The sequence below is a fragment of the Desmodus rotundus genome, chromosome 2 (assembly GCF_022682495.2).
Source record: "Desmodus rotundus isolate HL8 chromosome 2, HLdesRot8A.1, whole genome shotgun sequence".
In the NCBI taxonomy this organism is placed as follows: domain Eukaryota; kingdom Metazoa; phylum Chordata; class Mammalia; order Chiroptera; family Phyllostomidae; genus Desmodus; species Desmodus rotundus.
This window is the reverse complement of record NC_071388.1, coordinates 167,034,032-167,171,062: the sequence shown is the minus strand read 5'-3', so window position 1 is coordinate 167,171,062 and position 137,031 is coordinate 167,034,032. Positions and strand designations below refer to the sequence as shown.

Genomic DNA, 137,031 nt, shown 5'->3' with positions numbered 1-137,031 from the left:
TTAAGCTTCTTCTTCACCAGGCCAACTCCTGTGCATCCTTCAGGACTCAGCTGTGCATTGCCACTTCTAAGAAGCTTCCATAGGTTTATTCCTATCCACACTGGGTTTACACCCATTTCTTCTGTGTCCCCAGAACACTCAGCATACTTGCACTTAGTACAATAACTATCTGTCTATTTTTATCTGTTTAGCCTTTTGAAATGCCACTGATTCACATAGGAGAGCTGTATGTTAAAAAAATAAAATCTTAAAATGACATGGTATATGAACAAAAGAAAAAAAAGATTCTAGAGTTCTAGTAATTGAGAGAAAATTACATTTCAAGTTAGCTATAAGTGTAGAATGAAAGGTCTATAGTTTGGTATTATGTCACCAAGCTGACTTAAAGGAAGGTAGCTTTCCTTTTCTCTCTTTAAATAATAGTTTCTACCACTAAAGATTAAAAATATCTATAGGACAAGCAATAATGCAGTTTCTCTTCAAGATAAGTACTACTGTGATTAAAGAAGATAAAACATTAGGAAAATAGCCCATTAGGCCCTCCTAATTTTACTCTGTAATTCCTGACCCTATTTTCCACCGCTTCTAAAGATTGCAATTCAGGTCACCCTCTGCCAGCCTTTCTGTGGCTTCTCCTACTTTCCTGAAAAGCTCTCCTGCCTTCCCCCCTTTTACCTAAATTGGGTTCACCCTCCACCTCCTTAGGCAGCCACACTCAGATTCTCCAAAGAAGAGGAATCATTCCCTTTTTTCCTCTCCTGGTATTTAATTTTATGAGGCCGTATGTTATTCTATAACAATTTCTTATGTATTCCTTTGGTCTCCTTTTGTAGACTGCATATCCTTTTCCATCCTACTTGAAACATAAACAGAGCAAGCAAGGTGTTGGCCACTTAGTAGCTATGAACTCCACTTAGGCTTCATCTATCTGATATGTCAGAAAACAAAGTGTCCTCATATACTGAAATTTTCCTAAAACTGCAGCTTATTCTTTTTAGTGTCCCATCTTGCTTTTATTTTAATATTTTAATGGACACTTAAATGTATTCTATTTTAAGGCCCTTTAAAAGGGAATATAGCAAAAGAGAATATTATTTGTCCTTTTTCTTTACTTTGTAGCATTTGTATAAAACATCAGTTATTGTACTCTGTCATGGACAAAGATGCCAACCAAAGCTGTTGATATTTCTTGCTACCCCAACTGGCTCCAAAGTCCATTGATACATAGTTCTGGTAACTATTTTTGAGTTTTTCTTATCTGAAGATTGCCAGTAAGTAGTCTTTTTTTTTCCCCCTCACCCAAGGACATGTTTCCATTGACTTTAGAGAGAGAGGAAGGGAGAAAGAGACAGAGAGAAGCATCAGTCAGTTGCCTCCCGTGTGCGCCCTGACCAGGGGCCCAGCAGCAACTCAGCATGCACCCTGACCAACAAATGAACTGGCAACCTTTCTGTGCACAGAATGACATTCCAACCAACTGAGCCATGTGGCCAGGGACCAATAGTTATTCTTTAATTGACATTCGTCTTAGTCTTTTCAGGCTGCTATAGCAAAATACCAGAGACCAATGGCTTTTAAAAACAATCATTTCTTGTAGTTCTGGGATCTGGGAAGTCCAGGATCATGGTGGCGGCAGATTTGGTGTCTGGTGAGAAGCTGCCTCCTAAACAGTCATATGTTCGCTGTAACCTTCCCTGGTGGAAGGGGCAATGGGTCTCTCCGGGGTCTCACATAAGAGGGCATTACTCCCATTCATGAAGGCTCGGCCCTCGTGTCCTAATCACCTCCCAAAGACCCCCACCTTTTAATACCATCACATTGGGGATTAGAATTACAACACATGCATTTGGGGGTCCATCGCATTCAGCCCATCGCATTCACCTGACATATAAAAAGTGCTTTATCTGTGGAAAAAGGAAAGAGAAGCAAAGGAAAGAAAGGGGAGGGGAGGGAAAGGTTTGCCATTTTAAATCATACCTTTTCAAGTTCTACACCACTTATAAGAAGACTTCTCAGACTAAACTCACTAAATTGTAATCTTTAGTAAAATCCAAACCCCCACAACACTTAAGTACAAAAGTGTATTTGCAGCCACTCTCATGTTGAAAGGCTGACATCATTGATTCATTTATTTAGCGCCTACCGTATCCTTTGAAATTGTGTCAGTTTTTCACGATTGCATATTCTTGTCTTCAGTAACTCACAACAACCTTGATTTGCTCTAGAATCTCCATATCCATTAATGCTATGTTTGTAATGTATGTTGAATTGAAGAATTACTACTGTAATATAAATACTTGGGATTTTTTTCCCTCCTCACTACAAACATGCTGTGTTGTTTAATGTATAATATTTTTCTGGGTCATCACTTAACTGCGTTTAATCTTTATTTCTCGTATAGGTAGGCTCACTAAAGAAACCAGAAACCCATGAAGGATTTTCAGCATGTTCATACCAGCCAGTGGCTTCAGCAGTAAATTTACATTAGAGAGAGGGAACTGCAGGGACTTGTGGAGCTGGAGGCTGTTTTGAGGGTCCTTCGGCACTGTGGGATTGGTTGATTCCACCATTGGGGGAGCACTTCATTGCACCATCCAAGCAGGGGAGTCATGCGAAGAAAGAGTCAATCACAGCCTAGTATGGATGAGGGGCCTCTGAAATTTTAGACCACATGGATTGTTACAAAGATTTTTAGCTCAGATGCAGCAAAGGCACAGGAGTAATGGAAAGAAGACATGGGGTTTATTCCTTACCCATCCTTCCTTTTCATTTGTTTTGCTACTTTTCAGTTTTATTCATTTCTGTAGTTTAATTTTAGCCTTTCCCTGCCTTTTTTGGGGGGACATGATTATTATAAGAAATATAGAAATTATAATTAGTTTATATAAAGCATATTAGTTTACAAAATGTTTTTATAAATATCCATTCATCTAACAAGTATTTATTGATCATTCCGTTCTATGCCAAACACTGTGATATTAACATGAACAAAATAAACTCCCAACCTTCAGAGAACTTGCCACTAACAGAAGAAAGCAAAACCTAAACAAGTAAGCATCACAGAACTAGAAATGCTATAGAAGAAAGTGGTGAGAGGCGATAAAAATGGACCTGGGTAGGAGGGTGATGGCTGACTCTGGGCAACAAACACTTTTTGTTTGCCTATACAACATAACTTAAAATTGAGATGACATTTTAAAACTTATAAGAATAAAGACATCCAGCTTCTCTTAATAAAATAAAAAGTCTGGAAAACTTGGGTTCTCATATCCACAAGGTTCCCATAACTCCAGTAACATAGAGTTACCTTCTGTAAACAGGATAGTGATTTCCGCAGAGAGTGACAGCTCTATGAGCTCTGCACAGTGTGTGCATGGTATTCAGACCAGCTAGCTCCTGTCAACCCCTGAGCTAGAGGAAGACAGGCATGACAACGTTCTATACCATGCAAAGCAATGTCAGATTTACTGTGAAGGCAACACGTAGGACTAGAGAGATTTAAGTAAGAGAGTACCGTAATTGGATTTGAGTCCTAGAACAGTCACTCTTGTGCCTGTGTGGAGCGTAGATTTGAAGGAGTAAAAATCAAAGGTAAGAGCATCTGAGGACATTATAAAAATCTATTCAACTGATACCAAAGCCTTCACTAAAGTAGTAGCAGTGATGGTGGAGAGAGGGACAGAATAATTCATGGAATTGAATGGTGATAAGGAAAGAGAGAAATGGAAGAATCATGGATCCAAGATTTCAGATAAGGAGCTAACATTTGGGGGTATCACTCACTAAGAGAGGAATGTGAGGATGGTAAGATATAAAGCAAAAAATCAATTATATTTGATTTAGATTTGGTTTGGTGCCAGTGAGCCTTCTAAATGGTAATATTCCTTACATTTTATCATCATTAAAATTAGAGAAAATTAAATTTTAAAATAAAGATGAAACTTATAACCATTTCACAGGGAGATTATGAGAAGTCATGGTCATAATTCATATAAAGTGCTTACCGCATTGCCTGATTGGATGGTATTTTGCCTCTTCCATTCCACATTTTTCTACAATGTGCTCTTACGACTCACTCACCAAGAGGTGGAGTCTAATTTCTCTCCCTTAGTCAACCATCAGTAACCAATAGAATACAGAGGATGTGATGCCACATGACTGCTGAGGCTAGGTCATAAAAGGCCATACTAATTTTACTTAGTTCACTTGCAACAACTTACTCTCTAGTCCCTCCATCTGGGAACACGCCCAGCCACCCCTCTAAAACAGCCAAAGCCACGTGGAAGGTACAGGTAAGCACTCTGGTCTACAGCCCCAACAATCCTAAACTTGGAGTCTTCTTACCAAGATGCCAGGCAGTTAAGTTAAAAAGCCCCGGAGTATTCTAGTCTCCAAGTGGTCAAGTCCTCCCAGCTGATTGTGTCTTCCCGGCTTATGACATAAAGGTGAAAAAGAGCGCATTCCTGCTCTGCTTTGTCTGCCTATATTCCAGGAGCTTGCTCTTGGGACACTTCCTTTCAAATCCCAAGGGCAGTGAGAAGTCCAAGTGACAAGTGGTCATATGTTGACTACAGACAACAGCCCCAGTGAAGGCCAGCTTTTGAGTCATCACAGCCATCCCATGAGACACGTGAGTGAAGAAGCCTCCAGCTGAGTCCGGCCCCTGGCCGGATGAATCACCTCCAGCTGTTTATGTGCTCTCGCTGAGGCCCCAGATAGCATGGAATTGTCCTCACTGCACCTTGTCTGAGGTCTTGACCTACAGAATTTGGCAACGTGTAAGTTGTTGTTTATACCACTAAGTTTGGAACAGACATGCATAGTCAAAACTCAGTAATTGTTGGCTACTTTTTAAATTATAATTATTTTCACAATGGCTGGCCATTTTATATTTGTTTACAACTTGGAAGAGAGGTGCTTCTTGAAGATATGTGCATAAACATATGAGTCATGGTCAAATAAGTAATTGAAAACATGGGAGTAGATAAATAAATCCAAGAAGTATGTAGGATACAAAGAGAAGGAAGCACAGGATTTTGAGGAACCTGAAGATTAAAGGAGGAAAGAAAAGATGGAATGGAAACAAACAAAACTTAGTCATAGAGGTGGACAGACCAGGAAAGAATGGTAACATGGAAATCAAGGTTAGCAAAGGTTTCTGTAGGAATGTGTAGTCAGAACAAAAAAAAAACAACCAAAACTGTAGAGAATGTAAAAATGATCATTAAAATGTATCTGTTAAATTTGAATAGCTTCAGCAAAACAGTAAATAACTTATTCTTTTTCTTCTTTTCTGTGATTTACGAGCCTCTCTCTTTTCTCTTCAGACACTCTTATCCGTGGTTTTTCTCCCCTTTAGCCACCGTTTTTGTTTTGTGGCTGATTCTACTTATTTCTGATAAAGCATTAAATGATAAGGACTGAGGGCAGAGGCTTTATAGAGTCACACACTGAATAACGACTGTAGGTAAGAGGATGGTCCCTCAAGATTACAATGGAGCTGAAAATTTTCTATTGCTTAGTGAGGACATCATAAATCATAGTTGTGAAGTTGCAGCCTTCATAACATCTCAACAGTAGTAACGGCTGCAGCGTGACATCTTACTACCGAGTAAGGATGTAAAGAACAAGATGTTTTTGTATAGCTGCACAATGTTTGGGTTTTAAGCTAAGCACTATTAAAAGAGTCAAAAATTTTTTAAACTTTAAAAGTTTATAATGTAAAATATTATAGTAAGCTAAGGTTCATTTACTGTTGAAGAAATAATTTTAGAAATAAATTTAGTGTAGCCTAAGCGCACAGTATTTGTAGTCTATAGTAGCACACAGCGATGTCCCAGGCCCTCACATTCACTCACCACTCACTGACTCACCCACCCAGAGCAACTTCCTGTCCTGTGAGCCCCGTTCGTGGTAAGTGCCCTGTACAGGTGTACTATTCTTATCTTGTATGCTGCTTTTTACTGTACCTGTTTAATGTTTAGATACACAATACCTACCATTGTGTTACTACCGCTTACAGTATGCAGTACAGGGACATGCTGTGTAGCCTTTGTAGTCTAGGAGCAGTAAGCGCCACCACGTGGGCCAGGTGTACAGTAGGCTGTGGCATCTGGGTTTGTGGAAGTACATGCTATGATTTTCACACAGTGAGGAAATTGCCTAGGGTACATTTCCCAAGGTACATATCCTCACCATTAAATGGCACAGGACTACAATTTGATGAGACAGCATTTAGTAAACACCATTCTCTTTCATTTTTGAAGACTTTTTTCAGTTGTAAGGAGAAAAATTAACATACAAATCATATGATTGAACAAATATGTTATCACAGGCTAAGAGCACAGTTATCCACTGGGAAAGCACGTCAATACTACTTATTCTAATTCCAACAGTGGATCAAATTATTTTTTGCCCAAAACCCACTTTAAGGTTTAACTATATATATGTTCATATATATACATATATGAACATCTGGTGGTATGAGCTTTAGAATTAATTATAGAGTGAGTCAATAAACATAAAATTATGTAACATTTCAGATGAAGATTTAAAAAGTAATATACTTTAAAACTATACCTCATAATTTCAATTTACTTGTATCTAAAATCATCTTAAATTGGTTTTCAAGCTTGTGCAAAAAGAAAGGTGTTAAGTATTAAACGTCGGATTAAATTGGAGTGAATAGTATTCAGCATTACTCAGATGAACTGTGACACACAATGCGATGAATAAAGTCGGAATATGTATTGACAAAAATGTGCGTAGAGGAAGGCTGGACTGAAGCACACCGACACTTTGGTAATGCTCATCTCTGTGTGCTAGGATTCAGGATCATTTTACTTTCTGCATCAGGAAAAGTATTGTTTATGAAAAAGATAAAGCATCTTCCCTATAGTTCTAAATTCTCCAAATAAAGGCTTCATGGGTAAATGTCACCTGAGCATAAGAATATTATGAAGGTATATTATTATAAGTAGAGATTTACTCTGATCTCTTTAATTAATGTGTACATACTGCCTAGAAAGCATTTTAAAATAAGGGAGTGTTGCAGACCAAAATAGAACTGTTCTTGTTGGTAGCGGTGAGATTGAACATCTATTTCCTCTGTGGACCAATACTGAAAGGGAAGGGATGCACACACTTAAACACACACATATGACCTTTGCTTGGAGGGGGAAAAATTATATTTGTGCAGGTGTCCCTTAAGTAATTGCTTAATGACTTAAACCTGTTTGAAGGTACTGTAAAGGGAAAAGAAAAAGGAAACAACTTTCAGAGAAAAGGCACAGCTGATGAGGACAGGATTCTTTTTTTTATTATTTATTCTATTACAGTTGTCCCAATTGTTTTCCCCTTTGCCCCCCTGAACCAAGCTCATCCCTCTAACCCATAGTCAATCCTCTCTCCATTGTCCATGTCCTAGAGTCATTCATGCAGAGAACAGGATTCTTACAAAGGGATTTGTCAAAAATGGAGTTTCCATCACATTGAAAGGGATTAGCCATGAGTCTGTGGGGCAGTTTATCTCATACTTGGCATTTCCTGTGAGTCACACCTTTCACCTCAGCATCTTCGAATATTTTATAAACAAAATAACCTCAATAACATCTGCTTGTTTTCTCTATTTTATAAATGGACTAACAAGTTATTAACTAACTTGCAAAGTTGGCAGAGGTCACCTAGGATGAGACTGATTCCGTTTCAACACTTCTCGTGGCCCTCAGGTCAGATTTTGAGAACTCCACAGCTCCACCCTAGCACACTCTGTAATATGAAACCCCTATCTTTAACTTTTTAAAAATAATTTTTAAGATTTCTCTAAGGGAAAAACCTATATATGCACGTACAGATAAACATCATCTTTCTACAGATACAGATAGGAAGATGTACGGAGAAGGAATTCATGCCCAGTACAGTGGCAGTAACTGATTACAAGCAAGAAGGCGGAGCCTGGTTGCTGACCGTAGCTATCTGCCTTCCTTTACATAGCTGAGAACGGAATGGGGAAGTCTGCAGGCAATAAATGAAAAGATGGAATAGTTCCGATTTTTTTTTTTTTTGGTTTAACTTCTTTGTGAATTGTCATCTTTCTGATATCTCTCAATACATGTTCAGGGGTTCTTAAACTTTCTTGGTTGATGGCTCCCTGGGTCTTCAGTAAATTTTTCACAGTACATCTGGAGCAAAAGAAATACCTAATAGTTCCATTTATTAAGTTGCTAGGTCCAAACAACTTAATTAGCAGTTGGTGTGACTTCCGAAAGATGGCGCTGTGCTTTTCTCCAGACAGTTTTAAACACTCCCGCCGTGCTGCTGCGGGTTCGCTGCAAGGGGCGCCTGGGCACCTGGGCTCAGTGGCTCAGCTTGCAAACCACAAGGTGGAGTAAGCAGCAGAATTGGCCTTGGTAGATGGGATTTGAAAACAAGCGAAAGTGACTGCATGGAGGTGCCTTTCTCCCTTTATAGGAACTCCAGAAAGTTCTTTGGTTCTAATAAAAATGCCTAATTGCCACCCTTTAAGCCTAATTACTATTGTGCTCACCCCAGTGAGTGGGGCCAACAGCTGGCCTCTCTCACATAGAACAGACAGGAAGCCTGTTGCTCTATCAGATTTCACTATCTCCTCTCCAAAAACCTCCAAGATTGCAAACCATCTAATCTGACTCATTCTATTCAACCATTAATTTTTTCACTCTCTATGAATCATTCTCCCATTCACATAGCCTGAAAGATGACTAACTATACCAATAAAATCAGTCTCTGTATCTGAATAATGCCAAAAGACATAAACAATTTTTTTGTAAATACTGAAACTTTGCTTGGGACAGGCAGACTTAAACATGAGCATAAATGAATTTTTTGTTTCCGGGGTCCTGAAGGGGCCACTCAATAGGCAGTCCTCTAACCGCCTCTGAGAACGAGCTTTGATAAACCTGTGTGCTTGCCAGTTGAAGAAGAGGTGCTGTACTGAGCAAGATGACCTAGACAGAAGAAATGGTGGTTTTCAATGAATCGGAGATAAGAAGTTACAAGAGTAGAAAGCTTTAAATTGCAGGTGTTGATCAGCTATGGAGCTCTTTCTCACACAGCAACGCCTTGAAGCATGGGTCTGGGAGAAGAGTGGCAGGGATTTTTTTCTTTAAGCAGTGAGCAGTGATTCACCTAAGCCACCCCAAGAATGCCAGTTTCCAGTCGGACTCTGGTGAGAATGAAGTACTCTGACCTGAGTTAAATACAATTCCTTTAATTTTTTCGAGAACTCTAGATAGACCTGACTGGTGTGGCTCAGTGGATTGAGTGCTGACCAGCAAAGCAAAGGGTCCCTGGTTGGATTCCCAGTCAGGGCACATGCCTGGGTTGCTGGCCAGGTCCGCAGAAGGGGGCGTGAGAGGGGCAACCACACATTGATGTTTCTCTCCCTTTCTCTCTCCCTTCCTCTCTCTCTAAAAATAAATAATTAAAATCTTTTAAAAAAGAAAAAGAACTCTACTTAGAGGGCCTGTTAAGTGCCAGGTACTGTCCAGGTTCAGTGGGAGAGCAATGATGGAGGTGGCTGGGCTGAGCAGGAAAAGGACCAGTCCTGTCCTTGAGGAGCTGGTCCTGGTGACAACAGGAGTCCCCACTGCACACCTCGGAGGAAATGCAGGGGGCAGCCGAGCAATTCACATTCCTCTCTGACCTGTATTTACTCTTTTTACGGGAGGGAGTTGGACTACACGCATCTCAAAGCCCTAACAGTCTGATTCTAGCCCCCTGTGAAGTTCACTTCAAAGTCAGTGGAAGAACTGCAGCCACGTATACAGGCCTCCGGGTATAAACACTGTTATCCAAAGGGAAAATAAAGATGACAGGCTACATGTTTTAAAATAAACTCACTGTGGTTTTTAATTCTCAATTCCAACCTACAGTTTTATGAGTATTGATTTCCTAAGAAAAGAAAGCTTACAACTGCTACCGTCCTTAAGTACCTTTGTATTCAGTTTAAATAAGACCATTAAAAATGTTCAGGCCCAATACGTACATACCTTTCAGTTTAATTGTCCTTTCACCCTCACCGAAAGGACCTTTGTTATGTCTAAAACAAAAAATTCAATTTTGGACCCATAAAGAGTTAAATTTGTTACTGAGCATTTATAAGAAAACAATAATTTGCTATGCCTAAAAAAATAATCTTGACTGTGATGTACCTCACATTGACATGAATAAAGTGTTTTCATCAACCCGATGGAATGAGCAAACTGAGGGATGAGACCTAAGACATCTGTGATCTGCTTAAGGTCACAAAATTATTTTCTGCACTATTTGAATCTTACTTTATTTAGCCGTCACAGTAGCCCTGTGGAGTAACTTCCCTGCTCTACAGACAAGGATATTGAGCTTTAGAGACAGTACGCTCTTACAGGAGTAATTGCTGTGAAACTCGGTCTACCTATTTCAAAAGCTTGTTCAATTTCCCTCTGTATTTTGGGGGGTCTAACACATAACCCCTACTTTCTAAGTTGTACATTCTCATGTAGATCAAACGGAGAGGATGCCTTCATCTTTCTTCAGAGAATGAAAAGGAGGCAGTTGTAGAGGAGGACAAGGGGTAAAGGGATGTTAAAGAACTGCCACTCTATTGTTTTAAAATGCTTCCAGACTTGCCTCACCCTAACACCACCGGGCTCTTCTATTGTATGCGGATTAGACCATCACAGTTCCTGGAATACACCCTCTCCAGCCCTGGCTCCTTTACTCTTTCCTCTCCTAGAGTTTCCTTCCTCTCATCTCTGCTTACTAGAAGCCTATTCTTCCTTTTAAAGCCCATTTCACCAGTCATTGCCCTTCCATGAGGTTCTTGCAATCTCAGCTTCCTCAAGTACAGAGTGGGGAAAAGAATTCCTACTGAGATAATCATATCTACCTCACAGAGTCATTAAAAAGATTATATGACACCTCTGTCAGTAATAAAATGTAAAAAATAAAATATATTATTTCTCACTGTTAAAGATAAAACTTGTGCAGGTCCATAGCTTTTATATCCACTCTTAGATAATGTGTTGGCATTAAAAGTTCCAATCTACTCTAATAATTTCAAAACTAGAATCTAGTTCAGTAAAGAAATGAAATATCTAAACTCTTATTTGATGTCATGATTTCCCCATTCCCAGAGTGGGGTGCTCAGGGCGAGGAGGTATGAGGGCCATGGCTGGCTTCTTACGCAGTTTCTCCTCTGCCTCCTCCCTCCCTGTGTAAGCCACAGTTCTGGTCCCTGGGAAGTCAGCCTAGGAAGCAAGGGACGAGAAGAAAGTGGACGGATCACAGGCTGGTATAATGTAATCTGGCCTCGGTGCCCTCTGGACTGAAGCACTGCTGACTCTTCCTCTTTTGGACACTTGTGTTGATTCTTCAGAGATGCGTACTCAGTCACCAATGACGCCCGACCCCCTTAGCAATGCCCTCTTCTGGGTAACTGTTAGGCTCGTCTAGCAACCACTCACTTTTCCTTCATGTATCATAACCCACTGAGGCTGCCCTTTGGAAGAAATTTCCTTTTAAGGTAACCCAGGTCAATTCGCTTTGGGAAGGTATCTCATTTTGACCCCAGGAGGCACTTTGAGTGGAAGTGCACACTGTCTCAGTGGATTGTCTCCGCAGCTCTTGACTTCAGACTCTCAGACTTAAGTCAAACACCAGTGTCTAGCGCCTTCAGCCTCCAAGACACCAATATCAAAACCCCCTCCTAGTCTTCATTCATTGGATCCAGGTAAAGGTAAAACATCTTTCTATTCCCGTGAGGAAGGAGCAGAGAACACCACATAAAGCTCGCTGAAAGAAATCTCTCTACTCCCTAACCTTTTCCTCATACACCAGTTGGGGTACTGATTAAGCTGGCTGAAGAATTCTGTATCCTCTAACACACAGGTGGCAAACACAAGGCCTGCTGGCCGAATCCAGCCCTCCACCTTGTTTTATCCGGCCCCACACCTTGTTTCTACCCAGCTGTGGTGCTGAGCTCTCGCTTAACTGTTAAGGAGTAGTTACATTTATACAGTCCTAAAATTACATTCAGCCCTTTGAAGGCAGCCTGGAGGCTGATGTGGCCCCCGGTGAAAATGAGTTTGACGCCCCTGCACAACCCAGGCACAGGTGGTCTGACACTTTCCTTTAGTATCTGGGACCCTGGGCAGGGGGAGGTACTGCTGTCTGGAATCTATTATGTTGTTTTTGTCTTTGGGTTCCATTTTAACAACCTGTTACACAGATAACAGGCCTAGGAGCAGCTGAACCAGTTGCTGAACGTGAAAGTCATTGGGAGCCAAGGAAGCTTTCCCCTGTCTTTCCTTCTTAGGTTCAAACAGCTACCTTAACTCTGCTTCTCTCTGCTCATAAACTACTTTTTTCTCCTCCTTCTCCCCAAACTGGCTTTCTTTGTTTCTCCTGGCACATACACAACAGCCACTCCACAGCTTCCAGTTTTGTATGTTTGCTCCCACAGACCATTTTGCCATTTGAATCCCACTGCAAAATTCCTGGACAAGAAAGACAATTGGCCTAATCTGTACCAGGTGTCTAACAGCAGGCTATCAGAGCCCATTCCCCATCACAGGGGAATTCTCAGAGAGAGAAGGCAATAGACTGGGCAGATACTCTCCAACAGAGTCAGAATCACATACATTGCTTGGCACAGGGCCTAGCATTAGCCAATCCATAGTATGTTTTTCTTCCTTTCCAAGGCATTTATTATCTTCTGAGTAGTTAGATATCCTGGACATTGCCGTTACTCTCCAACATTACTCTCCCTTTCCTTCGTCCTACCCCAGTTTTAATTCCGTTATCTTCACCTCCCCTGGGTTTATTACACTAGCACTGGGGCAAGTGGCTGAAGCCCAAACTAACAAACATAATCCCTTTCCTTGGTCCCAGTTACTTGTTCCAGGATGAATGATGTCAGGCTGATGAGATCAGAGAGGTTTCCGTGTGGTTTCAGGAGAACAAGTGCCCTCCCTCTTCTGAGAACTCTCTTGGAAACAACCCTTTCTTCGTCCATAGATGTGCATGGAGAAGCACGTTGCCTCGGGAGTGGACACAACCATCAAAGTCGACCACAAAGCAGAACCAGGCTTAAGAAGAAGCTGAACACACAAGGGACAGAGAAGAGATAAAAGGAACTGAATCTTTGAAGACATGATTGAACAGCTGACTCAAACCAACCCTGAAGCCACCTTATTTGTCAGCTTCCAGTTTTATCAGCCCATAAATCTCTTCTGCCTAGTTAACTGGCTTGGACTAGATTCCAGAAAGATCAAATCTGTACATTAACTCAAAATTCGAATGTGTCAGTACATATATATGAAAAAGATGGTGATGTTCCTTGAGGGGAAGTTGTAAATGGACTCTAGGAAACAAAAGGGGAATAAAATTCTCCAAAAAGATTAGGCTAAAGGCAACCTTCAGATCCCTCCGGGAATATAAGAGAGATGTCAAAGACTCAGGGAACCGTATAGGAAGATGTTCGAATTGAGTCATAGGAAACTGGCTGATTCTGTACTAACAGGCCTTATTTCAGGTGCCCCCGTGTGATGCCATATGGATTGTCCTCCAGCTCTGACCATGGAGGATGTTGTTCTGAATCTTTCCAGAAACTGGAGAGAACATCAAGAAGCATATATCACCTGGGCCTACCTGAGAAAATAAAATACACTACTCTACTAAGGAACATAAAATAGTAATATTGTGGGGGGAAACATAGTTTTAAGTTCAACCTAGAGAATCTCTTAGCCACCAGGACCCAGAACCAAGAGGACATGGGGAGACCTCACTAAACGTCAGAGTTACACTCTGAGGGAAGACATGGGAAATGTCAGACAGGCAGTAATCCTGGGACCAGTGTAGGGGCCAAGCACGTACTGCTCATAGGAACTTCATACCAGAGACCTGCCAAGGAAGAGAAGAATTTTGTCATCTGAGTTCTAGTGCTACCATGGGATGGAGAGAGGAAAGAGCGGTGCTTACAACAGAATACTACTTTTCTTAAACCATTGTTCGCTGTTACCTAGCTCTTCTCCGTTATTTGTTTATGCGTGGGTAGAAAATCCTGTTTTACATTGTGTGATGAAATAATATTTTGAAATACATTATTATGCTTTGCTTTCCAGTTTATTTATTTATTTATTTTTATTTATTTTTTCAAATCTTACTCCTTTTCATTTGGAGCTCTTCATTACCTCTGGGAGGATTAGGACTATCATAATTAAAGAAAAAAAGTCAGTAGTCAGAGTTTGGCTTTTGGATTCCAAAATTAGGTTCTTTAGATCAATTTCAGTAAGAACGGACTTGAATTTGGTTTTCAATTTCAAGAGCCAGGCAAGAGGTTGACATAGAGAAGGTTTCTGGGTTTGTGTGTGTTTTTGTTTTTAATTTCACAACCTTTCCTTTAAATATCAAGAAACAGATTCTAGAAGGATGAGAATAGTTTTTACTAAAAACCTGTAAATATGAAGAATACAGCAGGTGATAGGAAGGCAGTTCTCTGGCCCAAAAAAGGAAACAAAAAAGTAACAAAAGCTCCCCTAGGTGTGGTGTCTTAGACCACTGGGGCCACAATAACAAAATATCACAGACGGGGTGGCTAAACAATAGAAATTTATTTCTCACAGTTCTCAGTCTGCTAAGTCTAAGCTCAAGGTGTCAGCCACTGAAGTTCCTGATGAGGACCACCCTCCTGCTTGCAGATGGTTGCCTTCTCTCTGTGTCCTCCCATGGCAGAGAGAGGGCGACGGTGGGCAAGACCCTCCACCAGCAAAAACATAATGACTCACTGTATTGTGGGACTCACTTTATTGTGGTGGTCTGGAACTGAACTGTCAATATCTCTGCAATCTGCCTGTACTCCCTTACTCCAAACACAGCTACAGGAAGGGGTGGGGAGTGTTAGGGCTTCAACATATGAATCCGAGAGGGAAACAATTCAGTGTGAAGCTTGTGGACAGGATCCAGAGGGTGGGGAGAGTAAGTAAATGAGTCGTAGATGAGTTTCCAGATAAGTTTCCTCTGCCCTGCCTTCTCCCCATGTATAGAGGAGGTGGGTTAGACAATAAACTAGGTGGCAGAAAACTCAAATAGCTCAGTTCTATGGGCAGAAGAAAATTTCACTTGTTTGGGGCCTGGAGTTCTACTTAGAGGCATCCTCAAAGAGTGTTCCATGCCAAACCAGCATGGGTGCCATAAAATAGGAGGCAATGGGGCCTATTTAAACTAAGAAGGCCTATGATAGTGCCCTATGCACAGCCCCTTCATCTCTGTCTGCAGAGATTTCAGCATATTCAAGTTGGAGTTGCTGCAGCTCTTAGCAGAGGAATGTAGGGAAGAGTATCCTAAACCAGAAATTGAATGGAAATCACAGAAAATCTCATTGCATCTACAACACTAGCAAGAGCTGATGTGGGGGCTCTAGTCAGCGATGGTAGTTGGTCTACTTCCTCCAGACGTAGTGGCTGCTTTTCCACTTGTTGACATTCTGCTATTCCAATATACCGTGCTATATTTAGGTAAGAAGACACACCCTTTTGTTGGTGTAGTATTGTTATTCTGGGTATTTTTAAATGGATGCATCCCTCTATGAAAAGCACAGCTGGTTACAGAACTTACACTCCTACTGCAAACAACTAGAAAACTGGACAAAATAGATGAAACGACTGTTTTTATATATTGAATAACTGTGCCCTCTTAGGGAAGGGAGCTAAACAAGATGAACCCTATAGAGGTCTTTAGGGGAATGCCAGTCTTGGTAAGGTGAAGCTCAGCATGGCCAGACAAAAAACAACTACTGGAAGAAAAGAAGTACTGGGAGCTGTAAACTACACTATTCCCAGAACTCAAGTAAACCTGGAAATCATTTCAGTTCGCATCAGTCATGGGGGAGAAATGTTGTTGAATACACATGGCATTTCACTAGAGAAACCAGAAGTTTCAGGGTTTGTAGTGGAATTAAAGGCTGCTATAGACCCATATGAAAAATGGAAAGGCAAGCCTCAAAAGGACCAAGCTGATCTGCAGGCAGTTTCCCCTGGCAGAGTGGTATCCGCTTTAAGGGAATACCACAAAATCCAGTGCTCAATGACATAAAATCAGAATTAAAAACATAACTGGTCACATGATGGGGCAGGGAAATATACCCCATAACTAAGAGATAAATTAGTTAATAGAAATAATCCCCCAAATGACACAGACATGGCGGAATGAGCAGATACTATAAAACAGCTATTATAAATAATGTAAATAGATAGGTTCAAAGATTCAAAGAAAAACAGAAACACAGGGAAGAGAGAAATAAAAGATATGAAATGAACCAAGTGAAAATTCTAGAGATGAAAATGTAATACTGGAATTGAACATTTTACCGAATGATATTAACAGCAGATTAGATACTACAAGGGGGGAATCCATCAACTTGAAGACACAGACATAGAAATATCCAAAATGAAGCACAGAGTGATGACATGGGGGGAGAGCAGCACAGGGACCTCAGAAATAATATCAAAAATTATATATGTTATATTAAATATTTATTTATATATATATAAACCTACAGCTGCAAGAATCTCATCTAGGAAACTCAAACCATAATAAAGCAAATTATAAGCAAATTGCTGAAAACCAGTATTAAAGAGAAAATCTTAACGGCAGTCAGTGTTAAGGGGAAGGATATGGAATCCGTATCATTTATATCTTGAGACATTCCCGAGTCATGACATTCCTTTAAAATTTTGCATTAAGCAATAGTGTCCTCATTTAGAAAGCATCCTTTTACATCTCCAAACAACCCTCAATGTAGAGTGAACACTTCACATTACATCAACTAATTAAAAGCCAAAAACCCTTTGCAGTGTCTGTATCAATTTATACAGCGGCAGACTTGCATAACTATTCCAGTATTCCGGGGCTTTATTTTCCTAATTGTAATTAAAAACTAAATATTATTTCTTATAATATTAAACTTTCAGCATTGTATGAGTTTTTGATATAATATTTTTTCTTACATTTTATGTGGTACACTAGAGTGACAAAATGGGTGACATTTGTATTTTTATAAGTTTACTTTTATATTTATGATGTGTAATGTTTCTTAAGCTTTGTTTTCAAATTTATTAAGCATTTTATTTTATTGATTATTTTATTTTGATTTCCAAACACACTTTTAAAATAAAAAAATAATTGCATCAATATTAGTTTTTAGCTTTACATTAAAAAATACCAAAATATTTGTGTCATAATTTCACTCCCTTATTGGAGTCATAACTCAGGAGGAACCACTCTATATTTCTCATTTTGAGAGAAAATATAATTAAGTATATTTCTATCATAAAAAGAAAAATCCCAAATTGGGAATAAGCGAAAGATTTATTACTTATAGCTATATAGTTTTGTTTTGACTTCCTATTTTCATGAATTAGGGTATCTTACAACTGTAAAAAAGTAAATATTAACTTATAGAAAACTGATAATATTTCAAATATTTTTGTCCAATAGCATTGCAAATGAATTTCATTCTGTAGATGTGTAAATGGTTTCTGTATAGTCAAAAAGATTAAAACATAAGGTTTTAAATTTCAATGTAACAATCTTATTCTGGTATTCTTTTTTTCAATGATAATATTTCTATTTGTCCAGTACATTTTTTAATTAACTTTATCACTCCTCTGGTTGCCTCAGTAATTAACTAAATCCATCTTTGACATTTGCTATTTTACATTTTTAGAAGACTCATGTTTTTAATTTTTTGAAAATTATAATTCGATGAGCATCTAGTGCAAGAGATGGCGAGCAATCACAGGATTTAGGGAAATAAAAATCTACATTTTTGCACATTTAATTCACAATGAATGAGTTAAAAACTCACCTCACTTGTGTCACAGGATTAGTCAACCTCCATGGGAATCCCTGCTCTCGACAGACCAGTGTCTTGTCCCCACTTTCCCTTAGTCTATCTCCCAAGAATGTTTAAACACTGGGTACAGCCTCATTAGCTGACCCCCAAGAGAAGTACACAGTTCTTTTTCAATGTATGTGTGTAACAGATGTTCATTTTAGGAAAACAGATGAACATGAAAAGAAAAATAAGAAAACTACAGACTTAAAAAATCCCCAAATTCTTTTGGCCATCATCCTTTTTCTAGAGTTCCCAACTTCCTTCTGATCTAGTGATAGGACAAGACTGGTTCCTTTTATATGAACTTCAAAGTCCACAAAAGTTGTCTCTAGATAAAGGGTGTATGGTCTTCTTTCTGCAGAAAAATCCTTCTATAAAAGCCCATGTTCTATAAAAATGATCATAGTTGAACAGTCGGCGTCTGGTCTGACAACACGCATCCTGCACCATACCCCTCTCTCCATGGATCCTCATAGGGAATGGTTGTAGTTATGTCATGGGGGGGTAGTGGGTTTTCTCCCCAAAAGTCAAAAGATGAGGGCCACAGTGGAGCCATCTGGAGCACAGAGTCCAGGACAGCTGCCTCTCTTCTTCAGTGTCAGGGAAGCAGCCTTGCATCATAACCCTGAAGCAAGGAAGTGTAGGTTTTGGCTAGTGTCTTCTTATTGGAGTGAGAAAAGTGCTAAGGAAATAAGCATAAGTTCGAGTGAAAAAGTTATCCTGCCAGAGTAAATGAGCAATAAACATCTGACAGACATCGACTCTCTTAAATCATCCAAACTGGACTAGTCAAATGACAGACAACTAAGAAGTGAAATTCCGCCATCACTCAACATTAGGTCTTAAATTAATGATTTGATCAAATTGGGTTTGTTTCCTTGTAAAGAAATGAGGTTGAAATCAGAAAAAGTGACTAGTTGTTTAGAATAGAAAGCCATTCCTATAGAACTTGCATCGAAATGCAAACTCACTGGGTTGAATTCCATGTATGTCTCCACCAAAGCTTGGGAAGCATGAACAAGGGAAGCTCATTCGCACATTTAGGTTTTCCATAAACAAGATGACAGAGAAAAGAACGAACTGCTGATGATTTTCCATTTCACCCTGTGAACATTTTACTCTGGAATTTAAGACCAGGGCTAATGGCTTTGGGCTCGCCATAATTAGATTGTTTCACAAGGAATGCAGCTTAACTGGTACTTGCTTCCTTACTGTCTCCGCTGCAGAGGCAGGCTGCCTGGGGGGACACACACTCCCCACAGGGTGGGAGACAATCCCAAATATGTATGAGCTGTGACACCAGCTTCCAATTCCCTAATGCCAGAACCAAAGGGAAGTATTTAAAAGGGAACCATTTAAACTCTAATTCACCACCTTAAACTGAACATAACTGATGTGAATAAAAGGAAACAGGATTCTGTCCTTACTGCTTCTGCTGGCCACTCTTAATAGGATATTTATTTCCTCCTTTATTTCCCATAACCAATGAACTGTCCCTAACAGAGGGAGTTAGTACTGTAATTTCTTTGTTCTGGGATTTATGACTAAAGATATTTATATAATTTTTCAGTCACACCAAATTTAGTAACACAATTAGCATCCACAATCAAGAAAAGTACTGTGTTTGCAATGAAATATGAAGAGTAGAACACCCTTAACATATCAGAAGCCTTATTTTTAACAAAAATGAGGTGGCCAGGTAGGCACTAAGATTTTTAAAGAGCTTAGAGATTCATCCTGGATTTGATCTTTTTCAGAAGCCATTATTCAATTTAATAATTGTTTTTAGAGAAATAATTTTATTTCAAACCCAGAGAGTTCTGATTCTTTTATGTTTAATGATTTATTCTTTAGCTCATCTCTCTCTCTGTCTCCTCACATTTTATTACAAACAATGAGGGAAAAATCAAGTGGCACTTTGAATATTCTGTCTGGAAATCTCCTTAACTAGATCACTGAGTTTATTAGGTACCTTTCCTCCTTGCCACATTTCCACAGATGACTGTTTTGACAAACTCTCTGCCATCACCTAATTAGGGTCCCCTTCCTTCAGTTTTCAATAATATTTTCCTTTCAGGCTTTTCTGACGGCCTCCTCAAGGTATTTTAGCCTTCCACTAACACTCTACTTGAGACCCTTTTGGCTTTCCCAGTCTCTTCGACACCACTCCAACTTCTTCCCACAGTACCATTGCGAAGCCAATGCCACAGTTGAGGTTTTTGTTATGGCAACATTCCATTTGTAGGTACCAAAATTAGTAGCAATTACTGGCCCTGGCTGGATAGCTCAGTTGGTTTAGAACATTGTGCCAACACACCAATGTTGATCCACGGTGCAGGCACATACGAGAATCAACCAAAGAATGTACATATAAGTGGAACAACAAATTGATGTTTCTATCAATAAATACAAATTTTTTAAAAATAGTACCAATTACCTATCGATACAGGCATACATTAACCCCCCAAATTTAGCAGCTTAAAGCAACAACAATCACTAATTTTGTCCATGAATCTGTAATTTGGGTGGGGCTCAGCAAGGACAACCTGTCCCAACTCTATGTGGCATCATGTGGTGTGGCTCACCTGGCAACTGGAGAATCCACATTCAGGATATCGTTCTCACATGGCGGGGAATTTGATGCTGTTCATTGGCTGGGAGGTCAGCCAGGCCCAAAGGCTGAAGTTTCTGTTCTTCTCCATATTAGGCCTCTCCCTCCTAGGTCTTTTGGCCCTCCTGACAGCATGGGGGCTGGGTTCTGAGATCAAGCACCAGGAAAGAAGCAAAAGGCAGTGCATGGCACTTTTTACATCCTACCCTTACCTGAAAATCACAGGTAATCACTTCTACTACACTCTGTTGTCTGAAGCAGCCATAAAGTTTCAACAAGCTGTAAGGGAAAGAGATACAAACTTTGGCTCTTGATGGGGAAGGTTGCAAGGTTTTGAAGAATATGTGGGTCAGGACATATTTCAGGACTGTCTTTGGAAAACATAATCTGATAAACTGACTAAAAAAGAACTGCATACAGAAATTAATATTTGGGGGATAGTCCAATCACAGATGGAGATGTAAAAAGAGACTAACTCAAAAACAATGGGGAGTCATTGGAAGTCTTTGAGCAACAGAGGTGCAGGGGCAACAGAATCATATTTGCATGCAGCACAATCATTCCAACGATAGGGGGAACTTGGACTTCAGATGAACTGCTATAGGCAGGAAAGCCTAGGCAGAAACAGTGCGATATCTCAGGCAAGAAGTTAGAGGACCTGAACTGAGATATTAGCAGTGAAGGTTACTCGATATGAAAGAATTGGACCATCAGGACTTGGTGGAAAGCAGCAAGGTACCTGGAATAAAAAAGACAATCAAGATTTGCTAAGCAGAGCTGGAAATTTGGTAGGGCTGTTACTTAGCTATTTCAACAGAGGAAAAATGTGAAAAGTAATCTAAAATGGCTAATGTTTCAGATGACATAATCTTTGTATGTAATATTCTTTTGAAGGGAAAGAAACAACATGACATAATCTATAAATGTATGTTTGGGTGCTTAGAATCTATCAGTTAAAAAAATCAAGTCTATACAACTGTTCACACATTTTTTCTTGAAGAGAAGTTAGGTAGTTTAACAAATACCTAACTGCCAAGTCAGGGACTTTTTATGAATATTATAAGTTCTTTTTATAGTTACTTTTATAGATTGGCATCATCATTACTTAGAAATCCTTTAATTTTTTTAAAGAGATAACTATGAGGTTTTGTACCAGTAACTATAAAATAGGTGGGATGGAAAGAACCACCTTCGGCCTATGGGATGTTTTTCTTGCACTGTACCAGAGTACCGTGGCACTATCTAAATGTTCCTTGTTTAAAGAAGAAACCGGGAAGTTGGCAGTGGCCATCACTTCTCAAAAGGGTCTCTTCTTTTTCTTGCCTGTAATGAGATGTCAAGGGCATGCCATACTGATGTCCACACTTCCTGATTTTCAGTCTCTAAGATACAAAAGTCATAGCTAAGTAAGTGTCAGTCCCTCAGCATCCTCCTGAGCCAGAGCTGTACATTCTTCCCCCTGGAGAGAAGGCGCTGACTGTCCCATTGTGGTGCCTTAAATATTGTTGTACAAATTATCGGCAATATTTATTTAACTTCAGACTGTCTTTCAGAATTACATTAACTTGGAAATCACTCGGCTGATACATATCAATTAGAACTCTGATATTCTGCATAGGAGCACCCCTCAGAAGTAAATAATTAGAAGGCACTCTGTACATTTCATTTGTAGTACTTCTATATTGGTGATAAAATTGGCTTAATTTCTTGGTCAATTTTTTCTCAACTTTTTTTTTAACCCATACCTCACCAGTTCAGAAAATGTAAGGACTGTTTTCTGTAGTTTGTATTTTGAAGCAATATTTTTCCAAATGAAAACTTATAAAACTGAACAGAAAGAACACACCCACCCATTCTGCGTGCATTGACACACACGCACAAGCACACATTCTGATCGTTGTCCTTGCCCAGCTGAGAATCTCTGCTTAGAGGGTGTTCAAAGCTCGACTCAGTTGTTCATTATTTTTTAAAATAAGAATTAAAGAAAAAGAAGCAGGAGATTAATGCTAAGAGAATGCCATTGTCAATGATGTTTTTATAAAAATAACAATAAAGGGCTACAGCTAGTCAAAAATGAGGATTCCAGTTTTCTGAAGCTTCATTCAGGTCCTTCAAAAGATACAGAGTAATGCTTCCATCTCATCCTTGGCAATTACCCTGGTTAACCTTCTATTGGGGTGCCAATTAAGTATATTCTTAAAAATAATAGAGCTGCAGCAATTTTGAGAAAGAACAAAGCAGGAGGGATCACAATACCTGATATCAAACTGTATTACAAGGCCACTGTCATCAAAACAGCCTGGTACTGGCATAAAAACAGGCACATAGACCAATGGAACAGAACAGAGAGCCCAGAAATAAACTCAAGTCTTTACGGTCAATTAATATTTGACAAAGGAGGCAGGAGCATAAAATGGAGCAAAAACAGCCTCTTCAACAGATGGTGTTGGGAGATCTGGACAGCTACGTGCAAAAAACTGAAACTTGATCACCAGTTTACGCCACACACAAAAATAAACTCAAGATGGATAAAAGACTTAAATATAAGTCGTAACACCATAAAAATCCTTGAGGAAAACATTGGCAGGAAAATCTCAGATGTTCCATGCAGTAACATCCTCACAGACATGTCCCCTAAAGCAAAGGACATAAAGGAAAGAATAAACAAATGGGACTTCATCAAAATAAAAAGCTTCTGCATGGCTAAAGAAAACAGCACCAAATTACAAAGAGAACCAACAGTATGGGAAAACATATTTGCTAATGATACCTCAGACAAGGGCCTGATCTCCAAAATATATAAAGAACTCACACGACTCCACTCCAGGAAGATAAACAACCCAATTAAAAAATGGGCAAGGGACTTGAACAGACACTTCTCCAAGGAAGACATACAGAGGGCCCAGAGACATATGAAAAGATGCTCAGCATCACTAGCCATCAGAGAGATGCAAATTAAAACCACAATGCGGTACCATCTCACACCAGTCAGAGTGGCCAACATAAACAAATCAACAAACAAATGTTGGAGAGGATGGGGAGAAAAGGGGACCCTAGTGCACTGTTGGTGGGAATGCAGACTGGTGAGGCCACTGTGGAAAACAGTATGGAATTTCCTCAGAAAACTAAAAATGGAACTGCCCTTTGACCCAGCAATTCTGCTGCTGGGATTATACCCTAAGAACCCTGAAACACCAATCCAAAAGAACCTGTGCACCCCAATGTTCATAGCAGCACAATTTACAATAGCCAAGTACTGGAAACAACCTAAGTGCCCATCAGCAAATGAGTGGATCGAGAAACTATGGTATATTTACACAATGGAATTCTACGCAGCAGAGAGAAAGAAGGAGCTTATACCCTTTGCAACAGCATGGATAGAACTGGAGAGTGTTATGTTAAGTGAAATAAGCCAGACGGTGAGGGACAAATACCATATGATCTCACCTTTAACTGGAACATAATAAATAGAAGAAAAAAGGAAACAAAATATAACCAGAGACATTGAAGTTAAGAACAATGTAACAATGGGCAGGGGGGAGTGGGGAGGGGACAGTGAGGAGAGGGGATTATAGGAACTACTTTAAAGGACACATGGACCAAATCAAGGGGGAGGATGGAGGTGGGGGAGGGAGGGGGGTTCGGCTGGAGTGGGGTGGAGGGATGGGGAGAAAAGGCACACAACTGTAATTGAATAACAATAAAAAATTTAAAAAAATAATAGAAAAGATAAACAAATATATCTTCTGACAAATATATCTAATATTGAACTTTTCTGAATTAAATAAAGCTTAGGCAGGACAAACCACACAATTTTGATAGTTAGTGGTTTATTTAATGTAAAGTTGGAATAATATCAACTGTATTTTCACTTATATTTGACTCAGATAATCAATATGGTCTGTCTTCTGGATACTTTAATTCACTGCTATAACTTTTTGCTTTGTCTTCTATTATCATTATTACTATCTCTTGCAATAGCTAATATTTATTGAGCTCTTATCATATGCTATGCAGCATGCTAAATGCCCTTACTACACCTTATTAATTCTCTAAATACACCAGAGGTAGGTGCTATTGTTATTTTCAGGACAGTGAGGCTAACTCAAGAAAGTAGCAGAGCTCCGCCTGGAGCAGAGGCCTGTCTGCTTCTAGACGGGGCCACTTATGTTAACATCTTCCACTCCCTTCAGTTTTATGTATTTTAGCAATATCCTCTTGTAAGAAGAAGTGAACATAGATGTCTTTGGTTTTTAGCAAACTGGGTAAAGACTCAAAGCCAGATCACATAAGAATGAACTTGTTCTGTACAATCTAAAGTCCCAAAATTTAACAGGGTTCAGACTAGAATGACATTGAAAGGGACATATGTTGGCAAAATATGACATTTTTATCCAGCTCTATCAGATAATATAATGCACAGATTTAAGGAGGAAAATAATATTATCAGAGCAGAAATCTCTCCATAAGGAAATAATTTCTAGGTCTTGTAGAAAGAGAGGTAAGAAAGGAAAAAGCAGACAGAAAATGCCGAAATTGAGAACATACTATGGAAGAAATCCATATTACTCTAACGGTATCTGCGGTTAGAGTTTTTCCATCATAGAAATATTTCCTCACCAAAAGACTTCAATTTAGGCTATTACTGATTCCCCCACTGCCTTCTCCTCTTTCCCTTTATGTCTGCTATTAATTGGAAATTATTAAGTACTTTAAGGGAAGTTGCTTTGCTGCCAGCATTGCTATAATTCAGCTAATCCATTAACCAAGGTGTTTTGTAAATGGACGATAATCTGTTTCACTGATGTTTCACATCGAGTTCCAGGGTGTTCTTTTAAAAAGAAATCCAGGTTGGATTTCTTTAAAAATAAAAGGAATTTACCTATGGGGAGACACAAATCTAAAATCTTTGGGAGGTTAAGCCTAGTTTAGAGAAATTGTGAGTGATACTTCAACTGTGTTTTATAGCCCACATAATTTCTGATCATGGATGAAGTTTTCTTCACTGTTATTGTGCTTCTTTACAAATAATTTCTGTCAAAATCTGTATATAGATTTTAAAGAAGTAAAACATCTCACACGATACAGGCTGTTTCATTTTTTTTCCTTTCCCATTATGGACATCACAGGCAGAATGGATCAAACTAAGATTCTTCCAGTAAATTAATATCCACTCTAAGAAAACGTTTAGGATTATACCTGACAGAATTGTGACGGCATTTGTGATCTGCTTTTGGCTTCCCATAGAGCAATTGAAAGACAACAAAAACAACAATAAATTGCACCGAAATAAAAACTCTCTTTTGTGAATCATAAAAAAAAAACTTGACTCAAATGCTAGCAGAATTAGCAAATAGTAAAATAAGATCATACAAATATTAACTTTGTCAGTAGTGCTTTGTACTCAACGGCTGTTCATTAAATGTATGTTTAATGAATATAACTGTGAAGAGGAAATCACTTGGGATTGATAGATAAAAACAGTCATGAAGGTTCATGAATAACTCGTGGGGATCCCCTCAGTGTAAATGTACGAGATTTGGGAGACAATATGCCTCAACAAGCGATGGGAAAAGATTTAAAAACACGTCTATCATCATTAATGCAATCCCACGTGTCCTCACAGACTGATGAGACCTGGTTAAACACATTCTGTTTTTTATTCAAAGGTTTATGTGAGTGATCTTATTTCACATGTCTCAAAAGGTCAATAATGATATAAGTACTTTCTAACCGAACACAAAGGAAAACATTCATAACTGAGATTTATCTGATGACCACTTGTGATTCAATCAAGAGCAATCTCTGCCCAGACACAAAATTGTGATGTTTGTGAAATGACTCATCAGATAATCTCCTTCGAAATACCTCAAGAGATATTTTTTCCACTTTGGGACTGGATAAATAAAAGGAATTATTTGTAATGTACTGGAACAATACATGAATCATCTGTGGATGGATTTACTAAACAATTAACCTGAGAATACAAATAGGGAATTACAATGTGGTCGGCACAGGTGGAACTATTTTTAATCACTAATCCCTTCCCCGAGGGAATGGTAAGCAACTCCAAATACCAATGACAGAAACAAATTCCGAGTTACAGCTGATCTCTTTCTGCAGCATCTCCAGAGCTAGTTCTTTCCTTTTTGGGTCTCACTCTTGTTCTTGACTGGTTGACTCAGACTGTCTTTGCATTGTCTCAATGTCCAGTCAACACAGTATAGACTTATTGCCTGCTACCATTAACAACAAAGCAGCTCTTTGTTCAAGCTCGTATTGCTGCCACACAGGCCTCTCTTGACTACTGCTCGCTTCTGTAAGGACTTAGGTAGTTTCCCTTGTCCTTCGTTTCCTTCCATGTGCTGTGCTTACAATTGTTCTTTATTTTGAACTTTGGGCTATAATGAAAGTTTTCTCTAAGATGATATCTCCTTAGAGATAAAATGTCCTTTTTCTGCTTAACACATTTCTCCTTCAAAGCACCTGACAGGAAAACCTGCTCTTCTATGTGTTGCTACCAAAGAGAGACAATCTAACTCGCAAATAGATTCTTCAAAGTTCTAAACAACGTATTTACCTTTCCTTAGAACATGTTGTTCAATCTCTTTATATGTCTATCTTCTAAGGCAGGGGTGTCAAACTCATTTTCACCAGGGGCCACATCAGCCTTGCAGTTGCCTTCAAAGGGCCAGATGTAATTTTAGGACCGTATTCATTTACTCCTTAACTAGGAGCAAGGAGCTCAGCGCTGCCGCCAGGTAGAAACAAGGTGCCAGGCCAGATAAAACAAGGTGGAGGGCCGAATATGGCCTGTGGGCCTTGTGTTTGCCACCTGTGTTCTAAGGATATCCAGTAAAATTCAGTGAGTGAATGAAGCAAGTAAGCTAGTTAATATTTGTTCACAAAAGATTTAGTCTCCTTTGGGGTACCAAAAAACATACAAGAGAAATGGACCCTGATATTTGGTTGCTAAGTTAATCTTTGAGTACATTTCCAATTTCCTGTTCAGCACACTGACACTGTGTATGGAAGCGATTATTCAGTATGACTATCAGCATCAGCTGCGATCATGAGAACAACGAAAACAAAGCAAAGGGCCCGACTTAACTGTAATAAATAGAAATTTAAAAACTGCATAGGAGAGGAGCTATTAATTAGACATGACAACTTAACTTTATATATTTAGAATACAATCAGAATAAGTGCTAATTAAATACTTTCAATATGCTCATAAATGATGTCAGTAGTTGTATATAACAGTATATTTTGTGTATAACAAAATTTAGATCCTTAGCTTTCCTTACAAGATAGAATATTTCCTCTTCCCTCTTCCTAGAACTGGTATAAATCCTTTGTTCCCAGTAGTGGAAAAAGAAAAGAAAAGAGAGAATCTGTGCTTCTTGTTTTCACGCTTCTCTTCCACCGGCACCGCTTCCATTTGGGCAGGTGAGGGGCATGGGCAGTATGTATCTGCAGGAATTCCCCAAACATACTTTTTCGTCACATTATTTTCCATGCATTATTTTCCTTTTGAAAAGTTGAAGTATGCCATAAGCCTAAAACTGCTCCGAAAACAGTCTTTAAAAAAAATAGTTGAAGATGGCCAGCTGAGCAAATAGCCTTCACTGATGTAACACATATTTTAACTGTTACTGAAATTCAACACAATATTCTTAGAGGAATAATACATATTTCAAGTCTAAGAAGCTGCCCATTATTGACAATGGTTTATCATCCTTCAGTGACTCCCAACGTCCAAATCACCACTGCGAGGTACTTTTTCTTCTGTGCCTTCTTCATTTAGGCCCTCAGCATGCTATGCAGAAGCTACAGACAACCTGGGTTCTTAAAAACATTCCTTTCATGATGCACATAGTAATTCAAACGGAGTTTATGCATTCTGGACAGTCTTCGCTAATGTCATTGACCACTCGAACCCCATGCCTTCCATTTCCCGTTAAGACTTTACTCAAACCACGTATCTTTAGACTTCTCTGACCACTCAAGGATAGGCTCTCGAATTCTTTTTATTCTTCATTCTATTCACTCAGTGCTTCCAAAGTTACCCATAAATAAAAATACACCTTGTCCTCCCACCTAGTCCGTAGACCCTCTCATTCATTTTTTTTCCCTAGGAGAGAGCGTGAACACAGTCCCCCACTACCACAAATTACAGTCGAGTCTTCCGTATTTGGGGCAATTGTGGGGGTCAGCACATCTGGAATGCAAGGGATAAACTTCACCCTGGGAAAACCATCTTTGTGACCATAGTATCTCCTCTGCCAGGTAAGTATCTCTCATTCATTTCTACATAGCAGCTAGCATGGTGGCTTCAGTATAGCAATCTTCAATGGTTCAAGTGCACAAGGTTTAAAATGCAGAGAGGAAAGATGAAACTCTAATACTGTTGAATTCATTTTATTTGTGTACTATTAAGTGATTTGCCCATTGACTCAGCCTTTTATTGCAACGGTTGTATCTCTAATTTTGACTAGCAAATTCTGGGTATCTTGTACTGTCAGAAATGAACTAAAAGCAGCTACAAAGCTGAGTGAAAAACATTGATGCCTATACTACTATTAACACAAGGTGTTCGGTTTATCCATATCATTACTGTTATTAGAATCAACTAATTAAGTTGCTGAATAATTCGACCAAAGAATAAGATAACAGTTTTATGTCTTTTTTTAAAAAATAGTCCACCAGTATATTTTAAAGCAAAGTTTTATTTGGCCTCAGATGGCAATCATTAAGACCACAGAAATAGATGAGAGCAAGCAGCATTAGGGTACTCTTTCTCCAGGGTGGTCTGGTCCAAACTGCACTGTAGCTTCTTCAGGAAGAGAGACTATCAACCTATTAGGTTGCATGCTGTAACCCTTTTGGACCTTATTTGTTACTCATCAGATCTAATCAAATTTCATTTTGCTGTAGTTCCAGAAAAGAAATCACTAAAAACATTTTATGCAAAATAAATACTTTATTGTTTTAATTTTTTTAGAAATCAGCCTTTGTGTGATAATTCAAACATTTATAAACCTTTTAGATGGTTTTTCAATGAATGTTAACACTTCAACCACTTTTGATTAAAGTTTCACACAAAGAGTCAAAAATTATAAATGCTAAAGGAATAATTCTAATAACATTTGGTTGTTACTTTACACTTTTATTTAACACATATATAACCAAATAGGAAACCATCTTCCTCTTTTTTCCATAAAAACAAAGTTCTCAATGGTTGAAACTGAACTAAAACCATCTATTATAAGGAGAACAAATCTAAATTACTTCTATTTTGAAAAAAAAAAAAAAGCTTATTTCTACCCATTCAAGTCACAGGCCCCATTATTTTGGCAATTCTCTATCTACTATTTTGTCTAAAAGACAGAAGAAGAAACATCTCCTTACAGTAAAGAAGTCTGGACAATGCAAAAAGTACATAGTGTTTAATGTAAGGCACACTTCCAAAAGAAAACTACTACATAAGCTATAATAAAATTACATTTGTCTTGGGTGAAGGAACAATGCTTACAGTGTAAGAACGTTAAGTAGTTGTAAGAAACCTCATATGAGAATTCTATCCCACTGCTATTAGTAACTTCCTTAAGAACTAATAGTAAATTTTCACAACAGAACAATTTTTCTTCTTGGAAGTGACACTAATGAATAGCAGTAGAGAGAAAAATCATTATTTGTTTCAAGCTCTCAAAACATGAATCAGTTATTGCACAGTAAATACCTCATAGAGGTCAGTGTTTAAGAAAGCCACTCTGCAGAAATATGTTATTTATACGTTGGTTAAGTCTGAAGTTTTCAAGTTTTAAAATTAATTCTACATAGGGAATTGATTGGAAAACACTTGACATACAAATAAATATTAGGCTTTTCAAATGGCTACAGTTTTGATAATTTAGAAAAGAAATAAAGTAAGCAAAGTGCCTAAGTTTCTATGTATGTTTTTTAAAAAGATATGCATAGAAGAAATAAACATTGTACGCTGAATACAGCAGCCCAGCTCAGCAGCAAGTATCTTCTGAAGCAGAAATAACACCTCCACCAGTGTATGTCGTTGATAACTCTAATATTACACAGCTAATATGGTCCATGCTAACCTTAAAAAAGAAAAAGTGAACATTAACCATCTTTCAAATATTATTATTAAAAAGATCTTTAAAAGTGAAATGAGAATACTCTCTAACTATATATAAATAGTATATACATTATTTATAAATGTAAACACATTATATATAATATAAGCAATATTTATATATATAAACAAGATCCTATTGTGATATCTATACGTCCTCTTGAGAGTTCATTCTTTTATCCCTGCTTTGAAGAAAACCATTAGTTATTTTATGAAATACTTTATAAAAATATTTTTCCTATTTTCTACAGTGGAAATTACATATTATATTTTTCAAATTATAAATTTGTTTCTCATATTCTATTGAGTATTTTTAGTTCCATTAAAGGTATTATTCTACAGAAATGTATTACTGACTTTGGCATTCACCAAGTATTACTATTAATACATATTTTATAAAATGTAGCTAGAGCTATGAGATAAAATTAAAGTAATTAATTTTAATAAATAAAACACAGAAAATAATTCTACATATATCATGACATGAATAGATAGGGATCTATGGGATATCCGTCTTTAAAAGACAAAAGTTGAGAAAGATACTAAGAATTTGTGATTAATTCTCAAAATCTTGGCCCATAAATTGTACATCTGAATACTATTATAACCAATGCAACCAAAATAAGAATCAGATTTGAAGGTCCTGATTTCCCCAATTCTAGCATTTATTTACTATAACGAAAATCCAGTAAAATGATATAATACAGGGTGGGGCAAAAGAAGATTTACAGATGTGAGTATGGAAAACACAGTTTATTCTTATATTATTATTTATTGATTATTGTATTATTTCCCAAATGAACAATTGTAAACCTACTTTTGCCCCTAACCTCCCGTGAAGGCTAGTATTATGAGAGTTGAGTTGCTTCCATTTCAGAAGGGGTTGTATGAGGTTTTCATACTCTAGGATAATGTATTAGACACATTCTAAAACTCAAAATTTCATTAAAGAAAGAGATCTGTGTACTAAGAAAACAGAGCATTAAAAGCTAAGTACTATTTTACATTTCTCTAAACAAAGAAATTCAGTAAATTTACCTATTCATCCCGTTTAATGACTATCGTGCTTAGAGTTAGATGCTTTACTTGAAGACACTGCTGCCAAAAGCCCACTTACAATTTCCCGTCTGATCTCCCCAACAATAGACTCTTTAATCTAGAATGGAAAAGAGAAAAATGAGAGCTTAGCAACATGACTGTAATCCATTTTTCTGTTTAAAAAAACAAAACAAACATAAATAGCACTTAACTTCTGCAGCCACCTACACCACAAAGAAAACCACAACCTTCACGGGAACCCTCACGCAGCGCAGAGAGGGAGTGGGGAGTCACACCCATCTATCCGCAAGCCCAGGTCTGACTTCTAGCTCTGGTCTACCATAATTCAGACAGCTCCATTACAAAACATTGCACTGAAGTTGAGAACATTAGAAAATTTATTTTATAGATTAAAAACTTCCATTAAGCAGTTGCTTCACGGCACAAAATAACCTGGAAGAAGTGATTGTTAGGTTCGTGTTTTTACCAACGTCCACCGTTGTATGGTAATCAGCAGGAAGGTCAAATGTTCCCATTGTTAAGAAAACCCATCAGTGGCAAAATAATATACAGGTACACCGTCTCTTTATACCAACCGGAAGTGTAGTATCTAAAGAAGTTATTTATTGTTCTAACACAACACACATGTTTTAAGTGGAAAGAAATGATTATTTGTTACAAATTATTTTAAAACATGAAAACCATTCTTTAAATGACCATAAACTCTAAAGAAACAAATTTTTCCTCAGTTGTATGGTACATTTGTCACCTTTCTGAAACATTGTTGGAAAAAGGCAATGACAACCCCATCAAGATTCTCTTCCTCAGAGGCCCGAACACTGCATATGCCTGCGGTGCCCTTTCTCTCTTACAATATAGCATCACATCCCAACAGCTCTTTGTGAAGACTTTAAATGTGTCTTTCCTGAAATAAACTGATAATGCCTTCCTAAATTAGCACTTGAGACACTCTCAACCAGCTTTTAAAAATTCTACATTTCCACAGTTTCCTGTCAGCCTGATCTATTTCCTAAAACGTTTCTAAGTACATCCTGAACACATTTCAATTGAAGTCTTTCCAAAAATGGCTCCGTGTTAACCTGTCATGGAAAACTGGTACATAATACATAGATTTATACATTAAGGGCACAAATAAATAAATGCTCCTCAGCCACCAACCATCTGCATTTTGATATATTCGAATAAATACAAGCTTCTCATTTTACCTTCTACCAATATTCTAAAACTTTAAACATCATCAAAAGTTTTTGACATTCATAGCAATTTGGATCATTTTTTTAAACTTTATGGTTTATGTCATTACAGTCGTCCCTATTTTTCCCCTTTGCTCCCTTCCACCCAGCCCCTGCTCCCTCAGGCAATCCCTACACCACTGTGCATGCCCGTGGGTCAAGCACACAGACCTACTTTCTAAACAAGTATCTACTAGATCAATGTAAGGAAAGCCAGAATCTCTCGGCCACAGCACGCAAGCACAAACACAGTGTGTGCTGAATCAGAGCCACTGCAAATCCGTGTTCACGAGGGACAATGTGCTGTTCAATGCACCATGGCAATTTTACTAAATCTCCTCGTTCGTCGACATTCAGAAAACAAACTTGTCAAAAAGTATTAATTATAAACCAAAAATGTGTGCCAACATATCTGGGGAGTACAGACATTTACTAGAGTAAAGCAGAAAAGTCTCTACCATTAAAGATGTTATCATCTAAACGGGCACAAAATGAATATTGATTCATAAAATATTAAGAGGAAAAATAATTTATTAATGGCATGAGAACAGAACAAATTTAGAAAAATGAGAGACTGCTTTGGGCGAGGAGAAAATAAAAATTCTCAGAAAATGGCAGACTTTTCCCTAGCAGGTCATGAAAAAGGAGAAGATCTTAGAGGACAGTGAGAACAGAAACCTGCAGCAAGAGCACCCTGGATGAGAGGGTGTGAACAGAAAGGAGTCTGGCTGACAGGACAGTTGCTGCTAGGGAGTGGGAAGAAATCAGAATCGAAAGGGTGAGGTCAAATGCGAAGTGTTTACTGTGAGTTACTGCAGGGAGAGGACTGGGTGTCATTTATCAATGTATCCTGGCATACAATAGTGCTCAATTAACGTGTGAATCAATCAATGACGGAGCAAGAGAGACAGGGAGAGGGCACAAGACTCAGAAACATACCACACGTTAAGAAAGAGAAAGTAGAAAAACAGAAGACTCCAGACTAGCACTGAAAGCAACAAATGCCTCTAACAATTTAGTGAAGGGATTAATGTGTGGACAAAGAAATTAAGTCTGAAGTTCCCTATGCTACAGAGAGGCTGGAAGGTTTAGGAGTGAGAAAACCCTACTGGGATGGAGGGTAAAGTTGCCTCTATGAGCACAATTTCCAAAGCGACACAGGCCGAAGACAGGGAACTAGAGACGAAGAGAGGAAGGCTCACTGGCAATGTAAGCAGACTGACTGCAACTCTGAAGCGTGTGGGGCAACAGAGCCAGGTAACAAGCACCCACGGAGCGCCGACTTCGGGGCAGCCATTACAGCAAGCGATCACTAACAGAAGTTATACCAAGAACGCAGTTAACCTGGGTATTTACCAAAACACGTCTGAAGCATGTCAGAGGAAGTGTAATGGAGATACTAAATGGCATGAACCAAGCCTAGGAACTTCAGTAAACAAAGAACAACTCTCTAAACACAAAGTAATGTCTGTTTACACTTTGACCATTTAATACTGTTGAATCTGCTTACTGTGGGCAATGTCTGTTCATTCTATTAAGTAACCTTTTTATTTATTTACTTTAAAAAAACACAAGTAACTAAACAGGTCCAGGCCACTGGTTATATACATCACAGACCACCTGGGCAAATGCGAGGAGAGTGTGTTTTCCCCACTACAACATACACAGTCTACACAGAAAAGGGGTATCTTGAATCTGACAAAAGCTTACTGAATGAGTGTACTAAACATTTGTCTGAAACGACTTCCACTTAATACTGTCCTTGAAAAGAATTATACTGTATTAACACATTATAAATGAAAGCATTCTTTTTAAAAACTTTATATATGGTGAAATTGTGGAAACAAAGGCCCGACAGACATCACTGTTTCATGCACCCATGAGTGCAATAAGAAAACTCCCGGGAAAGTGTCTGCCAAACACGCTTAATCCTCACCTGCAAAACTGTTCAACCCAAGCTCACAGCTTGCTTCCTGAATAGTGGCTTTGTTAACAGTGTCAGGGGCCCAGAATTTACTGGGAAGACAGAATAGAATCTAATTTAATTTTCTTGGTGGCTAATGCAATAAGCTTAAAAAAAATTGGAATTCAGTACCAAGTGTATTTAGGTAAAAAGATTATGGATTTGAAATAAATGGATTCAAAACTAATCTGAATTTTAAATATTCTATAAACAAAATTTAACAGAATACCATTGCAACCAAGCTAAGATGATACTAACAAATTATTTTTTTTAATTACAGATGGCATTGGACTAACTGATCAATTAATATACGCTTTTAAAGTGCTTCAAGATAGTTTATTTTAAAGTACATCAATTTCCTCCTTCACCTTGTCTGATCTATATCTTTTGTTTGGTAAATCATTCTTTTTTTGTAGACAGTAAAAGGGTAAATGTTAAGCCCAACTTCCTCCAAATTAAGCCAAATTTGAATTAGGGAGTTTCTTATTAACAGGTTTAGCAACAGATTTGAAAAGTTTCTGAAACATCTGTCCTGCATGGCAGTTTAAATGTCTTCAAATTACAGAATCTTCCCTCTTTAATGGGAGGTTCTTTTAGGTGTTCAGGTAACCCTCTAGGACCAGGAGAACAACCAACTTCATATATGTTATGTTCTGAGTCTCTGAATCAATGCTCTCATCCAGCAGTGGCTCACTCCTAGGAAGTCACTTACAGCACACATCAGGCCATCCATCGATGACTTTAAAACTGAGGACTCCAGTGTGCACTAAGGGAGAATTTGTGATAAACGAGTAACACAGAGTTAAGTTTTCAAGGAAAACTTTCAAACCAAAGCAAGCTAAAGGGAACAAACATATCCCTTTTCTAAGGGGAAAAGTACTTTAAAACTTACTTCCTCAGTTGATAAATAATAATAGCATGAAGAAAAACAATTACTTAATTTCACTCAAAAATTGATCTTTGACATGAAACATAGAAGTAAAAATAGATAATTAGTCATTCCTAACGGAGCAACGTGCACATACAGAGCTGGATAAACACTAGCCAGCCACGACTAACTTATAAACATAATTGTATCTGTAGGACAAATAACTTCACAGAAGACAGACCTTTTAAACTTTAAGTTGGTATCTCATGTCAGGAAAAGAAATTACATACATGCACTCTCTTCTGCTAAAATGCTTGTTTTGAAAATGTGAATTTGTCTCAAACATGACTGAAATATTAAGAAATTACTTGGTCACCCCTTTTAACTATACGAGATCTGTCCAGAAGGTAGCCAGCCATGTAATATGCAAAAGAGAGACATTTACTGAAAAAGACCCAAGATACATGGTACACAGAAACATGATACACAGGACAATGATGCCTCAGTCCCTTAAAAGCAGGCACCTTGTGACCTCACACAGTTTTCCCAATCACCACAGCTGCCCTGTCGTATATTCCTGAATCTCATTGATGGTCTGATATCTCTTCCCTCGGAGAGGTGATTTTAGTTTTGGGAAAAGTCAGTAGTCACAGGGCACCAAATCTGGGCTGTAGGGGAGTTGAGTCACCTGAGTGATTTGTCGTTTTGCCAAAAAATTCAGCACAAGAAGTGATGCATGAGCAAGTGTGTTGTTGTGATGAAGCTGCCAATCACCAGGTGCCCATAGCTGTGGGCTTCTGAATCACCCAAATAGTTTCTGCAAAGTCATGTTCAACCTTAATGCAAAATTTGATGCAGATTCATTGCTTTACTCAGTCATTTTGAATGTGACAGCCACACAGTACTCATGCTCTCTCAACAGTGTCTATAACACCCACTGACTAGTACAGTGAAGTCGTCATTATTCCTGTATGTGCATTCCAGTCCACTCTCCCCGGCTGCCAGGTTACATCTATGTTGTGCAAACCATTCTCATTATATTAACAATGGCTGGACTTTTTCCAAACAGACCTCATACGTACTATTTGTTCTTACTTCCTGATCTTAGTGCCAAAAACAAATATTTTGCTAATTTTCTTAATTAAATTTTGATCTTTTACTACTCACCTTCCTAATTTTTTGTAGTCCCTTGGTTACCTAGAAGTATGGTTAAATGTTTCAGGTTTGCACACTGCTATCCTCCAGGGTAAACCTTTTCAATCTGCATTTCTATCACTGAGCAAATCATACAAATTCCGTATCTGTCCACCCATTAAACCAAACATCAAATTGATAGTTTTTAAAGTGATAACACCCTTTTCTCATGTCAATTGACATAAAATGACATTATAAGATCCTAGAAGATACCTAAATTGTAACCCCTCATTAATATAAATGTGGAAACAGAGATCTAAAGAGTTTTCCCATGTTTATATATTTCCTCACCAAAGTGAGTAATAATACAGAACTGAAATTTCACTGCACTATGATATCTACAAAAATGCCATTACAAATATTTTTAAAAATCTTAATAGACATAAGCAGAACCAAAGACAAAGTTAATTTAAAAGCTCTCCGGAAATTACTGAATACAGCGAATCAAAGGAATACCTTACAAATAATGTTTAAATACAACCTCCTCAAACACGTATCACAAAATATCAAGCAAGGATTTTACTTACCTCGCGTATGACTTGTTGCAACTCATCTTGCTCCACATTTTTATGCATTTCTTCAGCAGCTGGAGTTAAAGGGGGTTTTGCATACCCTTCCTCCACTTCAGGTTTCGGTCCTACCGCCTCTGAGGCTTCTTCAGCTGCTCCAACTTCCTCAGAACTTTCCCCTTCTGGAGGCGTCTGCACAGAGCCTGTTCTGGAAGGAGCGGTTGGTGTCAGGGCCACTGATGCTCGGAATACTTTCTTGCGTGGTACCCTGTGGACCTTGCGTTTGTGCGCTGAGTCACCACAAGGTATCCCAGTTCTTCTATTAGCATGAGCGGGACTAGAACACACAGAAGAGGACTCCGATGTTGCCTGGGAGAAAACAGATTCTGAGCTTTCTCCAGGAGGAATTTCAAATCCCATTTCTCCAAGGCCCAATTCAGACTTCAGGTATGACTGTTCCCGCATCAGTTCAGTGACCTGGAGGTCAGAAAAATTGTAATTATCTCTCTTAAAATTAAGATTGGAAGTTAAAAAAAATTAAAATCCTAGCTGTATTGCTAAAAGTCACTTCCTTGTAAAGACATGATTCTAATTCATTCACTTAGTAACTACTCAATTTCATTTGCAATAATAGCAAAGAAAATTTAAATTCATAGTGAGATCAAGCCATAAAATGTATAACTAGAATTTTACTTGTTACCACATAGGTGCCTAAATTACTTATAAGAGAGAGTAGCAAAAAAACAAAATAGCTACTTACAGTGCTCTTTCCCCCAAATAAACTAATTTGTTTAGTGTATAATAAAAATCAGGCTTTTGTTCAAAAAGTAGTCATCTTATAGCTCCAAGTACCTAAAGCACCTGGAATCCGACTTAAAAGGACATTTTCCCAGGAGTAAAAATTAAATACTTGTTATGATGCACTATCTACTTTAGGCCATAAGATAAATCAATTATGCACCTAACTGGCTTTCTAATGGCCTAACATGGCACGGGACTTTCAGAAGTGCCAAACTCACTTCCAATCAATTTAAATAATGCATCAAATTGTGTATTTTAAAAAAGTTTCATCTACACTAGGAAAGTTGTGTGTTTACAAAACGTTGCATCGTTCCTGTCCCCGGGGATTTAAAAGGAGAGAGAGGCTTACTGGCTCCATTACATTCAATGGAGAAGAGCACGACAAGTTATCAGCGCTTCTACTGCCGCACAGTCCCTGAAAAAGTAAGAATATGTCTATGAATAAACACTTTTCACACTAAAGCTGTTTTATAGTAAAATAAATTAGCTAGTTATGATCCCGAAGCATTCCTTTATGTCACAAAGGCCACTCTCAACTGTCATGGGACCCTACAGGGTGTGCTATTGTGACTGAAGGTGCATGGCACCTGCTGAACAGACACCTCTCAGCATGGCGGATGGAAGCCTTCGTGGAAAAAGACAGTCATCGGCGGTATAGGATATTCGCACTCTCTGCTCTCCATACACATGTGCACACACACACAGTTCTATTCTACTGATTTAGTCTGTAGGTGCACGTGCATATGTGTGTAATCATCCACTTACTTATAACAAAATCAAGTATGTTGTTCAGGTAACAGAAAAATTCACTATTTCAACATTCCAAGACAATACATTCTACAACTGCAAAAAATATTGGCAAAAATAAGAATACAACTGTTGAAGTTCACATTTCATCGAAATGCACATGGGAAGTACATAAAAAAAGTAGTACTTTTATAAGTATAAACAGTATTTCTTTTTATTCCCTTGATGGTACAATGTTTTCTGCCTTTACAAAGATCTCATTTGATTCCTTAAAAAGCATAATGAAAAGAATCCCAAATAAAGGAAAGCTTTAAGAAAACATTTATTCAAAGCAAGAAAAAAAAAACAGTGAAATATGTATGTGTTCTCTGTAATTACATATAGTAATTAAAGTCTAAACATCATACAGTAGCCCACTATCATCTTCTTTTAAAACCCCTAAACTTTTGCATTGCTTCTTATTCTCTATTGCTAAAAATTATGATTAAAATTTTTCAATGTATTTCTAAATATACTAAATACTTAAGAGCAAGATCACAACATGTACATTCAACTCATTTGGGGAAAAGGCTCAAACATTCTGCATGCCTCTAATGCCATTAAAATAAGTTTTTAAGTTAAGGCATTTGTTTTAAACCCTACGGAACACTATAAAACCCTCACTGAAAAGGACAACGCCCGCGGCACCCACATACCGCCAGCGCTGCAGGGCGGAAGGGAAAAGGACTGTGCCTGGCACGCAGCTGTTCCTCCAGGCCCAGCAACCGCTCCTCCAGCTGCAGTTCCAGATCTTCAAGTTCTATCCGGACTGAATTTCGCAAACTCTGGAGCTGGTCAACTTCATACCTACCAGCACGGTGACAAGCACAACGTTAGAATAAAGTAGTCGGGGTTCCCTCACGACCCTCTCAGCAGTCATCAGCAAGTAGTGAAATGCAAGTTCTAGAAACGGGCACAACAGCAACTGCAATAGGTGTGACCTCCAGGACAACTGGCATTCCTCCCTCTAACCCTTTCTCACAAATATCCCAAACACTAAAAACAACTGACAGCCGTTGTCTTCCTCAACACACTGAAGGCAGGGAAGTTTACTTAATAAAACACTATGCCTAATTTTATTCACACCGGTTCACAAGACAGGTAAAGGGTGCCCAGCAGGAGAAATAACACCTAGCTGTAAAAAAAAGTTGACAATGCTTTCCAGAATAAAAAATACTGAGTTTCATTAAGACAAAATGAACTTTTACCTTTCCTCCTCAGTCATATGATGATAAACCATGGTTTGCTGACGCAGCATTGCCAATTCCAAATCCATCATTTGCGTTCTAAACAAATTCAGGCTCCGCCTCATTACCTGGAGCTCCTGAAAAGTATTCTAAAACACAATATAACAAAATTACACTGCGGAATCATTCAAAGTATTCTGTGACACAATGATTTAAGTAAGAACTTACTTCATAAAGAGGTAGAACGGATGACTTCTGAGTACTATACGGAGCAGCAGCAAGCTCGGGTCCTCTCACAGGGTACTTCAAAAAAGTGAAAGCATGGTTACAAATCAATGCTACAGCTACTATTTCCAAATTATTTAAAGTGTTAAGAAGGTGGAATTTGAGGTCTTCATCTTTCTCTTTGAGGCAAAAATAATGATAAAAAACATAAGAAAACCTCATATTGTAAGCAAGAGCTAAGTAAATCAGTCCCTCTTGTTACCTACTACTCCTATCTGTTTCAGGTATAAATAAGTCAGTCTATTTGCAACAAGGCTGAAGCAAAGGAACATACATAGTTCATCTATGCCTTACAGGACTTGCCTCTTGCCTTGAGAAAGTAGAAAAATAAAAGTCAAAATTGTAGGAGCAATAGCAAATCTCATTCTGAAATAACAGAACTACTGACTTGGGCAGCAATCAATCACCACACTCATTCTTGGTCACTTGAGCATCTCCTGCATCACTGTTTTTTACTCAATGAAGAAAGAAGATAAAAGCCTGCCCAGCCTCTGAGTGTTCTCACAGTGTGAGAAAGAAATAAAAGAGAAGTTAAAAAATTATTATAATATTGGGGTGGAGGAGAGTGCTATGATGAAAACATACAAAAATCCAGATGAGGAAAGATGCATTCCCAGAGGTGCTGATGCCTGAGCTAAGCCCTAACAGTGAACAGGACTCGGTCAGGCAAAGAAGGGCAGGGCATTCCAGGTTAAAAAAAAAAAAAAAAAAAAAGCTCCATGTGCGAAAACAGATATCTAGGCGAGCACGCAGTCCAGTCATGGACTGGAGCACACAACACAAGGAGTAAGTCTGGAGAGGCAGGCAGAGCCCAGGTCGCGAAGACCACCTATCTTGGGGGCCGGGGGTTGGAAATTAACTAGCTGAATTACCAATGGGACGTCCAAGAGGACAAGACCACACCTAGAGCAGAAAAACAAGGGGCCTAGAAGGCAAGGCACAGGTAGACAGGACCCTGAGAATCCCCAGCTTCACACAGTTACAGTTGAAAGGTTACATGTCTCACTCAAAGATAAAACTAAATTTTGTAAAGAGGAAGAAAAACACCCACATTCTGGTTAGACTGAAAATCATTAGGAGATAACTGTCGTGAGGAAAAAAAAATCTATATTTAAAAGAAGGTATATTTTACTGCATAACTGAAAGAATTTTAACTTTAATTTTTACTTTCCAAGTGGCTTCCTGTCTATTGTCATGGTAAGACATCTATGATACACATTCAAGGCTTCCTGACTCCTAGCTGAACGCTCTGATCATTGCACTGCACTGTCATTGTCTTCATTTCCTTAACTGTCCAAACGTAAGTGTTAGAAAGAGAGTTAGAAAAGAAACGTGAAATGTGAAAGGGAAACCTAAGAACAATTTACTTATTTTCAAAGTTTTTTAGGGGTAATTTTTTTCAGCCCACTAACAGTGGAGAGGAATGACTTTAAAAGTGACAAGATACATAGACTATTTTTATTCAAATTCACATTTTACCTGATTTATTTTTCTTCTCTGGAGTAGTTTCAGCCTTTGAACCCAGTGGAAGCAGACTAACTTTTTGCCAGGAGACAGCATCAGGAGTCAGTAGGTGAAGAGGAAAGCTTAGTCAGAGAGCTAGGAGCAGAACCAGAGCACACGGCGACACTGAAGCCAAGGGGACGGACACTTAGAAAGGAAGAGATGGTGCACGCTGTCAAACGGCAGAGAAAAGGGGAGAGAGTACTTGAGAGGGAAGACTTTTTAATAACAGGGACAACTTGACCAAGGCAAAGAGGATGGAGCAGAGGTTAAAGGGAGGACACCTAAAGGAAAAATCTCTCCTCTACCAGGGAGATTATAAAAGGAGAGATTAACCTCATTCGGCATTGGGTGCAGCCTCTCCTGAGGTAGGAGGGAAGAATATAGAAGGAGGGCAGATACAGGTAAGTTTAGGAATGGAAGAAAATGAAGCTGAGGGCGTTCACATCTAATGGACCTTAGGGTCTCAGTAAATGAAGAGGTGCTCAGATCGATAAAAGAAAAAAGGAACATTAAGAAAAATACACTTTTTTCACATACCTGTGATAGATTCTGCAGTGAATTTCTAATATCATGCAATACTCTTTGCAACTGCATTTCAATGGTGGAAGGGGGGTTCACAGAACCTGCTCGGGAAGGGTAGGCAGCATGTCTATGTGAGTAAGAACAGCCGAAGGGGGAGGTGAAGGCACCGCAGGTGGCGCCCGCTATGTTGGGGACACTCCGAGTGCTCAGAGTTCTCATGTGCTCACACAGGGGCCGCTCCTGCCACTCCGAGTGCAGAGAGTGCAGGGAGCAGGTGGACTGAGATATAGGTGCTGGAACGTACAGGGAACAGGAAGGGGTCCTTTGATGAGGACACTCCTCCAACGGGCTGGCCTCCCTCTGAGGGGCTTCTTCTTTGCTGGCAGAGGACGGAGAGATGAAAATAGTGGATTTAACTGAAGACTGACCATCGGGCTCAATCACTTCTTTTTCCAATGTCTGTTCCTCTTCAGGTGTGTACTTGTAGGTGAAGGAAGGTGGACTGCATCTGGTCTCTTTTCCTGGGGACAATCGAACATTGACAGAGGACACAACCCTTACTGGGCTCAATAAGGTGGCTGGTAAAGACTGAGACCTTCTTAGAGGATAGCCAGCTTTCGCAAGTAAGTACCTCTTTTTTAACAGGTCTTTAGATTTTATCAAGCTACGCCCTACTCTTTGACCAGACAGACCACAGATCTTCAACTGAGCTCTCTGCAAAGCTGTATTAACTCTGTCCACAGAAGAGGGAGGCGCAGGTACACTTTCAGAGCCCTTCTCACCGCATTTAGCTTCAATAGACGCCAATGATTTAAGAATATGGTGTGTGGTATACTGGACAAATTCACAGTCCACGCTTTTATCCACGTCACTCTCAGCACTTGCTTCCCTCAGCAGTTCCTCTGGCTGCACTGGAGATGAGCCCTCTTTCATTTCAGAAACTTCAGCAACCTGATCCCCCGCACTACAGGTGGACTGTTTATTTCCTGCACTCTGCACAGTCTCACCCTGGGGGATATCCTGGTTTTCCGACCTTCTCTCCACAGCAGCTGTGGCCGCCACCCCTCTTCCCTTCTGAAGAGGAATGCGAGGCTCCTCCTCTGATTCGTTAAAGTAAGGCTGGTCAGGCACTGTTGGTGTGGCAAGGTTTTCCCCAAATGAAGTGACTGTTGTCTCACTGTCACAACTGTCAGCACTGCTCCCCATGGCTTGCAAGGAATCGTGAACCTGTGGAAGAAAAACAGGTGGAAGGATGAAGAATTCAAATGAGTATCATCGGCAAAATGCCAGGGAGGTACGATGCTTCTACACTTTCAGGGTCTCCCATCTCTGTTGTGGGCTTGGTGCTGGTCAAGACTTGCTTTTACTGACCCGGTCAGCAACCCCTTCACTTTCTCCCTGCGTATATTCTAGACTTTTACTATTTTCCTTAAATTCCCTTTTCAACACCCATGTCATTTTCTCCCCATACGTGACACTGACTTAGAAAAAAATGGGCAAAAATTGCTTAACTTTCTTCCCCAACACCTCCAAATTTCCCCGTCTCTTTCCTCCTCTATATTCTGAAAGGAAACTGTTTCCTTTTTCAGAACTAATCCCTCCAGCCTGTCCTTCTGATCACGTCCTCCCAGGACTAGGGTATTTCCCCAGAGTTTCAGGTTTTTCTGCATCCAGCTCTGTTCTCTTAGGGCCCCTTCCCTAACAACTTCCCTAAGTCACTGCTGCATGAACACAAAAAGACCTGTCACCCTTAAGCTATCACCCTTCCTTGAAAAAACAGTTATTAGCACTCCTATCTTACTTCCTTATCCCCCAGTTACTGCCCCATTGTGTTTCTGCCTCATTAATGCATCAGATGCATACAACTGCTATTCATTCAACTGCGCGATTTCCAAACCACCACACTCGCATCTTTGCTCTCTGGTGGTCACAGCTTTCCTCTGAAAAGTTTCTCCTCCATCTCCCAGCTTTTCTGCCCACTGAATTCTTCTTTCTCAGTCTCCTCAGACATTTCTTGTATGTCGACCTTAACGCTGTTTCCAAGGGCTCTTTGGGGGGCTCTTTTTCTCTTACCCAGTTTCCTTTAAAATCTGCATGTAGGTGTTTTGAACACGCTTCATATGCATTCTGGGTACTGCACACACAGACTATATTTTCCTTGAGAATAAAGATTTGCTTAACTTCCAGGTTATCTAACATACTCTCACCTAAAAGCCATGTAATAGTAAGCTATGGATTCACACTTACTGTTCGTTATTATTCACAATTATTGAAAAATACTAAAACAGAATGAAGGTAAAAAATTAGAAAAATGACAGACAGATTAGGTAAATGATTAAAATAACCTGCTTACTGGTGGTCCAAAAATAAAGGAGAAGCTTTTATTTTTGCTGTTTTTCAAAATATCAAGTCAGAGAGAGAGAATGAATTAGTGAAACCTAAAATTTGTCACTTAAATTAAGTCTGTGTCCCAGAAAAAAATATTTATTCTTATTGTCATTTGAAAAATAAAGAGATCACAGAATCAGTCTTGAAATACACACACACTACAAGACTGCCCAAACATGAAGGAGTCAGTCACAGAGCCTCTACGACGGAGCATTACCTGCAGATGACTAAGGGGGGCGCAGTCTGTAGGGTCTTCAGCAAAACCACTGCTATCAGAATGCTGACTCGCAGAACGTAACAGGTGATCTACCAAAGGAAGTGCAGTTATAAGACACCGTGAAACAGGACTTCAATGAGAACAACGTGACAGATACGTGATTCCCAACAGACACAGGATAGAAAACACTGATTCTTAGAAAAATATGCATCACTAATGCAAAATTATAGCTTCAAAACACAGGAGTTAAGTCAAATTCAAACAAAAACTGAACTGGACCTATCAGAGATTCTCAATGTTCAGTTGCTAATTAAGCTCTAATTATAATGTATTTTGGTCGGTAAATTAATGTCTTATCCTTGGACGACAGCTGCTTGAAATAAAAAATGGCCCTAATAAAATAAAAGTCCCAAAATAAATCATTTTCATTATGTAAATGTTTTAAAGTGAAATATGTAAATATGGAGTAGGTGGAATTAGAAATTTAAATGTAGTGTATAAAAAATTCTATTACCTTGCTAATAAGAAAATAAAAATACAATTAAGACGACTAAGTTAAATAATTTGTATGCAAGGGTGCCTAAATGTCACTAATGTTTCAAATGATACAAACATTTGAAATTATGAAACAATTTTTTCATAACAACTGCATAAAACTCAAACAGGCTCAACTATTAACATAACATTGTTAATCTTATAAAAACCCTGATGAGGTTTTGGTCCCAAAACTCTAATTCCCAGTTCGCATAACCTAAACACAAGATTGGGAAGTACGTAAAAAGGCCCACCCAGCCCAGCGTGCTTACTCACACGCCCCTCCACACTACCGGCACCACACCGCAGGGAGAGGCTTTACAACCACTGCATCTACTAAGGGAGATGCTCCACGAGGTAGTCAAGTGCTGGAGGACTTCGGAAGCCACAGGCTACATCGAGTGTGCCTACCACATCCACATTCATTTAAGAGTTGAACGGCAGACATAACGAACTCCACAATATGTGTGAATAAAATCCAAAATCAATCAAAGTTTGCCTGACTTTGAAAAACACCCCACCATAGCTTCAATTTCAGCCTAGAGCATCATGGAATGGAGTAATTTTTTTCTCATTAATAATTTAGAATAATTCTGTAATATCATTTGGAAGTTAGTAAGACTGCATAATAAAAGTATAAGAAATTGATCCGTATCTGTGATAAATCTAGGCAGACTGGAGTAATTGTGAAACTGAATTGAAATAAGCGGTTAGTTACCATAGGTACTAATTATGCATTATATTAACTGAGAAAGGATTAACATCTTATGTTACAGCAAATCACCTTAATTATGTATATGTCTTTTTTTTTTAACTACATTGTGAGCATGCTGAAGACAGGAGCCTTCTTTACTTTTCTTTGTATCCCAGTATCTACAACAAGCTAACAATAAAAAATGCTTGTTGAATAAATCAGTGATAACCATTCTCCTTAAAGAAACAACAGAATTATGCAATCCCTTAAAGGGTTTAGAAGTGAAACTGGCTATCTGGTTGGGCAAAAGGCAAGCTGCCAGAGGGTCCAGGGAAGCCCGAGTGACCAGCTACGCTCAGGTTCTCGCTGCTAAGACCCATGTGACCTGCAGTGGAGTACAGCGAGTGCTGAGTTCACCTCTCTGTGGTTAGCCCGGAGTTCACACAGGTTAGGTCAGAGCGCAGACTGCTCAGCCTTCAAAGCAGGTGTTGGGCAGTGGAAAGAACAAGGAGGCCTGGGTTCAAGTTCCTGCTTCATTTCTGTAAGCAGTAACTTCTCTCCTCTGCAAAGCACAGTAACAATTCTCCTATCTCACAGCCTTACTTTAGGAACTAAGTACAGTGCAGGTAAAACTATTCTGTGACTTATAAATCACAATCTAGGTTCTTTAGTTAGACATCTATTTCAGTGTCACAAAAAGCACTGTTCTTCACAGAAAAAGGTGGAACTAAAAAGAAATAGACCTCTGTCCTAGCTGAAGAGATAACACATTTCTAATTAAAAACTGGGAAGTAGAGCAAACCAATTAAACTTAGAACAAAACAAAATCTGGGAATCTCACTTGCCCAGCGTCATAAAGAAACACGACAGAACACCTGTACACTCTGCGAAACAAACACTGTTCCTCCTCTGTAATCAGGAAAATTCTGCACTGCTCCCCAAACACTGGCTGCCTGGGGGCTGTGCCATGAGTTGAGTCACTCAACTGTTCTGGCCTCCGTATGGAGATCCCAAGCCTGGATTTCAGGTTAAAATCACTGTAATTTCCAAAGTCCTATTACTGAAGTGTAAAATATTTTATGCATACACTATGTGTATTTTTACTAAAGCTGTGAAATAAATACATTACCAATGATTCTAATTCTGCAAATATGATTAATCTAAGATACGTATTTGCATTATCAAAATGTGATGGCTACCTTCAAAAATGATTAAAACACTATATTGTTCTCTTTCTCTCATAAAACCACTTTACTGTTAATTTGTAAAAGTGTGATTCATAAAAATGTTAACATTTTTATTTCTGGCACCAGATATACAAGACCCTATACCATAAGAGGAAGAAACCCAGATGTGAATACAAACCACATTCCACCTTTCCTAAAGAAAGCTTACACTTGAAAGATCTTAAAGTAATTATACTGTTTTTATTTAAATGTATAAAATTTGCCCACATCCTAGTAATGTGGACAAACTAGCTAAACATAAGGGATTTCAACCTTGAACAAATGAGAGCGCAAATAGCAAACAGGTTTTAGGTAGAATCTTGGAATTTTTGAGCTATGAATCCATCCAAGAATAAGAAATAGTCTATAGACATGACAGTGGAATGACCAAGATACTATTACCCCCTCGGACACAGGGCGAGCTGCTTTTTCCAATGTACCCCTTGTCTACCTATCTAAAGCAAAGATTCCTTGATGGCTGTGAACTCTGCCTTACAGCTCAGAAACACGAACATATATTTATGCACTTACAAGGAAAGGAAAAGTAAATAGCAAATTTCGTTCTATGTCTGATGAGAACTGTGGTGACCTAGTACGCAGAGCTCATGTTTCTTAGTGCCATATTGCAATAAAAGAAAAATTATATGCAAATTGCCTCTTACAAAGTCATTTCAGGGATCAGAAGAAAACAAACACGTAATTTCCTATTCTAGGAACATACATATGAATCTTTACTTAAAAAAAACAGGGTGGTTCAGCATGTGTTAAAGTTTTAAAAATAAACAGTCCTACCTTCAGCGGTCACTTTAACTTCTTTCTCTCCTTTTCTCTAAATCTCAAAACTTTGTGACTTTAAAGAAGATCAGACATGCTTTTCTTATTGTAAATTAAAAGTGAAAGAAATGGATTCAAAGGTCCTTTGGTCAATAATTAATAATTCAAAAGAAGAAAGATATCTACAGCCACTCACCTTTGATCTACAGTTTGAGTTTAACTTAACTAGCTTTAACTATTGCTGAGATGTTGGTGTTTTTTGCCAGAGGCATATTCAGGTATCATACCTAGGAGCCATATTTAAATAATGAAAACCCAGAGGTAGACAATACAAGTGTGTATTTTAGTCATAACCATGTAAAAACGCTGGCTTGAATATGCTGCTCTTTCTATCACTTCCCATCTAGCCCTATGCAGAACTGGAAAATATTTAAAGTACACAGAATTGTGTAACAAGGTCATTAGAGGGTAAGCAAACTAAAATTACTTTATGAGCACAAAAGTCTTCAAGAATACAAAATATTCTATAACCAACCCATAATGAAGCATGTATACCTGTGCTAATTGTCTCTTTACACTTTTATGGACTACAAATACTGGTGGATAAAATGCCTTTTCCAAACCAACTGGTAACACTTGGGTAATGTGCTTGGGATCTGGTGGACACTGGTCTACTTACCTCTTTTTGACTTAGTAAGACCTAGCTGGTAAGTGGCTGGAACATGAGGAGCTTCTCCCTCCGTACTTTGAACCTAAAGAAGAGTTTTAAGTAATTAAAACTTAAAAGAATCTATGGCGAAGAAGAATACTTCTTGATAATCATTTGTTAAACAAACCAACCTAACTAAAAGAGTACCAAAGCTTCATATATTTAAAAATTGCAAGACACTGTATCTCAAAGTTGTTAGAATGTCCCAAATCTATTTTCCAGTGAAGAACAGGAATGCAAGTTTGTAGCTGGAAAGATAAATGACTACAGGTATAAACTACCTCATTAAAAAAAAGTTGCTATTTTATGAAGCATAGATCCATAAAAAAAGTTCTTCTCTAAATGTTAAACTTCAAAGCATAAGGCCAGTCCCCAGAGAAGTGAGGACAGACCCACAGCAGCAGACCACGGACGGCGTGGCTGGCACACCGCTGAGGCAGGTTCAAGTCCCGCATCTCCAAAACGTAGCACGCTGCACTCACGCTGCAGAATTCTATGAAATCCCATAAATTTTCGGGGATCAAAACTGCTTGTGTGTAAGGCTTCTTTGTCCAGACATAATTTTCTTTCAAGACATAACTTGGGAGTTCTAAGTGGAAAAGCAGGTTTCATTACAGAATGAAAATGTTGAAAGATCCTCAACCATAAATCCTCCCTGAAAACTGTCCAAAGAAGGTATCAAATCCACAAAAGTTGTCTCCTTACACTGTCGTTTTTTTCCCCACCTGGACAACTGCATAATTAAGGAATTTTCAGATTCCTTATTCACCACACCCCCCCTCCAAACACTCTCTCTCCTCTAACATAACTAATTCAATATTATATTAAGATTGAACACAGGCCCACTGGTGGGGAGAATACTAACTCCCAACACTTTACACCCTGTAATGATTAGTACTTAAAATAACTAAAATCCTAGTAATGAGGGCAAACTAGCCAAATATATGAGATTTCAACTTTGAACAAATCAGAGCAATTAGCAAACAGGTTTTAGGTAAAACCCTGGTAGTTTTGAGCTACGAATCCATTCAGGAATAAGAAATACTCCACATGAATGAGAGTGGAATGGCCGACATGAAAAAAAGCTCAGAGGTCAAATGTGCTATTACCTAATTTAAAAATTGATCTGATTTGTGATATCTTTGTTCTAAACAGTTCCATGAATCCAAGTTTATAAGTCTTCTGAAAACTGAAAGCACACTAACCATTTAAAACCACCTCCTATAAATCACCCATAAAATAGTTTCTACTTTTCTTTGTCACTGAAACATTACAATATATTCTCCAAAGCAGCAGACATAAGTTCAACAGGAAAACCATTGTTTTGTGTGCAAGGAAACAAAATGCATTTTCTTTTTATATTCAACAAAGGGTCTATTATTAGTCTCTATGTAGGCCCAGCCTACTTCAAAGAGTTTTCTGTAAAGTAAATATCAAACAGACCAAAAAGTATAAAACAAATACAAATGTCTCTTTAATTATATTCTAGGAATCTCAATTTAGGCACAGCATGATGATACAGCAAATTATAAACTCTCCTTTTTAAATACAGATTTATCACACATTTGTCCCTTAGATTTACAAAAGTAATCACAAAACAAAAACCCCACGACTTGAATGAATATGTATCCTCAGTACACTATCCGTCAAGATGCTTCTCTACGGCAGAAAAAAATATACCAATCAATCAATCAATTCCCTCTCTCCTTGCACCACAAACCCCGTAACTAACTGAAAGAAAATGACCCTTAAAAAAAAAAGAAAGTGTCATATTTTACTAGTAAAACTACTAAGGTCAGGATCCTTTTGCACACTTCCTCAGCAAAATCATCAATCACTTTGTGGAAGGCAGAAACAGATACACTGGTGATAGTGGCTGAACTTCATAGCTGATTACATTTTATTAGTAGTCACAGATGTACAAAGGAAAGCAGTCATATTCGAGGTGGGGTGCACAATAGAAAATTATGACACACAGAACTTATATTTACGTGCCATGATCTTCCCTACTCAATGGTTTCAATTCCAGGTAGAATTCTGGTCATTTGCTACAGGTTGCCTTTCATTCAATTAACTATAGCTCAATAATGAAAACTGAATTGAGTGATAGAGAATGGGCATTCATTATACTATTTTCTCTAATCTTTGCGTAAGCTTAAAACTTTTATTTTTTATTGAATATATTGGGGTGACATTGGCTAATAAAACCATATAGGTTTCAGGGGTACAATTCTATAACATATCATCTGTATATTATATTGTGTGAAACTTTTCATAATTAAAATGACAGGGGGAGAAAAAAAACCCTCAAGCCCCTCACTAAACCAAAATGACAAAATCACTTGGTCTCAGCGTTTTGGGATTTAAAGCTTCAGAAGTAACCCACACATTTGAGTTACTTCATTCAAAAAGCATTTGAATAAAACAAAGACCATACCTTTTGAACGAATGTCCTGCTGCCATGGCAAACACATACTATGTTTTTTTGTTTTTTTTAACACCTGTCACATTTATCTTTTAGGCACAATACTATTGTATTGTGTGTTACAGAGCAACAATATCTGGAATGTTCTAACTCAAGTAACACTTCCTCTAAGGTATAAAAAGACCTGTACAGAAGTTTTTTTAAAAAGAAAATCAAACGTGGAGCTTTAGAAATTACAGTTCTGTCTAATATTTAATGACATCTCAAAAAAATTCAAAGGAAAGCGTTATTTTTCCAAAGGAGTACTATGGGCTCTGCATCCATCACATGACTTCCTGTTTATTGTCTGTGATATTATCTCAGTTTTCTTGACTGCAAAATAAACAGTGAAACTCCCATATCATAGGCCCTTAGGAAGATCGAATATTACTGTAAGTGTTTTTGAAACAGTGAAGAGGAAATGATCTACAACAGATCTCTCTTCCACCCTCCAGGAACTCCCTATAGTGACACCCCCATGCCCCTCCCTTCCATAAGGCAGTGACATCAAAGGGAGCATAGCCACTCTCAGAAAGGTGATGGAGGACCACAACAGTCACGTATTATCTAGTGTTAGGGAGAGGAAAAGGCTTTCTCATCTGCAAAGGGAGAAAACTGGAAAATGAACTCAAAGCACTCATTCTGTGCTAATTCATGATTCTATAATTAGTTGCAAATTTTTATCTTAAAGAGGAACCTTTCAAGTTTTAAAAACACATACATATATATGGTTTACCTCCACTGTTAGGTAAATGCTTTAAAAAAAAAAAAGCTAACTTACTCTTTTAGATAAATATCAAATAACAAAACTTAGGGTTAATTGGGCTTTGAAGACCCGGGTACAATGCCACGGGTTAGAGTTCATATTTTACTGCAGAAACAATACTTGCCTCAAAACACATACAGTTAAACTTGAAAGGTCAAAGGCACAACATAACTGATGGATGTGGGGTCACTTTAACTCAGGCCAGTAAATATAATAAAAGGAACCCTTACACTCAATGGCTAAAATAAGTACAGTAAGTCCTCATTTAACATTGCTGACAGGTTCTGCGACTTCAGGCAAAATAATGTATAATGAAACCAAACGTCCCATAGCCTAGCTGGTTGATATAAACAAGAGTTAAGTTCCTATGGCATCTTATCAACATTATAACCAAACAATGTTGAATAAAATGATGTTAATGGAGGACCAGCTGTAATGAAAGTACATTAGTTAAAGCAACAATCAGTGTGATGACAGGAATTAGAAACATTTAGTAAAACTCTGACAGCTTAAAAAGTTACGTATACTTCCAATAATATCTGTATTTGAGTATAAATTCATTGACAGAACAAAGAGATACGGAACACTCTATTTACAAAAATATACAGATAAAAGTCCTCCTTCCTCTCACGTTTAAGTATGAGAACTTTTTCCATTATGCCTGAAAGAACAACTGCTTAGTGAGTACAATCATTGTGGTTTACCTGTGAGTTGTCCAAACTACTAATCTATGGCTCTAGAGTTATCATGATGTATTTATTCAAAATAAACCATTTCAAAAACACAAGAATTATCCAGGCAAGTCTTAAGAATTAGAACACTCAAGAGTAGGATTTTACAACTTTTAGACACACTGAAACATTTTAAATGGTCTACAAGACATTTTTTATAAGGTAAACTGACTTTTCATAGAAAATAGTCTATGATCCTTTTCTTTTTCTTAACATAAGAAATAGTCACGTTCATTCTCCAAGGCCTAGGTCATTCTTTCATCTATTTAATAACTCTCTTTACAATAAATACTTCCTCTCTTTGCCCCTGGTGACTGTCAGATCTTACCTTCTGCCTCAAAGGGACAGGAGCTTCGTGCACGTCTGCAACATTCCTCCTACCCAGCTCCCACAGCAGCTGGCAGTCAGTTAATCTGTTTGAAAACTGGCTTACTAGGGAGAGAGAGTGCGTACTCTCGCTTATATTTATTCGCTGTTCTTACAAGAAGAAAATTTCCCAATAGGAATCAAACCTCAAGGGAAAAAATCCAAACGAAAAACAGTCACACTACTTTGAATGGGATCTAACAGTTTGCTTCGGTAAGATTGTTCTCTTAGCTTGTCAGTATGACTCAAATCAGGCTTGGGAGCAGAGGAAATTAAAGAAACACATTATTTCCCTTCTTTATCCATTGTTCTACAAGCTCTTTAAAGCTCCCCGAAAGATTAAAGCACAATTCTAGGAGCTTTTTATCCATTTCAAATATATCTGAACAATAGGATCCATCACACTTAAAATTCCCCATATTTACAATGTAGCTATGGTTGATCATATATTCTTTATTTGAAAACAAAATATTCCCCTATTCTGCAACCGCCGATGCGTGCAATCTTGTATCTCAAAAGAATGTTCATGTTACATTACTTTCTTTTCATTAAGAGCTTTTTGCCAGCAGAGGGAGCAAAAAAAAAAAAAAAGAAAAAGAAAAAAAACCCAACCCAGTCTGTCATTAAACGTTACCTGTGGGCAAAGCGCCTCTATCTAGCACTCCATAAAAGTTTTAAAGACCTTTTACGTGTATGGTGTCAATAATTTTTTTAAAACTACAGTACAGAGTCCAGGAATTCTAGAAATTAAAAAGTAGCATAAGAGGGTGTCTTCTCATCTGAGTCACAGATACTAGATTCGCAAAAGTCTGGTATAATCTGTTTAAATTTTTATGCTCTATTGTGTTAAAACAAAAAAAATAAATGGCCATATCTGAGCGACACAGAGAGGGCCCCTAATAGGAGGCAAGCAGTCACACTTCCATGAGTGCTAGGGCAAGTTCTGATCACAACAAAGTCAAAAAAGAAATCGAACAACGGATGAAGTAAAACGGAGTGTTCATTAGTCATTTTATCAACTCATTATAATAACATATTAGGAATTAAAGAGTAAAATATGTAAAAAATAAAGGCTTACCGAAGTACAGTAAAATATTTCAAAGGGCTGCTCCAGCTCCCTTTTAGTTTCATTTTTTAGTTGGAATTAAAGGATTAAAAGATATAGTAAAAGACCTCAAAGAGGTAAATGGCTATGTCAACAACCAAAATTTTGCAATAAGTAAAAAATCTTCACTAATGAAAGATCCACACTCACCTAACAGGGCATTTATGGGCAGACTCAATTATCTCATGTTCCAATTCTCTAATATCATGACATATGATTCTAAAACCACTGTGAACTAGGGAAAATTATTCTGTAATAAATTTTTAAAAGAAAAACTGCATATTTATAGCCACAACACTTCAATAGTACATACATATACACATATATATGCCCTACTTCCCTCCTTTGTAAAATGAGACCACCCCTGCCTGCCTCCCACGCTGAGAGAGACAAGTGCTTCAAGAACCCAGTACAGTGCCTGCCACAAGTAGGGTAGGTGCTTGACAAAGCTGAGTTTTCTGCCCCACGCTATATAGCTCCAGCTCATAAGAATCAGTCCCCATGATTCAAACGCAGTGTTATATGAACCTAGTCAAAATTATTATTTTTATCTTGTCCAACTCAAAGTTTATGTAAACTAGCAGGACTATCACAAGGTAAAAGAAAAAAGCAACCAACCATTGCTCTTCTGGGCTTGTAGAAATCCTGTTCCAAACCTCCTTCCTGAGCTTCCCTACCCTCCCCTTCGAGTGCCCATCTTTTTGTTCTTTCTAGTGCCATACCAAAGCCCGTCCTCAAAGTCTCCTTCACAGTTACCCTTTGCACTGAGATACACTAAGAAAAGCATGTCCAAAGGCACACAGCCACTTGGGGGCAGAGACAGAACTCAAACCTGTTTGATTTCAGAGCCTGTGTTTTTAACTATTATGCAATATTGACTTGAATATGAGTATTCTCTCAGGACTTTCTCAGGGCATCAAAATCTTAAACTGAGAGACAGGGGTTAAAGTTCAAGTACTGTCTCAGAAGTGGACAACAGAGGATCCAGAGGATAAACTGTACCATGACCTTGACTTCACATATTCCTGTGACCACTTACTGGCTTGTGAAACACAAAACACCTGAGAAGTCAAAATTAGGGTTTGTTTTTCTAGTACAAATCTATTAGCCACCTTTCATTTTAAAAATATTTTTGGCACTTTCTTCCCAACTTACTATGTGAAACAAGTCTTAGTAACATTTTACTTACCTCTTCCATTTCAAAGGAGTCCTTCTGTTGTACCATTATATTTCTGATGGATGGGATCGTCAGCAGTGCACATGGCTCTTTCTCAGCTGTGGACACCGGGACAGTTTTCACGTCACTGCTGTTCTCCAGCTCACTGGGGCTGGCCACACTGGAACCGCTACCTAAGTCAGATTCCGTAATACCAGATTCCCCACCCAGTTCATCATGTCTTTGAGTTTCTCTACTTTGTTCACTTTCAGTTTCTTGGTTAAAATTACTGTTTGCTTCATCAGAAAGTCTATCAATGTCAGTATGCTCCATAATAGATGCTGAACTAAGAGATACTTCTTCTTTAACTGTAGCCAACATATAAGATGAGTCCTTCTTCTTTACAACTTTTTGAGGCTTTTGATCATTTTTACTACCACTGTCTTCACTCACTGAAACATTCAGAATCTTTCCTTTTTCCATTGCTGGGGAAGGACTACTACCTTCTCCTTTCTCTGTTTTATCAACACATAAATTTAGTTTTGATAGTGTTTTCATTAAGCGATTTGCAGTGTTACTTCGGGTTAAAGGCGGAGGTGAGTCTGTCTCCTTAGAGGTTACTGAGGACATGCTTCCAATTCTCTGCAGAGGCGTCCCAGAGACTTGGGAATATAAAGAAGAAAAGGCATTGGCCACTGTAGTAAGCACTTCAATTTGACGAAAACGGCCTACCAAGAGAAAACAAAGGTGTTAATTTTATATATTTATATGTAAAACCATTACTATTGTCCAGAACCCCAATAACTGCACTTAGATCAAAAAGATTACGAAACAAAACAACTTTCCCCTTATTGAACACTTAAAACTTCTCTGCATTTAGTGTGGAGATTTTTCACTCCAAGAGCTAGAATTTGTAGTTTTAAAAATCAGAAAGAAGCACAAAGCACAGTAATACTGAATAAAATAGAAACGACTAGGAATTGATCTACAACTGTGATTCTGTTTTTAGGCCTTGGACTCCACCAAGTCTCTTCCAAACGTTCCCCTAATAAAGTATACAGAAGTACATATTTTACATTTAATTGGGGAGTAGGGTAGATTTATACATCTCCTAAAGCTAATCCCAGCACTAACCAGAGATCCTATTTTTAGAACTTCTAGTCAACAGAGACCAATAAGCAAAGATGTAATACGAATAAAAATTACCAAATTAGCCATGCTATTTTAGATTTACAGAAGAGCACCTGAGAGTGACTTCATTTAATAGTAACAAGGCCCCTCCCCCTACTTCTTTCCTTCTTGAACAAAAGTCATCTGAAGACAGCTAGAAGCCTAAGGTTTTACAAGTAAGTTCTGCTCCACAAGGGTAGCAAGTGTCACTCTGTAAGTAACACTTAGGTCAAGGATTTGGGCCCTGGCTGGTGTGGCTCAGTGGATTGAGTACCAGCCTGCAAACCAAAGGGTCACCCATTCCATTCCCAGTCTACGGCACATACCTGGGTTGTGGGCCAGGTCCCCAGTAGGGGGTGCACAAGAGGCAACCATACACTGATATTCCTCTCCCTCTCTTTCTCCCTGCCTTCCCCTCTCTAAAAATAAATATGTAAAATCCTTAAAAAAAAAGAATTTGGGAAGAGGGAAAGAATAAGTAAATTAATAGTAATAAAATTGTCAAATAAGTAAAATAGCTATTGTGATAACCTCTGTCATTAAATCTCTAGTGCTAGTCCTAGAAATTAGTAAGGCTTTATAAAAATAAGACCCTCTTGCTGTGGATGCTATAGTTCTTAAAGCAATATGCTAACATTTAAAAACCTTACTTGTTAAAGCGTAATTTGGGTTTTCCACTTCCATCCGTTGCATCTGAGCACTCAGAAATACTTTAATATCTATTCCTCTAGCAAATGATGATGAACTGAAAAATCTGGGCGGAATTTTAGAAGCAATATCTGGTTCATCTCGTCCAAACCCAAGATTATAAAGAATTTCTTCAGGATCTTCCTCATAAAGTTCCAACAATTCTGAAACACTATGAAAAAGCAGGGGGGGAGGGCGGGAACAACAAGATATAAAATAAGTTTATAAGTCCACATTACATTATTAATTCATATTCCTGCTTCCCTATGATAAAATCATTTTCTACACCTTTAAACCATTCTTTCTGTATCTTTCTACACTGTGTACTAAATGTGATAAATAACCCTTAAAAAAAGTCCGTTCTCTCACGCTTCTCAGTATTGGAAAAAAGAGCTAACCCATAAGAGCACACTCAGTAAGAGATTCTCTAGTGATTCCTCACCTTATTTTCTTTGTCATTGTAAGAGATTCCCAATAAAGCAGCTAAAACAATAAGAGGGAAGATGGGGAAGATTAGGAATAAAAAGATTAAAGAAATGAAAAAGAGAAAACACATTAGGAAGCTGGTAGAACTTTGGTACCAAGTGACATTCTGTAGAACTTGAGCTTTTCTGCTGTCTTTGGTCTTTGGCTGTCCCAGGAGAGCAATACAGGTAACAACCTGATCTCAGGAAAGTGAGGGAGGAGCTTACTTTCCACTTTTCCCCAAGCACTTCCACTCAGGAAGGAGGAGGAGTAAGGTGGGTATTGGTGACAAAGGTATCTTCTTACGCTAATGCCATTGGGAATTGAACATTTATTATCCATCCTCTCACACCACTGATAATCCAAGCTGAGACTCACTGAGAAAAACAGGACTGTTCGAGACAGCACTTGAACAGAAGGAAATTTCGATTCATTTCAGAGAAAATGCTCAGGTTCTAATGCAATAGTTTGGATAACTGGTTCCAGAGGCACTTGTATTTGCTTATTTTGAGATATATATATATATATTTTAAAGAGCTTTAGTTTAGTATGAAGGAAAAAATCTATGCTTCAATATCAAGCTTTAAATTAGAAAAGTTTATTCTGATTTTTATGTCAGAGTAACTCAAGACCCTATCAGAATGAAGAATTTGGGAAGTAAAATTCCACTACAGAGCTCTGTAGTCACTCCACTGCAGAGTTCCTCTTTCTAGTTGTTGATTGGGCTCAAAATACTTATTGATGAGTTCCAACAGCACTATTAACATATCTGTTGCGTTTTATTTGGTATTAATGTTTTAAAAAGCGGCAGCTGCTCCTGTCAGTGATGCTGAACCACGAAACACTTGGGATTTTATACCACTAAGCCAAATCCAAGTTGGGTAGTGGCAAGAGTAGGTTATCCACAATACAGCTGCAGCATAACTTCACAGTGAGTTACCTTGACACTGTCCCACTACTTTTCCCAGAGCCAGTGGAATTCATACTTCTCCCCTTCTGATGGAACTGTAGTCTTCTCTCTTTGGCCAAGATATTACTGCTGTAAACAAAATCAGACTGTATAAAACCTTGTTTTCCTAGATGTCCTTCATTTTTTGAAAAGGAAAAAACCAAATGCAGTTACATACCAGTTTTCAATCTGAGCATCAGTTTCATGAAGTTGGTTGGCTGCAGGTAAAAAGAATAAATATCGAATACAATTGTTAGTAGGACAGAAACTACTATGATACAACCATCAAAAAAGCAAATTAGCCACAATATTACTGCTAAATGTCTAATATAACAAACTCTTGTCTTCACTCATTAAATCTGCATCGTTAAAAGTAATATACAGATTGATAAGAAAAGAACTAGTAGCTTTTGGAGGGTGTTTTTGTGAGTTAGCAATGTAAAACTACTCCCACTGAATGTTTAAATAAAAAGATACACAGATTATCAAACTTCTTTAACAGTTTAGAAATAAGTGGTAAGAAGGTATACACCACATGTGGTATATGTAATTATTCAACGTCAAAACTTGTGCAGGTTAATAAAGAATATCTTAAAAGCAAAAACATGATTCATAATTATTTAAGTGTGAAATAGTATGCATCAATTTCTCATGTGATTTTTTTAAGGCTGGAGATTCACTCTGGTTACAACCACTTTTTAATGAGCACACTTGAAAAAATTTCTACTCTTTTCAACCGAAGCTTTCTTTTAAAAATTGCCTTTCAAATTTATCCCAGACTCACAAATTCTAAACAGATAAACATCATTAATGTTAAGTTTAGAGAAAGTTTACTTCATTTAACCTTTTTAGACAAGCATAAAGAAATTAATTTAAAACATCTATTTCAGCACATCAGATTTATTTTATTTCTGATCTGCAAAAAGCCATGATAATTTGTCTTTGTACATCAACCAGAGAGATCCCTAACACAGAAACCCAATAAGTATTTACTGAATGAATAAAAATAATTTTGAAATAATTTTCAGTAAAACAAAATAACAACTCCACTCTTCTCTGTGACATCCTTTCATGGTCTGGTTCCCTATAAATACAACCACTCCATACGGACACAGAGGCAGAGCACAGAGGATTTTAGGACAGTGAAAAGATGCTAGGTGACATTCTAGTGACAGCTACATGTAATTACACGTTTGTGCAAACCCTGGAATGCACAAGACCGAGAATAAATCCTAATGTAACTATGCACTTTGGGTGATTACGGTGCTTCATTGTAGGTTCATAACTGTAACACACATACCCCTGTGGGGGGGATGTTGATAATGGGGAGGCTACGCATAAGGGGACAGGAAGTACATGGGAAATCTCTGTGACTTCTCTTCAATTTTTTTGTGAACCTAAAGTTGCTCTAAAAAAATTAAGTCTTAAAAAATAATTCCATACTGCAAAGAAATGACTAAGACAAATGTCAAAGTGTTATTGACAAGAATACTGAAATGCATTTAAATTGAGTTGACAACATGTTCATCTGTACTGACTGGAAAGCAATGAGCTAAAGCTCCTCACAAAAAGTTTATTCCTTGAAAGCATATTAATAGTGATAATAAAAACTACTATAGTCTAGATATTTCATATTTATTGGAAGGTGGTAATTCATACAGACTGATTTAAAACAGCAAACCATCAAGCATATTAAAATATCCTTAAAGTACCAGTAAAATAATAAAATAATAAACTCTTAATTTTATGTTTTAGAAAGCTTTACCATAAACCCACAGGAAAAGATTATATAATCTGTGAAAATTTACAAATAAGCTTCAATTTAGTTTTCTCATGTATAAATATTTAAGTTTCCTTCCTTCTGTGGGATGTTTCTTCCCTCAGTGGTATCACCACTGTTTGCCTCCACACAGGTCCTTTAAGCATGTAAGTCCAAGGAAGACACACGGACATTTCACGTGGTTTTTCAGAGCCTTTCCTGTACGTATCCTACAGGGACTGACTGGATTATTAACATGTAAAAGGTCCTATAAAAGCTGCCTGAGCCATTTTCAAGCCATTTAAGTTTAGGTATGAGGATCTTAAAACCTGAAAGCAATCAACTTTCTCTTTTTTAAAAAAATTGTTTAACTATATGAAAATACAGTTCTCCTCAAACATACCTTCAGCTCCCAGTGACAAATCATCTTCAAAACTTCCTCCATTTCTCACAAGCACACCTGAAAGAAACATCAGAACGTTCACCCTGGGGCTGGTTCTTCCTGACCCCGATGTAAAATCATCGTCTCAGTAAACCAAACTCACCACACAAAGTACAAGATGACAATAAGGTGTTTCAGACTCGAATGCCCTCAGAAATCATTCTGATTATACAATTTCAAGAAGCAAGTATAAACTTTATCATAAAGAAACCGTGATTTGCAGCCAGGTGAAGTTCTTAGAAGCCGATCCACAGGCCATTTAATACTTAAGCCTTTGAATATGTTCAAACAGGTAACATCGTACCCAAGAATTTCATGGAAAACCAGGTCCTGGAGCAATCATTCCTTTCACGCCACTTATATTAAGTCAGGAGCTCCAGCTAGATTTTCCTGATACTGCTGTAAATGTTTCTCGTACGCCTTGCCGCTACCTGCACATTCTTGTTGTACTTTGAACTTTAGAATTCTGTCTTGTGCAGGTGATAAATTTCAGGTGTGGCAATTTCATTAAGGTAAGCAAAGAAATGCAGCACTAAAGCTGATCTAGCTTACTCAATATATATCTTCCTTATGGTCTCATATCATATTTTTATATTTAATTAGTCTTTATAATACCTTAACCTGGACAATAAAAATATGAATTTCACATTGTGGAAAGGCTTGGTAACCTGCTTAATTAAACTCACCACTGTTTTAAAGTTTACTGACAAGATTTCTCCCTTTTGGCTTCTATAGCAGAAGAATACATTTTAGACATGAACATTGCTCTTATAATTCATATACATACACACTTTCACTCAGAGGGCAAGTGAAGCAGGACGCTCATAAACAACAGATTTGGAAAAGCAACTTTTTCTTACCCTTGAGTGTACTACTGCTTTGCTCATCCAGTGAGGCTCCCAAAGGGGTTCTGAAACCACACAAACATAGAGACCTTAGTCTTGAAAAGCTGTCTGGAGAGCGGTCACTGCACAGCCTAACACTTAGAAGGCTACAGCTAAGCAAGCTTCTAATCACAGTGTTACTATCCTCCCAAACACACACACAAGGAATGCGAGTGGATTACATAAGTAATATGCTACTAACTAAGCAAATACCTATGTCAAGTCAGTTTATCAGGAATGATTTAATCACACATCTGATCTGCCAGCAATTAACAGCAAGCATGACAATTGCGAATGATACGAACTGGCAGTTTCTTTACAAGAACACAAAAAGAGAGTGACAACAGGCATTAAGAAAATGTCTACTTCCCTCAGTCCTCCCCCTAGAAACAGAAAACAGAATTAAAAAAGGGCAAATCTTTATCTCAAAAAATTAAAACGTCAGACTCTAGTTAGAAATAAGGCTCAACAGTTTTCTTTAACCTTATCTGTTAAATCAATCACTCGCTCTTTAGAGCACCACTGGGCAACTCCCTTACCCAACTGCTTTTTTTAAATATATAAATGGAGAAGCTGGAGGTTTATTTTCTTTTTTTAAGCTAAAACGTATATATTCTCTTCATTTAACTCTGAAAGGAAAATTACTAAAAAGTGGGCTTGAGGATCAATCTTAAGAACTAGCCATCACTAAAATCCTTTCACATTCTTGTAGTTCACAGATAACTGTGAAATTTCTTTTGTAATGCAAAAATGTTTTTTCACTTCTTTCTCAAAGCTGTGTTAAAGAAACAGATTATTTTGAAAGGTCTACTTCCGTAACAATTTATACCTGTTAAAAATTCCATCAGACATAGGATCAACATAAAAATATCAGTTTTCAAATTAAATGTTATTGAAATGACTTTCTGCAAATATACAAGCAATGGCACTTCTTTGAAAATCAGTCCTCCCTTAGTAAAATTTGTGCCTCTTATGATTCTTTTCATTAATATTTTTATGGTAGCATCATAAGCTACCATAAAAATATTAATGAAACAATCGAGCTAAGTTTTTGCATATGTTTTGATAAAACTCTAATTTATGCCATCAAAAAAGTCATTCTTCTCGATGGCTACTTTCTTGGGACAAAACACTGTATCAGTCCTTGTGCAGATGTATCCACTGGTCTGCGCACTGACACAAAGTGGCCAACAAGCAGAACAGCTCCGCATTCTCCTTCCCACACAAGTATCTCACTCTTGGAACTGCTCTCTTTCAAATTCTAAAAACTCTATCCCTTCTTAGATGCTAATTCAAGCAAATTGTTTCCACTTAGCCAAAAAAAAAAAATGGTTATCAAAATAAAGATTCCCTTTAAGGAAAGGCAGCATGGTATCTTTACTCAGGATATGGACAGCAATAAGAAAACAAAGAACTAATCCAGGAAAAGTGCTGTCTTCAGACCTTTTGTATATAATGTACAAAGTAGATGGACGCTCAACTCTGGGAAGGATCCTAAATCATTACAGGAAAAAGATTGCAGTTGCATATATCCCAGCAGTTAAGTCTGTGATAATAAAGCAACATTAAAAAACTTGTTTAGCTTTCCCAGGTACAAATGAATGCCACCTTTGTACAGAACAGGTGCCACTAAAGGGAACAAAAAGGAAACCTTTGAGAAAAGGGAGCAGCAGACCATCGAATCTGCCTACATAAACTGAGATTAGCAATACAACTTCTGGAATTTTCAGACATGATATGTCCTAGTGAATACTAGCACTGGCCCAATGCATTTATCTTGAAAGACACACTTATTTACTATACACCTGAGACAATCAAGGAGATCTACCTGATACCTGATATGATCTCTTACACAATCTTAATTCCTTTACATTATAAACATAATGTGATTTCTTCTCTCGCTCTTAAACATTTTCTGTGCATCTTTATAGAGAGAAGATCCATATATTTCATATCTCAGAGGGTTCATGACACCCCAATAAAGGTTAAGGAGTGCTGTAATAAAGAGTGTTCAGGAAGGCTCCAGGCAATTCATCAAGACAGGACATCGCTAGAGTAGTGGCCCATATTTTATCTGTCTTTGGGAAAGAAAAATAAACCGGTACATATGGGAACCACTTTTCCCTCCCTGCACACTCTGGTACTTGAACAAAAGATAAAGAAAAGCCCCCAAAAGACAGGGCAAAAAATATGTGTAGAAGCAAAACCTTAAAGTTAAAAAGCAACATTCTTCACACGAGATTTGTAAGCAGCAAATAAATTGGGAAAAATTAAAATGTGTAACAAGCACATTTCATTGTGGTAAGATTTACTTGCAATATGATTCAGCTCCTCTGTACTTTATCAAACATGTTTGTACCAGTTGCCAAAGCATGTAATTAAACAGATTTATGCACTCTGAATGCCTTCAAAGCTCTATTTCCTTTCTGTGAATTCCAGCGCCATCTGACAAATGTATTTTCAAAAAGTACACTACAAGAACAAAGTTAGTTTTAATAGCTCTCCAAACAGAATTAAGGTACACACAAAAAACTAAAACCCAGTTAGTGTACTGTAGTTAAGTAAACTCATCTAAAACACATACGAAAGGGAAATGATTGGAAGCCAGATGTACAGATGTCAAAACAAAAGCAAAATGAGATATTGTATGAAATGTGAGGAATCCTTTCGAAAACAAGGCAAGCAGAATAGCATGCCGTGATTATCTGTTTTAGGTATGCGATCTCTGATGCACACTGACACCCTGCACCGGAGCTCGCGTCCTAACAACTGTAAAGGTAACACGGTCACCCAGTAGTCAGCAGTCACGGTACTTCCATTTCTAACCGCTTAAAGAAGGAAGCCACCCGCAGGCTCATGGTCCGGCTTAAAGCTTACCAGGGCCACGGGACCCACAGGGACGGCGGCCCCAGTCCCTGGGCTCGGCGTCCCGTCCCCGGGGGTCCCCCCGCCGGGACGCGAGCGGCGCCCGCGAGGACTCACCGGCAGTCTTTGAGCCATATCGCGATCTTCTCGTTGGGCACGTTTCCTGCGGGGCAGAGGGAAGGGACAGGTCGTTACCGACACCAGGAGGGCTCCCACGCTGGGGGGAACCTGGACACTTCCGTGGGGGAAGATCTACTGAGGGCAAAACGCAGCCCAGGCAACGCGTTTCAGGGTCCATCCAAGGAGAAACGAGTCGGCACCGGGGTGTCTGTGTTGGCGCCGCGGACGCCTCGCCAGGCGCGCGTGTTTGAAGGTCGGAAGCGTCTCCTCTGCTCTGCTCGGCTCTCCGCGGGGAGGATCTTCCACCCCCGACCCGCGCCGCCCGAAGGCGCACGAGACTCCCCGGCCCGCCAGCCGCGCCGCTCCGGGCCCCCCACCCGCCGCTGCCCGCTGGGGCGCACCGACCTCTCCCCGGGGCGGCCGGCAGCTTCGCGTCCGGCAGTTCCTCGTCGTCGTCTTCGTCCTCGTCCTGCGTCGTCGCTTCCGTGGACAGGTCCTCCGTCTCCGACGCCTGCCAGGACCCGCGGCACTTGGCCCAGGCCTTCCTCCGGCGACTCGCCACTTGCCACTCCAGTTCCTCCTCCGCCTCCGTCGACGCCAGCAGGGGTCGGTCCATGGCCGCCCCAGGGGCTCCGCTGCCGCAGCCGCCGGAGCCTGCGCGAGACCAGGCGGCGGCGGAGACCCCCGCCCCTGCTGTCAGCGCCCGGCCGGGCTGGGGGCCCGGGCAGCGGGCGCCGGAGGAGGAGGAGAAGGAGGAGGAGGAGGAGGAGGAGGGGACGGGAGGGAGGGAGGGAAGGAAGGGGAGGGAGGAGGCGGAGAGCCGGCGCTTCACATTAAGCCGGCTGGGCGCCGGAGCGCGAGTGGCCCGAACGAGCGCCGCTGGGAGCCGAGCGCCCGCCGGCCCCGCGCCCAGGTCCCCGCCCCCGGCCCCCGCCCCGCGCGCCCAGGTCCCCGCCCCCCGGCCCCCGCCCCGCGCGCCCGGCCCGGCCGGCCTCCGCGCGGCTGCGCGCCCCTCCCCCGGCGGCGTCCCACGCCCCCTTCCGGCCGGGGGCGCGCGGCGCGGGCGGGGCGAGGAGGGCGCTGCGGGCGCGGGGCGTGCGGGGTCGCCCGCCTTCCCGGGGAGGGGGCGAGATGTGTTTGTTAGTTTGCTTTCCCCCTCGCAAGTCTGGGCTCCAAAGCAAAATGTGAAAAGGCCAGGTCTCCCTAAAGGGACTCGTCACCGCGTCAAGACAAGTGTCTGCTCGCTGACTGTTATTCGGGGAGTCCGAAGAAGTGCGTTCAAGGAATTGTGGAAACAGATGAAAGGAAAAGTGCGTTCTCGTCGTCCTTGTCTTTTGAAAATGTCAAAACTGGGAAAGACCGTGCTTTGTGGAGTGCTGCATTCATGCTTAAGAAAGTTATTTATAATGGTTGTGTTACGTGTTCAAATGAGTTGAGAAAGAAAATTTAATCTGGAAATTCCACGTTGAAGTTTCACATGGAGAGGTAAAGGAAAATAGGGCAAGGAATAGCTGGGGAAATGGGCTCGGATTTTGAAGCAACAAGATGCTGCAAGAAACAAATGATTCAAGGTTCAGAACTATTTTTCAAATGAGCTCGAGTGTTCCCTTTCGTTGTTTTTTAAACTCTCAGCAGGAAGACTATAAAATTCTCTTCAAAATCAGACGCGAGCTACTAATTACCAGTAGCTATAAAATTATATACAGAATCCAGACTAACGTTACAGAACCATCTTAATGTCATTCTGGGCCTCATGTATTCTAGGAATTATGAAGGGAGCCAGAACAATGTTACTTTTTTCTTACTGGTTTGAAATTTCACTATTACTCTTCTTTGAGCTTTCAAGATTTTTCAGCCTTTAAGGGTCCTTTAGTAAAAGCAGTTGACAGTTTAATGGCCCTTCAGAATAGGCCAGGGTCTAGCGAGCTGTGGAAAGGTGAGAGAGTGAGGGAGGAGGCACTCAAAGGTTCTGGTCAAAAGCCACAGGGAACAAAGTATATTGTTTTCAATGTCACTCAGGACCCTGGTGGGACCCACCCTACCCGGATGCTGCTCCCAGCTTCAATTCCATCAGTGCCACTGGCTGTTGCTGACTCTATATCCTCAATTCTCCATTCACTTCTGCTCTATACCTTCCTGATCTTCAGGATCCCACTGAGCCGGAACATCTCCACCCCTACACCGTTCCATCACTCCCAGTCACATCTCTGCCACAATTTCCTGATACGCAACTGAATGTCTGTATCATTTATTTGGGGACTGAAATGTGCAGTAAATAATGTGACTAGCCTCTGAGGGTATGTTTGACTTCCCAGCCAAACTGTAATCCAAGAGAGTAAAGGGCATTTCTCAGTATTATTCCTGCACCCCTTGTATTTTTAGTACAGTGCCAATCCCACAAGAAATGATGAGTTCTTCAAATTTCTATTCTTCATGTTCTTCAGAGTGGATAACAAAATGGATGAAATGTTAGCTTCATGTTGTTTCTCTAAGACCTATTATCTTTTATTTAGTTTTGTTATTATTTAAGTACACTTTTAGACATCAAAGAATTCTTGAAAAAAGCAATAATGAACCATACTTCATATTTAAAAATGAAACCATTAGAGGCAAATAATAAAAGAAAAAAATGCCAGTAGGTAACAGCAATTATTGAATCTCCAATAGCACAATTGTATGTTTTCTTCTACGTGGTAGTTTTTAATGCAGTATGTTAAGCACAGAAATAATAGAGAAGAAAATTCTTGAAAAGGCAAGCTATTTTAAAAAGTAGGAGGTTAAAATTGTATTCTCAACTTTGAGATTTTAAAAAATGTCCAAGGGGTTTCATTTGTTAAACAATGAATGCCATACCAGAGTCTAGCTGTTTGCTTCTTCAAGGATGGTTTTCCCAAACAAGTACTGTATTGTAGACCAACTGCAAATCCACATTGCAGAAGTTTTGCATAAAAATAATGTCTGAGTCACTGCTGCTTACAAGATGGGGAACGAAACAAATTTATAGTACATGCGGTTAATTCCATCCAGCATGATATAGTGGGACAGTAAGGTCTTTGGTGTCAGACTAAAGTTTGAAATCTGTTTCTGTCTCTCTAATTGTATGGCCTAGGGCAAGACAGCTAATGTCATCACATTCCTCATCTATGAAACACCTTCCCAAGGTGATGTGAGTCACATGGAATAAAGTGGGTGCTCAGTATAGCTGATGGAATTATTATATTGCAGAAGGTAAAAATCAATTTCATATGGGGAAATTATTCTTATACTAGTAAATGGCATCTATCTTCATATGTATGCAGCTGAATTTTTTAAATGCCATAAATTCAGGTTAGAACAGAAAACACTCAGGTTAAATTAGGTAGTTTTAAATGGGAAAGCTTATATCAAAAGTAAAATATTGTGCTCAATTCAACTATATTAGTTATTTTTTGCTTTTTCCAGATTTTAACACATAACTCAAAATTACAAAACAAGATTTACTATTAGGTAAGCTAAAGGATTTGGGTTCTAGTTAGGATATTATTTCTTTAATAATATTTACAGAATCAAAATTTTATTTTGTGTATGGAAATCTTAGTGATTCAGAATGTGATCAGAAGGTGGTGGCAATACAATTTACCACATTTTCACCATTTATTAAGACAAAGGGCAGCTGGGAGATGTACAATAAATAGAGTGAAGATTAAGCAAGCAGAGCTGCATTTTATATTTCAATAGGATTACCTGTAGAGAAAAATTCTATATAAAATAAGTTTGGGTAACACTACATGTTACATCCTCATCTCCCCCTACCCCAAGCCAGTCAAGATGAATGTCAAAGACTTCAGAAGTCCTCAAGATTTATTTTAAAAAAGAAAAAGGTTTAACTTTTCTAACTCAGTTTCTGAAATGCACTTCAACATGAAATCTGTTGCATCTCTCGATATAACTATTATCATTTCCAAGGATAACGGTGGAATCATTTGCCATAGGATAAAAGAGAATGAAAGAAATGTGTTATTCAGCAAGTGAATTATTCAAAAACTTAAAAAAAATTATGTATAAATTTTATAATTGAACTATGAGGAGAAGTGTTTTGTCTAACTTGGATTCTTGATATATTCCTTTAAGTCACTATTAATCATTAAATATTTCTGGGATTTCGTATGTATTTTATTTTTTAAAGATCTATTGTTTAGTTTTAGAGAGGAGACAGGAGGGAGAGAGGAAGAGAAAGATCACTGTAGTTGCCTCTTGTGCGCCCCCTACTGGCGACCTCGCCTGCAACCCAGGCATGTGTGCTAGAGGGAAATTGAACTGTCAACCCTTTGGTTCACAGGCTGGCACTCAATCCACTGAGCCACACGAGCCAGGGCGGGGTTTTTGTATATATTTTAAAGTAACAAAATTGCATACTTAAGGTCTATAATTACACCTATTATATATTCTTTCACACTAGCAAAACTTCAAGGATCATTATACTAGTTCATTGTCCTCATAAGGAAGCATTAATATAGCATAACAATATGGTATTCTGATTTCCCTTATTTTCCCAAGTACATAACGGAAGGAGAAGCAGGTGTCAATACCACAGGAAGTTTGCCTTGAAAATTCCCATAATCTGGGTACATTTATGTACTTTCTGATTTTGTGCACGTCGAAAACTTGTAATTTTATCCCTTGTTTCATCATTCCCAGATCACAATTTCTTCAGTTTGCTACATAATGCTAAATTTACCCTCTCCATGGCAAAACCTTGTAGAGAGTTTCTCTTTTCAGTGGCTCAATTCTTTGGTGTTTCTGAGCAACAGGTAAGAATGGCTCATCTATTCTTCATGAACAATGGCATGAAGCAAGATTATATAACAGAATAAGCTTTATTTGGTCTATTTAATGAATTAATGAAACAACTCAAAAGAGGTTTTGAAATCCTCACATCTGGACATAGTTACACGTAGGAATGACAAAGTGCTTTTAATTCATCTGTGAAGTCTTAATGCTCAAGGTTAGGTCAGTCCTTTATTATTTTTCTTTTTAGTCCTGCCCTAAAATATTACTTTTAAAGATCTCTGACATTTTGAATCATATGAACTCTTAAAGAGATATCTCTTTCGCTATCAAGGGCTCAATCTATACCACTTGAAAGTAAACATTTTTCTGCAGTTCACAACAAAACAGGAGGATGTCATTATTGCATTTCCCAGTTTTAACACTGTCCTATTATGTAATCAATTCATTAATACACATTTTCTTCCTAATTTAAGATTATTGCTAGCTTTTATATCATGTATGATTACTTCCTACATGAAGCCATTTAGAACTATTAAAACATTTTTTATCATTTCATTATGTATACCTTTGGAATTATATATGTACATGTAAGTGTCTCCTACGTTTTATGGGGATCAAAAAAATGAACTTAGTGCCTCGATGAAACATGTATCTCATACTAATGTATCTTGTGAAGCTTGAAATGGTACAGACCTTATAAATGTTTTTTGAAAATGTGCACACAATACGCACATACACACAATGTCTTTTTTAAAAATCGTTCTGATGTGTGCCTGACCTGCACTGGCCTCTCCCATCACATTTCCCTTCTCTAATCTCCCTTCTGCAGCTCCTTCATGCCCATCTCAGAACAAACACAATCTGCATTCAGAACAGGACCCTTCACAAGTTGAATGGAGTTATTTTGGGTGAGTCATTGAAAACACAGTACAAAACCTTTCCTCACTCACCAGAAATGCATTTTTAAAATAAAGCCAAAGTGAACAAGGCTTGGCAAGTTTGAAGGTGGACAAAATGGGGAGCGAGCAGGGTTTCTGCCAGACTCTGACAAGATTCTGCTAAACCATTTTTGGCTGTTCTTTACATTCAACTCCACCAATTTCTTTTACCATCACTAACCAAAAAATGCAAGATCGAACAGGTAGAACATCGAAACAGGGACACTCCACCTCAATCAGCACTGGGACGTTGAGCAAAATCAGTAGATCTCTTGTAGTTTAGCAACAGTATTAAATCCCCCTTTTTGTCATTCTTTAATTCAGAAGCTATAAGATGTATCCACTTAATAATCTCTTCTGATTAAATCAATTTTGAAAAATTAATAATAATTATGGGCAATTTTTAGAAAGCTGTTATGAATTTAGTATGCAGTTTTTTAAGTGCTTTTAAAATAAGCAAAGTTCTATGAGAGTTAAACAAACAAAATATTTTTAAAAAATAGAGCTATAGGACAGAAAATAAGCTAATTCCTAAGAAACTTTAAAAATTGAATGGATGTAATAACAGTCTATATATGGCTTGATAAGTGTTGGATACTTACATGTAAGTACCCAAGACTGATGAAGCAGTGCTGATTTTCATCTATCCATAGAGCATATTACTCACCCTTTACCCTGCAGAGAACTTGCTAGCAGAAATACAAGTGATCGCTCTTCTACATCCAGCTATAAATTAGTTGAGTTTCACATCTCATGAATGAGGAAAAACCTAGAATCAAGAAAGAGACATTCTTAATCATAATGGTAATTCAGAACTCTGGCTGTAAAATTTCACATTTCCTAGGAATAACCTTTAACCCAGCCAGTTACAATGGGTAAATGAACACACCCTGTGGGGGCCCTATAGTTGTAAATGTACCCTGTTCACAAGGGGTCTGTCACCAAGCTGTGGGGACACAATAGGCCTTACAAAATGTAATTATGCAAGTATTATCCTTGAACTCCTCTCAAATTATCAGTTTCCACAAGGCAGGGTGAAAACTGTTGGTTAAACAGAACGAAAACTCAGTGTTTGGAAGTGAATTTGGCTATGGAAGCACTAAGGTCATAACAAGCAAATACATATTTCCCGCTGTAGTTAAAAGCATCACAAAGAACCCTGGTTTCCCACATTTGGGGGAATTTTTTTCCTCTTCTTGTTAAGCAATTGTTTTTAAATTATAAAATACAGTACTTGATACAGCCTTCAAAGCCTATCTCACCCATCTAAGGATGATTTTATCACATTTAGTTGTACTTAAATATAACCTACATGTGATCAAAAGTTAAAAGAATAGATGGGAACTCAAAACTAAGAACTTCCCCATAATCTTGTTTCAAAACAGGCAGAAAAATGAAGCAAACCTCCATTAAAATTTCTTGGGTGCAAGAAAGTTTATTATTGCTGTTATTTAGCATATTTGGCCCAGATTACTTTAGTACAAATCCAACAGCTTAAACTTGTGTTTATTAATAGACTGTTATTAAATAAAAGAACTACAGGGTAAAGGTCAGCATACAGGTTGTTTTGATTATTTTGAAAAAATCCTCTGAGTCCATGTCTTTCCAATTTTTTTTCTAAACAAGTCAGCCCAATTTGGCACCTTAAAAATATTAACTACAGTAATTATAATAGTGTTGATATTCAATTTAGAGAAATGCTGTTAGAAGAGCAATTATTTCAATGGTCCCAAGGAAATAACAATGTTAAAAATAGGTACTTTTGATTGAATACTTGTTTTGTGCTAGACACTGTTTAGAGCTGGATTTACGGTCTCGTTTAATACAACAACTCTATACGGGCTTGTATTATTCTCACTTTACAGATAGGGAAACTGAGCTTCACAAAGGTTAATACATGCCCCAAGCCACATACTAATCAGTTGCAGAGTAGGTCCAGGCCTTTTCCCCTGCAAAGCCCATGCTCTTCCCTAAGATGCGTGACTGCCTCAGAATACTCCAGGTTCACAGTCACGGAAACACTTGTTCTTCTCAGAGGATTCTTCACTTATAGCTGAGGGGCAGGGGCTCACTGTGACGTATACATGGCAGGAGTCCCAGGAAGGTGATTAATTGCTACAATGTCCTCATCTTACAAGGGAGGAAGACTGAGCTCAGAAACTTTAGGTAGCTTGCCTAAGGTTAGCCATCTAGTTAAGTGACAGAATTCATTAGGGACAGCAATCCATACATATCTCAACAGCCCTACAAATATTAATAAAAGCAAAGTTAGCAAAACTGCTTCTATTTTTATCAAATCCGAAAAACTCAAGACACTGCAAAATCAAAAATTTTAGCATCCAGGCTGCTTCTGTGTTACATGCCGGTTGAGTTGGCTCCCACCCCTGGCACCACTCTGAGCGAGTGATGTCCACCCCGTGCCGCCCTCAACAGCTCTGCGCAGTCAGCTCTAGATTTGTGCCTATGGCTTCTTTTATGGAGTCACTCCAACTCATGTTTTGTTTTTCTCTCTTCCTGCTACTTTCTATTTTTCCCAGCATTGTTGTCCGAAGAACCTTGCCTTCTCATGATGTGCCTGAAGTAGGACACCTCCAGTTTTGTCATTTTTTGCCTCTAGTGATGTCAAGCTTAATGTGCTCTAGGACCTACTTGTTCATCTTTGTGGAATTCCAGGTTATCCATAGGGCTCTCCTTCAACACCACATTTCAAATGAATCAATTTCCTTTTCTATCAGCCTTTCCACTGACAACTTTTGCATCCCGACATAGTAACTGGGTACATGGTGGTGTGAATAATCTTAGCCTTGGTCTCTAATGGCACATCTTCGCTCTTGATGATCTTTCCTAATTCTCCCATTGTTGCCTGTTCTGTGTCAGCCTTCTCTGGATTTTTGGGCTGCAGGCTCCATGTGAATGGATGACTGAAGCAGGTTAAGCAAAGTCTTTACCAATGTTGACGTTTCCATTGTCTATGTAAAGGTTGTGTGTTTCCTCTGCAGTCACTATTTTTGTCCTGATGTTCACATATGGTCCTGCTTTGGACTTTCTCTTACACTTTCATCAGAACCCATTTCCAATTACTGTAACTTTCTGCCAATAAGATGGTATCATCTGCATATCTTAAGTTAGTAATATTTCTTTTACCAATTTTCACTCCTCCTTCCTCTGAGCGTGGCCCAGTTTTCCGTAAATGTTCTGCATACAGGTAACCAAATAGGGAGATAAAATGCACCCTTGTCTGACACCTTTGCCTGTAGGAAACCATTCCGTCTCTCCACATTCTGTCCTGACAGTGGCTTCCTGTCTATGATACAGGTTGTATGTGAGGACAATCAAGCGCTGCGGCACGCCCACTTCTTTCAGAGCAACCCAGAGTTATGGAGACACATTCCTGGCCCAGCCACTTCTTTTGCTCAGAGGACTTTCCCAAGGGGAATGATGTTTATGGTCAGAAAGTGAGAATTTTTACTTCTCAACCTAAAATCTGGCCTTCTAAGCAAGCCTCAACTGCCCAAAATGAGATCTGAAGTTTTAAGATTTCACCTAAGAGTTATTTGAAACTCAATCTTGAAGAGAAACAATATTCAGACAGCTTTCCTAAAGGATAAAAATTCAGCTGTTACTGTGAATAACATATATTATATGTATTTCAATGCATCAGTATTTACCTATGATTTAAAACAGACTTGCAAAGAGCTGCGTACCTTGATAGTGTCGAATGAGTTCCACAAAGATGTATTTTACAAAACCACTCTGTGATTTGTGCAGTGCTGCCCACCTATGCTGATCTGCAGCATGAGGCGCACCGCGCTGTCTCTAATATGGACTCTTCCCAGAAGGTAAATGTGTCGCCCTGTGTTCTCTTTAAGAGGACCTCAGGAGAAATATCTTTCTACGATGTGTGTTCCAAGAGGAGTCAAAATTACTGGGACTTTTTTTAAATCTCAAGGGCACTGGGACTTGGATGACTGACAAAGTTTCTGTTCTCACACTGGTTACTAGAAAATCGAGTGCCAAGTGTGTGGCTCACTCACGGTAGATGAGTAGGCCATACTGGTATGCGTCTTCAACCTTATTCATAGCTCTATTGTGTCCCCGCCCTTGTTTTTGGTTCCTTCCTTCTTTCACTTTTTTCTTTTCCTCAGAATAATACTTTGTAATTTTTGATATTTCTGCTCTGCAACATGAGGAAGAATAGCTAAATAAAATGTTTCAATATTATGCAAAATTATCTTTACTGGATAAATATATGTATTCATAGAGGAATATTGGGAGGAAAATAAAGATGTTCTGTTAAAATAGCAATGTTAAGGCTAATTTTTTGATTTTACAAATTTTTAAATATTGTATTTATAATTTAAAGCAAAAATGTTATTTGAAAGCCCTAGTTATTTTTCCCAGATATAGAATAAATATGGGAAGTATGTGCATGAATGCGCTTCCATTTGATTATGTTAATAAGGCAAGCGGGGAACTGTCATAAAGTGAGGTTGGAAAGGGAGGTGAGGACCAAATTTTAAAGGCCATGACGTGCTATTCTAAATGATTGTATTATTGCCAGGGGGAAAATGTAAGCAGCTTTCAGTTTTTAACTAAAGTTTTTTATGGAAAGTTAACTAGTAACTATATAGTTGAGAGTGAGAAACGGGAAGTCCTGAGGCAAGGGAACCAGTTGGGAGGCTTGTTAGAGCAAAGTGGCTGGCAAAGACTGCAATGAGTTAGAGCAGCGGAGATGGGGCTGCGGTAGCTTTGACAGATTAGAAATGGGTATGGAGGAAGAGACAGAACAGCCCCAAGGTATGTTTTCTACTTTAAGTGAATGACTAGGTATTGGTGTCATTCAACATGAAAGAGAATGTAGGGAATTGGGTATTTGATGTTAATTCATTTGGGAATAAAGAGAACAATAGGGAAAGGGGGATATGAGGCACTTATATGACACACTGATAGAAATGTAGCTCCAAGCATTCAGAAATACAGTACAGAGCTGGAACTCTGGATAAAAGTTTGGTTTAACTGATAGGGGTGTGTGCATGTAGGCAGGTGGAGATCGTTAATACCAGACAGCCGTTTTTCTATATGACCCCGTCAGCCCATTTTCTATTTCCTAAGAAAACTATTCTAAATTAAACCTATTGAGGCAATAGCCATCAATGACCTCTAAAATGCCAAATCCAGTGGATGATTTTCAGCCTTGATTTTATAGGTATTCCTATAGATTTTGTCAGGATTGATTATCCTCATTTCTTTCTTGATCTTATATTTGCTGATTCTCCTTTTTAGTCTCTGTCCCTTGTTACAGAAACCCCCCTGTCCCGGGGAGTCTTTTGTTCTGGGTTCTTCTTGCCTGCTGCCAATATGAATGTGGCTCTCAATGCCAGAGTTTGGTAAAGGAGAAAGGAACTATTTATTCAAAAGTTATACAGGTTCAGAGTAATGGTGGAATGTCGCTGTTAATTCTTAAAGTCCCTTTAAAACACCCAGAAACACACACATATACAGTCCTGCCTCCCCTTGCCAAAACAGGCCAGTCAAGGGTATCGTATCTCAGGAAAAGAAAATAGAAGTCTGTAGCTCAGCTAGGTTCCTGTTCTTAATCCAAAACCATGTAGCACTTCCTCATGGTGGGCCGGGGAATCCTTCTGAATCTTTTCCAACTGTGTGGCCAAGAGAGAGAGCTCTGCATGGCTGCTACATCCTGCTTTCCCATTTTCTAAGCCACATGGTCAAGAGAGACCCTTGTCTGCTCCCATACCACTTGGTTAAGCCCCAGCATGGCTGCCATGCCTGGGTTGAAATCCCAGAGCAGATCTTCCTCGGTAATCCCATTTCCAACTCCTCCCACACTGGGTTACACCTGCCAGTAGCCTGGTTTCTTCTGCCTTTCTCTGCTGCCATTGTTAGCCCCAGCAAGTGTGGCCCAATGAGGTAGGAGCAGCCTCCAAGCCTCACTTGATGGCAGAGGAAGCTGCTCTGGCTACATTGTATCATGGGTGAGAGTCACGCTCATCTCCCTGGCTCCCAGCACAGCCTTTTTTTCCTCCCCCCTAAGATTTTATTTATTTATTTTTAGAGAGCGGGTAAGGGATGGAGAAGGAGAGGGAAAGAAACATCAATGTGTGGTTGCCTCTCACGCACCTCCTACCAGACACCTGGCCTGCAACCTGGGCATGTGCCTTGATTAGTAATTGAACCACTGACCCTTTGGTTCACAGGCTGGAACTCAATTCACTGAGCCACACCAGCCACGGCCAGGCACAGCTTTTTAACATTATTAAAACACTGGCCAAGTTCTCCAGATATGCAAAGTAGCTCTCTGTGGCCCTGCTCCCTTCCCTCATCCCACAATGATAGCTGTGGGGGTTTTCTCCATTTTGGGGGACCTGCAGTTCAGCACCTCTTTACACCCTGGCTTTCATTCTTATCAGCTGTATTGTTACGTTGTTCCTGAGAGTTTCCCCCTCCTAAATTCACACACTCTCCCTGACCGAGATGGCAAAGGCTTCAGATGGAGGAGTTTGAAAAGCCTGTTAGACATCCAGGTGGATATGTTGACTAGGCATTTGAATATATGAATATAGAGTTCAAGAGAAAAATCTGGACTGAAATATAAATTTAGAAGTCATCAGCATATAGGTGGTTTCTAAAGCTTTAAAAGTTAACATTTGTGGTCTCAGGGGCGAATTGGTAAAGAATGAAGAGATATTCAAGGGCATTGTCTTGGGGTATTTCAAGTTTAGAGGCAGATAAATGAGAAGAATCCAGCAAAAGAGGCTGAGAAAGATCACAAGCAAGGCAGGAAAACTAAGAGAAAGTGGTGTTTAGAAGGCAACTGAGAAAAAAATGTTTTAAACAGGAGGAAATGGTCAATTCTACCAACTTCCTGATTAGTTGATTAAGATGAAGACTGAGAATTGACTTCTGGATTTGGCAGTAGAGATGTTATTGCTGACCTTGAGAATAATTGTGGTGCCACAGTGAAAAGTGAGCCTTGATTACAGTAGGAATCTGTGGGGTTGATTCCTTTTAGAAGGGTGAAACAGGAAATAGCATGGGGTATTCAAACTTGAACAATCAATTTGTTAAGTTGAACAAAAAAGCAGGAAAGCCACTGTATAAATATATGGCCATTCAAAATCATGAATATTGATGCCTGGCTAAGGCTGAAAAAATGCCAGTTTTAAAGTGTTGACCCCTCTGAATTTATTCCCAATTAGTTTTAATGTGAGGCCTTACAATTACGTGCTATCATTTCTGGGTAATGCAGCCATGAGAGAAGTAAAGGTAGAAATAGTGAATATAGACATCTGATGAAGGAAAGGATGGAGGAAAGGGTCAAAGGAAATGTAAGGTGGAAAAAGGATTGGGAGTTATTTTTACGGAGAAATTCATGGAAGTAAAACAAACAAGAAGACACAGAAAGGTTAAATATGCACAGAAAAGGTTAGGGATTTGAAGGGATAAGATCTTAAAAAAGGGCGAGAAGTTAATTTTAGAACTTCTTTCTCTTAGATGCAAAGGAGAAACAAATGTAGTTAATTTTTGTTTTTGGAGGGGGGTTATAATTTAAAGTAGTTCACACCTAATGTCCTATACGTACTTAGAGAATTAGGCCAGGTCATCTGAAGTGATGAAACCTGAGCTGTTTGGAGAATTAAAAAGTGAAACTTAGAATAGCTATGATTAAAAATGGAAACAAAACTACAAGTGAGAAATAAAATATTTATTTGGCAATTATTTACTCCTCTAACGTCTTATGAATATTAGCTCATTTATTCATGATAATATACCCATGATGTGCTTGATTATTACCCCCTTTTGCAGACGAAGAAAACGAGGCATGAAGTGGTTATATTATATATTAAGGGCAGCAGGCTCGTAGCTGGAGGAGCCAGGAACTGAGCAGCAGTATTGTGGCTCCAGAGTCCATGCTCTTAACCACTTCACAATGCTGATGACGATGATGTATGGCTGTATTTAGCAGGCGTAGGTAAATAGGTATTGAATTACAAAAGATCAACTTTTAATTGCACCCAGGATAGGAGTTCAGGGGTCGAGGGCAATGGAAGTTGATGGATTAGTTAATGAGCTGAATGAACCATGGAATGCAGACTAGATAGAAGAGGTAGGGCAGGAAGGAAGGGAGCAGCTTGTGGCATGTTTGCTATTTTCTTAAGGTTTTACATTCCTTATGAAGTCAAATAGTTTGATGGAAGTGAGGAGAAGGGATAGTTGAAAGGAGCTGGAATTCATAGTAAGACAGTATGATTGAGAAATGGAATGAAGAGAGTTGAGGAGTTACTGGATGACTAGGTGGCACAGGGGTGTGGCACTGGGAGCAGATCACTGAAGTCTAAGACTTAAAGGCCTGTGCAGAAGAGAAGGTCAAGAAATGATGCATCTAGGATGTTGGGTGGGGCTTGTCTATAAATATTGAAGTCCCATATGAATCACTCGTGATGAGACAGGAAGTAGGGTGGAGAAAACGCTGTAGAAACCAGTGGATTGCAATGTAGCTTTGATGAGGGAATGAAAGATTGCATAAGATGAGAGACCAGGAGGCAAGGGAATCATACAGGCCAAACCTTCTTGTAACTATTTGTCTCTGTGAGTGCACTGGGGAGGCCAAAAGTACCGGTACTACTAAGATGCCTACACTGGCAGCATTCCTGCAGTGCTTTTTAAAAAGGGTTGAACTTTTGAAATGATTAAAGCCTTAAATGACCTCGGAGGTCCAACACATTAGCAAAGTAAATACTAACACAGATTAGTTTACCTGGCCCATATAACACCATTATCACTAAAGTACAAATAGGGCCCTAAGGATATGGATAAGTTTCAAAAGGTGGGAGAGTGGAAGGAAGAAGGGAACACAGGAAATGGAGGTTTGATTTGGACATGAGTGATGTGAACTAGCAAAAAGGAGGAAGAAAAACTCAAAAGCCACAAACATAGAGAACCTCTAATTTGTGCCCTAGGAATTATGTGGGAAAGGGGAAATGTGAGCTGTATTCTTCCCCCAGTTCAGAATACTCAATAAAAATTATTGTAATTATTTCAGATGCAGTGATAAGGACTTTCATAGTCCTAAGTGAAGAGCCTCAAAAAAAATTTTTTTTGCCAGAAAAAATAATCCTATTCTTGGATCTGAAGACAGGATAAATTACACACTACTATAGAACTAACTAGCAAATATTAGAGGAAATTATGTTTTAGTCAACAAAAATTTAGATGTGCCTTGGTGACTTTCTTTGTAGGTTACCTACCAAACCACAACTTCTTCCCTACCCACAGAACCCTTCGGTGCCGCTGGGGATCAGCGTCTACACCTGGCACTAAAAGATAGGGCAGCTGTCTCGTGACCATGAATGGAGCCAGCCTACAAAGAAAAACCAAGATGCTGACACGTTTCCCAGACTTAGGAAATAGTAATGCAGACACCCAGGTAAATTTGAAATTTCAGATAATGAGTAATATTGCATGTAATGTTGCACTAATATTCACATTTAATTGGATGTCCTACATTTAATCAGCCAAGCCTAGATACTCAGGATGACAAAATGGAAAGTTGGGTAGATCCTAAGTCATTGAGGAAGTAACCGACCTGCTGAATTAGCTCACTTACTCTGGGAACACCTTAACTCAGAACACTTCATTACTGGGTAGGTCTTCCTTACTGTTGCTCCCATTCTTGTTGCATTTTCTGTTAGAGCCAACATCATGCTAACTAGTGCAGTTTTATCACCTCTCCCATTCAGCCAGTCACTAATACATTTTATTCATCCCCAAGTACCAACTTACAAATTCTAAGTAGTATCTTCACAGGTCTCTTTGTGAAAATCCTTCAGTATGACATACATCTGTGTTTTTGGAATTCAGAGTTTAGATCTTGGTGTGGTACTCCATAAACATTATCTTTGTGAATACATTACATGTAATGTCTTCCTTGCATAGTTAACAGTATTGAATGATCTCTAATATCTATTCTAGCTCAGAATATATTAGTTAATATAGAGCAAACAAAAATGTGATATAAATGTGGGCAGACATTCTCTTACTTGGTAAAGCACCCAACAATAAGGCTGTACAACAGAGATAACCCAGTATTAAAACTGATTTTCTAACAAAAGATTTCCACTGACTGTACTCACTCAATTTAAGAGTTAACAGTTATATTCATAACACCACCAGAATGAAAGTAGCAGTTTAACAAATCCAATATTGTGTTTCTTGAGTTATAAATAAGCATTTTATAAGTTATGTTACAAATAAGCATGAAGTCCTTTATCCATATAAATATATAGCTTTGCTTCTTAATATCCTAACAGTACAAAGTAAACTCAGTCAAAATAAAACAAGACAAACAATAGGAAATTTCTACATGATTATATTCTTAGGCCCTGGAAGCACCAAAAGTTGGCATTTTCCACCAATTTCCAAAGGCTTCTCAGAAGGCCAAATCAGTTGGTAGGCTCTTAAGTTCTATTTTCTACCATTGAGTATAGCCAGTGTTTCAAGAACAGAGTAACTTTTTCATGAACTGACCTCTCCTGGACAATGTGGAAATGGCTTAAGCTGACAGGTGGGAACCTTTTTACATGGTGATACACATATGTGTGCATGTGTGTACGGGTATGCAGGGTGTACACAAGTCTGTGGATGTGTGCACACTTATGCTTATGAGTGATCCAGAAGATATTAGATCAAGAAGCTTCTGCTCACCCTGGCTGGTGTGGCTCAGTTGGTTGGAAAGTCATCCCCATATACCAAAAGTTTGGTTAGAATCTAATCAGTGCACATACCGAGGTAGCGGGGTCGATCTGTGGTCGGGGTGGGTATAGGAGGCAAATAATCAATGTTTCTCACATCGATGTTTCTCTCTGTCTCTCTATCTAAAGTCAATAAACATTTTTTTTAACTTGATTTTTAGAAAGAAGCCTCTGCTCTTTTCCCCATGTATATCGTCTAGGCAGATCCAGCCACACAGTACTAAAGCAGGTGAAGTCTGTTTTACTAAAGATTTCCAGGACTGGGGAAAGGAGGAGGGCTACCAAGAAGCAGTTTACAATGGGCATTGTTATCTGGCGTGTTCGTACTCTTCAAAATTATGCTCTGATTTGAGATGAACCATCTCATCACTCTTCTCCCCTGCCTTTCTTAACACGGCCTTATTTAGATGGACTTCAGCTCTTCTTTGCCCAGGCTTGCGTTCTAAGACAAACAAAACACTGCAGTTATGTAAGTGTACATTTTAGAATACTGTGCACTTACTACTATTCCATTCAAACATACTTCCTGACAGACTTCCCATGCACACCCCGAACAAGTGTATCACAGTATTGATCCAATGAAACCAGGTAACTTTCACAATGAACTTTGGCAGAAAGAAAGGAGAAGAGGGAACATTCAGCATTGGAGAATGAAGAAATATATTTAGTCAGGTTAAAAAATCTTTTTCTAAATAATTTTGATTGGAGATCTATGCAGTAGAATGTGTTACTTTAAAAAATGATGGTTTTTCTTTTCCCCCCTTAAAATTAATCATATAATAAACTCTTCCTAATGGCCATTCACTGAATTGATCCTGGAAGATTATTTCCAGTTGACTGATTCCTTCTTTATGTTACTTATTTATTTGTACTAGGTAAAATTTGTCTTCATGTCTTGCATAGTTAAAAAACAGAAATAAAAGCTATAAATGGAAAAAATAACATTTTTAATTCATTTAATTCATTTATATCAAATCTTCCTAAGGAAAGTCTTTCCTTAATTTTAATTATCTAGCAATAACCATTATTTTTCTAATGTATCCAAATAATATTTCTACACTATTATACACTTGATATACTATTTTATTTCAAATATTACTCAAACCTGTAACACATTAAGCAATAATTTAATTAGTTTCTAAATTCTTTAAAAAGGAATGATAAAATTAAAAATTATATGTATTATACAAATCTGACTGGAATGAGATAGAGTAGGTCATGGTGTACCCTTCCTAAGCTGTTTTTCCCAACTCAATAGTAACAGCAATATAGAATGTTCATGTATGTCTACTACTATATATGTGATTTTTAACTCTACAAAAGCAATCTAGCATCTTCTAAACTATCACCTAAATTTTTTCTACCAGTTATTTAATACAATAAAAGAACAGTCCCTTGAATATTCAGAATATATGAAGGTCTGTCCAGAAAGTATCCAGCCATGTAATATGAAAAATAAAGACATTTATTGAAGAAGATACAACATACAAGAAACATTGTACAGAGGACAATGATGGCACCTTGGGACCGCATACAGTTCCCTTAGTCGCCGTCAGCTGCCCCTAAATTGATGGTCTGAAATATCTTCCCTTTTAAAGATAATTTTAATTTTGGGAAAACCCAGAAGTCACAGGGTGACAAATCTGGGCTGTAGGGGAGGTTGAGTCACCTGGCTGATTTGATGTTTCACAAAAAAACTCTGCACAAGACGTGATGCATGAGCAGGCGCATTGTCATATATATACATACATATATGTATGTACATAAACACACACACACAAGAATATATATATATATATATACTACATTCAGAATCCCGTTTCCCTTATTTTGGCATGCAGTATCTAGGCATTTCCATGATATTTACTAACGATGACATTGTTTCAGTTTTGGGTCCACATAGTATTTCTCTTCTTTTTTCCCCATGGGACATGAGGCAATACAGTGGTTTTCAAATTTGTTTTTTAGGAACAGAATTCTTTCCCCAAGCTCATTCTTACCCAGAATTTCAAATATGTACAAGAGCTGCAAGGGGAGCAACAGAGTGTGAGGGAAGGCAAGGGGTCCTACCTGCTTGGCCGGCCCACAGCCCCAGCAGAGCTCCTCTGGCTCCTTGGAGGAACTCTATAGAACGGTCAGAAGCACTGGCCGTGGCTCTGCTGTCTTCTCTCTGTCAAGGGACTCAAACAAGTCTCTTTCCTCCACCCTAAAAACAATGAACTTGATATTCAGAGAACATTCATGTAAACTACAAAGACATAATGCAAGCAGCACTCAAAAGAAATGAAAAAAAAAAGATTCACACCTAAACTATTCCGATGATCTATTATTTTATTAGACCAATATTTTTAGATGATTTTTTAGAAAAAAAAATCAGTTAATGTATGATAAAAATTAGTCTTGAGGGTTAATTGAAAGTCTGAGCAATTTTTTTGGTTTATTTAGATTCTGGTTTGTGAGTACCTTCTGTTAGTAGTAAATTTCAGTTTTTAAACTTCTACTTCGAGGTAGCATTTCAAAAAAGAAACTAAAGTTTGTATTCAACATTCACAGCTTCTAATCTTCTGTATTCTTTCAAGGAAGCAAGCAGTGTAACATTGTGTTCCTACATAGAAACAATCTGGTATAAATATCATTCAGATATTTGCTTTGGCTAGTGTTCATGTAACAGAATGTGTGAAAAAATACACAAACTCAGTGTCAGACAAATACCATTAAAGAATATTATCATTCCAGTTAATAAAATACACTAGTACGATTAGGATATTGCATTTTGGCTATATTTAAAAACTATTTCTATGGGGCACTGATTCATTTGTAAAGGTGAAAAAAAAAGGCAAAATACCAAAATAGTAAATTCCACTTGATTCTGAACAACCTGTTAAATAAACTGGTGCTGCTTTTAACTGTAGAATACTTAAATATGACTGCCAATGTCTGCAATTTTTTTTTAATTCCTGGTTTTCTCATCAGATAAACTTGACTCAACTATTCAAACAAGATTGCCTTAGGTGTCAATTTGGCTTGATCAAAGTAACTTTTGATGCTACAATCTTTTTACCAAATTTTTTCATTTAAAAATATTTGTAATATAAAGATCTCAATAAAAGATCAAACTTATCTATGTGTATGTATGCATGTATACATATATATACACATATATAATTTTAGAAATATTATTGTTAAACTTATTTCTAGTAAATAAACTTTGCAAATACAGTAATACCTTTATATAACTTACTAAAAATTTAATTTTGCCATAGTGTTCTTATTACTAGCAAACTATGTAAGATTTTAAATACACCTAACTTAGGAATCATTCAGTCCACGCACATTATTATTCAGTCAATAAGTAGTTGTATTGTGCTTTTTATACAGGGAGATTTACATGACCCAGATAGGATTGAGTACTAAGATTTCGTTTCTGATACCCAGAAACCTGAAAACTAATGAGGACCATAATGAGGAACTGTATTATAAGGCAATTATCATTTTAATGGTACAGGCAAGTGTTTTAAAAATATCACTTTTTAAAAAATGTTAAAAAAGTGAACGAGGTCGGAAATGAAGCAAAGGCGAACTTTTTTGCCTAGAGAAGCAGTGAGAGAGCCCTGGTCACGCTTACCCTCCTGCCTCCCGCAGAACCCACACAACCAGCTTTAAAAGCACTGTTATTTAAAAAAAGTTCTGGCAAGGATGAGAAGAGTGATTTTGACTTGGGAAAGCCTGAGGGAGGGAGGGAGGTAAAAAAGTAAGATAAGAAAGAAAGGGAACTAACATTTATGGAGTACTTAGCAACTGAGCTTTTATTTCTATTATGAGATTATGTTTCCTTTTAAAGGGGACCAGTTAGAAAGCTAACAAAACCACTGAGGTGCAAGCAGGACTAGAAACTGGACAAATAAAATAATATTTTTTATCTTGGCCTATTCAACTTTGTTGCAATTAATTGGTCCTTAAGGGAAGAGTATCTAGCACCAAATTAATGGAGAATGTCAAGTAAGAATTTCTTTCAAATTGTATTCTTGCCTTAAATTTAGTAGGTTGATGTTGTTTTGTGGTTTAATTAAGCTGTAAGTTACAAGAAAAAGGAGTTAATAAAGGTAATGCTGAGAAGACATATACATGTATGGAATAAATTTTTGGAATAGATGCCACTCACGAGCAATGAAATATAATCACTATTGATAAGGCCCACAAGAAGTACAGACAAAAAGGCACTTGAATGTTTACTGCATATTTCTGTTTAGAAAGATGTTGAGTTTTGGGGTCTTTAAGGGAAAAACCCTATTATTTTTCAACAGCGCAAATACAGCAAAATAAAAACCAAAAACAAAGTATTCTACAGTTATAAGGTTGTAGTTTCGTTTTTAAAAAATAATTTCTAACTTTAATACACATTTGTGTTTCATTTATCTACTACAGTTCTTTATTTTATGCCCCCAGTTAAATTATTCTTCAATTTCTAGCAATAATAAAGGGGAGTCTGGTTTTTCCAATTTCTCTAAAGTTAGACATCTTCAGAGTAGGAAAATAAGGGACATGCAATAATTAGAAGTTATGTATGCCTTTCATAAAATCTATATGTAGTTCATTTGAATGTTTGAGTGGTGAGGATATATTATCATTGGCACAGTTTTACATTACATATTGTAGAATTATAGTACGTCTTGCTGAAGAGAATGTTTTTTAAAAAAGAGCCAGATATTTGGGCTCAAGTGTAAAAGTCCCTAATAGGAAATGATGTTTAAAAGGAAGGTTAAAACATCCTTTGTGAGTATTTTAAACTGTAAAAATTATTTCATAATTGTTTCTATTAAGAGCTAGCTAAGGCAGGCTAAGCTGAAGTATTGAGAGTAATGCGCTGTGTGCCAAACTAAATTAGAATTATATTAGTTTAAGAGGAAACTTCTTTTGTACTTCTCTGAGTTCATGCTAGTCACATCATCAACAAATTAAAAATTTTCTAACTATTTTATTGTCAACATGCACATTTTGATATTCTGCTTCCTATACTGTAAAATAAAATATCAACATTAAATTCTGTGAAATTCTATATTTCATCTCTTTTAGTATGCAGATTTTTCATAGAAAGTGTACTTATAATGTATCACACATTTTAATTTGACATCATTAAGTGTGCAAAAGTTATTTGAATGTGGTTGCTTAAATATGGCTCTTAAGGACAAATTTCTGTAGAACAGAGTCAAAACATTCTTTTTGCAAAGAGACCAGAAAATAAATGTTTGGGGCTTTGTGAGTCATTTGATCTCTGTCACAACTCAGCTTCACTCTAGTAGCACAAAAGCAGCCATAGGCAATACGTAAATGAACGAGCCAGGCTGTTGTTCAATAAAATCTCATTTTCAAAAACAAGCAGTTGGTCAAATTTGGCCTCTGGGCCGTAATTTGCTGACCATTGTTGTAGAACATGTAAACTTTTTACATGTTCTCTGTTTAACCAAGATGATTGAACCACACTTCCTACTCTCTATAGTTATATATTATATGTGGTTATATATAATATAATATAATATAATATAATATAATTAATATAGTATATGACATATTGAAATTTGTGAAGATAAAAAGGAACTCATGGGAAATCACTGTAAAAACAAGAAGAAGTAACTTTTGATTTCTTCCTTGATCTCATTGTTGACCCCTTCATTGTTTAGTAACATGTTACTTAGCCTCCATGTTTCGGGTGTCCTTCAGTTCCAGAGGGGAGGGGCTTTGGGTGTCTGGGTGAAAAAGGTGAAGGGATTAAAAAAGACTCTAAGACCAACACCATAGTGATTACCAGAGGGAAAGTGGGTGGGGGATGTAGAAGAGGGTAAAAGGGGGATAAATGGTGATGGAAGGAGACTTGACTTTGGGTGGTAAACACAATACAATATGCAGATGATATATTAGAGCATTGTACACTTGAAACCTATATAATTTTATTAAGCAATGTTATCCCAATAAATTCAATAAAAATTAAAAAAAACAAATGCTTATTCCAATAAAAAATAAATGAAAACTAGAATATTGGTTAAAGGGCATAAACACCCAGTTAAAGGCGAGTAAGTTCTGGGGACCTGATGTACAGAATGGTGATCATAGCTAATAATACTGGATTGCAGACTTGCAAGTTGCTAAGTGAGTACATCTTAAATGTTCTCACCACAAAAAAGTGGTAATTACGTGGTGTGATAGAGGTGTTAGCTAAACTATGGGCGATAATTATTTGCAATATATGAGCATCAAATCAACATGCCATACACCTTAAACTGATACACCTATGTCAGTTATATCTCAGTAAAGCTATAAAAAACTAGAAACATTTTCATGTATTAGTAAAAGGCAGTATGATTACAAATATGAAATGTTCAAATATTCTTACGTAAAATGGCTATTGTCTGCCTTCAAACATATCAAGATACCATTTCTAATATTATAATGAATGAGAATTGTCATGTTTCTAATAGTTGGAGATATTTGGAAATACCTGTTACAATTAATTCTATTATAAACAGGAAATTTGCAGAAAACTAATTTGGTATATTTTAACATTACAGTTCACACGCATGGAACCACCGCTATTTCTTTTCTCTTCTGCACTTAAAAAAAGAGGAAGGTACTAATTTTTCAATGAAATATAAAATTCTATATCTAATAATGCCATTAATTTACTATAAAATCAGTGTCACTGCCATGTGATTATTGGAGATGAAGAAGTTAAGAAAAAAGAAATAAGTTAAAGTGACGGTAACAGCATTGTTGACAATGGAAGCTGAAGTCAACTTCATGTGGAAAAGTAAAAAAATACTAAACCTGAAATTCTCCATGTAAACTGGGGACTGTATGCTCTGACCCACACTGGACAAAGAACAGTCCTTTAAATTATTTTAACGTATACACTATTCAGTTAAAAACTGTGATTTATCTATAATAAATTATCCATAATAGATTAAAGAACCCAGATTACAGTGGCAAAGAGCTCACAGATTCACATAAAAACTCTTCTGCCTCAAAGGCAACAAAAATATTACTTCACAGCTTTAGAGAAATATGTTTTGTAGCTTTCAGAAGCTCTTAAATTATGATATCCACATGGTGTTCTTAGGAACGCTATCACACTTTCGGTAGAGACTTGACTTTAAAAATATTCATGATATATTACATAATCTAAGGAGCATTTCTAGTGAAGCAGGTGCATATTTCATAATGTGCATTCTAAGACACAAGGGAGACCAGGGTGTTTTAAAAGATAACAATTCCAGGTAACACTATCACTCGTTTGAACTAGCATCAAACACTAGACAAGTTAGTGCTAATCAGATGTTTTTCTGACCTATATAAAAATGATTCAACCCTCCCACATCCAGTTACCACAGGGAAAAAAAAAATCTCCGAATTGCTTATCATTTTTTTCTCCAGGTTTACTGGTGATGTTCTCTCTACGTTCTCAAGTGTGATATAGATATGATGCATACTTCTATATTAGTACTTCCCTTACACCATGGATATTTTATATTTTATACATATACAATGAGTTTTTTAAGGGCAGAGCTATACCTTACTCATACTATCCCTGGTGCTTAACTCACAACATCCCTGGCACTTAGTCACAGTTATTGGTTAAATTGAATAAAAGATTAAACCACAAGGAGTTCCCCTGTCATTGGTGGTGATTAAGATAGAAGGTTTCTCAACATGCTTGCATCACACAAATACCTTTTCTATAGACTATTCATAAAGGCAATAGGTGGACAAAATTGCCTTACCGAGTAAAGAAGGCACTGTGCTGAACTTTCCTCAGGTGACTAACTAGCTTATATTTTAATTACTTTTTAATAAGAGATTTAATAATAAACTTTCACTGGCTATTGAAACCCCCTATTATCTTGTGATAATCTGTCATTAGGAGTAGAGTTTAAAGAGGCTCTTAAACCAGCACTTCTCTGTAAACCCATCTATCTATAGGGCATTGAGTGTAACTGTTCTATACACTATATACTGCCATGAGAATGGCTACATTGAAACATCAGCTATAGTATTTTTCCCACAATAGGTCAGGAAGATGCTTTTTCATTTGAAACAAAGGGATTTGTATATGTAATTCTAATGTAGATAAGTTTCTTTAGGGAAGAATACCTGGAAGAGGGAAGTAGGGGAGATTTCTCTCAATCGTTAAAGAGGTTATTTTCCCTAAAAAATATACAGCAACTGGAGAGATGCTGACCCCCAGGCCTGGGCCAAACATGATATTTAAAAGGATTTTAACTGACACCTTAAAGTAAACTAGTACCAGCCTGTACTTCTAAGAGTACTGATTGTTTGGGCCAGTGAATATACATCCTTGTGTACAAGCATTTGTGCTGCCTCTTCTAGACTTGTATTTTCAAGGCTGGTAGAGAAGAACGGCTTCAACCTCTTCCACTTACACCCAGGCCCCTGCCCTACCCCAGATTCCCTTTCCAGCCGAGCTGAACTGTTGTAAATACCAAACGTTCTGTGTCCTCTCTAAGCCCTGTAGCTTTGCGCGCAAAGCATCCTCTCCTCCACTCCTTTGCCTTCTGTTTTCTCGGTTTGGGACACTCTCCACCCCAAGCCCACGATCTAATTCCTGCCCACGCTTTGCTTCCATACCGCGTTTGGCTGTAACCCTTCCCGCCTGGGTTAAGTGTCCTTTACCAGTGCTCCTGGGGTGCCTATGCAGAATTGCCCACTTACTTCTTGTTTTTCTACCTTTTCAATGTGTTGATCTCGAAGACAGGGCCAGTGTCGTATCCGTGAACATGTCTTCGGCGATACAAATCCAGGAGGCAGTGTGGAGAAAGAGCGAGGGTTTGCAGTTGGCGGAGGTTGCAGGGCTTGGTAGCAGTGTTACTTTAGGTAAGTCCCAGTCTGTGTCTTGGCTTCATCATCTGTAAAATAAATAGACTACTGTCTACTTTCTAAGTGTCTTACATGCAATATCTCACTTATTCCTCAGCCCAAACCTATGAGGTAGGTAGTGTTATTATTCCTATTTTATAGGGGAGGAAACTTAAAAAGATAAGTAACTTGCCTACAGAGAGCCAGCTTAAAGAGCATAACCAGGATTTGAACCTGGGCAATCTGACTCCAGAGCACTCATAAGTTCTATACTGCATTTTGCTTTCTTTTATACCTTCTAGAGTGTAGTTCAAATTGTTGGATTGTGTTGCCAATTCTACTACATAACATAAGTATATTGTATTTGAGGATAATCATTTTCATGTATTTTCAGCTTTGAGAAAGTCTCATGAGGCCGTGCTTTTGCTTTCTATTTAGAGTAATTTAAACCTTTTTGAATAGGTTCAAATTGGATTGTATTTATGGCTTTGAAGCTCCCTCTTAGAACTGCTATATCCCATAAACTTCAGTGTGTTCCACCTTCATTTGTCTCAAGGTATTTTTATTTCTCTTTTGATTTCTCCCTTTGACCCTCTGGTTGTTCAGTGGATAATTCCTTCTTAAAATGTGCATTTTATTCCAATTGAAGGAGCAATATCAAATAGGATAATTATAGTTTTCTCACTTTAACCCATAAGAATTTCTTGTAGGCCTTAATACATAAATACATTCAATTCTTGTTTCACTTCTAGTCTGACCTTGATACTAAATGACCTCTTTTAAGCTATTACATCCTTTGGCCCCCAAAACATCCTAGTCTGTCTAGGAAGCCTCTAAGCTCACTCAGACAGAAAGCCAAACCTCTCTGCTTTCTGCCCTTCTTATTCCTTTTGTCAATGTATTTGTCCTAAAAATCGATTTCCAAAGTTGTTGATTCTTACAATATTTCTGTTTGCAGAGAAAGATTATCTCCCAACAGACCTGCAGATAGGAGATTAAACAAATTGTTCTAAGACTCAAAACTCCCCTTCCATTAAAATCCTCAACTCTAAACAATTCCTTTTCTTTTTCAAAACATAGTAATCTAACTCTTCTTGAAGAGAGCAGATAGTTGGGGTGAATCTTGAATATGGATGGTTAGACTTCATCCTGTAGTCACTGGAAAGCTGCTGATGATACATAAATTTGGTGGAAATGCTGCACAAAGACTCAGCTAGCAGGTGGCAGGGGCATTTGGAAGGGAGTTAGGGAGTCAGGACTGCCCCGAGCGGACTGTTGCCGTTTTGCAGGTGCTGTGCTCTCACTTGGGGAGGGGCAGAGAGAATGCAGAGGGGTGCTTCTGAAAATAATGTGAAACAGTGTCTGACAGCATACAGGCAACCAGGGGAAGAGAGAAAGGGAAAAGCCACAGGTTTCTCTATTTTCAGGCTGGGTGACCAGAGAGAGGGCGACGTAAACAGATCTGGAGAGGGCTGATTTGGGCAGCAGGCACGAAAGTGGTTTAGGGTGCTGGACGAAAGAAGCAGAGGTGGAGGAGTCATTTGACTACAGATATGTTTCGTGTGATGACTGTGCATCTGCATCTCACATTTTATCTACAAGAGCAAGACTGTTTGGGTTGAAAATTAATATATTCTAAAGTCCCAAAAGCCTTATTCCTGAGTTCTGTTTCTCCCAAGTAATTTCTAAACCATAAAAAACATGAGTCATTAACTTTAAAAAAATAGGACATTGAATTTATTTAGTCCTACGAAAAACTGTGTGCTTGTTAAGTCCAGTGAGTATAGAGATGCATCACATGCTTCTTTGCAGAAATGACGTATTTTTAAAACAATCCTTCCAATTCTCCGAGGGCCCTAAAATAGCCCTTTCACAGCACATGCTCTATCTAGTGAACGAGGGAATGGATGAAAACGTAGCCAAGTGGGCAGTTAGTTTTAAACTGTACAAAAGCGATCAAAAATAAAGATGTTAATTTTGGAGCTGTCCAGATAGTAGTGATAATTCATCAAAAAAACTCTAAAGGAATGAGATCCAACTTAGAAGAGCAAAGGGTCTGGGAATATAGTTTGAATAACGACTAAGTTTGAGGCATGGAGAGAAGAGTGGGAGTCCTGGGAGAAGGTCGGGTAATGTCACTGCAGTGAGAAAATGCAAAGTAGAAAGAATGGATTATGGGGGTAAATCCAGTAGAAGATGCAGGAGTGGGAGGGCTAAAACAGTTGCTGCATATGTATGCCTTTTAGTGGAAAAGCCAGTAAGTGGGAGAGGGGGGGAACTGTGCTAAAGTAACAAAACTGGATGTATGCATAAAGAGACGGTTACAGAGTAGGCTTTGGACATCTGTCCCACAACCCACAGTTACAGTGCTGGTTAGGTTCACAAACGCAGGTAACGGCAGATCTTCAGTCTGCACCCTGACAGTATACAAAGTTTGCTTAAATTCTCTCTGCAGCTGACCATGGATTATGCCAATCACAATTCAGGAACCTTTCTTTATTTGCCAGGTATTGTTTGAGTGTGAAAAAATAAAATCAAGTGACGCAAGTAGCTTTTCAGTGGCTGTATTGTTTGCCGAAGCTATGATTGGATAAGGTCCAGTAATACTTTTAGGATAGGCCCAGACATAAATTTAAAAAGCAATGTGTAGTTTGAAAGAAAGTTGTAGAAATATTATAGGATTTCATAACTTGAATTGATGTTAGAGATCAGAGCCCAGGCCCTCATTTACACCGAAAAAAATGTAAGGCCAAAGTAGGTCAAATGACCCACCCAGCTCACCAAACTGGTTATTGGCAAAGCTAGAACCAGAAGTCAAATGTAGCTCTTGTTTCCAGTGCCCTGCTTATTTTATAAGCCATACCACCTTCATGCTAATTCACAGAATTTCCAGATGCCAGTAGTTTTAGCTCCGATATATTCTAAAAATAGCTTTTTTCTATAGCAACCAATCTAGTAAAAACTTGCAAGGCCCTTTAGTGTCTGAGACATTCGGGACTTAACATTTCCTACTAGTCCAAACTAAGTCATGGTAAGCACAGTTTTAATCAAATATTTAGTATCTAATGTTTAAAACAAATTAGTTCAGGTGAACAGCTTTGTAGATGTTATCTGCCTGTTGTTTAGTTTCACAGGTTAGGCTCTAGAAAACACTTTGTCTTTCTCCAGAGCCTTTGAAAGGGTTTTAATACAGTTTACATTACAAACTAAAGTCTTTTCAAACGCACAGCATTTCACATAAGACAGTATAAGGAACTTCATGTCAAGTTCTTACTAGGGAAAGCTAGTTAACATTTTTTCTCTCTCTCCCTCTTTGTCTCTGTCCATGACAAGTAAAGCAACTCCTTAAAAACATGAAAAACACATGGCGATTTTTTAACTGCTCTCTCTAAACCATAGCAATCACTGTGTTGTCCCACATAGAGATTCTCGTTGCTAATGGTTGAAACAGTATCTAATGTGGGGTTGTTTGGTTTTTATCAGTATTTACAATTTAGATTTTGTGTCATTTTTCATAAGACCACTTAATATCATTTCAAACTTGCCTTTACAACACCTTAGGAAAACAGCCCCAAGTAGACCCAATATACACCCTTCCCCGGACAGACCCTGACACATCACTTACTCACCCCTGCCCCCCAACACACATTCTACAGTCTTTTTACAAATATCCGAAACCCGCAGATAAAAGAGAATGGCCACCCAATACTCCTTACATTATTGAGGGTTCATCACTCTGGCCTATCTGAACAGAGGTAAACCCATTCTAGTATAATACGTGAGTATTATGCTGTAGCGACAGAAAAGGACATTTAGAATAAGACCTGATTTATTTTCCAATTATTTTTTAAAACTCCTAAGGTTTTCTGCAGTTCATTGCTTAGGCAGTTGAGGTTATGCAAGCCAGGAAAACACACAGAGGACTCTAAACGAGCCAGGTAGGTTCCGGCAGATACCATACTTCAAGAGCCCCAGGAAGGCCATGGGAGGTAAACAAAGGCCCTGGGAGGGGCAAAAAGCTGTTATACCTTAGGCTGGAGTCCAGGGAAGTCAGGTAAGGCCAAGTGCAGTTGGCACGGGCCATCGTTCTAGGTAACCAAAGCCCAGAGTCCAGGAAGTCAGAGCAAGTTGGAAAGAAAGTTCTGGAGAACAGGTGACATTTTGTTCTTCCTGCTATGTGTGGCCTTGACAGGTCCCTGACTGCTCATTGCTACCAGAAAGAAGTCAGAAGTCTGCCGGGGAAGTCTGCCTCTCGCTGGGGCAGAGGAACCAGGGTATTAGTGCACAGGGTTCTGCCATTTGAGATCACAAATTACTGACTTCCCTATTTCAGGCTGTGCTGTCAGCCTTGAAAGGAAGTTTCTGACTATGTGTACACGTCACACTCTTGATGTGCCATTTACAGCTAACAAGATTTAAATTTCTGGTGCATATAAATATGAGAGAATGGAAATAATAAAATGACAGGTGGCAGGTAAGTCCATCATTTCACAAGCTCTATAGTCTTGGGCAGGTTATGTAACCTCATTGGTTCTCATTGTTTCTTCACCTATAACAGAAGATTTAATGCCATACATTACAAAAGACTAGTCAAACGAAAACACTAATACCTGGGCCAGAGTCAGTATGTGATATAATTACTTATATTAATCCACTTACTCTTGTGTTAGTCAACAAAAATTACTAATGACCATATCATGGGCCATTCTGGATTCTGGGTTATGGAAAAAGGGTGATGAGCCAGTGAAATGTCCTTGTCTGCAGGGAGCTTGCAATCTTGCCCACCTCCTCTGTTTGCTTACATTTGCCAATTACCACTTTCTTCTGCAAGGAGTAATAAAATATTTGAGAGTATACTTAGCTAGTAAGGACACTCACAAATAGTTATCATGATAATTATCCATGGGGTTGATCACTTAAAATCTTAAAAGATCTTGTCTCATACAAACTCTGACAAATCGGATCACAGCAGATTAAATTCACTACTTCAAGTCATCCAAGACTATGAAACAGTATCGAACCTGAGTAGTTCACATACATGTATCTGTAATATCTGTTCAAACATCTGATTCATTTTACTAAGAATTATAATACTTCACTGTATTTTACATACCTCGATGGCTTCTTTTCCCTACCCTGAAGTCTTTGACTTGTTCACTCCCGAAATACAAACACCAGCTGAAATAGCACCTCTTAAAAATTAAAAGCCATGTTAACACACAAAAAAGTAATTTTTTATTCACATGCTTCATTTTGTTGATTACGTCTTTTCAAAATCATAATAGTGCAAAAGTAAATGTAGTTAGGGCTTCAGTATTTTTTGTTCAAAAGACTAAAGTTTGAGCTTCAGCTCTCAACTGCCAAAGATAGTTGGCAGCTTATGAGGGTAAAGGCTTATGTGGTCTTAAGAAAATTCCTTCCAAAGTGCATTAACAAGAACAAGGGCACTCAAGGGAAGAAGACGGGAAGCCACCAATCAGGGTGGAGGGACCTAGCTGAAGGAGGCATCCCGACAGCGTCCTGCTAGGCTTTGCTTAGCAGGAGATAATTCTCATTTGCCCACAGTGCAGAGCAGTGTATCAAGGGATGAGATGAAGTTGATCCTTCGATATATAAATGAGGCACACTTGACAGCCTTCCAGGCCTTTCTGAGAGAGGCTTTAATCTCATTACTTTAGAATGTATCGTTATTTGTTTGAAGTATATAGATATCCAGTCAATTAGTCATTGTAGTGTACCCGAAGACAAACGTGTCCTATTGCTCATCCTTTTAGATAGTTCATAAAGTTACACCTCTCCTTTAGATAAGATAATCGATATGTGCATATATGCTAATTTTTTTATATCTTTAAAACGTGTAAAGATATAAAAGGCGACAGTGCTTGGCATATGCACATGTATTTGTACACCCACAGAGTATGGCTCTTTGTCCAGGGCAAGAGGGGCTTCCATTCTGGACCTCATGCTTAGAGAATCCCTCTGCCCTTCTGTAACCCAAAGCAGGCCTGGCTGCTTGCCGCTACGAAAGCCAGTGCTCGAGAGGCAGGTGCTGATGTAAAGGAAAGTGGTTTATTTTCAGGAGGTGGCCACCTGAAAGATGGGGGACTCCTATCACAAAGCCTATATCTTCTCCTCTCAGTGGAGGCAGAGGTTTCTGTAAGAAAGGGGAGGGAAACAGAACAAAGGTCAAGGAAAGGGGTTGGAAAGTTCTCTACATGCAGACGAGCACAGTCATGCCGATAAGGCAAGTGATGGTCCCACGTGCACCATCCTGGTTTAGTCATCTGGCTTCACATCGCCTGGATTCACAGTTGAAGGTCAGCAAATCTCCCGAAACTGGGATGCCTGAAGGTAGAGTCTGTATTTTCTGAGCAGGTAGTTCCTAGGATTCTTATAGAAACACGCTGTTTATGTAAAGCAACATATTAGTCAGAGCCCACACTTACAGACATAATGTCAGAAGAATGGTGGAATGGGTTACAAGTTCCCGCTGTGACACTTCCTCTGACTACAGACCTGTGCCCAAGATAAAGAATCCAGGAACGGAAAGACTGTGCCCACTCAGACCCTGAGCCATGCCCCCTGTTAGGCCTTCTCTGGTTAACAGGAATCCCAGAATTCCCCATCCAAATGACCATGAGCCTGCTGCATCTTCTTCCCCAGGTCTGTTCCCAGGTGTGTAGTGTTTTATCTATATAGCCTGAGAGATGCCCAGGCCAGCAGGTATGTGCAGGGGTCTGTGAATAGATGTGGCCACAGGCATAGTCTTGAGACCTCTCTACGGTGGTGTGAAGCTGGGGAGGGGAAGAGATAAGGGTCTAGCTGTGGGATTTGGTGCAGTCTCTACTAGTATCTCCACTTTTTAAGCATGAATCTCCAAGTTATCAAGGGATTTTAAATTCGAACTTTGCCTGAAGTTATGCTTTTTATGGTGGGAGGCTAGAGGACACTTGCTTCATTTAAAGATATTTACCATGATTTGTAACTTGATTTACTTTAGATGAGCCTTTATTTATAATTTTTCAAGTCCCACAAATGTTAGGGAAGGGACTATATATACATATAGAGTTAACTTCCCTAATTTTTCTGGTATATAAATTTTCAAGAGGTTGGTGAAAAATCTTTAAATTTTATAAGGTATGCTTCAGACTGTGATTTCATACTGAGTCCACATTACTCGGGATTGCTTTCCCTAACGTGTCTCAGCAAAACATCAGACAACCTGGTTAAACAAAGCCTTATTCCCACACAGCTCCACCTTCCTCCCTTGGCAAAGATTTAATCTGGTAACACCCTTTAAAGACCATTATTCCAGGTGCATTTAAAAGAAATAGCCATTACAATTCAATACAATGGTGTTGTTTTTTCAAGTTTAATTTTATTTCTGACTACAGGGGAGGTAAAGCCAAAGAAAAAATATCCCTAAAAGAATAACATATTTTAAACTTTTCTATCCACTCATCCTCTCCTATTTATTTTTAACCAAGGCCATACAAATTAATCAAACAAACAAATAAAACCTAAGAAACTAAAAGAGAAACACAGTCGAACACCATGGGATCATTCTAATATTAATCTCCTGAATACTTGCAAGCCCCAATAACAACACATTAGTAAATACTTACTGAGAATCCTTTACAGCCCTAGGTCATGCTCCTTTCCTAGGTGATGGCAGTCAAGGTGAGACATGATAGTAAGAAGGCAGGAAAATTCCTTGGCAAGTAGAATAGGGACACTGAAACAGGTGCCTGAACACAGCAGCCAAGCAATTTTACAGTCAGGTATAGATGGTTACCAGGGTGGAAGGCCCCGAGTGAGTGCCTGGTAGATCTGGGAAAACAAGGACCTCACCTCCAGGGTAGCCTCTTCTCCCCTGACCTTTCCTCCCTGGTGATAACATCTAGGAGATAATATCTAGGCCTCAGTTGTGTTCTCAGCTCCAGAAAAGCAGCAAAACCAGGGAGGGGACACCAGAACCAACTGCAGTGAATAAAGAGCCCCCTGCCCTGTCACTGACCAATCAGTGGAGAGGATGGCCCTGGAAGAGCACACCTAGAAGACTGATGTTTCATTCTACTGAACCCCTTCGCTGGGAACGCCCCTGAGATTCCAGCCTCTGAGAGAGATAAAAGCCTCAAGACAAAGGACCCACCCAGCTGGAGCTCTCCCTCTGGGGAGCAGTCCTAGCCATTCCTTTTCCTTCTCCTCCCTCCCTCCACTTTTTTTTCTTTACAGGCTCAAGTCTCCTAAACTCTAAGGCAATGGGCAGCTGGCAGACTTATTCTCTGAACCTGTCCTTAAGGCCTCCTTTTCTCTGACTTCCCAGTGAGCTAAGGCATCCCAGCCTAGGCCCTCCGTTGCTACGTCTATGCTAAGCCCTTCCTTGTTTCACTTTCTCCAGCTTTAACAAACGTATCCTCACAGTCACCTGGAACAGGTTGTGAAATCTTTCCTACACATAGTCAAGAACCCACACTTTACAGCTGACCCTAGGGAGACCAGCTCAGGGCCAGGCCCCTGTCTGTTAACAAAGGGATGTATGTACAAGACTGTGAAAATAAGACAAAAGAAATGCTAGGTAAGAGAAAAGAGTTTTAATGTAAGTTCAGGGGCAGGGAGGATTATTTTAATTTAGGCAGTGGATAGGAATTAAATACATTTGGAGAAAAGGCAAGAGGGCATTCCATAATTGTATTTTAAATTAGTTTAGGACCTTCTGGAATATTCCAGGTTTAAATATTGAAGGTATTAAAGCACCTTGCATTCACACACTGGTATGCAGGCCACTTAAGATTTGCCAGCTGCCTAAGGTAATCTGAAATACAGATCACTAGTGAAAAGAAATAGACAAAGGTTGGGCATTGATTTTCAGGGCATTATTCCTGACAAGTGGTGATTTTTTAAGAAAAGTAATAGCCATAAAATGCATTGAAAATTTTATCTTCTCCTTGGATATTGATATTCAGTGGGAACACAGTATATAAGAAACATGATTTTCTAACGTTAACTCTAGTGAGTCATTGAATTACCACAGCCATATATGGCATAAATGATGAACTGGCCCAACGATATACACCTGGTGATTCACAGCCAGTGACGCTCAAGGTAGGCTGCTCAGAGCCATCCAGATTCCTCGGCGTCCAGCATCTTGGAATGAAGTCAGCTGGGCGGCGTTCGCTACATTGTCTTGTCTGGATACAAACGTAGGTGTCATAAATTCCTGAGGCCTGACTAACTATATTAATTACTCAAACAATTGCGAAGTCTGTGGTGAGAGTTCTGAACCACAAATATGGTCCGCAAATTATGATATGAATGTACCTATCACCATAGGCACATTCAACTGAATTTGTTGAATTAGATTGAGGTTGCAACACCAGGAATAGTGCTTCAGCAAGAGTGCAAAATGTAAGAACATTTCTTAATATTAGTTTTAAATATACCTATTTTTTTTCTCCTCCTACCTAAGAAAGTAATATATCTCATTTTGGATAGTTAAAAATATATATAGAAAGGTACAGAATTAGATTAATGTTACCATTAGCTTATTATGCCGTGATAACTACTTTTTATGTATTTTTTAAAAATGTATTTTGATACACGGTATTTCCATCCAGATTTTATACCAACAAAAGACATGTGTACTTGGAATTAGCTAACTTTTGAAAATTTACCCAAATAGTTATGTATTGCTATAAAAATTTTACCAGTTATTATTCTCTTTTTCACTTAACACTATATTTTTAATATTTTCCTGTTCAATATTATTGTTTTGAATATATTCATTATATTATTGAATATGTTGTATACAATATATTCAGTATATTGTATATATTCAATAATATTCAATGTATATATTATTGAATATATTATATACATAATATATTGTATACATTCAATAATATATTAGCTATTATAGAAAATATCATTTGATATGCAGATTTCTTTATATAGGTTACCATAAATTTTAAAAGTCATTTAAATTTTTATTAAAGTGTAATATGCAAATATTATAATTCTAATTTTGAAACATTTTTTAAACTAAATCTATTTGGGTATTGTACAATGTATAACCTATTATGGCAAAATATTTTTAGAAAATAAATTGTGGTGAAATTGGGATGTGTAAAGAAATTATGCTGTTTGCCTTAGAAACACAGAGGGAAAGGGAAAATTTGAGCTGAGTCAAGCACATTCCACCTCAGGTCATTGCACTTGCTATTCCCAGTGCACAGAACACTTTGCCTTGAGATACCTGCATAGATAGTTCCCTGAAACCTCCACCTAAATGTCACCTTACTCAGAGCTCTCTGACCATCCTTTACCAACCAGCAACACATTTCTGCATCACTCCTGTCCTCTTACTCTGCTTTAATTTTCTTCCTAACCTGTTACCAACATCTCACATATTGTACATCTATTTGTGTAATTATTTTTGCTTGTTCTCTCTAGAATGCATTCCTGGAGAACAAGAACTATGTCTTCTTCATTACTGTATTCCCAGCATTATATCCATGGCATATAATATGTACTCAGATTTTTTCTTGAGGAAATAAATGGAAGAACTGTAAGGTCTTTGTAAGTCAATATTAATTACTTGTAACAGTTGTCACCCATTTATCCTTAAATATAGTCAATGGTATATTTGCTTTGGAGAAGAGAAACACATCTCAACATCTGAGATATTCAGCAGAACAAAGTGCAGAAAATATTCAGAAGCATGAAGAGATGCAGAGCATACACAAATGTACAGAACCAAATACTGATACCCGAAGCCTTTCGGAGCTGAATTTGCTTACTAAGACTTTCAGTGATAGTCCACAGACCAGGCTCATAGCGAAGTTTAAAAACACACACAACTGCAACAAATGGCGCTGGATACCTGGATAACCATCCACATGAAAAAGAATGAAGTTAGATGTCAACCTCACACCACACACAAAAATTAATCCAAAATGGATCCTAGACCTAAAATTAAAAGCTAAATTTATTAAACTCTTGAAAGAAGATATAGGAGTAAACCTTTGTGACCTTGGGTTAGGCAATGTTCCTTGCATATGACTCCTGACAAATAAGCAACAAAAGAAAAAAAACAGACAAATTAGACTTCCTCAAAATTAAAAATACTGTGCTTCAAAAGAAACCAATGAAAAAAATGAAGAGACAAAGCACAGAAAAGGAGAAAATACTTGCAAATTATGTATCTAACAACTTCTTCCAGAATATATAAGGAACACAGGATAGACAAAATTCCAGAGCTCAGAGACACACACAGCTGATCATTCTCCTTCTAAAAGACATAATGGCAGGTTGGCCTACATCCTCACATGGTTCCTAAGAAGAGTTCACAGCAGTGAGAACATTTAACCCTCCTGGAACAGAACTTCTGTCATCTGGGAAAGTCACTAGAGTGAATCATTAGTCACACAAAGTCTCCCATGAAGAAATCAAGACTGGAAGGAGGGGTGGGGACAGCTCTTCTTTCTTTTAGACTCTATAGTCACAGCAGGGACATATTCACAGATGACCATCTGATTACCCCATGAAGGGCTAAGGAGAGAGTGTTCAAGGATCTGGACCAACTAACATCCACTATCCAAAGCACTAGTCTTCTAGAGAATTACTGTACTGGACCAATCCATAGGCAAGGTCCAGAACAGGCTAATCTACGGAGCCAGAAAATAGATTGTTTGGTACCTAGCGTTAGGTTGGGGTCGTGGGCTGAGAATGGGGAAAGACTGTCGATGTGTACAGAATGATGAGAACGTTCAAAAATTAGCAGTGACGGTTGCACGACTCTGAGTTTATATGACAAATTACTCAACTGTATGCTTTAAATGGGTACATTTTACATCATGCCAATTACATCTGAATAAAGTTCTTTAAAAAGCTATATGGGTGATTCAAGCGAGTAAGCACAGCTGGACAGCAAAACACCAGCATTGGCACACTGGGGTGGTGCTACAGAACAGGGTTACGCAGGAGCAGCACAAAACCCTCTCCTGAAGGGTTCAAAGTATACAAAGGAAGTAGAATTCTTCCTTTCAGGGCCAGTTCATAGGTAGTAGAGCAAGAGCCTGGGGTTGAAGAGGTGTTCCTGCTCAAGCTTTCTCCTCAGCTTGTTGCCTCAGGGTCTTAAATGACTTTTATCGGTCATTCTGTGGACTAAGTCACAAAGGACCCTGTTAAAATAGAAACACTGTATGTGGAAATGCATAGTACATTAACTTATTAACACCCGTAAAAGTAAGTTTAAGAACTTACTTAGCCAGGTATTTCAGTAAAGCCCTAAAGGAATGAAATGTTAATTAAAATTAAAGGGAAGAGAGAAAGATTTTGGTACCTGGCATACGGCCCGAAGCACTGATTTGAGTAGCAAAATCTGAGAAACATAAACACGAAATATGGCATGGCTCTGAGGACTAATTTTATAATATATCATAATCGGCCCACCTTGCCTTATCTTTCTTGCCATGAAATCTCTGGCCATTTCAGCTAGGTTTATATCACTTTGCTCTTTTGTTCTTTAAGCTTTGGTAGGCAACCGGTAAATCTGGGATTATAAATCATAATCCTTGGCAGTGCAAAGCCACTGAAGTGTTTGTATGAAGTGGAGTCTCATGATCTGGTGTTTTAGAAATATCATTGTGGAGAATAGATTCGTGTGAACAGGAATGGATGGAGGGAGATTGTGTAAGGACCAACAGCTCAGCAAAATGGTATGAAAAGGACTCCAAAATGAAACCATGTGCAGAAAGGGATCTGTTCTGAACTTTCCTTATCTGACTAAAGCAGGACTTTATGAGAGTTAGGGAGGTGACTGGCCTTGGGCACAGGGACATTCCAAAAAATTGTTGAAACAAGCCTCTTCACAACCTTCCATCTTTTAAAGCCCTAAACTCACCCACCCCCTTCATTAAGCTGGTATAAAAACCATACTTGTAGCTGTTCAGGGAGTTACTTCTTATGGGGTGCTCCCACATGCATGTGAAAATAGACTTTTCCACTGTTGATCCATTGTCAATTACTTTGCAATTCCCAGGGCACTCAGACCTAAATCAGTGGAGAATAAGTTTTTCCTCCTGGCAGTAAGTTGGGAGGCTGTTACACTAACCCTGGTGAAAAGACAGCGCTGGTTTGGACTAGGTTAGCTGCAGAGAGAAGGAAGATGTATCAAGTAAAATCAACAGGACTTGGGATTTGTATATGGTCAGCAGGGATTAGAGAACATGGGACTGAATCTCAGGTTTCTTTCCTGGGTCCTTCAAAACCTAATACTCTGCTGGCTGAATGGCCTATAAAATGTAGAGCGAGATACAAAACTTCTGTGTAGGGGGCGGGGGGGGGGGGCAGGGACGTAGGGTGTGGGCCGATAACTCCAAAGCAAGCAACCTAACTCTTGGAAAAAATTGCTTTACTTAGCAAAAACATCTCGGTGAGCCATCTTTGATTCTGCTTTTGAAGCTTGTCTAGAATGAACTATTAACTGGACAAAGAAAATATTGCCTGCATAATAAAGTGAGAACAATGTTTGGTCCAGCCAGAGATGGACGGATCAAGTGTTCCAAGACTGGGGAAAACAGTGGGGCATAACAGGAGGCAGGGAAGATGACCAAGCAAGACATCAGGAGCTAGGTCCTGAGCAAAGAGCTGGCTAGTGGCAAGCACTGCCAATGAACCAGATGTCAGATGTTTGGTTTACCATTATTTGCCATGCTGTGTGGTAACATAATGTCCGCGTATTCCAAGATATACATCCAAATCTTTAACCCAACTGCTTGGTGGGAATCTGTTTTAGGGAAATAAATAAAAACACATGTGTTCCAAATTTGGGTCCATGCAGAATGGATAAAAGAGGATAGCTATAAGAGGAAGGATGTGAGAGATAATTCAGCAGCAGTAGGAACTGTGAACAAAGAGTAAAGCGGGGAGAACAAACCACCTGACATTCGCTACATCTACTGGGACGTGGGTGGAAGATGGGGGTTGGCAGCCAGGAAACAAGAAAATTATTTTCCATGCTCTCCATGAGAGCCAGGGTAGGGACCACAGCAGGGCATTTCCAGTCAGCTATTGTAGGGCAAGGCAATTAATGCTGAGCAAACTGGATGGCTAGGGCCATCAGGCAATTGATGCATGGGTAAACACCTAAATGAGAATATTTTAAAAGATCTTTTCAGAAATCTAACTTCTGAATTTCCCCATTCTTGATTTCTATGCAAAAATGAAAAGTACTTCTCTATTTGTGAATGTAGGTTATCTTAGACAAACACCTAATGTTCAGAGTATTAAAATAGTTATTATCTGCATTATGTATGAGATATCCCTATTAGGTGGAGTGTTGGAACACAGGATGATAATATTGTCTGGAATAGAAAATAATATTGTACAATTTTTAGTCTTATGGCTCTTCTTAATGCTTCAGCAAGGTATATATTTCTCTTGATTAAGCCTACTGAACTAATGAAAATGTCTAAATTCTAGTACAAAACTTGTGACTTCGTACCTGGACTATTTACTAAGCCAGTTTTTAAGGAAAATATATTGGTATGTCTTATCTAAATTTTTAAAGTTTGTTTTCTTATTGGTGAATTACTTCCCCAAATACACGTCCTAGGAGCAGAGCAGTTAGGAAGATAAATGATGTACCTGGAAATTATCCTCATGGGCTAATCTTATAAAAATTATGTCCTTCCTTTGTAACTTTCACAGACATTATTGTATTTGCTAAGTCACTGGCTCTGTGGTTACCGCGAGCAACTCTAATGAAAAATTAGATCGTTTTCTCCTCCCGTGGAGATAAATGTGACCTGTAACATTCTCTTAAATGTCAAATAAGATTTAATAGAATTTACGATGGAAACAAACTGGAAAATGAGAGTTTTTTCTAAGTTGAAAGCTGCAGATGCTTGGTTTAGAATGTCCTCGGAATTTGTATATTCTACCACCAAAAGTGTAAACCTAATTACATTAAGTTGGTCCAAGGCTGCGGATAAATTTTTTAACTTTGCATAAATCATGTTCTTATAAGTTCTGTGGAAATTTTAAAATTAAATTTACCTTTTCAGTAGTGGTAGAAAAACACAAACACAAGCACTGCCACTGTCACCAGCTCCTCCGGCAACTGTTACCTGTCGTCCGTGCACAGTTACCTGCATGGTCAGGGATGCCGCTGAGCCAGGCCAAACCTACAACAGCCTGGCCTTCTGAGCAGGTGACAACTGAAATGAAACATTTTTATCTTTGAAAAATGTAACTTGTCACCAAGGCTGGTTCTAAATCCTCTAATAGAAAAGATATGCTCTTAGATCTTTTACAGGAAACAAAGTCTACTTTGGCACTTGGCTAAAAATTTAGTAGGCTTTCCACATACAACTTTTAAGTAAAACTCACTATCTCTAAGATTTTCACTGGCAGAAATTTTTTGCAATAGTTTTACAAAATGGGAAGTGGACAAATGTTTCTGTTTTTAGACATCAAAATTCAGGAAATGAAACACAACTAGATTTTTTTCATATTAGCTCTTTTTCCCAGTCTGTTAATTGCACTGTCCAACCAAAATTGAATATTTTATTATCAGACCTCTCCAGTAGTTTTCTCACATCACAGTTCTCTCTGGAATTTGAGAAAACATCAAGAAGAGCAGTAAGAGATTTATCATAGAATATTCTCTTTTCTCCACCCTCAAAGCCATAGATAAGGAGTTGGAGTCTCAGAGAAAAGATTGTATGTGTATACATGGAATGAAATCATTAAAAGTACATCTTTAGCAATATTTTCTCCCTGGAGTGTGAGTATTTTGAACTTTCGGGGGGATTTCAACAAAGAAGTGTTAGAAAGAAATAGTGGACATTTGCACACAGAATAAGCATACTTATCACAAAAAAAATGAAAAGTTGTATTTTATTAATTAGAAGGAAAATGCCAATACTGACATTAACTTCAGTTAGCTGTTATTTCCTGAGAAACTAACACATGATATGTTATTCAACATTTTATTCTAAAATAGAAGAGCTTTCAAGTCCTGAAACTGGTCAAAAATGGAAAAAATAAGATTATAGCTTAGGTTCTCTCTCCCTTTCAGCTTCAAATACATAAGCTTTGTGTGAAACGTTACCCAAATAATTAACATATCTAATACTGTTTCAAGTCACCAACTTCAGTCATTTGTAGCATTTGTGGGAGTGGGAGGAATGGGACAAAATTCCTGACGTGTTTGCCTCCCACATAGACCTTTATCTTTCCTTCAGGATAAGGTCACAGTTGTCCTGTATGGTAGATTGGGTTGTAGACTGTTGGAGCTAAAAGTGACTCTTGCAGTTATCTGGACTCATTCTCTTGTTTTATACAGAAGAGGAAACTGAGGCCCAGGGCATTAAATGACATTTCTGAGGTCACAAAGCTAAAAAAAATAATGGGATAGGAGCTAGACAATACAGAGCAGGGGAGAGTTTTCTATTTTCATTGTGTTTTATTAGTTCAAATATGTTGACCCTATAAGAGATGAAATCAGGTAAGCCAATTAAAAGTACTTGTACTTGATGTTTCTCAATATAATAAGGATAGAAAACCTACTACATAAGACTGAAAAGAGAAGTGACCCACAGAACAAGTGAGACACAACATAACATGCTTTGGTTTTTAAGCCTATGGGCCAAAATCACACTTATGATCTTGGTAACCAACCAGAAAGAACCTTGTTCCTGGAATGCTTGTAGAAACCTGAATTAGTCATAAGCTTCTTAGGAAAGAATTCATCCTTTGTTTGATATTGATTCTTGATCAGAAAAGCAAGCCAGCCTCATTTTGTTATGGGCCTAGTCATACTGCAGTTGCTGGTATAACAATTCCTTGGAAACTTTTGACTAAAGAGCCATCTATTTTGAATGACTTTAGCATGAGTTATATTATCTCATGAGATCTCCACCTGTTCTTTCCCTATTGGCACCAACACAACAAACTTCACAGGCTTGTTTCAGAGAATGAGAATATTCAGCAATGATATTCTAATTGTAAACTTACTCAACTGGGGAAATAACCATAGAAAGTATTCCGCAGTATTGCCAGAATCATCATCCTAAATGGTTTGAATGAGGAAGACTCAAATGCCAGTATCCAGCACAAAACAATTCCAATAAAGCCATGGCTTTGAACCAAATATTTGGGCTATTTGATAACAAGTGATAAGCCTGGCTTCTGGTTTTCCTCAGTCCCCAACCCTCCTCACACCCACACATGTAAATCTGTCAGTGTGTGTAGCTGCAGGATAAAAATTCCTTTCTAATCTGCTTTCACAGGTAAGAGACTGACCAAAAGCTCCATTTGTTTCTTAATTAACGTTTTTCTTTTAGTTAAAAGATAAGAAAGAAACACTGTAATTCTAAAGTCTCTAGGAACAACTTTAGATAGATATTGTATTAAAATATAACATTCAAAATAATATCTGGCATCTTCTTGGCATTCCAGAGGCATACTTGAAATAAGTTATGCCAAAAGGAGTCAAAAATGGTAAAGGAAATTACAGAAGTGTTTGACTATCATCCAACAGATTCTAACAGAGGAAAATTTCCATCTACTCCACAAGCATCTTAAGGCTTCGTACCAAAAAATGCTAAAGATTTTAACTGGCTGGCAAAATACATAACAGGTGGCAAAATACACAGCAGGTGGCAAAATATTTTGCACTTGGTAGCTGAATCTTTTCTTTTTATTTACATATTTGATCATTTTTAAATCCTCACTTGAGGATATGTTTTTATTGATTTTAGAGAGAGGAAGGGGGAAGAGGAGGTGGGTAGAGGGAGAGGGTGTGGGAGAGAAAAAGGGGGAGGGTGGAGATATTCATTGGTTACCTTCCATACTCACTCCAGGCAGATCAGGGATCAAACCCATGACCTAGGTATGTGTTCTGACCAGGGATCGCACCTGCAACCTTTTGGTGTACAGGATAATGCTTCAACTAGCTGAGCCACCTGGCCAGGGCCATACTTGACCATTTTATAAGCAAATATAGTAATCAGAAAACAAACAAAAAAATCAGGAATAATTTCTATAAAATAGAATTCATTCTGTATGAAAACAGCAAGGTTCTCCAATCTTTCATAGCAAATAGAAAGTCCTCAAAGCCTGATGTTTGATTCTCTGGTCTCCCCTGTGCCTCCCTGCTGCACTGAAATACTGTGAACCACCCTTCACATTTATTCGTATGAATCAACATGAAATTTGATGACACTTTTCCTTCCTCATTTCAGATATGACTCATTGCTCTTGGTTTAATCCCCCAAGGACCAGAAGCTCTACTTTAAAGTAAGGAAACAAAAGAAGCACCTTTCACTGGAGCTGGTTTACTCAGACAACTCTAATAGTTATTATTCTTTAACTTCTTAAGTACACATTATAAAGCTGAGAGCTTGAAGTGTCCTCTCTTCAGCCTTCCCGGGGGAAACCAGTGTAGAAAAGCTGAGAGGGTAACCTGACTGATAAATCTTAGACTTGAAGTTTATCAGCAGTGCTATTTAACCACCCATTATCTCTGGGATGCTATTCGATTTTAGTTTGGGGAGCATTTTATTTCATTTTCAAGATTTTGGATCATCTTCCCTCCAGACCCCTCTGACTTGGCATACAAAAAAGTAACAGATCTGAGCTATTCTTGAAAAGCCTTTTGAATTTAAAGCTTGACCCATTTTCTGCTGTGTGATAAACCACTACCCCACCTCTCAATCTCTCTCAGAAAGTTCTTCAGAGACCAATTCACTGCAGAAATCTTAAATCCTCTAGAAAAGCCTGTGGTCTTTCAAACGATATTCAAATTAGAAGGGAAAAAAAGAATATGGCACTCTAAGTAAAATTCTACTTACCCTTTACTTGCAAGGAGGAAAAAGGAAATAAAAGCTGAGGCTCCTTTATTTTTCTAAATCCTAGAAACATCTAGTCCTAAGAGAACTGTTTCTTGGTTTAGAAGATGAGGAGAGTTGAGGTTAAACAATGATCCTTTTTCCATTTCTTAAAAAAAAAAAAAAGAAAGAAAAAAGCCAGCAGAGGCAAATGCTCTGTTGGACAAATTGTTTTAGCAGATGTTCATTATCCTAGGAGAAAACTGCTTCTACTTTGCAGCTTAACACTTGTAAATTTAGAAACTTTAATATTTTTAACATGAAATGCTCCATGTGGCATGGGTGAGATGTAAATATTATAACCCTTTATGTGAGCAAATGGTTGCATCTCACTGTGAAGGCCACATAACGCTGACGTTGTTGTTATATTGTGATATGGCGATGCAAGAATTGTTGCCCATCCGAGCTTCATGAGCTTCTGTTTTTATTTTATTTTTTAAATTTTTTCAATCATGTACAATGGCACCCTGGAAGAATATAAATAATTATAGTAACGTTTATAGAGCACTTTTGATGTACCAGGCACTCATAATTATCATACGAGGTACATGCTATACGTTTGCCTGTTTTAAAATGTGTACACCGAGTCTCACAAAGGTGAAGTAATTTACCTAAAGAACAGAACCAAGAAGCGGTGGCGCTGGCATTTGAATACAAAAGGTTTGGCTCTAGGATGGGGTGGTCAAATGTAAAGGGCCGAGGAGAAATACCTTGTGCTTTACAAGCCATAAAGTCTGTGTTGCAGCTACTCAACTCTGTCTTTGCAGAAGAAAAACAGCCTAAGACAACACGTAAATGAGCCAGCATGGTTTGTTCCAAAATGGACACTGAACTTTGAATTTTATATTATTTTCATATCACAAAGTCATCTTTTGATTTTTTCCAACATTTTAGCAATGTAAAACAACTCCTACCCTATGAATTATACAAAACCACGTGGTACGCCGGATTTGGCACCCCTGCTCAAAGCTCCTAATGACTATATTATTTTTCTAGTAGTGTCTTTTTAAAAAGTACGTTTATTGATTTCAGAGAGAGAGGAAGGGAGAAAGATCGAGAGAAACATTCATGTGAGAGAGAAACATCGATTGGTCCCCTCCCATATGAGCCCCATCCAGGGATCAAACCCACAGCCTAGGTGTGTGCCCTGATAGTGCATATATATTAGGTTAAATCACATGAAATTGGCCAATATGGAACTGTTCAACCTATAAAAGTAGCAATTCCATCGGTTTTGACATAATATTTATAAATGTCTGTTGCCTTAGGAGGTAACACTCATGTTATAAGAGCTATTAAAGTATAGGCTACTGACAAGGGGGAAATTATATAAATAATTCAAGCATCAGAGGTGTGACACACTAGACGATCTTTCAGCTTCCTTTAGAATTTTTCTGTGAAGGGAATTATGATAGTTGAGGGCTGAAGTTATAAAGAAATTGAAACATCGCATTACTTCATAATTTCTCTGTGGCCGGTACTATACTACATTACCGCATTTACTTTCCGTCAGGGCACTGCGGATAAGCGTTTTTACCCTGGTTGAAGCAATGTAGATTCCTGGAGACTAAGTATAACTTGCCTGTATTCAGAGTACTAATAGATGACAAAGCCTAGAGTTGAAAAAGAAAAGACTTGTCTTTATTTTGCTCAGACAACAAAGACAGTTTCATTGTAATCTGTCAATACCACTAAGACTTTTAAGATAAATTTAATTTATCTTCAAATTCATTACTAGAAAATCAGTTCTAAGCCATAGTATTAGAATTTCCTTCATTTTCAGTAAACTCCAGAAAATATACTCACATAATTTTTAAACATCTTATATAGCCACAATTATATTGTCTCTTTGGAATTTTTTTATACCAGAAACACTCTAGTTGGTAAGATCTTAATGTAATTTTAAATTAAAGAGAAATGTGGGAATTATAGCTTCTGGTAAATGTAATCTTAATAAATTAAATGATTACTTAAAACTGATAGATTTACAAAGCCTGAAATTTTAGAGCACAAACTCTTTTTTTTTTTTTTTTTACATTTTAACATATTAGTAGAACATTTAACTCCTGCGTGTACTAAGAAACCAATTCTACACATACTGAGAAAATAAGCATTAGGGAAGGAAAGAAACTACAAAGTAATATCAAAAGAAAAATCAAATCAGAATATTAAAATTATGATACTTTGCTTCATTTGTGCCTCTTATTACCTAACTTTTGAGGACTAAATTATAAAAGAGTTAAGGCATTCTAAGTGCTCATCAGCAAATGAGTGGATCAAAAAACTATGGTGTATTTACACAATGGAATTCTATGCAGCAGAGAGAAAGAAGGAGCTTATACCCTTTGCAACAGCATGGATGGAACTGGAAAGCATTATGCTAAGTGAAATAAGCCAGACGGTGAGGGACAAATACCATATGATCTCACCTTTAACTGGAACATAATCAACAGAAGAAAAAAGTAAACGAAATACAACCAGAGACATTGAAGTTAAGAACAATCTAACAATAGCCAGGGGGGAGTGGGGAGGGGACAATGAGGAGAAGGGATTACAGGAACTACTATAAAGGACACATGGACAAAATCAAGGGGGAGGGTGTAGGGGGGGTTCGGTTGGGGTGGGATGGAGGGATGAGGAGAAAAGGCATACGACTGTAATTGAATAACAATAAAAATTTAAAAAAACAAAAACAAAAATAAATTATGTTAACATATACCTCACTATTCAACAGTCTACTCCTGAAATAAACACCACTCAATTATTAAAAAAAAAAAAAGAGAGTTAAGACATTTTAAAGAATTCACCAGAGACACAGATATCCAATGGAGAAAAAGAATTACTCAGAGTTACAGTTAAACTGGAAAGTTTCTTTCCTTCTTTTTTTCATTTCTTTTCCCTTTCTTTTCTTTCCTTTTCCTGTTTTTCTTGGCACAGTAAGTAAGATAAATTTCAGGCACAACTGGCCTTCTTCCTCTTACAATTTCCCATCTTTACCTTTATGTCTTTTTTCCTCTAAATGACAGATCAACTTTTTATACTATTACTTCATTTTAATTCATCGAATATTATATTTCCCTTCATTCAAAATTTACTTCAAAGTCAGTCTTCTCTAGAATGCACACTGAGCAAGCGAAGACTAGAGACATCTGCCAGAAAGTGAAGTTTAGAAATTAATGAAAAGGTTTTGGCATTCCCCAACAAACAGGGTTTATATGAAAAAACAAAGTTTGCAACTATTTATAATGCACCATATTCTGTTGTTTTATTTTGTTTTGAGCATATATAATAGACCAGGATGGAAAATGGTCCAAGGAAAAGGGGACTTGGGATTTTCTGCTTTCCACTGGAAGGCAATCATTACAAAAGTAGGGTTTTTGTCTTGTTCACTGCTAGATTTCCAACATAAAACAGTTTCTGGAACATGGTAGGTTTGGCCTAAATATCTACAGAATAAATAAATGATGATTGAAGAGTGACTTTGGACATGAAATCAGGAGCGCAACAGTTAAACAGATAATACTATTGTCTTGCCTTAATGAGTCCTTCTTTAGCCACAAGTAAAAGCAATGAGGGAAATAGTCTATGAGTCATTCAGACAAACCACTATTTAGTAATATGGACATGACATGAGCTTAAAGATAATGAGGTTTCTCAGCCTCAGCATTATTGACACTTGGAATGTGATACTCCTTTGTTGTGGGAGTGTCCTGTGTATTGCAGGATGTTTAGCAGCATCCCTGTTCTCTACCTACTAGATGCCAGGAGTACCTAACCTCCTCCATTGTAGCAACCGAAAAATATATCAGATGTTCTCAAATTGAGAACATTAAAAAAGAGAGAATAGTCCTGACCACCTGGCTCAATTGATTAAGCATCATACCACGAAGTGAAAGGTTGCCAGTTCGATTCCCCATCAGAACACATGCCTGGGTTGCAGGTTGGGTCCCCAGTTGGGATATGTAACCGAATGATGTTTCTCTCTCACATCAGTGGTTCTCTCCCTTTCTTTTTCCTTCCCCTCCCATGTCTCCAAAAAAGTAAATAAATAAAATGTACACTAGGCATGTGGTTTAAAAAAAAAAAAGGAGAGAGACCACATTTTCAGGTTTTAGAAATACTTGTAAGTAAATAAGGGGCAGCAGAGTTTACTACCTCAAAATGTGCCTGGGGGATATTGATTATTTCAAAGAAAGGAAAGACTCAGAAAGAATCTTTGATCTTCCCTCTGTTCCAGGAAGGGAGTTAGCATCAGAGATGACTATTGTTTAAGTGCCCTTAAAAGTCTATCATTTCACAGTATTTCAGTCACTGTGATCTGCAATCCATGCAATTCAGTCTCTTAATGAAGGTTGGACAAAAATGTTATAGACCGATTTCCATCCCAACCTAGATGGGCATCATTTTTCCTGCATGATATTTAATCTTCAGAGAAGCAAATCAGTATTTTAACAAACAGCTAATATTTGTTTAATTAAAAATGCCACACATAAAATCAAGATATTTGGGGTCACTATTAAGTATTTCCTTTATAATTAACATCACAAAGAAGAAATGGTGTGCTAGATATGGGAAGAAGTCTGCCTCTAAAATACTGTTTCAGTCTGACTTATGCTCCACTCCACCCATCCAACACATTCACCTGCCACCTTGCTCTAATCGTTGCAAAACTTACTAAGCAAATATTTTATCAGCATAGATATTTCCAGCACCATAGTACCAATAATATCAAAAGTATATTTTCAGGGCAAAGGACACTTTTGGAAAAGGTAAAGAAAGGGATATAAACTAGAAGAGAATTGTTTAATTACACCTTACCTGAAAACAAATACACAGTTCCAACAAAAATGGTAATAAGTCACACCAGGTGTACATAGCTACACACTATGCATTTATTTAAACAGGCTGCTTCAATTTTATTACTATGTAAATAGAAAATACAGTGAAATTAATTTGTGATACCTGATGATACTGTGATTATTTCAGTTAATTAAAAAATGTACAGAAATTCAAGAAAGGAGACTGCAGTTTGACAAGTTAAAAATAAATGGATGGATTACATGTCATATTCAACTATTACTTCATAGACATCATTCCACATAATACTTTGCTTACCGGAATATTGGTTCACTGTGGAAAACCCAAATCATATCATCAGGTAAAGGCATGCAACAGTAATTTCTTTCCAGCTTCCACTAGGATTCATATTAGACAAGTCATATGTACATTCATGTTTCTTCAAACTCTGAACAAATGGAAACTTACCTAATGAGACAACAGATATTTGACCTGACTTGCATCCATTTTGATGATCTTCTTTGTAAAGGAAATATATATTCCTAGGAAACCCAGAGTCGTGGAAGAGAGCAAATAAAACATGACTTTGAAAGAAAGTACCAATAACAGCACTCGGCTAGGTTCCTCTGCAAATTTGAAAACACGTGTTGACAACATACAGTCTCTGCAAACTGAGTGATGTTGTTAGTGTAAACTCATGGGGTTGCAGTGTTCAACCTGAGCCTAAGAGAGTAGGAACTACTAAGAGTGGAAGGATGATTTGACCCAACAGACTCAACCCTTAAAGTCATTTTCAAGCACTTGTACCCAGAAGAAGCACTACACTGGTGAGCCTGGGAGCAACCAACTTTAAATCAAGAAATGCTATTATGCTTCCTCAGGAAGAAAGGTGACTTTTTTTGTGTGTATGACACCTATTAGTAAGCTCCGAGGACAGAGTACGAGGACGCTGTACGATAAGAATATGAGAACTCTGATTTTATCTGCATCTTTAAGACAAAATCATGAAGAAAATAGCCAATAAAAGTATATGTAGTTTTTTAAAGAGAGACAAGTAACATAGTTATTCATTAGATTAATAATTTTCCTTAAAAAGTTAACAAATATAAAGCTCATTTCTTGGTTGGAACTATTCAAACAAGATTTGAAATCTTTTCTCCAAATAGAAGTAATATTTGCTTCCACCGCAAACATTTTAATATTTCAACCCTAAACACACTCATAACTTCTTGATTTATGAGTATTTACTCCTCTGAAGTCAAGAAGAAACAATCTCGAGAGCCAGTTTCACAGATGTCTATTATTGTCTCTATTTTTTCTTAGAACCTGCAGCTGGAAAAAAATCAATTTAGAAAAATTCTACATAAAACTATCCCAGTAAATCAACATTTTAGACCCACTCATTCACTCAACATAAAAGCATTTCAGTGATTTAGGAAAAGTTAAGCATGAGGAAGGAGGCAGCACTTTCAAATCCAGATCGTACCTGGTGAATGGAAAAGGAACAACACTCCTGAAAAGCGTTCTTGATTTGTACTCCCTCCTCAGGGGACCGCTCAGCCACAGCAGCCTGTATTACGCCCTCAGAAAAACATCAGGAAGCTTGATCCGCGCACATAATGGCCTGCATAATGTAAGAAAGTGCCTGTTTCTTGGCAACAAGAAAACAATCCTTTTCAATTAATTCACAGCAATTGGCCCACATTTGTCGTTAAACACAGAGTGAAGAAAATGTTTTAAGAACTCAAATGAAACTGGTAATAGCTCACCCGGAGCATCAGATCAGATTTTTTTTTTTTTTCATTTTGAAAAGCATTTTTGATTAATTGACTACCCATTCCAATTACCTAACCCAAGAACTTTTATCTACATACCTGTCTCACTTCCTCATTGTGTATTGTTTACTCAGAATTCCAGTTCTGTATAGTTGCATCCATTGTTGCAGAAACACAGTAAAGATGTGAAGGATACATCTAACAAAATGTGGTATGTAATGTTATCCCGGTCTTGGTCATTTTGCATACCATATTTGGCTTTCTAAAATATCGGCTTGAATGTAGCCCTGGATGTTCATTAGGATACATAATTCCAAGCAGTTGTATGTTTTCTTAGCTGTTAAATTAGACCACCTCCAGCAAACACTCATTTTAGATAATATGTAAGAAGTGCGGCTAGGCTAGTTTCAATCTGTGCTAACTTAACTGTTTTCTGGGTTCATATACACTTATAAGAATATGACGGAATCTTTGGACAGTTCTTAGGGTGCCGTGCATTCTCAAACATGTATCAGAAATTTCATATATCAATAGGGGACACCTATTTAAGAACCTTTGTAAGAAAAGGGAAGTGATAAGAAAAATATGTTATACATAATTTTTGTTGTTAACCAAATTTTACCAATGCAAATAGTAAAGTTTTAACTACCTAGTGTTCTGTCTCCCAAATGAGAAGACAGCTTAACATGGGTAATTTCCATATGTACCTGAAGCCAGTGGGATGAATTTTGTCTTTACCACCCCTCCACTTGCCAAGGTTGACTGATGGTGTGTATTGTGGTGTTTAACTTCAACAACTCTTTGGGGTTTTTTTCTTCTTTTATCATCCAGATCTCCCTAAAATGTGTCAGCCTTGTCTTATTATCATTAGTGGGCAATTCTTAGGTAAGATTTTAAAGATTCAGCCTTTGGGAGGGATTATCTTCATAATACAAAGCACTCTCTGTTGGCGGGAATTTGAAGCAGCGCTTGCTGTAAACCGTGGTAGGTGGTGTATTTGGGTAGACCCTCTGGCACATTCAAATCACACTCTCAACAGCTGTGTACACTTTCCATGGATAGAACTGGCTGGGATAATTTTACAAGTGTTTTTTTCAGTTGTAGTACTGACTCTTCTACTCGCCAGCTCTGACTTCACGAAGATTGGTTAAACATTTTGTGTCTCAGTTCCCTTATCTGTCAAATGACGTTAATAATATTTACATCATTGGGTTGTTGTAAGGATTGACTACAGAGGTAAAGCTTCTTAAAACAGGGCGCAGCAGATGGTAAGTGTTCCAAGGTTAGGCACATTATCAGCATCGTTGTTAGTGTTCGTGAACTAAATGATTTTCAGCTTTCTTTTCAGGGTTAGGAGCTCCAAAATCCTGCATAATCTTTGTGTAAAATATAAAATAATATAAACAAAGGCTCTCAAGGAACATAATATTAAATTATTTTTCTTCCTTTTTGTATAGATTCTTGTTCACCATCCAATACATCTAACACTTAGAGCTTTTATATGCCCTTTCACTAATAAAAGAAAATGTACAGTTACTCAGAAAAAAGGGAAATTTATTTATCTTTCTGAAAAATGCACTCATGTTATGTACATTGACTTAAACAATTTAACCAAAGGCATAGGGAAGCAGAAATTCTGCAAGAATCTTTTATTATAAGATATTTTGTTACATGCAATGTAATTATTAAAAGATTCACAAGCCTTTCTCCTTATATTCTTAAAATGTATGGACCATTTGCTTTAGCTTTTAGCATCCATTTGGGTATATTTTTAATGAGCAGCTGCAAAATACTAATATTTGAGAGGAAATGCATGCTTTTGAGTACTCATTATAAATAGTCCAGCCAGAATGGGCCATGAAGATTCCATCTGATCCTTCCCAGCTTAAAAGGCAGGTTTAACCTTTGGCCTTAGCCAAATCTGTTATGTAGCTCCCTCAATCAAAATACCACACCCTTTCTCTGCTAAGAAAAAATTTTAAATTATTAGTAAGAGGCCAAATGAAGCAATCTTCTTCCAAGGAATTAGATTCAGCTACTCAGGTAGATGTTTACTATTATCTGCTCAGTACATGGCAGTGCCTCCCTTGTTCTTGATTTCTGACATTCTTGTTGCCTCAAGATCTTGAAATAGCAAATTCTGCTACAGGAAAATCAGCCTGTGAAATCTGAAAAAACTGAAAGGACAATATTTATTTAAAAGTACCAAACTCTGGAATTTGTAACAAAAATACTCTGGCAAACACCAATCTAGGGTCTCTTCACAGAAGCTGGGACGTGATGCGAAAGCAACGCCTCACGCATCACAGGTCCGCAGCGTTCGAAGTCAAGGCGGCATTTTCCTTCCGTGACTCCGAGGTAGTTCTCAGAGTTCAGTGCTACCAAGCTGAACAGCACAAAAATATAGCATGCTACGCAATATTTAGAAGTGACTTCTGTTCCCTTTTCTCTACATCCGCTCCAGCACTTGTTCATTTGTTTATGATGGCCATTCTGACTGGTGTGAAGTGGTATCTCATTGTGGTTGTAATTTGCATCTCTCTGATGGCTAGTGATGCTGAGCATCCTTTCATATGTCTCTGGGCCCTCTGTGTGTCACGTCAAGGAACATATATAAAGGACCCATGGGCAAGGACAAGAGGGGAGAGGGAAAGATTGAATGTGGGAGAAGGGAGGTGGGCAGAGCAGGGGAGGGCAATGGGGGAAAAATGGGGACAACTGTAACTGAACAGCAATATAAAATATTTTTTTTAAAGAGAAAGAAGAAGTAACTTCGGGGTACCTTTATTTCTAATTCAAGTATAATGTTGAAAATGATTAATCATGGGAAATATTAGAATTTAAATAAAAATAAAATCAGTACTGTTCTACAAAAACACATAGAAGTCATAGAAAATCCTCTCACCATTTATACATTTGGAAACAAGGCATCAAGTCTCATAAGACACAAGCTGATGAGGACCATGCAAAATGATTCCTGCAGATACATTTAAGGGTGACATATTGCACAAAATAAAATATTTATATGCATGGAATAAAAATATAAATACAGTCTAGCAAATTATAGTCAGTCAAAATATAGTAGAGCTAAATCAAGGGTTTCTATTTTTGGAGCTAAGAAAAATATTGAGTGTGTTTTGATTGGAAGCCCATCGGAAGAGCACCATTGCTATGACCTAGGGTTGTAATTTTTAAGCCTCACATTAAGAAAACATTGGCCCAGGAAATTTTTAAACATCCCAATTCTTGGTCCCAGAGATCCTGATTGAATGTCTTAAGTAGGGCCAAGGAACCTGCCTTTCAGTAGGTTCCTGACGCTGACTCAGGCGAGCTCAGGTCCACTGCTGAGAACTACTGAGAAACACAGGTGGCTGGGCCTCTGCTCCTCCACCAGAAGGAACACCTGTGTAATGGAAAGAGGGGAAGGCCGTCAAAAGGAAGAACTGTAATTGGTCATGAGGAAAAACAGAAAAATACAGTTCAGCTTCCCCAGGTCAGAGAACTGGATGGAGAATGAATCTTGATGAATGAACCTTGAGACACAAACAGAAGATGTGGACATACCTGTCATGACTTCTCATTTTATACTCGTAATGCCATTTAGTGTAACGGCCTAAAAGCCCAAGTTCTTACAATAGACTCCCAGACTGGCCCCCTCACCTCTCATTTCTCTCTCTTTTCCCCCTAGCTGCTCCACTTGGCCTGCTGTTCCTTAAAACACGGCATTGCCCTCTACTTCCTTCACATCTTTCTTTAAATGTTATCTTCTCAAGAACCCTTCTCTGACCCCTCTATCCGAAACCACAACCCCTGCCCAGCCCCACTGATACTCCCTACTCCATTCCTGCCTTAAATTTTTCCTTATCATTTATTACCACATTCTGTATTAACAAATATCGTTCATTTTCTGTCCCCTCCCACTAGACTGAGAACTTCATAATGGCAGGGATTTTGATCTGTTTTGTTTACTGAACATCCCAGCATCTAGAATGTTACTTGGCACATTGTAACTACTACCATTCAGAACTAAAGAGGGCCCCCATTAGAAAGTATGGTAGTGTTACCAATCAGGGAAAGAAAGAACTTTATTCAACACTAGAAGTAAGAAAAAGTTTATTTAAAAGATTTGTTTTTAATTCCTCTGTGCTCTTCCAGGAAAAAATAAAAGTAAGAAAGAACTGAAGTATGGGAATTTTTTCAACTGTTACAACACTTCAAAGTATATTTGTTTTCCATTCTTTCACAAAGGTAAGCATGGGTAGTTATTGTTTAACCCTATCAAAAGCTAATAATTGTGTCACGTTAGCCTTAGGGAAATGAGAAACAGGAAACATTGTATTGAGGTGCTTAGATTCATAAGTAATATTTTAAAAGGTTATTTGAAGGGTGTTAGAATTGCTATCAAACAGACTTGCATTAAGGCAATACAAAAATCAATGTTTTTTGAGAAAGCATCAAAAAGCCTGGAAGTTTGCCGTCCGTACCCTATTTCTTCATGTGCATGGCTAAACCTGAATATTATTTTCTGAACAAAACCATTAGAGAAATAACTCTTAAGGAAATTATTATTCTTATTAATAATATCAGGATTACTGTATTCTATTACCGAATGTATTTTTTCAAATGCTTTAACATATAAATATTTAAAATAGGAATGACCTTCCCAGTTCAACTAAAATAGCAGGAAAGGCCTCGCTGATCTCAAAACCTTTTTTTTTCACTCATTTCCCAACTCGTGTTTGTCAGGAAAGTCTATGTTTATGTGCATATTACACTGGGCTTTCCACCCATAATAACATAAAAATACCTCTGTTATTTGCAGTGACATTATTATGGCCTGGTGGCTTTCCAACTGTTTCACCTACAGGACAGCCTAGTTTCATTCAAAGGACAAACCTCTAACACTGGGTGCAAACAAGTGCAGGGAGGGGTACAGAAGTGTGATTGAAATGGGAACAGAATGGGGAGCAGGAGGTGGAAAATATTTCTGACTTTCTGCTTTGTCCTGTGTATAGGAGACAAGAGACTCTCTCAAAGTAACATAAATCTCCGAACGTTTCCTCACATTCCATTCCTGTTCCATCACAACATATTCAAAATTCAAATCCTTTCATTGAATAAATTATAATCAACAAATAACTATCATATCCATACTATTTCCCCCAATGTTCTCTACATGCCCTTCCCAATATATTCTCTCTTTCCCTCTCCCTCAACCTCTCTCCCTCCTTCTTTCTCATCCACACAAACACACTGTATCAAAACTATGTGCTCACTCTCATCTGTGCAACTACTCTGTGCCAAGTACAGGCAAGTAGGTTACTTATGTTACCCCATTTCACCCTTCAACCAATTCTAGATGGGGAATACTTTTACCTCTACGTTACAAATGAGAAGAAATGAGCCTCTCAGGTTACTGCCAGAGAGGCTGAAACAGATCTGACTGCCTCCCAAATCCATGCTTTTAACCATCACATTACATGGCTTCTCCTCAACCCCTGCAAAGTCCAACAAATGACTGTGCTTGAAAAGTCCCCTGATGTTCCTGTGCAAAATAAATAATAATCACATACTCCACCCACAACAGGCAAAACAGAGACAGACTCATAGATGGAGAGCAGGATGACAGCTAAGGGTGGGGGGTCGTTAAGGGGTAGAGGGATTGAGCAAAAAAGGAAAAAGGATGCATGGATATGAACAATGGTGGGGTGATTGTGGTGGGGGTACAAGGGGACTAAACTGATAATGTAAAAAATACAATAAACATTTTAAAAAATTATCACATAAATTAGAATGCCTGGCAAATCTGTTTATGACCTTCTGAATGGAATTTTTAGTCCAATAAATATTTTTTGGCCTTTTACACCATAAGATAGTTTTAAGGACAGAAAAAAATTTTTTTTTAATTTAATTTTATTATTTTTTTATTTTATTGTTTATGCTATTATAGTTGTCCCACATTTCCCCCTCTGCCCCCCTCGACTCCCCACCTTCCCCCCACTTCCATAATCAGTCCCCTCACCACTGTGCATATCTATGGGTCTTTCGTATATGTTCTTTGACTAATCCCTTCACCTCCTTTCAATCAGTCCCCTCCCCCCCTTACTGCTTTCACTCTGAAGAAACAAACATTGTCATGCTGTCTTAGGTAGTGATGCAATTTAGACCTAATCCTTTTAGCCCAGGGGTGGAAGACTGACACTCAAAACAAAATTCATTGTGTTCTTCTGTGCTGCCATAACAAGTATTTAAAGGCTGAAATTCTGGCTGGCAGATGGACTTCCTGGCATCACCATGTATGCATCACAGAAATCGTTTTGTTTCAGAGGATTCAAACACAATGCTGTCTTGCTCAGATATTTCCATTGATAGATATGATACCTGCTAGGTGGGGGTGCTGAGGGACAATAACCAAAATTTTTAAGGCTTTCATCCTGTTTATAATGTTGTATGATGTGTAAGAAGGGCATTTACTGAATCTCATCCTAGCTTAGCATCTAGATATTTGATCTTGGTATATAATATTCCTATAGTTCCTCCCATCCACATGAGGAATTTCTCTGTGCCCTGTGGCATAAGAAAGTGAAAACACTCTACTCTTTATGCGGACTAACATGGATCAGAGAAAGGCACGCAGCTGGATGCCTGTGCGGCTGAAGCTGCTCCCTACAATAGAGCACTTGCAGAGTGTCCACAGCTGCTCCAGACCACTTGCTTGCCATGTGTTTCTCGAGACTGCTGTGAGGGTGTCATAACTCTATATATTTTTGGAGCATGGGAACCTTATTGGTATTCAAAAATGCCAATAAAAACTCTAGTAATGTATGAATTCCCTTTGGACCTAGAATAATCAAAAAATGAAAAGGACCAAAAAAAGTACACAAAGGTCAGCCCTTTGCTTTTAGAAAAATAAGTGCTTACGTCACCCAAAGTAGCCAAGAGTGGTGTCTTCTCTTCTCAAAGATCCCAGAGATAATGACCTCAATGTTGCCTCACCCGTTGAGCATCACCCACAGAATTCCTTTTCTCTCCCCACCACAACCCACGATTTCACCATTTCCAGAGCGTCCTCTGTGTGTCTGGCATTATCACAAGGGCTGGTGATACAAGAGAAAGCAAGACAGCGAGCAAGGTTGTGAGTTTTTTTAATCGGCAGCAAACTTCTTAGACATTCTTTCCATTGAGGGGTGGGTATTCATCCCCTCAATTTGAATCTGGATGAGTTTCTAACTACTTTGACTAGCAGAGTACGGGAAAATTGATATTATGTGATCTCCGAGACCAAGTCACGAAGGGCGATGCAGCTTTCACCTCGCTCATGAGAACACTAACATTTGGGGTCCTGAGTCGACATGGACTTTGGAAGTCCGACCATCCAAAGTTGCCAAGATATGAGGGAGCTAAGCCATATGTAGGGGCCACCTCTATATGCTCTGGTTGACAGTTGAGCTGAGTTTATGTTGACAACTAGCATCAACTGCCGGCTTGAGAGTGAGACTTCTTGCACATCCAGCCTAGTCGAGCCTTCATATAACTGTAGTCCTGTCCAACAACATCTACCTGAGAGACTTCAGGTAAGATCTGTTTAGCTGACCCTTTCCCCAGATCACTGTCATATAAAATCATGAGCAAAACAAAATGAATGTTGTCTTATACTGGTAGATTTTAGGTGAGTTTGCTATGCAGCAAGAGTAACAGATTTAGTTACCTGGAGGTAAGGTGTTACCAGGACCCCTGAGCCTCCGAGTGGCTGTCAGTGAAGGCTTAAAGCAGAGTAAGTGAAATGTTAGTGGGGGCTAGGAGATAGAAGATCTTGAATATGGAATGGTGGGAAGTTTGGGAAAATCACCACCTGCAGAAAATAGAAATGTACCTGCGAATGCACTGATCTGCCTAAGGACATTTCTAGGCTAACTGTTGAAAGTGACAACTGATTTCTTGTAGCTGCATGTCATGAAATGAAGATAAAGAGATATGAAGAAATTATTCCATTTCCAAGCAGAATGTAGAACAAATAACAATAGCCCTTGTTCAAAAATAAGATTCTGAAGACTCTCAAAAGTAAGAACGAGCCTCAGGGCAAAGATTAAATCCAGGGTGTTGTCATGAAACAGGTAGGTATGAAGGGTAAGTATTTAGGGTCATGTTAGGGTAACTATGAAGGAAGATAAAGGGCATTTAGAGTAAACATGAAGCAAACTGTGTGACTGCAAAACTCTTTTAAGACATCAAAAGATTCAAGGTGAATTTTTCAAAAACCTTCTATGAATATTTAGGATGTGCCTCATAGACCTTCTATTTTCAATTGAACAACAAGCCTTCTAAGAATTGTAAAGGAACAGGTTCGCAGCAGTCTCATAGGGAATCCAAGGGAGAGGTCAACTTTTCAATTTTTGTGGAAGAACACACTACTCAAGATTGAATATTTTAAGCAAAAAGAAAGGTATTTTGACTTATTACATAAGCCAAAACCATCCCAAGTTGTAGGGGATTTTTTTAAGACTCAATAATACAACATTCTCTTTGGAAATGTGTACATGGCCGTCGTGATTTTGCCTGACTAAAGGCCCCTGCCAAGCTCCATTTGTTGAGACTGAGTCAGATGCTGGGCATCTACTGTTGAAGCAGTTATCAGGCAAGCATGGGAACCCTCAGCAGAGGCTGCTAACTTATTAACCACACACTAGATTACCTTCTCAGACAGTCCAATATAGGGACCAGACGGAAGGATTTGGAATTTGAAGAGAACATGCTGGGTGGTCGTAGAGGCAGGTTTCAGAGGCAGAGGCATGAAGAAGATTAAAGAGTAGGGGCTTGGCATTAGAAGGTACACATGACCTTAGCCCTGCCAGAACTTCATCTCTGTGACGAAATACTTGAGAGCATCAAAAAGCGTACTTGATAATGGTGGGGAGTTGCTGGGACTCATACATCCGTCCCCCCATCATGCACCAACAGGAAAGAGAAAATGTTCCCTGGAAATGTGTTAATACTAGAGAGTCTTTTGCAATGAGCCAAAAGACAAGGTGCTATTGAACAGTTTGGAAAATCAGATGCACTTAAAGCATGTTATTACAAGAGCAACAGAAAGTAAGGCATTATTCAAGAAGCTTTTGAATTCATGGGAGATCTCAATTCTCCTTCTTAGCAAAGCTTTATTGAAGAAGAGAAAAGAGAAAGGTGACAGATGTGTTTATGAAACCCAACCAATGACAGAGTTGGACTGTGGGACTTAACTGAGACAGGAGATATAGACGATCGTGATGGTTTAACAGCCTGCCTAGTAAATCAACTTCCCTGCAAATGTCACAGAAAGTAGTTCCCAACCTCCAACTCCAGCCAAACCCAGCCAAAGTGGGAGCCCTGTTGAGAAACTGTGTCTGCTAATTTATCATTAGCATATGAGGTTTGATATCAGAACAGCTGGGACCATCTAAGTACAAACCACACTTAACTTAGGAGCTACTCATTTATATGGTCTATATGCAATGCATTGGATTGCCCAGAAAAAGGAAATTATCTCCCTCTCCTCTCCTTTTAAATTGTATTTATAGAAAGATGTGTATTTTCTAGAAAATAGCAACTTGTTATGGGAGACTTTCTTTAGCCATCCAGAAATTAAGATCAGAAAACAAAGAGGAACCAAACAGACAATGAATGCATCCTCACAAGCAAACTTGCCCAATAGAAATGCTAGCTCCTACTTGTAGGAGGCAGACTGGGTCAGGCATTTAGGGGCTAAAAAGAACAAAAGCTAATGCACCTTCCTTGTACAAACATTCCTCATTTTATTGAGCTTCATTCACAGAGGTTGCATGTTTTTGCAAATTCAAGGCAAGATCCTGCACCAATAAAAAAGATTACAACTAGCTTAATTGAGATTCTCACTTTATTGCAGAAGTCTGGGACTGGACCTGCAGTATCTCTGAGATGTGCCTGTATGTGTGAGTCATTAACTCAGAAGTCTTGATTCTGAGAGTGGAAGAAGTGATAGAAGACACTGATGAGAATTTTTTCTCAGGGTCATCTTCTCTAATGTTGCGACCTTCAAGCTAGGGACAGTGGTATAGCCCCCAGGAAGACATAGCCTGTGGCGAAGTCAGCTGATGCAGGGAGACCCTGTCCGAGGAGGCTGGGGCAGTGGCTGTGCTGACAGGTGTGCCTAGCACTGTGTGAATGTGAGAAACTTTCCCAGGATCCAAGACACAGAACAGAGCCATAAATAGGTACCTCAGGTGCCTATTCAAATCCTTAAAGAGAAGAAGGAGTTTGGAGCTTAGAGGAGGATTTCGGGGCTTGTGTGCTAAAAGCAAATTCTGTCTTGTCTTTTCACCCATACCTTGGGAAGAGGATTTTTAGAGAAGGTGAGCAAGACTGCATTTCCCCTCTCAGGGTTGCCGTATTTGACGCTGTTCTGTGCCATCCAGATCCCCCTTTAGAATTAAAGTAGTCATTCTCCTAGTTGACTGGAATTTCAGATGCCGATGGCTTGCAGCTGTGTTCTTCTTCAGGCATTGACCTTGGCTCAATGTTTGTCCTCCTTCTCTCCATTCAGGACATCCGCAAAGAGCCACTTGACCTTCAGAGATCCTCATGGCACTGAGTCTGCTCTTGTAATTACATCAGCTTTGCTTCTCATGTGTTCTGAGTTAGCAGCAATTTCCTTAACCAATTAACTTCAATATTGTGATATCAACTTGGTGTTAAGACACTTTGCTAGATGTGAAAATCAAAATTGTGATGTGGTCCCTGATGTGAAAGAGATTTTAACTAACAGAAATGATAAATGACTCCAAAATATAACACCATGTGGCCTAAGTATACGGAGCTAAGGCAGTCATTCATTTATCTGACGTTAAGCACCTGTGTGTGCTTTGCTCAGCCGTGTGAAGATGTGGGCCCCACCAGTAAGGATGTCAGTGTGTTCAGGTGAAGGAAGATCTGTTCTTGACAATTTTCTCATGGAGACCCAATTTGTTTGTTTATTTAAGTCCTCACTTACTTCCAAAAATAATTTGAGTTGGATCATAGGAAGCAATTAAGTATTTCACAAAGGGTTGGCGTGTGATGGAGTGGGAGGAAAATTCCAGCTTGAAGTAATAACACGAAGGCAATAAATAGAAGAATATTTTCTCACAACACTTTCTGATAAGATCATTTAAAGTTGTGGCCAGAGGAGGGTATTTAAAAGGCAAATAGAGACCACAGGGGGGAGAGGTCTGAAGACCAAGGTAAGGAATTCTGATTCTGAGCAGTAGAAAGAACAAGAGTTTTCATACTGTCTCTCCCGTATTTATTTAAAACCTGATGGTCTAGCTCACAGTCGCTTTATCTCATTTCCTGATGCTAATGGCACAATCACTATTGTAGACAATCTCACTTTATTGCTTTCACCTTCATTCCACTTCATTTGTCTCCATTCTTGGCTATTTCGTCGCTCTTTTAAGAAATAATTATCTGTTGTTGTTTTAAAACATCTAGTTTGGCGTGGTTTGTCACACAACAGCAGATCACTGGTAGACAATTGGGACTCTCACACAACAGCCTCACTCAGGGGTGCTCTTGAAAGACAGCAGCGAGGGGCAATCTTCCCATTGGCAGAGGTTTGCGAGGTGTGCGTGATCATCGATTTTGTGGTGAAAGAAGTATGTTGATATAAAAAAGCACATATGGACTCAGCAGTGAAAAATGGTTTGGCTTATTGGTTGAAGGCTTGGGAGGAGAAAAGTTAGAAGAATAAAACAAAGATGTCTGAGTTAGAGGCATGTGAACTGACACATGTACATGGGCATGAAATGTGAGTATTTGATTCACATCATAGTTCCCACCAGAAAGAGTCTGCTATTGAAAGGGTATTAAATAACCATACAGAATAACGTGGCCAGCTGACAAAAGCTTCCCTTATTGAGATAACCTCCTTGAGAAGTTTGGTGTATACCATGCTGAGTGTAGGAGAGAGTAATAGTTATATTGTACATGAAATAAGGAGAAGAATTTGGAATTCACAGGAAGCAATTTCATAGGGAGAGAATAAAGACCACATGAGGGACTGAAAAAACAAATGAGCAAATCTGATGTGAGTGTGTGTGTTGGGGGAGTAGATTCCTTGGTGAACCCAGTGAAGGGGCAAGTTTTGCATCCAGGTCGACAAGGAGAAGTGGAGGTAGGCATACGTTCATGCAATAGCAATTTTCAACTGGTCTGACGCAAAATCTTTAAAACATGACTATTTAGTCAGGGGCACTGACCTCTTTTCCCATAAGTTGTCAAATTAAAAAAATAACAATAGCCAACAAACAATAGCCATCTAGTGTGATTGCCCTGACTTGAACCACAAATATATAGACCATATAATAGAGTTGCGTCTTATTGGTCACATCACATAATGAGGTATAGACATGGACAACAGTGTAGTGATTGATTCCTGGGGGGAGAGGTGTGGTGGAGGCAGCAGAGGCTGTAGGGGGAATAAATGGTAATGGAAAAAATACAATAAAAATTATTAAATGCTTGCTAATAAAAAAAATCTCAGTTAAAAAAAGTCACTTTACAGCGAAAAGTGTTGGTAATTACCATTATTAGTTCTTGCAAATCACTCAAAATCATACCTATTTTTGTCAGATTAGCAAAAAATATAATATATTTTTGGTGTACTGCAAAATTTTAGTAATTAGTTTATGTGTACCACGAGATGAAAAAGGTTGAAAATCAATGAGATACAGGAATCACATACATAGGATCTGTGGTTCCCCCTTGGGTCCTCTACAGGTCTTTGAGATTGAAACTTTGAGGGACATAAAAACTCATGGCAGGTATCTAGTTTACAAAATATATTAGGTATGTCAAGTTGTATTCTTCTTTAAGAGTTGAATTTGTTTTTGCTGTAGTATCTCTTCCTAAATGTATTCTTTTCTTTTTAGTCATTTGATATTGTCATTGTGATTATCAACATTTCTATTATAAAGTCATTTTTGTTTTCCCTTAAAGGCTACATCTAATGCACCCAGAAATCTCATTGGCTTTACCTTCACAATATATTCAGAATTCAGGAAGTTCTTCAGGCAAAAAGGAATATGAGACCAATCATAAACCTGGATCTAAAATAAGAAATGAAGAGCACTGGAAATGGAATATAGCAAGGTAATGTAAAATTCTTTTTTCTTATTTTAATTGCTTTAAAAGATAACTGGCTGTCTAAAGTAAAAATAAAAGTAATGCATTATATATTTATCACAAATATAAAGCTATAATATATGTCACAACAGCAGATGAGAGGGAAGAATTGGGCTTATACTATTTTAAGGCCCTTACACTACATTTGAAGTAATATAATATAATTTTAAGGTAGATCCTGATACTTAAACATGTATATTTTAAAACCTTAAAATATTGTATATTCAGAAACCATAAAAATTTGTAGAAAAGGTACAAGCTCATATTAGAAATAAACTAGAACAACAACAACAACAAAAAACACCCAGTGAATTCAAAAGAGGGCAAAAGGAGAAAAAAGAAACAAAAAACAGATAGGACATTAGAAATCAGCTAGCAAGAGAATAGTTTGACTTAACCATAGAACAATTATATTAAATGTAAATAATAAACCCACCAATTACTAGACACAGAGAATAGTAAGACCCAACTATATACTGTCTACAAGAAACCCATTTTATTTTATTATTTTTTTTAATTTTTATTGTTATTCAATTACAGTTGTATGCCTTTTCTCCCCATCCCTCCACCCCACCCCAGATGAACCCACCTCCCTCCCCCACCTCCACCCTCCCCCTTGGTTTTGTCCATATGTGTCCTTTATAGTAGTTCCTGTAATCCCCTCTTTCCACTGTCCCCCCCACCCCCGGCTATTGTTAGATTGTTCTTAACTTCAATGTCTCTGGTTATATTTTGTTTCCTTTTTTTTTCTATTGATTATGTTCCAGTTAAAGGTGAGATCATATGGTATTTGTCCCTCACCACCTGGCTTATTTCACTTAGCATAATGCTCTCCAGTTTCATCCATGCTGTTGCAAAGGGTATAAGCTCCTTCTTTCTCTCTGCTGCGTACAATTCCATTGCGTAAATATACCATAGTTTTTGGATCCACTCGTTTGCTGATGGGCACTTAGGTTGCTTCCAGTACTTGGCTATTGTAAATTGTGCTGCTATGAACATTGGGGTGCATAGGTTCTTTTGGATTGGTGAAGAAACCCATTTTAAATACAGGACTTAGATAAGTTAAAAATAAAGAGATAGACAAAGATATACAATGAAAATACTAAAAAAAGTTGGAGTGGCTATATTAGTAACTGACAAAATAGACGTTAGAATAATAAGTATTACCAGAGATAATGAGGGACATTTTATAATAAATGGGTCAATTCTCTAATAAAATACTATCATTCTACAATAATCAGGGGTATCCAACATTTTGGCATCTCTGGGCCACACTGGAAGAAGAGCTGTCTTGGGCCAGCTCTTATTCTTAAATATATTACAATATGTAATCACAAAAAAAATCTCATAATTTAGGTGAATTTATGATTTGGTGTCAGGCCACATTCACAGCCCTCCTGAGCCTCAGGATGGACACTCCTCCTGTTTATGCATCTAACAACAGAGCTTCCCGATACATAAAGTAAAAATTGATAGAAATAAAAGGAAAAAAGTTCACAATTATTGTTGGAGATATTAACACTCCTCTCTCAATAACTGATAGGACAAATAGAAAATCCCTGGGATACAAAGGACGTGAACATTACTAACAACTTGACTTAATTAACATTTGTAGAACACTCTACCCAACAACTGTAGAATATACATTCCTTTCAAGTTCACAAACAGCATTCACTAAGATAGACCATTTTCTGGGTCATACAACAAGCCTGAACACATTAATAAATTTAAATGAATTGAAAGTATGTAAAGTATGTTTCAGACTTTAACAGAATTAAACTAGAAATCAGTAACAGAAAGATATCTAGGAAGTCCCCAAATATTAGAAAATAAAACTAATTATTTCTAAATAACCCATGGTCCAAGAAAAGAAATCACCAGGGAAATTAGACAATATTTTTAATTTAAAGAAAATAAAACACAGCACAGCAATTTGTAGGATACGGCTAAAGCAGTGTTTAGAGGGAAATTTATAGCGTTAAGTCTTATATTAAAAAATACATTCAGAATTCAACTACATCTCAATCTTACGTAATGATCCATCACGCTTTCTTACCTGGATTATTTCAGAACCTACACTGGTCCACTACGGTCTTTCCTTAATACAGTAGTTAGAGTAATTTATTTAAATCCTGTCAGATCGTGTCACTTTAAAAATACTACATTGGCTATCCATTTTTCTCAGTATAAACATCAAAGACGTTAATAGGCCAACTTGAGCCTATATTTTTTGGCCCCAGGTACCTCTCTGACCTTATCTCCTGATTCCACTCCCCAACCCCACTCCATTCAGCCACACAGCTCCCTGATCATTCGAGCACGACCAGCACACTCAGCCTTTTCACTGGCTGTACCTCTGCCAGAACAGTCTTCTCCCCTGTAGCCATGAGGTTAACCGTCTCACCTCCTTTAAACCTTTGTTTAAATATGCTTTTCTTAGTGAGGCCTATCTGGATCATCCTATTTAAAACTGCAACATGCCTCTGTTTTTCCCATAACGCCAATCCTGCCTGATTTTTTCCATAGCATTTTTCACTTCCTAACATACTATATATTGTCCATTGTTAGTTTACTTATATTATCTGTGACCTCCAACCGTAATGCAAGCTCCTTGAGGACTGTGTGTTTGTTCTTTTTTCTTTTTTTCCTGTTGGACCACAAACACCAAAAGCAGCACCTGACATATATTTATTTCTGTGGTAAGCCCTTTATGGGTTTCTTTTATTGCAATTTTCATATTTTTTTATAATTCTCTACAGGACTTGGTAGATTTTCTGGCTTCTTAAGTCTGGTATTTATGTGATTAAATATGCAATTCATAATGTGGGTGGGGGTTGGTAGCATGTATGTCTACATGCCCTGGAAATTATGTATCAATGTATACATGTACACTTAGTCACAGGGGGATCTATGTTTTGAAATGGGCTTATGTCTCAAAAAGTTTATTGCCTGTGTTCATTGATTGTGTTCATAAGTCCAATTGGATGTTATAAGATGTGCCTTGAAACCACACTTCGTAAGTGTCTATTACACAGAGCCCCTGCAGAGCCCCACACTAGCTGTGCAGTTTTGAGCCTGGGATTTAACATTCTGAGCCTCTGTTCCATGTATAAAGTGGGGATGTTCATGCTGATTGCATTGGTTCTTTGTGAGCACAAAAAGAGATGATACATGTACAAGACATCACAGAATATGTGAGACTTTGTAAGTATTCAAATCACGGTTATTACAATTATTAATATTTATAAAATCCTGTTTTTAAGTCAGTTACTTAAAACCCAAGGGTTTCCCTTTGTAACATTATCCACACTGAATGAATTCCCAAACTATATGGGAGAGCACGCAGAAAGTCAATAAATATATTTAAATTACATTCTCCATCTAGATTGCCTATGTGAAATTGTCCTAGTGGCAGACAATTTAATTTTCCTGGGAGGGGTGGGATATCTCTATTCATTCACTTATTCATTCACCGAACTTATCATTTTTTATCACGTTCATTTTGCAAGGTACTATCAATGGTAATTTCCTTCAGGAAAACATATACTCAGAGTGAACGAAATCCTCTCACGCAGCAGCTCTAAGAGTAGACCAGACACTCCCTGCCCCCTAACCTCAGTGCGACCCCCTGCCCAGCGGTTGCCATGTAGCCCTCTCCACCTTCTGCCATGGAAACAGTCCCGTGGCTTTAGCAAGGCCTACACCCAGAGATATTTCTCAGACTCAGGCTGGTTTCTTCCGGTCGTTTCCTACCACCAATATTTTTACTACGACTAACTTTCTCCCTACGCTGTCTTGATCCACATAAGATAATTCAACTTCAATTTCTCTCCAAAGTTAAATGTCTCCAAAGAAGTGCTACTTTTTCCCACTGGTATCAGAGAGGTGAGAAGCAAGGGCCAGTAATAACAAGAGAAAAGTCCAAAATACTCTCTCCCCACCGAAAGCCCTCAAAAATAAATTATCCTGGTGGTGTAACAGAAGCCAGGTCTTGAAGTTCACAGTTTTTCCTCGATTTTAACTAGAGCAGTATTTTGGGTCTTGAAACTCTTCCACAGTATAAACGACAGATCCCATTTCGTAAGGTTTGCCAACAAATTGATTTAGTTTCTAAGCCTACCAAAAATGATTGACAATGAGACAAGATTAAGTTTTGATTTCTTTGAAAAGGCCAAATGGCAGCTTTTCGTCGGCATCATTTTTCAGGCAATCATAAACGAACACGATATTTAAGTCTGTCTCAAAAATGGAATGCCACATACACGTACATGTTTTTCACTGGGGGAAGGGATTTGGCTTATTCTGACAGTCTCGCACCAGTTAAATCACACTAGAATGCTGGTGGGATGCCCATCAGCATCGCATAGTTTCTCAATCAGCCTGTGTTTTTCTGTCTACAGCATAGTATACTTTCTTCTTTCAGATTTTGAAAATTTAATTCTGAGTCACTTCACTAACTCTGTAAAGAAGTTAAACAAAGCCGTATTTAGCCTTTCATTATCTTTCAATTAATTATGATCCTCAGAACGTTCAGAATCTACATGGTCAAATTTGCCTTCTGGGATGCTTTTCTTGCACAAATTAGTGTTTCTCAAAAGCATCCCATAAAAATAACACACTGACATTCTAGATAAATAAGGCAGCTGCTTTTCTTTCAACAGTTCCCTTTGAACCAGGAGATACAATTTTGCAACTATAATTACATAACAGGCTGTCTTTCAAAAGCATTTTTAAAAACTGGCATTCTATGCCTTACAATTGATGAAAGCCAGGCTCCATTGTTGAGAAACATATACTTGTGAATATTTTTTTTAATTCTCAGAAACTTGCCTGATGGCCAGATATAAATGATGAATTTTTAGGCACTTACTAAAATTTTTTGTCTTTCAAAGCACTTCTTTGGAAACAATGCCACACCCCTCTAAAAGACCTAGCTGGTCTCTTTTATTGTCTGCTGCCACAGCTATCATTAATAACATGTAAGAAGAACTTTATCTCCATATAACATCTGGAAAATCAACTGATAGCATCCACTCACCAGCTGTTTTTTGGCCATCTGTATGCAGAGCTCTATGCTGTATCTTATACAAGTAGAAAATATGAGACATAGTTTCTATCGTCAAGGAGTCCATAAGTAAATAAGGAAAAAGAGACATTGATGTAAATAACTATGTCATATGGAAGAGCATTCCCCTTAAAGATCCATTTTATTTTAATATAGAAAACTTAAGTATAATCTGATACAACGTTTAGGAAACTCACTTATGAAGAACCTTTGGTCTTCATTGTGATTTTACTTTACTTGGCCCCTTTCCCATTTCCTGTACTCCTTCTCCTCTCCCTGTACCTCCCACAAATAAGTACAGGCACCAAGCCTTAAGAATTACTTCCTACATGCTCCAGAATTTATATGTAGGTAAGGCCCTTTCCAAGCTAAGCATAGCATAAATTGTACAGCTCAGGTACACATCTTGTTTCTTATTCCTCTCAAAGTGTTGTAGGTATTTGGTGTCATTTAATCTTTTTAAAATTAAATTTACTAGGGTGACATTGATTGGTAAGACCACACAGGTTTCAAGCGCATACCTCTATGGTACGTGATCTGTAGGTCACAATGTGCCCGCCCCCCGCAGTCAGATCACCTTCTGTCACCATGTATTTGCCCCACCTCCCTCTACTCCCCCACCCCCTCTCTTCTGGTAACCACCCTACTGTTGTCTGTGTCTAGGAGTTTCAGTCTCATACCTCACACGAATGAAATCATACGTTCGTTGCTTTTTCTGACTGACTTATTCCACTCAGCAGAATATTCTCAAGGTCCATCCATGTTGTTGCAGATGGCAGTCTTTCATCTTTTCTTATGGCTGAGAAAGTATTCCATAGTATCTATGAACCCCATCTTCTTTACCCAGTCCTCTGTCAAAGGACTCTTCGGTTTCATTTAGTCTTAACAGCAGGACATCAGTGGAGATGTATTTATTAAGAGAGGCAGTTGAGACACACACATAGGTTGTTATCCAATATTTCACATATCCCATTCGTTATGAAGCTGGCATTAGATTCTGGTTTTCCAAAAGCTCTGACCAAAGGAATTCTTTATTAAGCTTTAATGATAGTTTATAACAATAATTAGTGGTTCCTAGCTATCTTTGAACAGCTAACTTCACTGCAGAAAGGGCCCCTCCACCCTACCATGGAATGGAGAAATCAAAGTTCACGAAGAGCTTAGGGATACACAGTATCAGGAGACAGTCACTGCTTTTCTCCTGAGTCCCTGCTGCCCCAAGGTGAGTGAGTAATGAGTAGACATTCTCACTAACCTCTTCCTGGCCATGAGCTTGGAAACACAGAGCTGATATTGGAGAAGCCAATGGTGTGTACAATTTGGATCTAAATCCCTAGATTTCAGTTATACTTTTCTTATATTGTTTTATTTTCAGTCCGACAAACTATATTACTTTTCTCAAGTAGTTAACTGACAAAGTACACTTTCGCTTCCAACTCTGAGCCCCACCCCATTTTAGGTCTCATCTTTTCCTTATGAGGCACCCCATTATTCCCTCCTCCTGAGGCTTCGTCGTACTAACTGCAGCAAGCCTTTAGAAAACAGGCAGAGGATGGAAGGTGATGAGGAAGTCGGTGCTGTAAGAGAAAGAACATTAAATGCTACAGTACAAGCCGCTCTTTCAGACTTTATTGACTTTTCACATCCTATGTTCACTTCTGACTGTGAAGGGCAACCACTTCATCAACCAAAACCAATAACATGAAAGCTGTAGCCATGTTTCAGGAATAGTCTAGCACATCATCTCCTCAATGGCTAGAGAAAATACCTACTGAGTTTCTTCCCACACTTCATTTGGATATCCTTCTCCCTCAATATGTTTCTCTGATCTCTATGTAGCCCTGACCGGCATTGCTCAGTGGGTTGGTCATCATCCTGCAAGGCAAAATGTTGCTGGTTCAATTCCCGTTTGGGGCACATGCCTGGCTTGTAGGGCAGATCCCTGGTTGGGGAAGTATTAGAGGCAACTGATCAATGTCCCTCTCACACATCAATGTTTCTCTCCTTCTCTTTCTTCTTCCCATCCTGTTCCTCTAAAATAAAAATAAGTAAAGTCTTTTTAAAAAAGATTAAGAAATCTCTATTTAAGAAAATAAAAAGGTAAAAATAAATTTCAAACAAGCTTGCCTCTTCATGCATAAGTATTCACAAAACACCCAAGAAATTAGCTATGTTACTACCTTTTATGTATTCATAGAACATTGTCTTCAAAGTATCCTAAAGAACAATAGTGAACAAGACCCTAAATTCTCAAGTAAGCATTAAACAAATATACACATCCAAAGCAAGAACTGGCGAAAGGTATTTGTTTTAATAAAATTTCAATTCTAAGTTAATTACATTAATACCAAAGCTTTCATATTAAAGAAATTCTTATTCAAGATCAGTGTTCACAAATAAAGTCCAGATAACAAATACAACAAGCAGTAACATCATGCCTCATTAAACCTCCAAAGCTAGTATTGTAGATGACTCCCTATAAGCCAGCAAGTAGTTTCGAAGTCAAGTCTGTTCTTGCTGAAGCTTTCACTACACCGGATGATTCTTCACTGCACTGAATCCAGAGGTTAGCCAAAATTCTACATTGAACAGCAAAGTAACAAGTCAAAATTGAGAGGAGCAGGCTCTGGTTCTTGTAATTTTCCATAAATTACTATGGAGTCAAAACTCCATAGTTTGAGATGAGTTTTTTTAAATGAAGGAACACTGAATTCCTCTACATGACAATGCTGGCAGTGACTTCCCTGAGAAAGCAGGCTCTTTGGGAATGGAGCGAAACTCCCTGAGTCCCCTCATTGCTTCTAACCAACCGAGTTATTTCACTTTGAAAACTCTGGTCCTATTGTAACATGAACGCAGTTAGCTAGGCACGGTCCCCAAGGGCAGAGTTGGCCGTTACTCCTTACAGCGATATTTCTTCAGGAT

The 137,031-nt window shown here is 38.3% G+C and overlaps 1 protein-coding gene, 2 long non-coding RNA genes and 1 other non-coding gene across 7 annotated transcripts; all 4 read right to left on the bottom strand.

The window, feature by feature from the left end:
- Positions 1-17,116: 17,116 nt before the first annotated feature.
- LOC139440704 (uncharacterized) lies at positions 17,117-22,742 on the bottom strand. Its single transcript, XR_011650890.1, has 2 exons — positions 20,500-22,742; positions 17,117-18,596 (listed from the first exon to the last, which is right to left on the bottom strand). It is a non-coding gene; the product is annotated as an uncharacterized lncRNA (long non-coding RNA).
- Positions 22,743-28,660: 5,918 nt separating this feature from the next.
- On the bottom strand, positions 28,661-28,822 carry LOC112305854 (U1 spliceosomal RNA). The gene has a single exon (XR_002974870.2). It is a non-coding gene; the product is annotated as a U1 spliceosomal RNA (small nuclear RNA).
- Positions 28,823-29,488: 666 nt separating this feature from the next.
- ITPRID2 (ITPR interacting domain containing 2) lies at positions 29,489-65,963 on the bottom strand. Of its 4 annotated transcripts, none has more exons than XM_053918825.1 (18): positions 65,464-65,963; positions 65,056-65,101; positions 62,050-62,099; positions 61,151-61,207; positions 59,167-59,206; positions 58,980-59,078; positions 57,538-57,746; positions 55,751-56,445; positions 49,100-49,172; positions 45,193-45,281; positions 42,603-43,814; positions 40,503-40,577; positions 40,296-40,423; positions 39,744-39,894; positions 38,651-38,716; positions 37,519-37,977; positions 31,714-31,831; positions 29,489-30,640 (listed from the first exon to the last, which is right to left on the bottom strand). In XM_053918825.1, the coding sequence occupies exons 1-17, from the start codon at positions 65,672-65,674 to the stop codon at positions 31,727-31,729; spliced, it is 3,765 nt and encodes a 1,254-aa protein (XP_053774800.1). In that variant the 5' UTR covers positions 65,675-65,963; the 3' UTR covers positions 29,489-30,640; positions 31,714-31,726. The 4 variants fall into 4 exon arrangements, with proteins under 4 accessions (XP_053774800.1, XP_053774802.1, XP_053774801.1 ...); XM_053918827.2 differs by having other exon boundaries at positions 38,663-38,716; positions 65,464-65,897; XM_053918826.2 differs by having other exon boundaries at positions 58,980-59,075; positions 65,464-65,896.
- Positions 65,964-71,440: 5,477 nt separating this feature from the next.
- Positions 71,441-114,673, bottom strand: LOC123479815 (uncharacterized). The gene is made up of 3 exons (XR_006655566.3): positions 114,562-114,673; positions 90,272-90,450; positions 71,441-71,535 (listed from the first exon to the last, which is right to left on the bottom strand). It is a non-coding gene; the product is annotated as an uncharacterized lncRNA (long non-coding RNA).
- Between the last annotated feature and the right edge of the window lie 22,358 nt (positions 114,674-137,031).

What these genes read in the sequence shown, in the direction of transcription:
- ITPRID2 (XM_053918825.1), bottom strand. Translation starts at nt 65,674, where the DNA reads ATGGACCGACCCCTGCTGGCGTCGACGGAGGCGGAGGAGGAACTGGAG. An exon ending in CCCCCCTTAGTCATCTGCAG is followed by an intron (nt 43,815 to 45,192) that starts GTAATGCTCCGT and finishes TTTCTTCCACAG; the next exon opens with GTTCACGATTCCTTGCAAGC. An exon ending in CACTGCAGAATCTATCACAG is followed by an intron (nt 40,578 to 42,602) that starts GTATGTGAAAAA and finishes ACTTTTTTGAAG; the next exon opens with TACCCTGTGAGAGGACCCGA.